The sequence below is a fragment of the Spermophilus citellus genome (genome assembly GCF_964194105.1).
Source record: "Spermophilus citellus genome assembly, chromosome: 9".
NCBI lineage: Eukaryota > Metazoa > Chordata > Mammalia > Rodentia > Sciuridae > Spermophilus > Spermophilus citellus.
Genome location: NC_138191.1, coordinates 48,067,382 through 48,211,560, shown reverse-complemented (window position 1 = coordinate 48,211,560; position 144,179 = coordinate 48,067,382). Strand labels below are relative to the sequence as shown.

The 144,179-nt window shown below is 35.2% G+C and overlaps 1 pseudogene across 1 annotated transcript; it reads left to right on the top strand.

Moving 5' to 3' along the window:
- Positions 1-26,586: 26,586 nt before the first annotated feature.
- On the top strand, positions 26,587-79,512 carry LOC308655482 (large ribosomal subunit protein uL16-like; annotated as a pseudogene). Its single transcript has 4 exons — positions 26,587-26,656; positions 37,742-37,879; positions 44,019-44,095; positions 78,919-79,512. The product of its transcript is annotated as a large ribosomal subunit protein uL16-like (transcript).
- The last annotated feature ends 64,667 nt before the right edge of the window (positions 79,513-144,179 follow it).

Below are 144,179 nucleotides of genomic sequence, written 5' to 3'. Positions count from 1 at the left end.
CATTATATCCTCCAGCTTCATCCAATTTACCTGCAAATGTCATGATTTTATTCTCTTTTATTGCGGAGTAATATTCCGTTGTGTATATATACCACATTTTCTTTATCAGTTCATCTACTGAAGGGTACCTAGGTTGGTTCCACAGTTTAGCTATTGTGAATTGTGCTGCTGTAAGGCAATCCTGATTTCAATCCTGATTTCACCAATAAGAAAATGGATGAGAAAAATAATATGGCATTTCCATATAATGTATCACTACTCAGTTATAAAAAGAATGAACTATCAATACTCTCAACCATAAGAATAAATTTCAAAATAATTATTGAGTAAAAAAATCCAGACCAAAGTTAATTTACTGCATAGTTCTATTTATATGAATTTTTAACAAATGCAAATTGATGACAAGTAACAGTGAACAAGTTAGTGGTTGTCCAGAACCAGGAAAAGGCCTATGGTGGTGTGGGGATTGAATCAAAACCACCCTAAGATACCATCTCACTCCAGTAAGATTGGCAGCCACTATGAAGTCAAACAACAACAAGTGCTGGCGAGGATGTGGAGAAAAGGGTACACTTGTATATTGCTGGTGGGACTGCAAATTGGTGCGGCCAATTTGGAAAGCAGTTTGGAGATTCCTGGGAAAGCTGGGAATGGAACCACCATTTGACCCTGCTATTGCCCTTCTCGGACTATTCCCTGAAGACCTTGAAAGAGCATGCTACAGGGATACTGCCACATCGATGTTCATAGCAGCACAATTCACAATAGCTAGACTGTGGAACCAACCCAGATGCCCTTCAATAGATGAATGGATAAAAAAAAATGTGGCATCTATACACAATGGAGTACTATGCAGCAATAAAAAATGACAAAATCATAGAATTTGCAGGGAAATGGATGGCACTAGAGCAGATTATGCTTAGTGAAGCTAGCCAATCCCTAAAAAATAAATACCAAATGTCTTCTTTGATGTAATGAGAGCAACCATGAACAGAGCAGGGAGGAAGAGCAGGAAGAAAAGATTAACATTAAACAGAGACATGAGATGGGAGGGAAAGGGAGAGAAAAGGGAAATTGCATGGAAATGAAGGGAGACCCTCATTGCTATACAAAATTACATATAAGAGGTTGTGAGGGGAATGGGAAAATAAACAAGGAGAGAAATGAATTACAGTAGATGGGGTAGAGAGAGAAGATGGGAGGGGAGGGGAGGGGGCTTAGTAGGGGATAGGAAAGGTAGCAGAATACAACAATTACTAATAGGGCATTATGTAAAGTTGTGGATGTGTAACCGACGTGATTCTGCAATCTGCATTTGGGGTAAAATTGGGGGTTCATAACCCACTTCAATCTAATGTATGAAATATGATATGTCAAGAGCTTTGTAATGTTGTGAACAACCAATAAAAAAAAGAAATTAAAAACAGAACTAAAAACTTTAGAGGTACTTGATGTGTTCATCATCTTAATTGTGGTGATGATTTTCACAGTTGTATACATGTATCTAAACTTGGCAAATTGTAGATTTTAAATGAGTATAGATTATTATATGGCAATATTCTCTTAATAACATTTTTAAAGCTTCATCACAGCAAAGGAAACAATCAAGACCATGAAGAGACAGCCTACAAATAGAGCAGTAATCTCCAGGACATATAAAGAATTCAAAAAGCTTAACACCAAAAACAAAAGACAAAAACCAAAAACCAAATAACCCAATCAATACATGGGCAAATGACCTGAACAGACACTTCACAGAAGGATATATACAATTGATCAAAAAATATATGAAAAAAAAATGTCCAATGTCACTAGCAATTAGAGAAATGCAAATCAAAACTACACTGAGATTTCCTCTCACTCCTGTCAGATTGGCAATTATCAAGAATATAAGCAACAATAAATGTTGGAAAGGATGTGGGAAAAGAGGCACACTCACACATTGCTGGTTGGACTGCAAATTGGTGCAACCACTATGAAAAGCAGTATGAAAATACCTCAGAAAACTGGAATGGAACCACCATTTGACCCATTTATCCCACTCCTTGGTCTATACCCAAAGGACTTAAAATTAGCATACTACAGTGATGTTGCCATATCCATGTTTATAGCAGCTCAATTCACAATAGCTAAGCTGTGGAACCAATCTATGTGCCCTTCAACAGATGAATGGGTAAAGAAAATATGATACATATGCACAATGGAATATTACTTAGTCATAAATAAGAATGACATTATGGCATTTGCTAGTAAATTCATGGAACTAGAGAATATTATGCTAAATTAAATAACCCAATTACCCTTCCCCAAAAAGTTCAAATGTTCTCTCTGATATGTAGGTTCTGGTTCACAATAAGTGGAGGCTGGGGTGAGTGGAGGTTCACTGAATTGGACAGAGTGGAATGAGGGAAAGAGAGAGGGATGGGAATAAGAAAGACAGTAGAATGAATCAAACATCACTTTCCTGTGTTCTTATATGAATGCATGATCAAACTCCACATCATATACAATCACAAGAATGGGAAGTTGTACTCCATGTACATATGATATCAAAATACATTCTTCTGTCATGTGTACTGAAAAAGAACAAATAAAAAAACCAAAAAAATTAAAAACATTTAAAAAAAATGAAAACAGGAAAAAATAAATTTGAAATTCAATAACATTATTATTTGTTAAGATAAATATAAATTACAAGATAAACAAAAACTTAAGTGTATGTAAATAAGGATATGTGAATTTATATATATATATATATATATATATATATATAGTCTTATAGAAAATAATTTAAATCTTTACACAAAAAATGTTCATGAAAAAGAAAAGTCATTGTGCAGTTTTAATGTAAATTCCAATCAGATAATTATAGAAATTTTGTCAAGTTTAAGTTATCCTTAAATTTACTTATAAAAGGAAGTCTATAGAATTCTAAAATATATTCTCAAGGAAGATAAATGTGAGGAAAATAAGACATTGAATATTTTGCAAGAGATTAACAATCCTGTCTTTTCATTTTGCACACATTTATTAGGCAGTTTTACTTCCTGCACTACTGGGGGATAAAACCTATGTTTTCATGTTCTACCATGGGCTACGTCTCAGCCTTCATATTATTTGACAGGTACTCTTCTGAGAACTACTGCCACACAAATGAAAAAAGAAATCTGGCAAGATTGCTTCCTTTCTCAAGTTTATTTTCTAGAAGTAATGAAAATAAAATCAAAGTCAGTAAAAAAAATTCAAAATATGAAAACAATATGATTTCAGACATCAAAAGGGCCATGAATGAATTGATTGGCAACAGAGAAAGAAGTATGAGTTTATTGATAGGGTGTTCACTGAGTTTCTTTTCAAGGACGTGATGTTATATCTCAGACCTCAGTGGGTGGAAGAAGCAAACCACTTAATCTCTCAGCATGAGTCTGGGCCTTGATAACAGGCCAGGCAAGTTTGAAGATAACCAAGAAGGCTATTTAGGTTGAGGCACAAAGTGTGAGAAGGAAAACAGTGAGAAGTGAGCCCAGAAAGATTGCCAGGAACTGTACTACTTGGTATCCTGTATGCTGTGGCTGCACTTTGAATTTTATATAAAGTGTGGCAGGGAATGATGTGATCTGATTTGTGTTTTCAAAAGATCTATTCATCTATTGTGAAGTAGAAAACACTAGAGAAGCAAGAGGTAGGCTGAAATAACAAAAATCCAAGCATTAGATCATGAAATAATGACAGTGGATTAGTGAGCAGAGGTGGTTTTTTCAGATGTGAAAGAGATACCAGAACTTTCCTATTGACTGCACGAGAAGCATGAGAGAGAAAGCAGTGAGAATTCCAAGTTGTTTTTTTTTTATTTGTTTGTTTGTTTTTCGTTTTTTTGCTTAAGCAATTCATGTTAAATGCAGGACTGTTTACTAAAATGAAACCCACAGGCAGGAGTGACCACATTCCTGGGAAACAACCGTAATTTGGCTTTGCATGTCATGGATGTGTTGTGCCTAACAGACCTGCATACAGAGTTGTGCAGTACCCTGGCCCCCTTCTGTAGAGTGTGGAATTGAGTGGGACCATCCCAGCGGGACATGAATCTAGATGTTATTATCATGCATTTACCTGGTATTTATTCTTGAGGTATAATGATTCACCTAACAAATGTCAATAGATGCAGAAGCAAAAAAAAAAAAAAAAAAAAAAAAAAAAAAAATCAAAGGGAGCAGTATGGTAGTAAGAAAAGCAGGAGGGTTTAATATCTCAGAAGTCAAACAAAAGCAATGTTCCTAACAGTAGGCCATGATTATGATTAATTTATTCAAATGCTGCTGAGAGGCAGAATAACTGAATATTAGATTTGGTGTTATGGAGGTTATTGGTGACATTGAGCGGTGCAGAGTAGTATGTATAAAGTCTTCACTAAACTGAATTGTAATAATTCATTGTAAACAACTCCTTTGAGGTCTACACAGGAGCTGTACTTGAGGACACCGCCTTGCATTCCTATTCTTAGAGATGTGTCTGGGAACCTCTGAGATTTCTCCATTTCAGAGAACAGCCCTAATAATTTTAGAGTAGAATAAAACCAGATGGTTCCTTTTTTTCCCTTCATAAATGTTTTTGTGAATTCCTCAAAGAAATGTTCTGCCTTTGTCTCCAGCCCTCATATTCCAAATATATGCTGTCTACAAAGGCTCTTTAAGTTTTCGAGGACAATTTTGCTGCATTGTTAGATTGTGAAGAATGCTTTTTCTAGCAGTTATTCACCATAATTCTTGAAACTGGAAGGGCCTCTCCAGCCCAGCTTTCTGTGTTTTATGATTCTTGACTTTGTCAAACTATATCTTGTAGGTCTTACAGACATTGTAGTTTATAATGTGTGTGGGGGGGAGGGTTCAATATACATTATACATAATAGTTCTTGTCTTTCATAATGAACGACCTCATGTCCCCATTTTGTGCCTTGCATTTGTTGGATGTGAGTTGGGCCATTTCTGGAATCTTATTACCTTTACAGCAATTGTCTTTTATGGGTATTTTAGAAGAAAATTTTCTCTGCAGTTGTTCCTCCATCAATCCTATCTATGGTACTTTCTAGACTCATGGAATTTATCAAAATGAATTCAGTGAAATCATCCTTTCATGTTATTCTGTATTGCTACTATTTTTTCTGTTTTTATGATATTTTCACACTTTTAGTTGAAGGTAGAAAATATCAAGATTCTTTAAAAAGAAGCATGGCATTTACAAAAATCTTAGCTTAGAAAAGTATGCACAACACAATTCTTTTAAGCGATAAAACAATTATACCTAAAGCTTTACTCTTAATCAAAAGCAAGTTCAGGTAAAGAGAAAAATTTACTTATGCTGAAAAAAATATGCTCGCTGATGTTAATCCATAGATCTTATTTAGATCATTATTTAGAAGTCATTGAGTTCTGTATAGAATTATTTCATTGAATATAAGGAGCAATATTATAAGATGCATTTGATGACATGTTATAATTAACATGATGATGAATAAAAGGGAAACTTAATCAGGGCAATGTTAAGGCATATGTCCAAATGATATGCCACAAAGTATTGGAAAGGCCTTGGTAATCTAGAATTATTCCAAATTTTTAATAATGGTATCTATTATTTGTGTGGGAACATAAAACACAAAGACACACATACACATATAAAAATATATAAAATGGTCTGAAAATAATGCTTGAGTAAATATTAAATATAAAATGACTTGGGATAAAGTTTATAATGTAACATGAAACATGCTTTATATGAGGCATTGCATTCCTCGATTCTAACAACCATCCCCTGACATATGTTTTATTATTTTTCTATTGTTCATAGAGGCAAGAATTAAGATATAGGAGTTCAAGTAGCTTGTTCAAAGTCACACAATTATTGGTATCTGTTTTAGTTTATTTGTTGTTGCTATAACAAAATACCACAAACTGTGTACATTATAAACAATAGAAGTTTATTTGGCACACAGTTCTGAATGTGGGAAAGTCCAAGAGCATGACACTGGCATCTGGTCTTCTTGCTACATCAAAACAGGGTGAAAGGAAAGTGATCACACATGAGATGAGATACAGCAAGAGAGAACAGCCCTTAAAACAAGCCCACTCTTCCAGAGACAAAACTATTAAGATGTGGGACGTCAGTACTGGCATGTGCCTTATGACCCTTGTGGGTCATGATAACTGGGTACATGGAGTTCTGTTCCATTCTGGGGGGAAATTTATTTTGAGTTGTGCTGATGACAAGACCCTACGTGTATGGGATTACAAGAACAAAAGATGCATGAAGACCCTCAATGCGCATGAACACTTTGTTACCTCTTTGGATTTCCACAAGACGGCACCCTATGTGGTTACTGGCAGTGTAGATCAAACAGTAAAGGTGTGGGAGTGCCGTTGATTGAGTCTCATTTGGCCCCTCCTCCCTTTTTTCCTCTGGATGCACTCTGATGATACCATGGTTACCCCATTGAGATCTGTTTAAATAAATATTGTCCTTTCATGTAAAAAAAAAAAAAAAAACAAGCCCACTCTTGAGATGACTAATTCACTTCTACAATAAGGACATCAACCGTTCATGAGGGTAGAAGCCCTGAAGCCCTGGTCATCTCTAAAAGGTTCCACTTCTTAATACTTTTACAGAGGAAATTCCATTTCAACATGGGTTTTGGAGGGGACATTTGAGCCATATCAACATCAGAAATAGCATTTAGAGCATGGATATCTGGCTCTGGAGTCCAAATTATTTTGTCTGAGAATATTGAAAGACTCTCTTCTGCTTCATTTATTTTATCCTTCTAAATAACAGGAACTATCACTTAATTAAGTGATAAATGTTAGAGGAGGGTATAGGCATTTATAATTTCTTTATGAGTTTAGACTCAAATGAGTCTCATTCCACAATATTGAAAAAGTTTTTCATTGTTTCCATAGAAACACTGGTTATATATCTTTGAGAAACCTTGAAAAACAAGACAATTGTTCTGAGGCCGATGAATAAATACCCATCACTTTTTAAGAAAGAAATTGCAAAATAAAAAACTAAACTATGAGCATGCGATAAATTCTTATAGGTTTGTTTTTGAAAATTTTAGTATTTAGGAAAGACCATAGTATTCTTGAGATGTCACTATAAATTCACTTAGAGAAATTACATCAAGCATTTTAACATCATTAATTTTGCATTCAATACTATTAACAGGTAGACCAAAGGATTGTGTTGCCACTTTAGTCATATGCCTTGAATTTTAGAAAGTGTTTGACAAGGAGCTTTGTGTGTGTTTGAGTGTCTGTGTGTGTGTGTGTGTGTGTGTGTTTTGTGTTGTGGTCATTATAAGAAATGACAACTTGAGTTCATAGTTGTCCAATGTGTTGGCATTTTGGTCATACAAAATTATCTAAAATATATTATGGGTAGGTAAAAGAAAATTGTAATGAGCCTTCCCTTTTAAATATTTTAATAGTTATCTTTGAGAAAACAGTTCCACATTTATTTACTTTGCATTCACCAAAATTAATTGCTTTTTTTAATCACACACAAAAATAATGTTTCTAGAAATGCGTCTGTGCAAGGGGAAGGAGTGCAGAATCAAAATCCAGCCCAATTTATGACACAATCAGTGCTTATATCCCCATCAGTGGTGTGGGCTGGAGGAGGGCATAGTGGCAATTGCTTAGGGATAGATAACATTGCAGGCCCCTGGTGCATGCAGTGGGGGAAATATAATCGGTTAAGCAAATATTATACAAGGCATGGAGTGACCATTGATAGAGTTCAGATATTAAGAACTTTCATGAACATAGAAATTTTTCGGGTAGTCAAGTGGGAATTTCATTGCAATAGTGGAGAATCTATTAGTGGGAGGTGGTGATAACAGAATGGGTGATTAGAATGAAAATAAAGAGGACAGGTGTTCTTTATCCAAGAAGTCTGGCTGCAGGTAGCAAGATCCGCTGTGGGATCAGTTTTTTGACATTTCAGTTTATTTCTTCCTGTCTCTAGTTACAGAGCTTCAGCCTACTATTCTCTTTATTCTAGGTTAGGGAAATATCATTTTCACTCCTGAAGTTCTCTTTTCTCAACTATGAAGCAGATTTCTTTCTTTTATAACCTATTTCATAAATTCAGAAAATCAGAGCATCGCCTATTCATTCTTTCAAATGATTACTGATAATTGTTATTATCCTAGCTTAAATAAATTATTTTACCTCTTCATTTTTTGAAGTGAACTTTGTGATGATATGAACCTCTTATTTTATGGCATGAAATTAAATTGATTCATGCTGAGTGCTTAGAATGATGTGGATAAGCTGGTCAGTAACTTGATGTTAGACTGGTGTGACCCATGTCAAACTTCTGACCTATAGGACTACAGGACAATAAATTTGTGTTGCAGTCATTTGTTTCAGAAACAATAGAAAACTGCAATTATTCTGTTCCATAATATTATTTTGGAGAAAGATATTTAGAAAGTCTGAAAACACTGGAGGTTTTGAAAATCTTAAAATTTTTACATAAACGTTCCTCCACTACTGCCACAGAAATATTCAGAGGGGTCTGGTCGTGGGAACTGGAGCAAGATCAGGGTATAAGTTCTGGCCACGACTATAACATGGGTGGTTCTGAGCAAGTCATAGTCCCTTTGGGCCTCATTGTTCCTGTTTTGAAAATGGTAAGAAAATATTTACATGCACTAAAGAAAATATTAGACGAAATATTTCATATTTATTAACATGTAAAGGGAAACAATAAATTATGGCAATTGCAGACTTTACTGTTTTTATTACCCCTGGAAATTCTGGAACAGACCTTTAATTATCTTTATTTTCAGACTACACATTAAGTATCTGACAGCTAATATGCTCCAGTGTGTTTGGGAAAACTATGCTTAGTATATTTTTTATTCTTGAAAGATTATATGGGCTAACATGAACATTGTCTTGTAGTCAAATATTTATTCCTAAAGCCATAAAGATACAGCTTGGTCCTGTCTATCTCCTCTGAAAAGTGCATATACTTGGCCCCCATCATTCCATGCCAGACACTGACCTGCAGAAAGGAGTTATTTGTGACATGGTACATCAAATACCTCTTAGAAAAGGATGAGTTTTTAACCCAGAATAACTCCAGATTGGTTATTGTGCCTCAAATTGTTTTTGCATTACATAGAATGGATTTTCAAAGTCATTTCCTTATATCTAACTTTTGTATTTGCCTTCTAATTCTCTATTTTTTAAAAAAAGGAAGAGTCATGAATTTTTTTTTTTGTTTGTTTTCATCCTGTTCTGGCTAGCTTTTCTTAATATATTCTTAGTGAACAAAATCATGAATTTCTTGTTACATGATTTGTCATATTTCTTTTAAAAAATCCCACTATCAACATTTAGAATCTCTTTAGACTTTTAATCAGGTAAAATTATTTCCCTTTTTATAGATATTCTGGATATAATTAAAAAGAAGTGCTTAAACAATGTAGGAAAGGATGGTTTTTGTGTTTCATTCCAGACTCATTTTCTTTTGTTCATATTTAAAATTTCAAATAAATTATTCACATTTTTTGAACATGCAGAGTTTCATTTGACTAAGTATGGTACTTTATACCAGTATTTCACTATAATAAATAAATATGTCTTCTTAAAAATTTTAGATGTTTTCCTCTTCCCTCATTTTAGTTTTTAGTTAACAAATTTTTTAAGAGATGCTGAACAGGTTACAAAAAATAAAATAAATTTAAAAAAAAACATTAAACATTAAGTCAGAGCCCATTTCCTACTCCATATTTCAAGATGTACAGAAAAATACACCCCCTAAAGATACACACATTCAAACTGATGTTTCCATATTTGTTAAGTACCATGGCTGACTCATTTGATGATGCAGAAATATTTTAACACAAAATTGATTTAATCCCCAAATCATTGCTTTTATCAGTCCTCACAGTATTTTCCTAAAAATTATTTCTGCACAAAATGGCAGATAATCTGACTATTAGGAACAGATTTAGGAACCAGGAAAAAAGGCTGTAATGACTAACTTTAGTCATCCAGCTGATGTTTATTAAATGCCATATTGGAGCAGACAATGGGAGATCTCCCTCAAATAATTTTAGCCAATGCTTAAGCACCAAATGTAAAATTATTTGGATTTAGTATAACATGCAACATTGTTTCTGTGGAAAGTGTTTATAGTAAGTCTCTTGGATATCAAGTAAAAGGTTGGACCTGCATGTGGTGTTCTTTCACAGGAGGGGTGTTATATAGTTGGAAATGATCATGCTTTAGCTCAGCATATATTGGGAAAATCTTCTTTTATAGCATGTGAAATTTGTAAGAGAGCTTCATTGGGCTGTATGAGGGGGTATTAGGGTTTAGTTAAGTGCAAACAACTACACAAAGTTTCATAAATGAACAAAACAAAAGGCACCAAAATTTAAAATAATTGGATTTCCTTGGACATGTATTTCAGTGAAGGATTTAATTGTAATAACAAGTTTAGTCATTGAATAACTTCATTTCTCTTGCCTATATCACTTCTAGAAAAGGAAATCATGTCCTAACATTCATATGATGAGGATCTAGGTGTTAAGGTGGGATTAAAGGTCATGGTTTGAAGTCACACCAACCTTGTTTAAATACCATCTCTTATTTAAAACAGGTGGGATGCTGACTTAGTTACTCATCCTCTCTGGAATTGCTGCTTTTATTTCAAATCCAGTATCAAAGTAGCCACAAGGTTGTTAATTATTTAAGGAACATGACGGAGTCTCTGTACACAATATATGTAACATAAGTACCTATATCCCACCCCTCTTCGGCTACTTGCCACTTGTGGACAGACTTTGCAGATGCATATACTCTCCTTCTTTTCTCATTATCACCTCTTCAAATTTTTGTTGCTATACTCTGCCCAGCTCCTGGAGCATTTCAATACAAAATTTAAACAACCAAGTCTGTGCTATCATCTGATTTTCTTCATTTTGATCATGCAAGTACACCTTGCTTCTAAGGAGTCTCTGTATTTCCGGAACCCTAACAATAAAATAGCATTCAAAGTTTCCTCAAAGGAAAATGATGTATGCCTAAATGCAGAAAGGAATTTTCAGGCCCGGAGGCCTCTGAATTTCTAGAAAATTACTAAATAATAAAAACAATTTCTGAAAGCTCTTCTTGTGATACTAATATATATGGAAAAGTCAGACAATTATAGTTTTACTGTTTTTTTTTAATTAAAAACATTGTTCAACTATCCAATTCTAAGCTGTTTCATACATTAGAGTCAATTACCTCATCTGAAAACAATCCTTGACTCTAATCAAGAAGGTCAGAAAGCATTTCAAGCAAGTAATCAACATCGGCTAAAGAAGTATAAATAATTGTGAATATTTTTATCAGAATTTCTTTCTGGAAACATTAGTCCTACATTACATACGCTAGGTTCTGCAATTGAAAATATTTGATTTCATGAAGATAGATGATTGAAAAAGGCAGATTTAAATCTAAACAATTGTGGTTGTGGGACATGAGATTTATGCAATCCAAGAATCTCAAATAATTGAAGAGTGCTATTTATTCATTTTTAGAGAATAAACATGCAGTTTTTGAAAAAGCAATGTAATTAGTGTTTCAGAACAAATTTCTGTCATTGCTTCTAGCATTTATGGGCTATATTAGAATTGTCATTATGTGAGTAGCTGTCCGTGTTTTATATACTTATGAATACCTATTATACATGCAAGACTCTAGCAGATACTGAGTTTTTTAAAGAAGTATAATACACAGACACCATTTTCAAGAACATAAGAATGTTAAACAATACAATGCCATAAAAGAAATATCACAATTTCAATAAAGGCTTTCCTGAAGAGGTGACTTACATGAATTTAGAAGATGGGTAAGATGTATAAATGCAACAGGCAGCATATTTTTCTGGGGCATTATGTGCATAGACATAGCAATGAATACAGCTTAATTCTTTCAAGAGTCCACTACTCTGCCTCCGTGGTAGGTTTATAGAATCAGAGTTAGTAGTTTGACTTAAAGAGAAACATATAAAGTTATTATGTAGTAAATCTAAGGCCATGCATTTGTAGAAGTGTAGTGTGTCTTTCCTAATATTAGGAAAATTTAGTTTTATGGTTGTGGGGTTGTCTGTGAATTTAATATTTAAAAAGGTAAATATCACAGAAATATAATAGCTTTTATTACTACTATTACTACTACTACTACTACTACTACTACCATAACATCATCCACATCATTATCATCACTATTTTTTTTTAGTGTGCATGAATATGAGGCTAGGATAAACGTTAACTATAGTAACAGTAAAGATATGAATTTGAGTAGTTTTAAGACTCTGAGCAATTTCAGTGTTTATTCAACCACTGAAAAAACTGACTTGCTAAAAATGATCCCCTGATTCAACACATCATGGGGAAGTTAGAACACACTGCACTGTTAAAGCAATTCCTTTTATTCTCATCATTTTTAAAGAAGTTTCATATTCTTTAAATAATTTTGCCTTTAATATTGGTACAACAAGCATATTCATTGAATTAACTGTCTAAAAGCTTATGATAACTCAGACTCAGTGACTATAAAGCATCCTACGTAATATTTTTATATTGGGAAGTCAAATTGGGAAGTTATTTACTTAATGTTTTAATGTATATTAAAATATTCTTTAAAAAAAAGATCTTCATTTACCCCTTCTCACATATTGTAATTCTGTTGGAGATTTTGGGTTCTTATGATCCAACTTACTAACTATGTGACATCAGATATTATTTGTTTCATTTCTTTTGTGTCTCATTTCTTTTTCTGTTCTCTTTAGTTTTTTTCACCATATTTCTATCAAATATGATGTAAATCACATTTCCATCCTTGGAAGTACTGAATGGATTAAGAGAGATGATGTTCATCCCATAGATTATTCAGTCAACTCAGTGTTCTTGTAGATAATAAATCTCAAGGAATTTGTAGATGTTTTTATGTTTTTTTCCTAAAAAACTGGGTAATATTTGAAGAAAATCTATAATAATTTCTGGATTTTTAAATGAATCAATGGATAAACAAAATTTTAAAATAAAGATATAATTAATAATGATTATAAACAACTCCTTTGTTGCTCTCATATTTGGGAATGTCCCTGAGATTCTTACAAACCTCTTCAACATGAAGCATTTAGTATAATATAATTTGATGCCTCCATGTTACGAATGGACAACCAAGATTCAGCAAACAGTTGCTTGGTTTGACCAAAGTAAATATTAAATATTCTTTTCTATAACATCCAGTGCTTAGAAACACTGAAATACTGTGGTAGATGAGGGCAAATCAAATATTCAAAGACAAACACACTTGCTAATGGCTGACTGAAAAGTTGAAAATTGCCAGATTTATAATGTCTTACAAATACGCAAGTTTTACATCAAAGAAATTCAAACAAAATATAAAACTAATAGATATATTTGACATCTAACATAGCTACTGTAATATGTATTATTAAAATTTATCTGTAAACCAAATCTTGGTCCTCAAATTTAGTTGTAAGAAACTGATAATGATATTCATTGTTTTGAAATATATATAACCAGGAATTTTCTGCACATATCTGCGTCAGTATAACTTTCTATTAGTAAAGGTGATATTTTAAACATTGAATTCAGTGAGACATAAAAAGCGTAAACATCAATAAATACATTAAAAAACAAAAAAGTGCTTCATCAGGAGACAAAGTTTAAGAAAGAAAATCTATTCTACCATGATATTGATTTTGACCTTCCACTTTCCATTTTAAAATTTTTCATTTAATTAGCAATTTCAGACAGATTCTGAGAAATATATTAAAATATTGTGTATGAAATTAAGACATTTAGATAAAATATTCTGGTATGTGTTGCCTTGTTAGTAAACAAAATGTATTTACATTGTGTTTTTAAATTCAGACATATAAGAAGAAACAACCAGAAAGGTATAAAACTCTCAATTTAATTCTGTATATGAGTTTGCTGGTTCTATTACCTAGGTGGTGTGCATAGTTATGCTTATTAATGCCAGATGACCTACATGGAGGTCCTTTCAGGGGTATAAGTGAATTTTTATAGAAAAGTGACAAAAGGTTATAAACTCTATACAAATTTCATATGACTTACAATAATGTACCACACACATAATATTTGAAGAATTAAGTTCCACATGATGGAATGCATTTAAAGGTCATTTTTGAAGTTTTTTTGTTGCTGTTGTTTTTTAATTAGCATATTGGCTGTCCTTGTAGGTGTAGATAGCAATTATAACACTAAAATACCAATGCTGTTATGTCAAAAATAATATTTCTAGGTTAGCACAGAGATACAAAACCCCTGAAACAGAAAGAACAGGACAGGCTACATAATTTACCGAATTTGGAAAGTAGAAGGTAGATATAAAAAATAATGCTTACATAACAGGAGATAAATGGGAATGTGCCAGAAAAAAAATGTATTTCAACTTTGTTTTTTTTTTCACAGATAATTCAAGTGTTCAGTGAGATTTAATCATTTCTCCTGTCATGTGATACATAAATGCTATGCCTTAAAAGTAAAACCCTAGTTTTTTGACTTGAAACTGAGTTTTTTGAAATCAAGAGTAGCCACATCAAAGTAATAGATTGAAATATATCAAAAAATTTTCAAAATATTTTTTGTCAACAAAAAATCACATTTTTAAGGTAAAGGCATTTTCTCTACTAATATTACAAAGAAAAGTATAGGCAATCTTTGTTTTGTATGATTCAGATATAAAAAATTTCACATGATTAATTCTTGTTCTGTCTGATTTTATAGTCAGCAGTGTCATAGACCCATCAGTTTCTTCATGAGAACTCTGGAAATCATTATATGGTTCAAATTATTAGAAACCTGTGTTTGTCAGAGCTCTGTCCACCCTTCCAAAAGCCTTCTTGAAAACCAACACTGTATGCTTGTAGCTGTTTCTAAAGATCTTCCAGAAAGACATCAAAATAAAGCAACTTAACTGTGGTCAGTGAAAGGCCAGAGACTCACCTGAGATGGAGATTCAACCAAGAGATTTTATTGGGGGACTTCCCTAAGGGGAAGAAAAGGAGAGGCATAGAGAGGAGAGGGGGAGGGCAGGGAGGAAGAGGGCAGAGTGTGTGAGCTTGCAAGCTTTGGCTTGAGAAGAGTTGAGTAGGCAACTACGTGGGTGGCCTGTGCTGATTGGCAGGGTGATTCAGTACCGGTGAGCTAATACTGTGTCCTGCAGGGATAGGTGGAGAAAAATCTTTGAATTTGGACTTCTTTGGCTTGGCACTCTTCGGAGAGGAGGTGGGCTCTTTGGCTTGGTGCTCTTCGGAGAGGAGGTGGAGGGGTAAGGGATTATGTGATGTTCTCTGTTCTCTGGAGATGGAAATTTAACTACAGCGAGGAGTCTCCTACACACCCACCAGACAGGACTTAAAATATGGTAAAAGATCTGACGACCATTCACAATTGATAAAGAAATTTGGTTATTTCTGTAGTCTACAATAGTTTTAACATAGGATTATTACTGATTACATATACCAAGATATGTCAGATTACTTCATACCTAACACAATTTGGGACATGTGTATGCTCTCTAGCAAGGAGGTCCATGGAACAGGGTAGAGGAGAGTGTGCTATGGAGTCGCTAATCAAGACCTCCAGAGACCAAGCAGGAAGCAGGTCTGATTTTATTTGGCAGTTACCATGTATATGTACTCAGGCAGTAGCTAAGCAGATTACAGGTAGCCACCAATGCGATATCTGGCCAACTGTCCTTGCAGCCACCAATCAAGGAGCTGGCGGTGGAGCAAGTGCAGGGACTGTGACACACAGCCTCTCACCCAGGGGGGTACCCTATGGGTAATAATTTGCTACTCACATGCCTAGCACTAGGGAGTGGTTTGCCACTCAGACATGGGCCCTTAACGTATGCCAATGTATGTGGTACTTCATGCACTTGTCCCTACAGAAATACAAAATTAATGCACTTATGCGAATGCATATATTTTTAACTTTCCAGGGTCAAAGTTTTAAGTTGAAAAGTTTTAATTTTAATATTTGATTTTTATAAATTTGTTAAAATTATCAAAAGTTCTAAGACATCTAGCATGGCCATAATTTCATCAAAGTAACAATAAAAGATTTTAAAAGTAAATATAGAAATTATACAATATTAAAAAGACACTGAGCTCTTTCAATATTTAGTAGGTTTGTTTTATTTAGGACCTATAAAAATAGTGAAAATCTTAAAAATATATTAATAAAACACAGAATACTTATTTCCTAAGAGAGTTGCTATATTTTTTATTTCCTATGAAAAACAGATTATTATTATTATTTATTGTTTATTATTAATTATTGTTTTTACGAAAGCTTTGTTATTTTTACAGAAGGGACTAAATTTCAGTATAGTATTAGTGTACTTTGCTATGAAAACTTATTTTTAAAATAATAACCTATAAATTCTCTTTCATTTTAGCCAACTTGATCACAAATAAAATTTCTTTCATAAGATTTATCATCCAACACACCTTGTATACAACATTGGTGTATGTGTGTGTGTGTGTGTGAGAGAGAGAGAGAGAGAGAGAGAGAGACTGCATATTGCATCTGAGGCCTTGCACATGCTAGGCAAGCACTCCACCATTCAACTATATTCTTTGTCCTATAAACCTTTTATAACTAGTTCAAGCTTTCTATAAGCTGCCTGAGTCTTCAGTTTATGCAAGAGTGTGCACACACACACACACACACATTCAAATTTAGGACAAAATTTATTTTTTTTGAAAAATTTATTTTCTTTCTTATTTTGAACACACAAGATACTCAATTAAAAATTGTTCTTTAACCTTCTTTATCAAAAATGCATACTCATACTTACAACTTTTTGATAAAATGTCCTACTTTCCTCACAGAATTTTTCCCTTCTTATTTTTTGTTTTAGCTACCAAACATTAATCCTTATCAATTGTGAACCAACATTCTGTAGACTTACATCTGTATGTCATTTCTGGAAATACATGCTTTCTCATAACAGCATTTTTGATTGTATAAACAGATACAAATACATTTAGCATTTTTTACCATGTAAAAATTTTAAAGTTTATCAGTTTATAAGAGGCTAGCTCCTTTGGAGTTATCCTTCACTTTTCCCTCAGTTTGCCCTTATGCAAATTTGATTCCCCTCCTTGTTTTTCAAGTACTGCATGAAGAAGAGACTCCCTTGTTAGTTGCTGGATCTTTCTTTAGATTTACAGAAACTCTAGGGACCTTTGTGATACCCCTCCTTAGTCATTAGTTTTGTAAATCAACTGACAGAAATTATGTAGATTAATGTGAGGTTTACCTTGCAGAAGGGGAATAGGCCTGTCTAAATAGAACTGTAGGCACTAGTTCCATGAGATGGAGGTCCATGGTGATGCTCCAGAAAAGTCAAAAAGGAGACACATAATAATGACTCCCTTAGCACATAAACGTCTTCCCTATCTTTTTCCCCCCTCCCTAGAAAAGCCCTTTGCACCTCAGACCCCCTCAAAGATAGAGCCCTGACAATCTCTCCATCCTTTTCAGGGTCAGCCCTCTAATAAACCTGATTCTTTCCTACCACCTCTCAGCAACCACTATTGCCTTTGAGTGGTGGTGAAGTAGGAACAAAGGACAGGCAGCTAGTGTAGACAGATGATCTCTGGAGTGAAGAAGATGGAGACAGGTTCCAAAAGAAAGGAAATGCTGAAACCTTCAGGACACTTCCACCCCTCCTCACTGGTAGTGAAGGTTACCTGCCTTCAGGGAACTGTTCCTCCTAACCTAAAGTTGTTGATGGAATACCTCCTGGGAGGATCCCTTCCTGCCCTTTTGGGCAGAACCTGAGAGGCACCCTGGAAGGCTTCTTTCTTATCTGTTGGCCTCATAAATAAGAAAAGGGAAAGAGGGAGCATGGGAAAAAAGGATAAAAGGGGCAAGACACCCCATTTCCATGAATAACAGCTCAGAATCCCCTTCTTCCTCCCAGGAGAAGTCTGTCTCTGTTCTTTCTTTAAATAAGCTTTTTTTTCTGAACTTGCCTCAGTGTTTCTGGAGTGTTCCATCTTTGACACAGGGAAATGGGACTCGAATCAGATTCTCAACCCCGGTTTCAGTGGGATGTCCAGATTTATTCCAGTAATAAACCTGCATTCAATAATTGACATGTTAGCAACTTAACTTATTTAGAAATGACCTAGACATTTAATAAAAATTACAGACTTTATTATTTGATTTAAAAATTTCAAGTTACAGAATAAGACTTTGAAACTAAGAAAAATTTATTTATCAATGTTCACCCTATTTACATTTACCCTATTTACTCATTATTATCGATCATGTCTAAATTGCTACTTCACTTGCTAGCTTCTAAGTGTTTTTTTAAGTGTTTTTTTTTTTTTTTTTTTTAGTTAGAACACCAATCTTGTGATTACATCTTCTATTGCCCCAGGAGACCTTTGATAGTTAAGCAACCCTAAATTTGCATTTCCAAAGATATGAGTCTTTGGTGAAAGAAGATAGTAAATTTACACTTTAAAGAAACAGAACTAAGATTTTCACACTGCTATTTGCTGAGACAAAGAAGGGTGTAAGTAAAGGCTGGTTAAGATAATGGATCAATGATAAGGCTTGTTGTGAAGATTTAAGATTCTATTTTATTTCTGTTCCATAAGAATCCAAGAGAAAGAGACATAAATGTAATTTATAGGTGTAAGTTTCTTTTTCAAGGAATTTTTAAAAACCAACTAAAATATCCCCCCCAAAAATCATATTGTGGAGATCAATCTATTGATAGATTTATGGCTTTTTATGGTAGCTGTTTCTTAATTAGATTACTGAATATAGAGCCTAGCCTTTTAACAAATAGTGTGAAGATCATTTTCTATGCCTGCTGGACCCAAGGTAGTATTTGGGATGGACTTTTGAGAGTTTTCTAAATTTTCTTATTTTAATTTTTTTATGGGTTTCAATCATTTTTAGAAATAAAATCTAGCCAGGAAGAAATTTTAGAATTTGTCGATTTTCACACAAGTCTAAAAAAATTTGTTTTAGTTGTCTTAATTGTTATGCATGCTCTAGGTATCAAAACATATCTGCCTTTTGGGAAAATAAGATGTGCCTGTGTGTATGTGTGTGTGTTATGAGTTTCCGAGAAATCCCTATTGACAGGGTAGATCCACACAAATGAGACAAAGAGAAAGAAGTAAAAATAGAGAACTTGTAACAAGATCTTACAAAGGATAGACTAGCTAATGACCTAAATCCATTTTCATTCCATTTTGCCTTTCTGACTTTTCTTCTGAGCCACACTTCTCTGCAGTAAACTTGAATTCTAGAAAGAAGAGGTTTGATGGATAAACATCTTGTGACATGAGTCAAAATTATGCTCTAGGTAAAAAGAACTTTCTTATTGTCACCAGGACCTGCCCCCCAAATTCTGAGATAATGATCTACCAGACCAGGACTGACCTAGATCCTAGATTTGGCAGCTGTGTAATCCCTACAGCAATGTGGTGGACCTGCCACCTCCCATTCCTTTTTCTTTTTCTGGAGCTGGGGATCCAATCCTGGGGCATTTTACCACTGTGCTACACCACATCCCCAAGCCTTTATTTTATTTTATTATTTTTTTGAGGTAGGGATTTCACTAAGTTGCTAAAGACTTCACTAAATTGCTGAAGCTGGTCTCAAATTTGTAATCATCCTTTCTCAGCTTCCTAAGTCACTGGGATCATAGGTGTGCACCACGTGCTTGACCCTTATTCTCTTTCCATAAAACCTCAAAGACAATGTCATCTGCCGAGAGAGCCATAGCCAAGTAGGAATGACTCATGGCATTTTTGGTTGAAAGGTGATTCCAGCAAGCCATTGAGATGATAATGATTATGTTAATATGTGCAATCAATTGGAGATTAGACCCCTGCTGTCCACCTGGGCCTGCGACTTTGGAGCTCTTGTGGACTCCCAGGAGAGTTCCCATTGGTTGGGGAAGTGGGGTAGGAGGGAATTCCAGAGGAGGGATTTCCTGTTGGTGTAGTGTGTCCCAGGAGAAGGCTGCTTGCATGGTAATTCACGGGAGTTTTGGAAATAAAGTTTGTTCCTGCTTGAGTGGCTCCTGATTTTGTGCCCAGCCAGACTGTGGCAATTGGTGGCCCGTGCAGGGGATGCCTGAAGCTTGGAGGTGAGTAAAATTGCTCGCCCCTGAGGGAAGGCGAGAGAATGGGTGACCATTTCAAAAAACAATATGTTCTTGTTTTGATTTATTTTGTTTTTGTTTCAAGCTGCCTATCATTAGAACTTTCTCAGGCAAACTGGGAAAAATGGTTGGCTCAAGGTTTGAAGTTGTTCGGCCCTGAGGAAGAGAAAATTGATACAACGATTATTTGTTCCATTTTTGTTTCATTCTGTTTCGGTTTTGTTTTGTGTTATCTTATTGGGTTGCGTTATCTTTATAGTAGATTAGAAATTAGTAAAAAACAAACTGAAAGAGTGTTAAGTAAATTGTTAGAGGTTCAGACCATGGGGAAAGACATTTTAGATCAAGAAAAAGAGAAGGTCTCTCGAGCTAGTCAGACAGAGGAAGAAAATTTAAAGAAAAAGGGGCTATTAGGGAAAAAGCTACAACAGGAGGCTGCTACTAACACCGTTCTATCACCAGAGGGTGTAATTCAACCAACAGCTCCACCTATAGAGAGAGCTGAGTGGCCCTCAACCCCCGTAGTTGATAGATGGGATCCTGAGGCAGGACGTCAAAGATTAGCATGCCCTGTACTTGAGCAGGCAGGTGCACAGCAAATTCACCGTGCTTTAGATTTCAAAACAGTGAAGCAGTTAAAGGAGGCTGTAACAACCTATGGTCCCCAAGCACCCTTCACTGTAAGTATGGTCGAATCCATTACCAACTTGGACATGATGCCAGCAGATTGGGCTATCATGTGTAAATCTGTGCTAAATGGAGGACAATATTTGTTATGGAAGGTTGCCAATGAGGAATTTTGCATGGAGACAGCTAGGCGAAATGCAGCAGCCGGTTACCCTCAAAGACATCTAGATATGTTGTTAGGAAAAGGACCTTATGCGGGTCAACAGCAACAAATTGAATATGATCCTGGTATATATGCAAAAATTGCTGCAGATGCAGTTTGGGCATGGAAGACTTTACAAGGACATGGAGATTTACAAGGTCAATTATCTAAGGTAATGCAGAGAGCTAATGAACCTTACGCTGAATTTGTAGATAGGATTATTCAAACAGCTGCCAGAGTTTTTGGGGATGCAGAACAAGCAATGTCTGCATCCCCAAAAAACAACTGGCTTATGAGCAAGCAAATCGTTGCTTCAGAGAGGTCATTAGACCATGGAAACATGAAGATTTAAACACAAATATTAAATTATGTAGAGAACAAGGGCAACTCTTGGCACCTGCAGTACAACAGGCTTTAGATGCCAGGCCAAAAACATGCTACAATTATGAACAAACAGGACATTTTAAAAGGAATTGCCCCATAGGAGGAGGGTTTAACAAAACTAGGTATCAGAGGAGTAGAATACTGGGTATTTGCCCACGATGATGTAAAGGGAGACATTGGGCTAATGAATGCAATTCTCAAACCACCACAAAGGGTACTCCATTATCAAAAAACAGAAAAGGAGCTGATGTTTACACACGATATGGTGGAGAAAAGCATTGGGCTCCATTGCCAAAAAACGGACTGGGGGACCCAATGCTCTGGGGCCCACAACCACAAATATATGGGGCAATGGAGGAACCCAGAAACACCATCAGTGTAGTGCCCAGGACACATTATCCATTAAATTCCTCATCAGACAAAACAGAGGGAGCACAGGGTTGGACATCTGCACCTCCACCAGAGCAGTACTAACTCCAGAGATGGGAGTTCAAATCATTCCCACAGGAGTAAAAGGACCTCTTCCCCAAGGAACAGTAGGCTTATTATTGGGACGCAGTTCTTCTACACTAAAAGGACTTAAGATAAGTCCTGGGGTAATTGATCCCGATTATGTAGATGAAATAAAAATTATAGCTAGTTCTCCAAGAGGTATATCAGTAATTTCACCAGGAGATAGAATAGCACAGTTATTAATAATACCCAGCCTGCATGATAAATTTTCCAGCCGTACTGTAGAAAGAGGTTCCAGGGGATTAGGCTTCACAGGTGTAGATTGGGCTATGCTGTCTTTAAATTTAGATTCTCGCCCAATGCTAAAACTAAATATTCAAGGACATGAATTTAATGGGCTACTTGATATAGGTGCAGACCTTAGCATCATATCTCGTCAAGAATGGCCAAAACATTGGCCGTTACAATAAGCCACTCAAATGCTTTGAGTCCTAGGAGTGGCGACTAATCCCCATAGAAGTGCAATGGTATTAGATTGGAAGGATCCTGAAGGATGTGAAGGAACTATACAGCCATATGTACTGGATCATCTTACTATACATTTATGGGGACGAGATGTCCTAGATCAATTAGGTTTGACATTAACAAATAACATCAATCCAAATGCACCCACTATTAGGGCTAGAAAAGGTTTCAGGAAAGAAAAAAGATTAGGAGAACAAGAAGAAGGTATAGCAGCACCAATTCAAATAGATCAAGGAATAAATAGTCATGGATTGGGTTTTCAGAAGGGGTCACTGAGGCAATAAAAATTACTTGGAAATCAGAAAGACCAGTATGGGTTCCTCAGTGGCTCCTGACTAAAGAAAAGATACAAGTAGCCCATGACCTGGTCAAACAACAATTAGCAGAGAGATATATACAACCTTCTGTATCTCCCCATAATACTCCCATTTTTGTCATCAAAAAAAAATCTGGTAAATGGAGATTATTGCAAGATTTAAGAGCCATTAATAATGAGATGGTTATTATGGAACGTGCTCAATCAGGGATTTCTCAATTGTCTGCTTTGCCAAAAACCTGGTATGTTTTAGCTATAACTAGTAAAGATTATTTTTTTTTTCAATTCCAATTCATCCTGAGGATAGTCCATGTTTTGCATTTACTATCCCTGCACTAAATCATGAAGGTCCTGATCAGAGATATGAATGGAAAGTACTCCCTCAAGGGATGGCTAACAGCCCAACTATGTGTCAAATTTATGTTAACAAAGTAATCCAGCCACTTACAAATCAAATCCTGAACTACAAATATTTCACTGTATGGACAATGTATTATTAGCACATAAAGATAAAAACACATTGCTAGAATGTTATGCCACAATTACAAATTTATTAAAAAATTATAACCTAGAGATAGCAATAGATAAAGTACAATTAAATTCTCCAATTAATTATTTAGGAGTTCTATTATCCTCAACCATGGTCCGTCCACCAAAAATTCAAATACGAGTAGATGAACTCAAATGACTTAACGACTTTCAAAAGTTATTGGGAGACATAAATTGGATAAGGCCTTAACTAGGCATACCAACAGGAGAGTTGGGACCTTTATTTGATATCCTAAAAGGTCCATCAGATCCAAATTCACCCCGAATATTAACGCCTGAAGCAAGAAAGGCATTAAAATCATTGAAACATATATGGAAAATATGCATTTGGATAGAATTGATATAAGTTTGCCTTTATTATTTATTGTACTACCAACAAAAAAAATATTCCTACAGGAGTATTTTGGCAAGAAGGTCCATTATTGTGGATACATTTATCTTATTCTCCTAACACTATTCTTACTAGGTATCCTGAGGCTGTAGGACAATTAATACTCAAAGGACTAAAAGCAGCAAAGGGGGTGTTTGGAATTTCTCCCAATAAAATTATTACTCCATATACTATGGATCAAATTGATGAGTTAGCTAATGAGTTAAATACTTGGGCAGTAATCATGTGTAAATCTAATGTTTCATTTGATAATCACTTACCATCTAATCCTTTGTTGGCTTTTTGGTGCTCGCATCCTGTACTTTTTCAAAAATGACAATAAAACACCTATCATGAATACTCCAAATATATTCACTGATGGGTCAAATAATGGTACAGCAGCAGTAGTTACCCCGATCAAACTTTTACATTTTTAGTATCCAAACAATCAGCTCAAAAGGTAGAGCTTAATGCAGTATTACAAGCTTTTGTGATGTTTAAAGATTCTGTATTTAATTTATTTTCTGATAGTCAGTATGTAGTTAATGCTATAGTATCCCTTGAAGATGCTGGTAGGATTTCCCCTTCCTCTACTGTTTTCTCTTTGTTTTTCACTATACAAAGTCTAATCTGGGACAGAAAAGATCCATTCTTTATAGGACATATCAGGGCACATACAGGATTGCCTGGAGCCCTTAGTTTGGGCAATGATTTAGCAGATAAAACTACACATGACATACATATTTTCTCTACACTAGAAGAAGCTACAAATTTTCATAAAATGTTCCATGTCAATGCTAATACTTTACAAAAGCATTCTAAAATAACTAAGGAACAAGCTAGACAAATAATAAAACAATGTCAAAATTGTGTGACCTTTTTACCACAAGTTAATCTTGGAGTCAATCCTAGAGGATTGATACCTAACCATATTTGGCAGGTGGACATCACACACTTGCCAGAATTTGGAAAATTAAAATATTTGCATGTTACAGTTGATAGTTCTTCTGGATTTTTGAATGGCTCTCTTCATGCTGGAGAAAAAACTAAAGATATTATAGCTCATTGCTTACAAAATTTTGCCACTGTGGGCGTTCCAAAACAGTTTAAAACAGATAATGGTCCTGGTTATACTTCTACCTCTTTTAAACAATTTTGCTCATCATTTTGCATTACTCACATAACAGGAATTCCATACAACCCACAGGGACAAGGCATAGTTGAAAGAGCTCATCAAACTATTAAAATGTACTTATTAAAGCAAAAAGAGGGAATTTGAAAGGGTATATATCCCCCAAAGATAAACTTAAAATAACCCTTTTTACTCTAAACTTTTTAAATTTGGATTAATCAGTGATTAGTGTTCTGGAAAGGCATATGTGTCCAAAAAATGTACATAAGCCTAAGGTACTTTGGAAGGATATTCTAACAGGACAATGGAAAGGTCCTGACCCGGTGATTGTCTGGAGTCTGGGTTCTATTTGTGTGTTTCCACAGGGAGAACAGCAGCTGATTTGGATTCCAGAGAGACTAACCAAAGTGATTTCTACAGACCAAAAAGAAGATGATTTACTCAAATCCATAACAGCTGATATCCAGAGCTCCAGCTTGGCTATTCTTACACCTTTGACAGTGATTAACCAGGATCCTTTTTTCAATATCTATTTTATTATTTCATTTTTCCACATCATAAAGTTCTATTTTATTTTTTGAGCTCATACAGACCTAGGTTAATGTTTTTCTGATCAGTTTTATTTTTTGACTGTGGAGTTTTTAAACATTGCAATGGAAATTTCACCTGTGTAAAGCTACAAGGCCTTTACTATTGTCTTATGTGTTGTACGTTTATGTGCACACTTGTGTTTTGTGTTGTATGACTGTATGTGCGTATGTCCATATATCATATATGAGGAGTGCTCATGAAAACATGGATCTGAATTTTTTTTATTCACGTGATTTTAATGGTTTAATTTAAATTGGGTAAACAGCTGTTGAGGATTGTTTTAATATGTGTACAAATAAGGAGATTAACAGATCTGTTTGTTTACTTTCACCTTTCCTTTTCATTATATTTAATAATTCTGTTCAGGATAATGTAAATTGTTCAGAAAATTGTTTTCTTAGTACCTGTTGGAATGTTACATATTTTTTTTTAGCCATCATTGCCAGAATTCCTATCTTCATCCCAATGCCGGTGAAGACAAAGATAAAACCAAACTACAGCTTCTTCGATAGCTATCACAGTAAATGGTATAAACTGATGCATAAATGAATAATAACTCAATAAGTAATGCTCAATCAAGGAGTCGATCTACTTTGGGAGGAAATGGACATATTGATGGGACTCCTGGGGAGTTCCCATTGGTTGGGGAAGTGCGGTAGGAGGGAATTCCAGAGGAGGGATTTCCTGTTGGTGTAGTGTGTCCTGGGAGAAGGCCGCGTGCTTGGCAATTCGCGGGAGTTTTGGAAATAAAGTTTGTTCCTGCTTGAGTGTCTCGTGATTTTGTGCCCAGCTAGACTGTGGCAGTCATCCCCTTGAACCCAGGGCTAAGGACATGGATTTCCTTTGTTATAGGACAGAGACCTACTTTAAAACTGAGGTAGCCAGGAAGGCCATTTCACCCCATTTCTTGCAATTATACCAGAACAATTTCAGACGCATCACTCAATAACAGGCACAAGTTTATTAGAAGGAATAGGAAAGGAGAAAAGGGGATACTCTCAAGGTAAATAGGTAGCATAGATAGTAAAGGAGAGGTAGATAATTAAGGCTATGGATGCCCCCCTTCTCTAAATGTACAAATGTGTAGGTTACCTATTAAAAATGGATTACACTGTGGAAACATTCCAAACATTCCAGTTTACTCTTTTGTCCCAGGGAGGGAGAAACAGGAAAAGTGAGATGGATCTGAGTGAAGGCTATGAACTCAATGACAAAAAAGGCATGACCAATCAGACTGTCATGGTCCTGAGTAATAATCTTAACATTTTTCTAATACCTGATCAGCATAAATATTGAAGAATGCCTACACCTAGCAGTCCTACAAACTTCTAAGTTAGTACACTTATGTGGCTACACTTTATGGGGACCCCCTCTCACTCAGCAAGAGCTTCGGTTCATTTTGCTTGACTCTTACTCTTTTGTATTCTCCATTCTCTGTAGATTTTATTTTTAAGAGTTCATGAGATAGGCTTATTTTGCTTAGCATGATATTCTTCAAGTGCAACCATTTAATGTCAAATTCCATAATTTTACTCTTTTTTAAAGCTGAGTAAGATTACATTGAGTATATATACCACATGTTCTTTATCCATTCATCTATTGAGGGACACCTTGGTGGGTTTCATAGTCTAGCTCTTGTGAATTAAGATGCTATCATCATTGATGTGGCTGCATCACTATAGTATGCTGATTTTAAGTCCATTGGGTATAAACCAAGCAGTGGGATAGCTGGGTCAAATGGTGGTTCCATTCCCAATTTTCTGAGGAATCTCCATACTGCTTTCCATAGTGGTTGCACCAATTTGCAGGCCCATTAGCACTGTATGAGTGTACCTTTTTCACCACATCCTTGTAAACATTTATTGTTGCCTATATTCTTGATGATTACCATTCTGACAGGAGTTAAATAAGCCAATCCCAGAAAACCAAAGGCTGAATGTTTTCTCTAATATGAGGATGCTAATTCACAATAAGGCAGGGGCACTAGGGAAGAATAGCATTACCTTACATTAGGTAGAAGGAAGAGATGAGAGGGAGGGAAGGGGATGTGGGGATAGGAAACAGACATTATTACTGTATGTACATATGTGATTGCATGACCAATATGATTCTGCAACATGTATACTCAGAAAAATGAGAAATTATATCCAGTCTATGTATGATATATCAAAGTTCATAAATTCATTCTACTATTATTTTTAACTAATTAAAACAAATTTTAAAAAAATTTAAAAAAGAGTTATCAGACAAGAAGAATCCAGAAAGAAACTACCAGCAGTTTGCTGATGAGAGGCAACAGTAGCAGGTGTCTCCTACTATGGAGCAGAGAGATTTATAAAACAAATGGTCCTTACCTGCCACGATCAAAAGAGCAGATTTGATTTCAAAGGGAAAGAATGAGTCTCTCCAGTTTTACTGGGGGTTCCAGAGCAGTTTCCTGAGAATCCTGCCCAGGTCTACCTTTTGATTTAATAGAGAGCATATGAACTTCATGGACCACCTACCATAGTAGATGGCACTGTGCTTATTCAGTAGGAGATTTTAAGGAAATTGAATCCTCCTGTTTTTCCTCAACTTCCTGCTGTCTTAATTTACTTATTATCCCTTGAGTAATCCTAAACAAGCTTTCTTTGAGAAGGTCTTGATGTTTGGGTTGCCATAGTGATTAAAGCTTGTGGATAGTTTCCATAATAAAGGAGGGTCCACTAGGGTGTATCTTACTCTTGAAACCCTTTTTCTTAAAGGGATGCCATAATGACTATGGGGTGGAGGTTTGGCATAGCAAACCCCTGTCTTCCAGGTACTTATCTATCAAATAAGGTTCCCTGTCCTCCTTCATTGTCTTCTCCCTGCTTACCCCTTCTTGGATGACTAGCTACCTAACACTTTTGTCTTCCTGGTGTAGCTACATTGATTAAAGTTCCTTTCATGTTTTTCTGCCTTACCTTTTTCAGTTTGGCCTTGGGGGCAAATGGTGAGATTTGACATGTTGGGTCCTCAGAGTCGGGTCTCCGGCCTAAAAATTTGGTAAAAGCTCCACTTAGAACATTCTAGGCTTCAACTTGTAAACTCTCTTGATAGAATTAGAAACCCCCATTGTTTAAGTGGCTTCAGTAATCTGGGTAAGAGGCAAATTATAGCTTTCATATACCTGTATCATTTTAAATTTTCTTTTACCCAAACTTAAAAAAAAACAAGATTTGTGCATTTGAATTTTGGGGCACATTGTTTAATTTTTCTCCAATCAATAGTTTTAGGAAAGACTCGAGGAGTAAAATGATGAAAGGGAGGAGCTAATTTTTGTGCCTCATTGAATTCCTTGGCTGTCTTTTTATTACAATTCTCTAAAAGTTTTGTCCAACTAACTTTAGCGAATCATGCTTTAACTTTTCCTTCTTCCAATGATGTGTACAAGTTGGTAAAAATCAGACTGACTGGGCTTATAAGTTTCAATAACTAAATTAAATTCCTTGGCAATCCCTGTAGGTTCAGTGGCAGCCTTGGGAAGTCTTTAAAAGTGGCTTTAGCTCAGCAGTAATTCAAAGGGTATATAATATTCAATGTTCCCATTGACTCGTGGGCTTAATTTAAAGTGGCCCACAAGGACAGAGGAACCTAATGGGACCTTGAGAGTGGTGTGTTGTGATGGAATAAGCAGTGGCAGTGGGGGAGAGGGGTGGGAAGAAGGCAGAGATAGGAGGAGAAATAGGAGGAGAGCAGAAAACATAGAAGAAGCAACTTTAGAATACTAGTTCAGATATGTCCTCTGTTGATTTGCAATTTGCATAGAAGTAGGTGATCTGTTCTGAGCTGCAGTTACAAGCTTAGAAGCTTAGAAGCTTGTTAGTACCAATAAAATCCAGCTTCCCAAATAGTCAGTTTTAATTCTGAGGTTTTCCCCCTTGAGTATAAAAATATACCAATTTTGAAATATCAAAAGATCCCCATTTTAGCCATTGAAGTTTAAGACCATCCGTAGATTTGGCTGTTTTTCTAGGTACAGGCAAGATGAGGTGCTATACCTATTATACATATAGCTGGAAATCTAGGTACAGGCTCTCCATTGGAAAGACTATCAGGTTTGGAAGATTAGTTTCCTATAATTTGCTTCCTTGGAAAGTGACCAAGTCTGGAAGGTATGTTGGGTCACGTGTGTGTTCCTGTGTTCCTTGTAGGTATAGATTCTCAAGATATTGCCCTTGAGTCTATAACACTCTCTTCTGCATCTTATAGTAAGTGGGGTTCTCAAGGTACCAGGTGTCTCGTTTCTATGTATACCTCCACGATGAGCAGAAAGTTCCCTAACATTGTTCTGATCACCGAGAGCCGCTGCATCATGGACTGTTGTGCAGACACTCAGTAAGGCTCTAGTGGTCTATACTGCCTTTTATGGTTAGAGGGAGAAATGGCTCATCTTCAGAACGGGATTTACTCTCATGTGTTTTAATCAGGGTCAGGATAAAGTGGGCAGGTCAGAGTCAAAGGTGGATATGAATCACAAAGCAAAAGAGCAACTGCAATGTGCCAAGTGCTTATAATAAATTGGCCAAAACAAAATCCTTAGAACTCTTCCTGCTAAGCAACTGTGCCCTTATCCCAGACCTTAACTGCAAATGAATGTGTAAAGCACTATCATTCTGTTTATTGAGATAAAATTCTACTAATTCTCACAGAGAAGAGTCAGCAAATGGCTTGAATAAAGCCCATTCTTATATCAGGGATCTCCTTCATGCTTTAAATGTAGCCCTTGCTGCTTTACCTTAGCAGCTTATTCCAAAACTCACATTTTTCCCTTTCCTCCTCTTCCTCTCCTGCTTCCTAAAAATGGGAAAAAAACAAGATTAAATTTCTTTGAGGCCTTAAACCAAATTATCTGTCCTTTGGCTGCTGGAATGTAGGAATGAAGGAATCCAGCCCTGGGCTGGTACCAGTGGGTATGAGAAATGGCTATTTCTGAAGGCTATAAATGAATTATGACTCCTGTCAGGGCACAACTGAAGTGTAGCCTCTATTCCCTCTCTTTAAAAATCCACTGTTCCTCCTGGCAGTTAGAATCAAAGCCTCTGGATGTGCATGTTTGTATGCTAGTAAAGCAATAAAACTTCTTTTTCCTTTTTCTCAAAACCTTGTCCTTGTCATTGAATCAGTGGTGGGGACAAAGACTAAGTTTTCAGGCTCATTCTCAACTAAAAAACTGGGAGACCTGGTGTCCTGAGAGGACTCATCCCTGGCCTCTGGTTCTTTCTGTAGTCAAAGAAAACAAGGGAATCAATTACTAGTGCTACCAGCTGAGTTCAGGGAGAGCTACCAGCATGAGCAAGGAGAGCCACTTTTTTTTTTTTTTTTTTTTAGGTCTAATCCGCAATTTATTTATTTATTTATTTTTTATTGGTTGTTCACAACATAACAAAGCTCATGACATATCATATTTCATACATTAGAATCAAGTGGGTTATGAACTCCCATTTTTACCCCAAATACAGATTGCAGAATCACATCGGTTACACATCACATTTTTACATACTGCCATATTAGTGACTGTTGTATTCTGCTACCTTTCCTATCCTCTACTATCCCCCCTCCCCTCCCCTCCCATCTTCTCTCTCTACCCCATCTACTGTAATTCATTTCCCTCCATGTTTGTTATCCCATTCCCCTCATAACCTCTTATATGTAATTTTGTATAACAATGAGGGTCTCCCTCCATTTCCATGTGATTTCCCTTTTTTTCTCCCTTTCCCTCCCACCTCATGTCTCTGTTTAATGTTAATCTTTTCTTCCTGCTCTTCCTCCCTGTTCTGTTCTTAGTTGCTCTCATTATATCAAAGAAGACATTTGGTATTTGTTTTTTAGGGATTGGCTAGCTTCACTAAGCATAATCTGCTCTAGTGCCATCCATTTCCCTGCAAATTCCATGATTTTGTCATTTTTTAGTGCTGCGTAATACTCCATGGTGTATAAATGCCACATTTTTTTTTTATCCATTCATCTATTGAAGGGCATCTGGGTTGATTCCACAGTCTAGCAATTGTGAATTGTGCTGCTATGAACATTGATGTGGCAGTATCCCTGTAGTGTGTTCTTTTAAGGTCTTCAGGAAATAGTCCGAGAAGGGCAATAGCAGGGTCAAATGGTGGTTCCATTCCAAGCTTTCCCAGGACTCTCCATACTGCTTTCCAAATTGGCCGCACCCATTTGCAGTCCCACCAGCAGTGTACAAGAGTACCCTTTTCCCCACATCCTCACCAGCACTCATTGTTGTTTGACTTCATCATGGCTGCCAATCTTACTGGGGTAAGGTGGTATCTTAGGGTGGTTTTGATTTGCATTTCCTTGACTGCTAGAGATGGTGAGCATTTTTTCATGTACTTGTTGATTGATTGTATGTCCTCTGTGAAGTGTTTGTTCATGTCCTTGGCCCATTTGTTGATTGGGATATTTGTTTTCTTATTGTCTAATTTTTTGAGTTCTTTGTATACTCTGGATATTAGGGCTCTATCTGAAGTGTGAAGAGTAAAAATTTGTTCCCAGGATGTAGGCTCCCTATTTACCTCTCTTATTGTTTCTCTTGCTGATAAAAAACTTTTCAGTTTAAGAAAGTCCCATTTGTTGATTCTTGTTATTAACTCTTGTGCTATGGGTGTCCTATTAAGGAATTTTGAGCCCGACCCCACAATCTGTAGATCGGAGCCAACTTTTTCTTCTATCAGACAGAGAGTCTCTGAATTGATATCTAGCTCCTTGATCCACTTTGAATTGACTTTTGTGCATGGTGAGAGGAGGGGATTCAGTTTCATTTTGTTGCATATGGATTTCCAGTTTTCCCAACACCATTTGTTGAAGATGCTATCCTTTCTCCATTGCATGTTTTTAGCTCCTTTATCAAATATAAGATAGTTGTAGCTTTGTGGATTAGTCTCTGTGTCCTCTACTCTATACCATTGGTCCACCCGCCTGTTCTGGTACCAGTACCATCCTGTTTTTATTACTATTGCTCTGTAATATAGTTTGAGATCTAGTATCGCTATACCAACTGATTCACACTTCCTGCTTAGAATTGTTTTTCCTATTCTGGGTCTTTTATTTTTCCATATGAATTTCACGATTGCTTTATCTATTTCTACAAGAAATGCCATTGGGATTTTGATTGGCATTGCATTAAACCTATAGAGAACTTTTGGTAATATCGCCATTTTGATGATGTTAGTTCTGCCTATCCATGAACAAGGTATATTTTTCCATCTTCTAAGATCCTCTTCTATTTCTCTCTTTAGGGTTCTGTAGTTTTCATTGTATAGGTCTTTCACCTCTTTTGTTAGGTTGATTCCCAAGTATTTTATTTTTTTTGAGGATATTGTGAATGGAGTGTTTTTCCTCATTTCCGTTTCAGAAGTTTTGTCGCTGATATACAGAAATGCCTTTGATTTATGTGTGTTGATTTTATATCCTGCCACTTTGCTGAATTCATTTATTAGTTCTAGTAGTTTTTTTGTAGACCCTTTTGGTTTTTCTAGGTATAGCATCATGTCATCCGCAAATAGTGATAATTTAAGTTCTTCTTTTCCTATTTATATGCCTTTAATTTCTTTCGTCTGTCTAATTGCTCTGGCCAGTGTTTTGAGAACTATATTGAATAGAAGTGGTGATAGAGGGCATCCCTGTCTTGTTCCGGATTTTAGAGGGAATGCCTTTAATTTTTCTCCATTCAGAATGATGCTAGCCTGAGACTTAGCATATACAGCTTTTACAATGTCGAGGTAAGTTCCTGTTATCCCTAGTTTTTCTAATGTTTTGAACATAAAGGGATGCTGTACTTTGTCAAATGCTTTTTCTGCGTCTATCGAGATGATCATATGGTTCTTATCTTTAAGTCTATTGATGTGGTGAATAACATTTATTGATTTCTGTATGTTGAACCATCCTTGCATCCCAGGGATGAATCCCACTTGATCATGGTGCACAATTTTTTTGATGTGCCTTTGTATCCGATTCGCCAGAATTTTATTGAGGATTTTTGCATCTAGGTTCATTAGAGATATTGGTCTGTAGTTTTCTTTCTTTGAGGTGTCTTTGTCTGGTTTCGGAATCAGGGTGATGTTGGCCTCATAGAATGAATTTGGCAGAGCTCCCTCTTTTTCTATTTCCTGAAATAACTTGAAAAGTATTGGTATTAATTCTTCTTTAAAGGTTTTGTAAAAGTCCGCTGTACACCCATCCAGTCCTGGGCTTTTCTTGGTTGGAAGTCTTTTGATTGCTTCTTCTATTTCATCTATTGATATTGGTCTGTTTAAGTTGTGAGTTTCCTCCTGACTCAGTCTGGGCAAATCATATGACTTAAGGAATTTATCGATGTCTTCACTATCTTCTATTTTATTGGAATATAGGTTTTCAAAATAATTTCTAATTGTGTTCTGTATTTCTGAAGCATCTGTTGTAATATTGCCTTTTTCATCCCGTATGTTAGTAATTTGAGTTCTCTCTCTTCTTCTCTTCGTTAGTATGGCTAGGGGTCTGTCGATCTTATTTATTTTTTCAAAGAACCAACTTTTTGTTTTGTTAATTTTTTCAATAGTTTCTTTTGTTTCAATTTCACTGATTTCTGCTCTGATTTTAATTAATTCTTGCCTTCTGCTACATTTGCTATTGTTTTGCTCTTCCTTTTCTAGGGCTTTGAGATGAAGTGTGAGCTCATTTATTTGTTGGTTTTTACTTTTTTTGAGGAATGACCTCCAGGCAATGAATTTCCCTCTTAAAACTGCTTTCATTGTGTCCCATAGATTCCGATATGTTGTGTCTGTATTTTCATTTATCTCTAAGGATTTTTTGATTTCCTCATTTATGTCTTCTGTAACCCATTGATCATTCAGTAACATATTGTTCATTGTCCATGTGATGTAGGATTTTTCCTTCCTTCTTTTACCATTGATTTCCAGTTTCATTCCATTATGATCTGATAAAGTGCATGGTATTATCTCTACCCCTTTATATTTACTGAGGGTTGCCCCATGGCATAATATATGATCTATTTTAGAGAAGGTTCCATGTGCTGCTGAGAAAAAAGTATATCCACTTGATGATGGTTGATATATTCTATATATGTCAGTTAAGTCTACGTTATTGATTTTGATATTGAGTTCTATAGTTTCTTTATTCAACTTTTGTTTGGAGGATCTGTCCAATGGTGAGAGTGGTGTGTTGAAGTCACCCATGATTATTGTGTTGTGGTCTATTTGATTCTTGAACTTGAGGAGAGTTTGTTTTATGAACGTCGCAGCGCCATTATTTGGTGCATAAATATTGATAATTATTATGTCTTGTTGGCGAATGGTTCCTTTTAACAGTATATAATGTCCTTCCTTATCCCTTTTGATTAACTTAGTCTTGAAGTTGATTTTATTCAATATGAGAATGGCCACCCCTGCTTGCTTACGAGGACCGTGTGCGTGGTATATTTTTTCCCAACCTTTTACCTTGAGCCTGTGTATGTCTTTTCCAATCAGATGTGTCTCCTGGAGGCAGCATATTGTTGGATTTGTTTTTTTAATCCATGTTACCTGCCTATGTCGCTTTATTGGAGAGTTTAAGCCATTAACGTTTAGAGTTACTATTGATATATGGTTTGTACTTCCTGCCATGTTTGATTATTTATCTCTTTTTTTTCCTAATTTAGTTTGTTTCTCCATGATTAGCTTTCCCCCCGTCCTCTGTCTTTACCGAGGCACTTCCCGCTGATGGTTTTGGTTACTGTTTTTCATTTCTTTCTCGTGTAGAATTTTGCTCAAGACGCTTTGCAATGCTGGTTTTCTGGCTACAAATTCTTTTAGCTTTTGTTTATCATGAAAGATTTTTATTTTGTTCTCATATCTGATGCTTAATTTTGCTGGATACAGAATTCTTGGTTGGCATCCATTGTCTTTCAGTGTTTGAAATACGTTGTTCCAGGATCTTCTCGCTTTCAGCGTCTGTGATGAAAAATCCGTTGTCAACCTTATTGGTTTACCCCTAAATGTAATCTGCCTCTTTTCTCTTGTAGCTTTTAATGTTTTCTCTTTGTTCTGTATATTGGATATCTTCATAACAATGTGTCTTGGCGTTGGTCTACTGTGATTTTGTGTGCTCGGTGTCCTGTATGCATCTACAATTTGTATATCTGTTTCCTTTTTTATTTCTGGAAAGTTTTCTGTAATTATTTCATTCAGCAAGTTACTCATTCCCTTGGCATGAATCTCTGTGTCTTCTTCTATCCCGATGACTCGTAAGTTTGGTTTTTTTAAGTTATCCCAAAACTCTTGGATGTTTTTCTCGTGATTTTTCACCAGCCTATCTGAGTTGGCTAGACTCTTTTCAAGATGATATATTTTTCTTCATTATCTGACGTTCTGGCTTCTACTTGCTCCACTCTGTTAGTGATACTCTCGATTGAGTTTTTAATTTGGTTTATCGTTTCCTTCATTTCTAGAATTATTGTTTGAATTTTTTTTTATAATCTCTATCTCCTGATAAAGATGCTTAACTTCTTCTTTTATCTGTTTATGTAATTCATTTTCAATGTGATCTTTAAGATGCCTTTCCATATGTCTAAGGTGTTCCTTGAGTTCTTTATATGGCCATTTTTCTGATGACTCCAGGTCCTCCTGAATATTTAGGCTGTCCTTCATTGTTTGTACTCCTTTTCTTCCTTGCTTTTTTATGCTCATGATACTTCTTGTTCTGTTTGACTGCTGAGTTACTGTTTACTCTTATAAATTTTTTTGATGCTTGGAAGGAAATGTATTAGAAGGGAAGGGAAGAAGTCACTAAAGAGATTGAGTGTAGGTAGGTAGAATTCAAGAATGGGGGAATAAGAAAATTGAAAAGAAATGAAAAGACAAAAGAAAAAAAGTGAAAAGAAAGAAAGAAAAAACGAAAAAATGAAAATTTAAACACCTCCCCAAAATTATAATGATAATAAACAAATGGAAATTAAAGTTTAACAAATAATAGTAATAATAATAGAATAAAAAGAATTAAAAAAAATTGAAACCATTAATAAGAAAGTTGAAGAGCAACAACAACATCAACAACAAAAAGTGAAAATAAAATTAAAAAAAATACCAATAATAATCATTAAAAAAAATAATAAATGCAGTCATAGAGCTCAATTAACTTCTCTTCCAGTAGGTGGGAACTGGGCCAGGCGTCTCTTCTTGATGGATGGGAACCAATCACTGTTCCTCAGCTCTTCTTCCCAGACTGTGCGGGTCTCCAATCCTGAGTGCCTAGGGCCTTCTCTTGTGGTTCCTCAAGCCAGGCCCCGCTCACCTGTGAAGCTCGCCACAATACTGGCTACACGCCGGGTCTGCTGCTCCTGGGAGCCCTGTTTCCATGGATGCCTGGGCACACCTTTTCTGTTTGCCTCCCTCAGACCCTAAGTTTGTAGGGCTTGGGGCTGAGGACCCCCAGCGAATTTGTTTGCCCTCAGGTAGCAACTCCCCTGGTAGCTGGTACAAGGGACCTCTGTTGTCAGCAGAGGGATACCCTGGGTCTGACTATCGTGCTCAGTTGGCTTTTACCTCTGTGAGTTCAGGTGGGCTGACTAGTTATTTCAGCGGGATCATTAGTGCTGAGTCACTAGAAGCAGGCGAACCAGAACTAGAATGCAGCCCAATCCGGGCTCAGTGTGTTCTGAGAGGGGCAGACTGTTCTCCCGGGATCCCCTTCAGCTCAACAGTGCCTAGTGGTCCTGAGCGAACAGTATTTTGACAGTTTACTTCTCCCTATGCTCGCGCAGCTGAAGGGGTTAGAGACTTGATCTCTCCGTGTCCGCTGCCATGTTGGATCACTTAGATTTTAAATTGTCACGCATCTTATCAGCTGTACCCTTTAACTCGGCAGCTCACTCACGCGGTGAAGAGTCTGCTCTATGGTGCTCCGCGGGAAGCCGCGGCGGCGGCGGCACGGTGGCGGCCCAGCTGTGGCCTTCGGGACCCCTGGGGAGGGGGTGCGGGCTGGGGGAGGGGAGGCAGTGCCTCGGGGCCGCGGGGGCCGGGTACTGGACACGCGGGAGAGCGGGTGGGGTGGGGGAAAGAAATTGAGATCTAGATTTAGGGACTGAGCGTGGGAGGAGAGATGGCTGGGGAGAAGCAAAGCGGAAAGGTGGAGAGGAGAAGGAGAGGGGGCCGAGGGAGCCGCGCAGCTCGGGCTGCAGCCTTACTGCTCGCGCTGATGTCGTGATGGACTCACTCCACCTTGGCTGGAGTCGTGGCGGATTCACTCCACCTAGGCCCCTTTCTTGACACGGTGCTGAGTCTTTGTGGACAGATCTCCTTTAATGATCTTTACTTCATCTTTTAAGACGCGGCAAAATACGCTGCAGGCGCGGCGGCGCGGAGCACAGAGCGGCTTACTCACTTCCCGCCACCATCTTCCAAGGAGAGCCACTTTGTGTCCCAACTATATTGTCAAAAAATGTCAACCTATAATGCAGAATCTCGTACAACTCTGTAAAATATTTTAGTTGAATCAAGCATGAGGATGGCCACGTTGGAATCATGTGTTATAGTCGCACAGAACTAGCGCTCTGAAATGGTGTCCAGGGGGTCTGGTTTTATAGATTAAAAAGAGAATGGGGTTTTAGCAATTTGCTTGCCACAGTTAACACTGATCAACAATAGCACAGGCTGTTGTTTGGTGGTTGTTCACTTATGTTATAAATTCCAGGGAAGAACTGCAATAATCAGGAAAAGGTTTTGAGAAACTGATGTGACTCCATTTTTTAAAAGTAAATAAATAACAGCAGCTTCTACCTCAAGGCCTGTCCAAGGAGGGGGCATGACCCTTGTCCTTGGAAAAACCCACAGAGCACTCCTAAGCACATACCCACCCTGCTGAGTTGTTTGTAAATAACAGGAGAGGTCTGCGGGCCAAGTACTCCTGACTCAGTTGGGCTAGGTAAGCAACCCCCCCCCCCAGCAACCTCCAATCAGCATGAGACAGGGAAAATACCTGGAATGCCAGATGACCCCCAAGTAGTTTATGGTGGTTGATAACATGTTGGGAAACCATGTAGTTTAGCACTTACACCCCTCATGGCCTAAACCAATCAGTTCAAACGAATCCCCCTGTTGTACTAACCAATCACCCCTATCCAACTTGTTCCCGCCATTGAATGTGCTAATCAATGTTAAGAGTTGTTGTTTGATTTTCCTGCAATATGGAATGATTTGCTGTGTGAAGTTGTAGAGTACCCCCCAAACCTATAAATCTCACTGAACAAAGGACCGGGACTCACTCTCTGGTACCACTGCATCAGGAAAGGTTGTGAGACCAGGCTCGAGCTTGCAATAAAGACTCATGTGTAATTGCATTGGATTGCGCTCCTGGAGGTCTATTGGGGTCCCACGAATCTGGCATAACAGTTTTTACTAAGGCAATTTGTTTTCTTGATAGCATCAGGAAGCCAACAGAACTTTGTGTGCTAGATCAGAGTCATCTAGGCTCATTTCTCATTCTTCTCCTAGGACATATTTTGTGAAATGATTTCTGTAACATTTGAATACTTTCTCAAATCAATGAGATAGACTCTTAGTCACTAAAAATAATATGCTTGAGAAACAACTGATGGTCTGATAGAGTATTATTAAGTATATAAAATTAAACAAAAATCAAGTTGGGCATGGTTGTACATAACTGTAATCCCAGAAACTCAGGAGGCTGAGGCAGGAGGATCACAAGTTCAAGACTAGTCTGTGAAACTTAGTGTGATCCTGTCTCAAAGTAAAATATAAAAAAGTGCTGAGGATGTAGCTTAGTGGTAAAGTGCACCTGTGTTCAATCCCAGAACTAAAAAAAAAAGTAAAAAAAAAATAGATTGTAAAACAGAATGTGGATTATATTTTAATAAATTAAGTACTTTAAAAATAAAATATGGAAGTTTACCAAATGGAAATAATTATTATTCCCTATTATTTCCAGAGTAATGGTATTTTTCTAATGTTTATTATTTAATTTTTTAAAATCATATAATTAAAAGTGTTAAAAATAGTTTGGTGATCTGAAATTTTATTTTAAGAAAAGGAAACATAACTATTTTAATTAATTAAATACATACATAAATAAATGTATATATATATATATATAATTTTGTGTGTAAATATATATATATATATATATATATATATATATATATATATATATATATATATTTATGGTTTTTTTTCTTGTACCAGGGTTTGAACCCAGGGGAACTTAACCACTGAGCCACATCCCAAGCCCCTCTTAGTTTTTATTTTGAGACAGGGTGTTGCTAAGGCCTCTCTAAGTTGCTAGAGGTTGGCTTTGAACTTGAGATCCTCCTGTCTTAGCCTCCTAAGAAACTGGGATTATAGGCATGCACCACCATACCTAGCCTTTCATAATAACTTTCATAATTTGATTCCATCTGTACTAAACAGTTATTTATAATGTTTAATTCACTCTTTTGAGGGGGCGGGATAGAGGAGAGAATGTGGCTCCTGATTCATAGGGACAAGTTGAAAGCAAAGAGTCAATTTTCTCTTAAAACCATACATTTAAAAATAAAACTAGGAAAATTTGCATTAAATCAATTTCCTTTCAACTTTTCTTCCAGAAGAGGAAAAAAGTTCTATTTCCCCAAATTCAACTTAGTGAATGGTTTTTGAATTTTTATTAATTATGATTCCTTAAATGGAAACTTACTCATCTTTAATGCAGGAATTTTAAATACAGAAAAAATTCTATTACTATTTTAAGTTTTCATTTGAATGAGTTAGCATTATTTTATTATAATACATCATCGTATTTTGTATATTTTACAAGTTTCTTCATAACATATACCATGCTTCTCATACAATTCTCATTTGCATGGCTATCACTTGCACTCTCATCTTTTACTGGATCTCTTTTCTTTTTATTCATGGCATTCTTTACAATACTTTCCCTGACAGTCCTACTTAAAAAAAAAATGGTGTGACTGTCCATGAGCTTACAACTCCAATTTATCCTTGTAATTTCTCAGTGAAGCTCTCAGTTGAGTGACTCTTGTAGACTTCATTATTTTACTACTTTATAGTCTAGTGTAGTATATGTACAGTTTCATATAGCAATTTCTATGTCTCATTGTACACACTTGTTTGAATGCCTATCTATAAGTATATATAGAGTCTTCCAAAATAAATAGTTTACTTTATTTTTATTTGCTATAAATTGCACAAAGATAGATATACAATGGATTATAAAAAATGCTTGAAATATACTTGGCAAATTTGTGATGAAAATTATCTACAAGGGTTATTCTTTGACCCCACTAAAATTTATATAGCAGAAATTTTCCAAATTCAATGTAATTTTATTCTACTAATCATTGCTAATGTAAGAGATTCCATGTTGACAGGTTCCTTAAAGGTTTTAATTTATTATCAATTCTAATTCTAAATTTACTCTGAACTATTTGATGAGCACTCTTTCTTAAGCCAGAATCTATCCATTTTATACAAAAATATAACAAGTATGATTGTTTGCAACTTGCCTTGGAAAATGTTAGATATGGGGCTATAAAAGAAATATTTTCTCTAATTGTTAGAATATAGCACATTTCCTAGGATTATTTGCCCTCTGACGCAATGCACAACAATAATTGTAGACAGGGAGTAAGGGTTTTGAAAGAGAGAAAAGTGCTCAAGGTCTTTCTCAAAATTACAATAGTGCTAGAGCTCTGTAATTTTGTTAAGCATGAGTATGTCAACAAATAACCTAGGGACCTCTTTTTCTTGTATACATGTCTTGTTACTCATGTCATATCTCTGGAAGACAGACAGAATAAGAACATTTATTTTGTCCCTAGAGTTCCTCCAGGGGCTCTAATTACCTTAAACCATGCAGGGTAATCCTAGATCTCTAAAAAAAACAAAGGGCAGCAAAAAGAATCTGTAGTAGTTTGATCAGAGTTTAAAGAAGATTTTAATCTTCAAATTGAAAACATACAAACATACAAAAACAACATAATCCAGAGGTAGCAAGGACCCTTATGTTTAAAATATTTACTGTTCATCTGATTTTTATTTTTAAGAAAATAAGTTAACATGCAAATAATCATTAAAAGGAATATATTGAAGTAACTGAGATAAAAAAATGTAATATTTAGGTATCGAATGGGAAAATTGATGTGTCATTTGGGCTGTTCTCCGAAAGTTCTACATCCTTGCAGTTTCTGAGGAAATTCAATTTGCTCTGGGACTTAAAAAGGTAAAGAGATTTTACTATGAATATTGTCCAGCAAATTAAGGACATAATTTTATTGACAAGTATTTTTTAAAGCTTCCTGTCTTAAAAGTACATGCACGAGAGTCCTGTGCTTTTGAAAATGATATATTATGTTTTTTTTTCCTTTTCTTTCCTCCTAAAATGTGTAGGTAGCTGGAAAGGCTAATTTAGGACAGGACTTCCTGGTGTTCCAACCAACTTACTTTCCACAGTAGTCAGTCTTTTTCTACAGGCACCACTACTCTTTGAAGTTCTGCTATCTGACCTCATAAGCCATATTTCTTTATGATTTAAAATAGGAAATACTTTATGAAATACCAGAATGCAGGTTGACCTCCTTCCTCCACGCCATTGGTACCTCCCAGACTTTTTCCACTGAGTCATGAGGGTCAAGCAGAGAAATGGATCTGAAGTATTTGAAAGCCTCTTGATTCCATTGTTCAGTGGTTTCAAATATTTTAAGCAGCATAACTCTTTATAACAAAAGAAAAAAATAATAGAAGTCAAATATATGAAAGTGAAAAAGTGGAGCATGTCTATTTGAAGAAGTGGAATTTCTACCTTCCCCAGGAGTGCTCTCTTCTGTGGCATTTCTCAGGCATTTTTCTTAGCATCTTGTTGTTGTTCATTTTTGGCTCTTTGAAAACTATTGGAAATCTTTGAAAAGAATGAAGCAAGCAGCAATAAATGGAGGTTAGATCTGTTTCCATTCTTTTCTTTTTTTTTAAATTATTTGTTCTTTCTAGATATACATGACATTATACATACACAGAATAAGTGTAACTTGTTCCAATTAGTAACCCATTATTGTGGTTTTACATGATGTAGAGTTATGTTGGTCGTGTATTCATACAAAAGGATAGGGAAATTATGTACAATTCATTATACTGTCTTTCTTACCCACCCCCATCTCTTCATTCCCCTTGGTTTAATCCATTGAACTTCGAATTTACTTCTTCTTTGTTGTAGGTCAACATCCAAATATTTGTGAGAGCATTCTGCCTTTGTTTTTTTGGAATTCGCTTATTTTATATACTCCATGATAATCTCCAGTTCCATCCGTTTACCAGCAAATGTCATAGTTTCATTCTTCTTTAATGCTAAGTAATATTATGTTGTAAATATATGCCACATTTTCTTTATCCATTAGTCTGTTGAAAGGCACATTGGTTGGTTCCATAGCTTAGCTATTGTCAATCAAGCTGCTAGAAAGATCGATATAACTGCTTCACTATAATATGCTGATTTTAAATCTTTGGGGTATAAACTGAGGAGTGGGATAATTCCAATTCCAGCCCTGATTTTTTAAGTGGTGTTTCCTTTCCAAGTATCAATACACCATTTTCCCCAACTCCTCACCAACATTTTTTTGTGGTTTGTATGTGTGATTTCCCCCCAAAAGCTCCTGTATAAGACAATACAAGAAGACTCAGAGAAGAAATGATTGGGTTATGAAAGGCTTAACCCAACCAGTAAAATAATCACCTGATGGGATTAATTGAGTGGTACCCGAAGGCAGATGGGATGTGGCTGGAGAAGAAAGGGCACTAGGGCTATGGCTTTGGAGTATATTTTTGTTTCTGGTGATTGGAGACTCACTGTACTTCCTTATTATCATATGAGCTGCTTCTCTCTGCCACGCTCTTCTGCCATGTCGTTTGCATCATCTTGAGGTCCAAGGAATGGAACTGGATCTCTGGGTGGATTGAGATCTCTGAAACTCTGAGCCCTCCAATAAACTTTACCTCTTCTACAGTTGTTCTCGTTTGGTCTTTTAGTCACAAAAAAAGCTAACACACATTTATTATCACTTGCATTTTTGATAATTGTGTTTGGGCAGGTGAGATGTAATTTCAGTGTAGTTTTGCTTTGCATTTCCCGAAAATAACAAATAATCCAATCAATAAATTGGCTAAGGAACTGAAAGACACTTCATAGAAGAAATATGAATGACCAAAATATATGTTTACTTTCCTTTGTAATACTTTAAAAGTTTGCATTTATACTAGGTGAAATGGTGCATGCTTGTAATCGCAGCAATTTGGGAGGCTGAGGCAGGTTTGAGGTGAGACTTAGCAACTTTGAGTGAGTTGCTTAGTGAGACTCTGTCTCAAAATAAAACTAAAAATGTGGCTCAGCTCAGTGATTAAGTGCCCCTGAGTTCAAACCCTGCACCAAAAAAAGAAGAAAAGGAAAAAAGTTTACATTTATACATTTTGCCAAGACACTAAAAGGACTTGTGTTGGCATTCACTAACTAAACCTACATTCTTTCCTTCTCATGTCATATTAACTGCCCAATTCTATCTCTCTTTTTCTTCTTTCAATTTTTGTCATCTTGTCATTCCCTAGATAAAGCTTTTGTCCAGTTACAGTGTGCTAGTCAGATTTCTGTAACTACATTACCTGAGGTAAACAAATGTAAAAAGGTAAAATGTTCATTTTGGCTTACAGTTTTGAGGATTTTTAGTCTATGGTCAGTTGACCTGCTTCTTTTCAGCCCGTGGTGAAGCAGTATCACATAGTGAAAATGTGTGACAGAGATCTTCTCACATCGTGGTGTCTGAGAAACAAAGAGAAAGACAGGAAGGGCACAGGCTCTCAATATCAACTTCAAAGGCATGTCCCAAATAATGTTCTTCCTTTCAATAGACTCAACTTCCTAAAAGATCCATTGTATTTCAACAGTACCATGGGCTGCAGACCAGGCTTTAACACATGGGCAAAGTATAGCAGACAGCATCATTAGAAATTGTTCAGAGTAGTCAACTGGCAGATATATTTTAATGTCAAAGAGATTGCATTTCTATTCCCAGGCTTATACTTATAAATTGGTTATCCATGAAAGTGCAGCTACATCACTGATCCTCAGTTTTCTCATAGAAAAATAGGAGATCATAAAATTTAAGGACTTAAAGTAGGTAAAGTTTAAAAAGTTCACAACCTGGCCTTTAATTTTTTTCAATTATATTAGTCTTGACCTATCCACAGAGGGTAATAAACTGTCTCCATGATAGATTTATCTACTGACTTGTTCTGAAGAAAGGTGTGCACGATCATAAAGCTAAATATCAAAAATCTTTGTTTTTTTTTTCCTTCTCTTTGTTTTTCATTATTTATAGGGCAGGGGAGAGAGAGGGCTTATTAATGGGTTCAACACTGATTTACATTAATTTTATAAAAATAAATATCCCTAAATTGTCTCATTTCTTACAGATAACATGTTAATATACAGAAAACATATATTTTGGCCCGGATCCAGTAACTAGTCCGCATCTCAACTTTGGACTTAGCAGTTCAGGGGCATTTGAGATTCTTTTCTGCCAGTTTTCCTTAGGGAAGAATGATAACAATACTTTATGATGATAAAATAAAAGTGATATATTCCAATTCCAGCCCTCATTAGCCATGATTGGCAATCAGATCTGTCCTCCATTACAAACACCTGTAAATCTCCACAAAATAAATGATTAACCATTTTCAGTCATTGAATAAGAAGCACCAAAGGAGTGTGATTTTTTAAAGTTAGGAAAATATGTAAGTTAAAATACAGCTGAAATGGTTGGAAGAAGATTAGAGTTGTACTAGATGGAAACACTTTTTATAGAAAAGGTAGATTACTGTAACAGATTTCCTTTTTATCTTTTTTAATTTCATCAAAAGAAATTGGATCATTTAAAACTAAAACAAATTAGTAATTCTATTGCAGAATTTGTTAAGTATATAGATGTAAAATATATGAAAACAATAATGCAAAAGTGAGAGGCTAGTGAAAGTTTCTTTGAAAATTCCTAAGTTTTTGTATGTTGCAATTCCTAGAGTAGTCACTAAATATTTAATAATAGAAGGATGTACAGCTAAAGAGCTAATGCAAAAATTAGAATGGAATACTAAAACTGTTTAATTTAACCAAAGAAAGACTAGAAATTAGAAAGACAGGAAAAGAACAATAAAAATAGGAAAAAATAAAAGATGACTCATGCAATAGCAAACTTAAGTTCAGTGTTTTAATAATTATACAAAATATATAGGTAGAGCACTTCAAATAAAAGGCAAAGAAATTCAAACTCAATGAAAATAAATGGATGTTTTACTATGACAAATAAACTTTATATATTTAAAGTATATAATATAGATACATAACACACACAAAGTACTTCTATATATAGACACATATACACACAAGTACACACAAATTTTAAATACTGATGGAGTAATTATAATGTCAAACAAAGACTTCAAGAAAAGTCATATTACCAGAGATAATAAGCATTTCATAAGGATAACTGAGTCAGTTTACCAGGAAAACTTGACAAACATAAGATTGCATCTTCCAAATAAGAGAACTCAAAATTTAATGTAGTTAAAACTGATAGTACTAAAGAAAATAATAGACAAAATAGGCAAGTCTTACACCATTATCTTAGCAATTGACAGAACAATTAAACATAAAGAATTACAAATGTACATTATCTGAAAAACATAGTTAAAAATCATGACCTGATACAATCCACAACTCCAAAATTTCCAAGTACTAGCAGGATCTGATTTCATGATTTCAAGATAAAACGATGTTCTGAGTAATAAAATATTAATATATTTCAAAAGATTGGCGTCTTCTAGGGTATATATTCTAAAGCCAATAGAAATGAATTATAAAATAAAGTGTAACTTAAGTAAAACAAATATTTTGGGGAGTGGTGACACAGGCCCATAATGTCTGTGACTCAGGAGGCTGAGGCAGAAAGATCACAAGTTGAATGCCAGCTTGGCAACTTTGCCAGATCCTGTTTCAAATTAAATAAAAAGGGCTGGTAGAATGCCCTGCATTCAGTCCCCTATACCACAAAAAAGAAAAAATAATGAGAAATTAAAGAGCATATTTCTAAATAACTCATGGGTCAAGAAGAAATCACAAGTAAAAAAAAAAATTAAATTGATTGATAATGACTGTATATCATTTCTAAATTTATGGATTCAATCTGTGTTCAGAGAGAAATTGAGAGCTATAATAAATTAGATTACATAATTAATATATTAAATAGATATTTTAGATAATAAGTAAGTCTAAATAGATATTCTAGATTTCTACCCTAAACACAATTAATGAGAACAAAGAAATTGAATTGTAAGCCGAAAATTTTGAAAAGATATTATTGTTATCAAAACCAAAATTTAGTTAATAAAATTTATAAACCTTATTAAGGAAAAAATAGAAAGAAATCACAAAATAACAGTGTAAGGATTAAAATAAGGGACATTAGTCATATCCATCAGACATAAAAAAAAAATGGAAGCCAGGTGTGGTGGTGCAGGCATGTAGTTTTAGTGACTTGGGATGCTAAGGCAGGAGGATCACAAGTTCAAGGCCAGCCTTAGCAACTTAGTGAGATCTGACTCAAAGTAAAAGGTAAAAAAAATGGCTGAAGATATATCTCAGTGGAAAAGAGCTCTGGGTTCAGTCCCCCATTCTTCTTCTTCTCCTCCTTCTTCTCCTCCTTCTTCTTCTTCTTCTCCTCCTCCTCCTCCTCCTCCTCCTCCTCCTCCTCCTCCTCCTCCTCCTCCTCCTCCTCCTCCTCCTTCTTCTTCTTCTTCTTCTTCTTCTTCTTCTTCTTCTTCTTCATCATCATCATCATAAATAAGGAAAAGAACAAGAATTGAGGATTATTAATAACTTTAAGTCAGTAAACATGACAAATTCCTTGGAACACACAATGAATCAAAGATGACATAAGAAATGAAAAAAAATGTGATCAGCCTTATATTTGTTAAAGTAATTGATCAGTAATCAAAATATTACTGGGAAGAAAACTTCAGGCCCAAATGAGTGTACTTGTGAATTCTAAGAAATATTAAAAGAAGAAATTATACTAATCATACAGAAACTGATTTAAAAAATAGAGGAGGGCAAATCCCTAAATTGATCTATCATGGCTAGACACCCTGACATTGATAATATTATTTAAAAATATTAGCCAGTTGCCAGGCAGATGCCTGTAATCCCAGCAGCTCTGGAATCTGACACAGGAGATTGAGAATTCAAAGCCAGCCTCAGTAAAAGTGAGGTGCTAAGCAACTCAGTGAGACCCTATCTCTAAATGAAATGCAAAATAGGGCTGGGGATGTGGCTCAGTGGTTGAGTGCCCCTGAGTTGAGTCTTAGGTACTAAAAAAAAAAAAAAAAAATACAGACCAATATTTCTCATTATCTTAAATATAAGACTTTTAACACCATATTAGTATATCAAATTCAGCATTATATAAAAAAGATAACATATCATAATGGAGTATCTCAAAGGCAAATCTTCCCTTTTTCAAAAGTAATTAGTATATTTTATAGAATAATGTAGAATGACATATAATTATCTCAGTAAATGCAGGAAAATCATTTTTTAAACTACAACAATCATGTATGATTAGAAACTCTTAATAAATTAGGTATAAAAGAATCTTTTTATTCTGAAAAAGAGAATTTATGAAAAGCCTAGAGGTAATGTTATTCTTTATGGTAAAATAGTGAATGCTTTCCTAAATTCACCAAGTGAAAGATGTTTGCTTTTATCATTTCAATTGAATGTTGTAGTGAAAACATTGAAAAATTTATCCAGTACAATAGGCAAGGTACATTAATAAAAGGCAAAAAATTGTTTTAAAACATCTGTATTTATTTTTAGGTAATTGTACATGTAAAAACCAAAAGCATTTACAGACTACTTCAACTACCAAGTGAATTTATGAAGGTCATGCATGAGATATAGTTAATATACAAAAATCAATTCTATTTCTAAGTAGTGGAAGCAAACTTTGGAAAATGAAATTTTAATAGTTCTTTATAAAACCATGAAAATAAGACATAAAATACAAGTTGACTTTAAAATTTACTTAGAGAAACAAAGGGCCCATACTATGTACAATAATTGCAAAATAAAGTATGGAAACATACACTATCTGATTTCATGATTTCATCTATGGGCATAATATTCAGGATTCTGTCCTATCGGATATATATAAATAAACCTGCAGGACTGACTGAACAGAAATAAAAATTAGCATATATATATATATGAAACATTAATTTTCAATAAATGTATCAAAGCAGTTCAGTAAGGAAAAATGATTTCAACAAATGGTGTTGGAATAAGAATATGAAAAAAATGAATCTTAACTCATATACCATACACAAACAGTAGTTTCACCATCATATCTAAACTTCCTGGTAAAATTGTGAAACTGAGACAAGAAGAAAAAGGAAACTACCTTCACAGCTCTGGGATAAGAAGAGTTACTTACATTATTTGTAAGTAACCATAATTACTTACAGATGGCACACACACTCACACACACACACACACACACACACACACACACATCACTATAAAGGACGAAAAGAGTTTCACCCTGTTTCCTCAAAATTAAAGAGATCTGATTATCAAAAGATATCTTTAAACAAATGAAAAGCCAAGTTATATACTGAGAAGAAAATATTGTCAATACGTACTCTAACAACTTACACATTGAAACAATTAAAAATGCCAATAAACTCATTGTAAGTTGAAATGCTGTAAATTGAAAACTTATTTAATACACCTACAAAACATCACAGCAACACAACGTCTTCTAGGGTATTAGATGTTGACCCTCATGATCACATGGCTGAACTAGAGTGGTGCTTACTGCCCACTGCCCAGTAAGAAAGTCCCAAATTCACAATTTGACATCTGGTGGCCCCTGAATGTGTATTACTCTTTTATCATCATGAAGTCAACAATTGTAGTCAAATCATCTAAAGTTGGGGACCATCTGTACTTCTTGCTTATTATAGTTGATATGTTAGGTGTTTCCCAAAAGCTCATGAGTTAGAATGCAAGACATTTTCTAGGTGAAATGATTGGGTTAGGAGAACCTTAATCTAATCAGTGGATGATCTACTGACAGTGATTAACTGGGTGGTAACTGTAGGGCTACAGGGTGTGGCTGGGGGAGGTAGTGATGGAGGGCATGCTATGGGGATTTATATTTTGTCCATGATGAAGGAGGCTCTCTTTCTGCTTCCTGATCTTCATGTGAGCCACTTTCCTCCACCACACACTTCTGGTATGATGTCTTACCTTGAGCCCTGGAGGAAGGGAGTTGGCTGTCCATGAACTGAGATCTCTGAAACCATGCGATCCTAAATAAACTTTTTTCTCCTCAAAAATTGTTTTTGTCAGATCTTTTAGCCACAGTAGTGAAAAAGCTGAGTAAATCTCTGCTTTACACTTATTATACATCCTTAAGATATATTTTTCTGACCAGGCATGGTGACACATGCTTATAATTCCAGCAACCAGGGAAGCTGAGGGAGGAGCACAAATTTGAGACCAGCCTGGGCAACTCAGTGCTGTAGATCAGTGATAGAGTGTGCAACCCTGGGTTCAATTCTCAGTTTTAATTTTTTAATATATTCTTTTTCAGTAATACACAGTATAATTTGGGGTGTTTAAAGATACACTGTAATGTGTATGTTCTTTATCCTCTTCACATGTTCAGTTCTATTTTTATATCAAAATATTTTATTTTCTACTTAAAAATGTGATAATAAAAATCACTCCTAGGGGATCATATTGTCACTGATTTAATTGCTTCCCATTTTCCTCTATTTATTTTTTTAAAAAAATATTTATATGGATAATAAGGGGAAAAAAAGTAAAAACTATTGTTCTGTGCCAGGCATTGTGCTAAGTACTTGCTTACATTATCTCATCCTATTTTTTATGCAATGCTATCAACATCATTAAACTTCATTAAGAGCAGACTCAAGTTACTGATGGCATCACAAGCAGCTGCAAAACAGTTTCAATTATCAAGAGACCTATATGGTCAGTAGAATGAGGAAATATTGACATAAACCCAAATAATGTGTGTGTGTGTGTTTATGTGTGTGTGTATGTGTGTAATACATATATGTATCAGCAAAAGTTTTAAATCATAAACATTTACCAAGACTGAGGAAGGATTCTTGGATACATAAAATGTTTTCCCCAGTGCAACAGTAAATTTTTAGTTTTCATCTTGTATGTGCTCCCCTACTGCCACAATAAACTAAGCATATATAACTCTGGGAGGTAATTTTTCCAGAAATTCTTCCCAAATTGTCTTGAACAAAATGTTTTTCCCATTAGCCTTTATCACATTGTTTAAGCCTCCATTCTACTAGTTTTCTTCCAGGTGCAGCAAAAATTCAATTCATACAAAAATAGAGGTCACCTGCAATGAATTACTGGTGCCTTGCCATCTGTAAAACCTGTCAAATACACAGTGTCCTTTCTTGCCTCCTTGTTTGTAGCTTGGCCACATGACTTTCTTTGGCCATTGTGATGTTTAAAGATAGAATTTAAACAGAGGCTGGAAGTGTGCTTAGCTTACTTTTTTATACTCCTAACTTTGCCATGAGGCATAACTGTCTTGATCAGCCACTCACCAAGGAGGCTGAGACAAAACAGACCCAGACCCAGTGTATATCTTGGAACCCATCCTAGCTATGTGCTGTTTTAGTTTAACCTAGCTTAACCAGAGATTCAAGAACCAAAAATAAATGATATTGTTGAATGTCATTAAATCATTTAGATGTTAGTCAATGAGGTATCATTGTGGAAAGAGCATACTGATGTAGCCTCCTTCTGGCTTTGAAATTACTATGAACATGATTTTTCTTGATTCTACCTACATAAAATATACCAATATTCTGATAGTAAGTTAATACATGTCACATATATCCACCTAAATTATTTCATAGACTGGCAAATAAAATGATCTGTGTTCCTATTAAATATAACAGATATCTTGGACTCAAATTTAATCAGTTCAAAAAGGAACCAATCATATCTACCCCTCGCATCCTTACATATCATCTTCCAATTTACCCTCACAGTGAACATTATTTCATCTATTGCACAAAACAGAATCCAGGTAGTCAGCCCTGATTCATTCCTTTTTCTATTGTTATTCCTTGCAAATATTATCTAAAAGCTTTAACTCTATTTCCTAAATTCCTCTTTAAACTTCGTCCTTTCTCCCCTCTACCTCATTTTATACTCAACCATTAATATAAATCTTGCATCCTCTGATAATTGTTTTTTGAGATTATCAATATATTTGGACTAATTGAAGGAAGTCCATACCAAAAAGACTGTAAGAATGTACAAGATATAATAAATCTCACAGTATAACATATACTGAGTTGATTTAAAAAGAAAAGAGATCTATAGACAGGATATTTTTTTCTTTTACCTTAATGAGTAGGTATTGAAAAGTAAAATACATATTTTTTTCCACAAGGGACCTATAGGTACTTAACAGATTAGAATTTGCTCAACCTGCTTTGGAATACATTTATTTCTCCTATGAACAACATAAATATTTCCTCTCATCAGTAATTTTTAAAAGATTGATATTTCTGTTTTTAACCATAGCCATTTTGGTTCCTGTTTTGGAGGGTGCAGTATTACTCAATGAAAAATAACCATTGGTTGTGATTATATGTTTTAAGATGGGTAGAACAGTAACAAATGTCCCATTTCTAATCCTCTTGTTACTTGTCAAACATGAATATAGTCATTATAATTCATCTGATTGAGCTAGATTTATCATTTGAATCTGTCATTTTCAAAAGCAATGCAAAGTTGTCTGCCTTTTTCTCTTTTCTTAGAATTTGTCAGTCCCTGGTTATGTCATTTTAACATGTAAAGCTTTTGATAGCTTCAAGAATCTGCAAGCACCTGAGCCTGTGGCATTTTTTGTTTAAAGCAATGTATCATTTATACTACACTACTTAAAACCATACAAAAAGCATTGGAAACTGTAGCTTCTCCGAAAGTAGACTTTTCTAAAAGTTTAATGATTTCCAAGTATCAACAGTTATAGTAGAATGTAGCATCTAGCATTATAGATCTTGTGAATATTCTGTCAAAGCTATGATTGCAAGAATAGAATCTAATCAGTAAAATTTCATGAGAATCCTTTAATGTATCTTAAAATAGGAATTTATAGTAGCTATGTATCAACCTTTAAGAAATGTGGTTTTCTAAACCGTACATTCCATTTATTTTGTGGTTCTACATTATACATCAGTTGTGCTTTTGAACTTTTCTTACATTTTAAAAGCTGTCTCTCTCTGTCCTTTCTTCTGTTTTCACTGATGTTCCAGAGATTGAGTAAAATATTAAATATCTTCATCAAGAATGGTCTCCAAATTTATTACTTTGGTTATTTGGATATCTTTGTCCTGGTGCTTTTTTAATCAAAACAATTTTGCTTTAATTATTAACACTGAACTTATGTCTGTGTTTACTCTCCCACTGTATGAAATGCTTAGTTGTATAATTAAAGTACTGTAATGCTTAATACATAATTGCACTATTTTGTAGACAACCATTTTTGTCATACCAATTTTCATAAAAGTTCTATAAGTCTATGCCTCTTTTAAATTGTGAAAGCTGTTATTATAAGTGCTTATATTAATTATGTGTGTTCCCTAGCACTTACACAGTACCTGTGCTCAAAGTAAATCTTAATTATGTTATCCATTGCCCCAATTATCCAGAATGTATCCCAGAATCAGGAGTAATTTGTAAAATTTATATAGCTTCTATGATAATGGAAAGTTCATCCACTAACAATGCATAAATTGATCAAGATTAATTAATTTTCTTCATACCACAATAAAATAAGCATATATAACTGTGGGAGGTAAGTGAGGAGTTATGGTTTGCAATGATAGAATATTAAAATCAAGAAATATATTAAAGATTATCCATCCCAAAGACCAACAATTTACTGGTAGGAAAATAGAGACCTACCTAAATGGGTGTTTGCAGGAAATCAGGCTTTCAAATGTGTATGTAGATTCAGGAGGATTATTGAGGAGTTCTTTAGGGAGATCTGTGAGAAAATAGAAGAAGTAGAATTAGACAAAAGAGGTGGAGCTAAGTGTGGTTATTGAAATAAAGCTAAATCAGCCATATGGGAAGCTCTGGAACTGAGAAGGTTCTGCAAATGCTTGTTCAAATAGGACCAAGAAATAAAGCTTTGTGTCCCTGGTCCACCACTGATCAGTCAATGGACCTGGAGAAGAATGGATTCTTGAGCAAGAGAGTTTTCTTCAGCTTAGTTCTCTTCTGAGTGAGACATCTGGGAACCAGGAGCAGTCAATTATTCTAGTATCTGGAGATTGAGTGTGCTTCTGAAGAGAAATTTAGGTAGAGGATCCTAGCAATCATTTATGTCATGTGACCACCCAGTCTGCTACTGCTGTGGCTTGAGTATTTTTTGTTGCTCTTGTTGTTGTTTGTTTGTTTGTTTTTGTTGTTTTGTTTTGTTTTGGTTTGATTTGTGTGTTTTATTTTTCAATTCCTACCAAATTTATGTCTTGAAAATTTAATCTCCACATCAACAGTTTCAGCAGGTGGGGCCCAATGGAAGGTGTTTAGGTAAAGGAAAAGCATCCATTCTAATGAATGGATCAATACAACTATAAAAAAAGTCTTACTGTTAAGGAAAGAGTAAGGTTTCTCTTCTGCTCTTCTGCCATGTGAGGAAGAATGTTCTTCGTCCTTCAGAGGATGCGATGTCCAAGATGCCATAGTGAAAGCAGAGCCAGGTTCTCACCAGATACCCAGACTATTGGTACCTTGATGTTGGACTTCTCCATCTTCAGACCTGTGGGATAATAACATTTTGTTCTTTCTAAGTTAAATTGTCTCAGATGTCCTATTATAGAATTGCAAAATGGGCTAAGTCAGAAATTAGTATCAGAGAAGTAAGGTGTTGCTATAACAAATACATGAAAATAATGAAGTAGTTTTAGAAGATTGTAATGAGTCAAGACTGAAATAGCTTTTAAGTAATTATGATAAAAAGTCTGTATGGCCATGAACAGAGTGGTAAGTGTAATTCTGTTAAAGGCTTCAAAGGTAACTGTAGGCAGATGTTCAAGTGCTTATTTATATGGTTAGAATCAGAATAATGGTCCAAATATGAATGGGAAAGGCGATTCTGGTGAAGTCCTGGATGGAAATGAAGAACCAAGTGTTTGAAACTGGAGGAAGGGCCATCCTTCATGAGGTGGTAGAGAACTAGGCTGCATTGTGTCCATTCTGATCGGCATTATAAAAGAATTTAGAGCAAAAATCTAGAATATCTGGCAGAGACATCTCTAAACAGCAAGACAATCAGGGGAGTGCATAGCTTCTTTTGACTGTGTATAGTAAAATGTGAGAAGAGAGAAATGATTTAAACATAGAATTTATAATTAAAGGGGAAGCAGCACATTTAGCAATTGGGAAAATCTCTAGCCTGGTCTTATAAAGAATGAACATGTGAACATGTGTTTAGGAATGAAATTCAAGAGTGGCTTTTCTTATTCCTGTTCTTTTCTTTTTTTTTTTTTTCTTCTTTTTCTTCTTCTTTTTTGTACTGAGGATTTAACCTGGAGTGTTTTATCCCTGAGCCATATCCCCTGCCCATTTTTATTTTATTTTATTTTTTTTTATTTTGACACAGGGTCTTGCTAAGTTTTGCTTAGGGCCTTGTTAATTTGCTTAGGTTGGCCTTGAATTTGTGATCCACCTGCCTTAGCCTTCCAAATCATAGACGTGTGTCATTGTGCCCAGCTCCAGTGTAGTTTTGATAAAGATATTAGTTTGAAATGAAGGAAGCCAAATTATGTTCATCAAGAGAGTGGCAGAATGACCCTAAAGGCATTTTCACAGATCTTTGAGGATACCCTTCCATCTATCACAGGCCCAGAAAGCTCTCACCCTACCTTCTGTGGTGTTCAGATTTAAAACCTCTGCTTGATGCGTATTAGGCAAGCATTCTACCTTATGTGGGTCTCAAACACAGGTGCATCATAGGGACAGAGCATCTGAACTAGGGGTATGCAGTGGGTCCTCACCAGGGCAATGCCTAATAGGATTAGGAGAGCAGATATCCTTAAGACCCCAAAACTGTGGAACCTTCAGTGTGGCACCTCAATCTTGGAAGGCCACAGATACCTGACTCCAACCTACTAGAGCCATAGGTGGACTGTGTCCAGCAAAATCTTGGGACTGGGAAGACCAGGAACCTTGTGGGTTCAATCCCTGATCCAGTATGTCCACTTGACAGAACATGGAGTTAGAAATGATTCTGCTTTGACACATAATGTTCTTTACCATGTTAGGTTTTATACTTAATTGGGGGCCTTTTATACTTTTCTTCTTGCTGACTTCTCCCTTTTAGAACAGGAATGTTCATATTATGGCACTCCTGCCATGGTGTTTTGGAAGGATGTAACTTGTTAAGACTTTATAGACTCACAGCTGTAAGGGAATTCATCTCAAGATGAATCATATTTTGAATCTTGCTCATTGATCTTTAGATGAGACTCTGGATGTAGAACTTTGGAAATGATGCTGGTACAAGTTCAGGCTTTCAGTTATTGGGATGAAGGGAATGCATTTTGTAGGTGAAGAGGAGATGAGCTTTGAGGATCAGGGGTGAAATGCTGTGGTTTGAATGTTTATGCCCTATAATTCATGTTAAAATTTGTGTGTCAGTGTGATTGTGTTAGGAGGAAGGACGTTTTAGAGGTGATAAAGCTGTAAGGAGTCTTTCCTCATAGGTGAGATTAATGCCAATACAAAAAGACAGTTTCAGGCACCTTCTGCCTTTGTCTTTGCCCTTTTACATTTCCACTGTGTGATGAGGTAGCAGGAAGGCCTGCTGCAGAAACCAGTGCCTTGGTCTTGATTTTTTCCAGCCTCCACAACTGTGAGGAAACACATTTCTGGTCATTATAAATCGCCCAGTTTAGGGTATTGAATCATAACAGCACAAATAGACCAGGAGAGCTGTGTTCCACCATGCCATCTGTCCTGAGAGCACAGAGAGGGTGTGAGGGACACTTAGTTTTCAGGACATGCGTTGTCCCTGCCTAACACTTAGAGAATGGAAGCAACAACAGAGACGGCTATGTTTTTTAGGAGAAAGGCCACAGCCAAAAAATAATAAAAAAGAAAGAATCTTAGCCATAAATAATTCAGCAAGCCCCAAAGGAACAAAAAACCTTGGCAGTTGGAAATATCTTCATCAAAGTGCCCATGTATCTCAGTTTCAAGATGTTTCCTCAGCTGTGCTGATGGCTGTTTGCTCCTGAAGAGACATTAATCACTGTGGATTCTCTTTTAGGGAAACTTCCAACTTTAGCAGATGTTTTTGCATAGCTATGATGGAGAAATTATGATATTTTCTCCTATAGACCATTCATTATAGAAGGACAAGAACATAAAAAAATCTTTTATATATATATATATATAAATGTAATTTATTATTATGTATTATAACATTACATATAATATATAAACATACATTATATATAATTTATTATCATGTATAATTTGTTATTATATATAGATAATTTATTTTACATATATATATGGGGGCACTGGAGATTGAACCCAGGGATACTTTACCACTGAGCTACATCATAACTTCTTTTAATTTTTTATTTAGAGACTGGGTCTCAAAAACTTACTTCGGTTCTCTCTAAGTTGCAGAGACTGGCCTCCAAGTTTTAATCCTCCTGCCTCAGTCTCCTTAGTCCCAGGGATTACATATAAATGCCATCATGCCCAGATAAATTCTTCTTAATTTTGAATTAATTTTTATTTCAGTCCACTATCCAAAATGAATTTTCATGATCCAGTCTTCCTAGTGAGATGGAAACCTGAACATTGTAGCATTTAATAAATACTTACTGATTATTATGATCGTAGAACATGGTGGCACTTTATATAAATATAAGCATGTATCTGAAAACAGGATTCCCATTTTTAAAACATTTAACTCAGTGGGATTCAGAGTTAGCATAAAAGGACTAAGTACTGGTTCATAGTTTATTATTATTTTTTCTTCTTCTTCTTCTTTGATGTCACTATGCTTGAGATATCATAGGAGGTAGCCTTAAAGTAAATATCTAAAATGTTCCTGTATGGCGAATTAAAATCTCCTACTTCATTTCAATACTCCATGATCCATCCAACTTTAGCCTCTTGTCACCAGAGGAATGACATTTTCATATTAATGAATATGATTATTTTAACACACAAACTCTTATATCTAATTCCAAATTATTTATTCCAGAAAATCTTTTTTCTATCTTCTGCTTGTGGTTTCTTGTTAATTGGTGGCATTCTTAGACTATTCAAATGTCTTGTCAATGTGGTCCCCAGTTAGGATCAACAAGAATGGATCAAATAGTAGCAAGTTTTATATAGACTCAAAAAGTAAACAAGGAGTATAAGCTAAATATACTAAGGCAAAGGAAATAGGGGTCAACTTCAGAGGGTGTCATCAGACATACTAGAGGGTATGATGACAGATATTTATCATTATTACAAAATCTAAGACATTTTTTGGAATTAAATGATTTGATATAGAAGTTTGAACTATGAGTCCCATATATGTAAGTGGAACTAGAATTTATCATAGAATTCTAAATTGGGTCACTTCTAATGTATAGAATTTCTGAGGATCCTAATAGTTTCCTCTGTAAGATATCAGATCATGATTATCTAATAGGTAGGCAGGTTGGTTTGTAGGAATGTTTTGTATGATTGTATATCTCCTCTCAGGCTGATTGAGAGTGTATGTTATCAAAAAGTACTATAAAAATATAGAGAGAGTGAATACGTGAAGATTCAATATTTAAGAACTCCTATGTCCATATAAATGTGTTTTGTAAGAATTTTTAGTGAACTTTCTAAAATTACAATCTAAATTTAGAGAGGAGTATTTTTCACAATGGTGGAATAGAGCAGCCGGCTTTCCTGGCTGTTTCATGGTATGAGACCCATAAAGCAGACAGGCAGCTTCTCAGCAAGATGGCTAATTTTTAAAAAAGTGGGGAGAAACCTTCATGGCATTTAATACTGCACACTCAAAGTATATTGGGTACTCAGGAGGCTGGATAAAATAAAATGAAGAAGAAATCTCTATGACCACAACCCCTGCTGTGGTCGGAGGCACAAGCCAGAGTGGTCCCTCCACAAGCCCAGTGGAGGGGTAAGGGAATTACTTAAAGGATTAGACAAAGACACTGCCTGATTAAACTGAAAGGCACACTGCACAATAGACTTAAATGAGAAAGAAACCACATCTCTCCCAGCAGCATTCAGAGGAAAGAGGAAGGAAGCATTTTGTGACTACAGCTTAGGGACCAGTAGCTGAGGGAGCCAAGTCCTGGTAAACCTGAGTCTAGCCTTTAATACAGGCCTGGCAAAAACACACTGCACAACACAGAGTGTGCCTAAGTGACAAAGAGTAAATCAAACATGAAGAGAGGTTTACATAAGAGACAGCTGGAAACCCACCTAGTTCTCCCCCTCCCCCAATTGTGCTGTTTATAGCAGCACAATTCACAATAACTTCCAGGACCAGCTGGGGGAGACAGGCCTGGCCAGGAATTTGAAAGGCAGGGTAGGAGAGGCTGAATATGGAGACTGAAACTAAGACCAGGAAACTTGGTTTCCGCAGGTGATGTAGTGGACTAAGAATTGGCTCTTCCACCACACAAGGGGAAACCAGGGGCGATCTTGGGTACAGTCTTCCAGTGTGGACCAGCAATTACTGGGCCCTGGAGGTGTACTGATTTAGAATTTCCAAATCAATTGGCATTCAGCCTAGAGCCTGCAACTACCTAAGCCCAAATCCCTCCTCTAGGAGTTTGTCTATAGGATTACCTCTCTCTCCCTAGCAACCCCCCAGCCCAGGGAGGAGTGAGCATCATGCTCCAGACAACCCCACATAACTCCTGAGAAGGGAAGCTGAGAATCTTTTGAACTCCAACAGAAACAATTAACTTTTGTTAAGTAGTTCTTCTTCTTCTCCTCCTCCTCCTCCTCCTCCTTCTCCTCCTCTTCTTCTTCTTCTTCTTCTTCTTCTTCTTCTTCTTCTTCTTCTTCTTCTTCTTTTTTTTTTTTTTTTGCTTTTCACTGCTTATTTGTGACCTTAATGGTTCATGGACATTTATGCATATTCATATTTTTTCTCTTTTTCTCATTTCTAGCATTTTTGAAACCAGTTATTTTTCATGTATTAATTTTTTGAGAACTAGGAGGTTTAATTAGTATATTTCAGTTTTGTTCTGTATTTTTTAAAATTGTACTTTATATATTTTTTCTCTGACCACAGCCATTGCTACAGCTGGAGGCACCACTCAGAGTTGTCCCTCCAAAGCCCAGAGCGGCCGAGTTCTGGCTCCCGGAGCTGCTCTGACCCAGGGCTGAGGAACCCGCGGAGACTGCTTCTCGGTCCGGATCCTGCTGAGTGCTGTGGGGGCCAGAGGGACAGAGCAGAGCTGCAGCCCGCGTCCAGAACAGCCCCAGCGACCCGCCGGTGTAGTATCACTTCACCCCAACTGCGGTGGGGGCTGAGCAGAGCTGTCGCCCGAGCCCGCAAGGTAGGCATACCACCGGCTGATCGGCGGAACGGGCCCAGCGGCCTGCCAGCGTGGTAGACACGTCACACCAATGGGAGTAGGGGCAGAGCAGGGCCACCGCCCGCGCCGGGAACAGGCCTAGCGACCCGCCGGCATGGTATCACATCACCCCAACTGCAGTAGGGGCCGAGCAGAGCCACCGTCCGAGCCCGCAAGGTAGGCAGACCGGCGACCGACCAGCGGGACAGGCCCAGCGGCCTGCTGGCGTGGTAGACACGTCACACCAATTGGAGTAGGGGCAGAGCAGAGCCGCCGCCCGTGCCCGGAACAGGCCTAGCGACCCGCCGGCGTGGTATCACATCACCCCAACTGCAGTAGGGGCCGAGCAGAGCCACTGTCCGAGCCTGCAAGGTAGGCAGACCTGCGACCGACCAGCGGGACAGGCCCAGCGGCCTGCCGGCGTGGTAGACACGTCACACCAATTGGAGTAGGGGCAGAGCAGAGACGCCGCCCACATCCGGAACAGACCCAACGACCCGCGGGCGTGGTAGTCACATCACCCCAATTGGAGAAGGGGCAGAGCAGAGCCGCCACCCGCGCCCGCAAGGTAGGCAGACCTGCGACCAACCAGCACAACAGGCCCAGCAGTCCGCAGGCGTGGTAGACACGTCACACCAATTGGAGGAGGGGCAGAGCAGAGCCGCCTCCCGCGCCCGGAACAGGCCCAGTGACCCGCCAGCGTGGTAGACACGTCACACCAATTGGAGTAGGGGTAGAGCAGAGCCGCCGCCCGCGCCTGGAACAGGCCCAGTGACCCCCTGGCGTGGTAGACACGTCACCCCAATTGGTATAAGGGCAGAGCAGAGCCGCCACCAGCGCCCGCAAGGTAGGCAGACCTGCGACCGACCGGCAGAACAGGCCCAGGGGTCCGCGGGCATGGTAGACACGTCACACCAACTGGAGGAGGAGCACAGCCGCTGCCCACCCTGCAAGGGAGACTTTTCAACTATACAAGAGTAATATAAATATATAGGGGGAAAATTTCAAAAACACAACAGTTTCACCAAGCAGAAAGAAACACGAGCAGTATGAAATGACAAGGAAAGAAAGGACCACAAGCAATGCAGGTCAACTCAACTTTAGAAGAGATAATAGCTGCAGCAGATGGAATGTCAGATAAAGAATTCAGGATATACATGCTTCAGATGATCTGGAGTCTCAAGGAAGACATTAGACAGCAAAATCAGTCAATGAAAGATCACTTCAACAATGAATTACATAAACAAATCCAAGAAGCAAAAGATCAACTATACAGGGAGATAGAGGTAATAAAAAACAAACAAACAGAAATCCTAGAAATGCAGGAAGCAATAAACCAACTTAAAAACTCAATTGAGAATACTACCAGCAGAGTAGAACACTTAGAAGATAGAACATCAGACAATGAAGACAAAGTATTTCAACTTGAAAAGAACATAGACAGCTCAGCAAGACTGTTAAGGAACCATGAACAGAACATTCAAGAAATATGGGACAACATAAAGAGACCAAACATAAGAGTCATTGGGATACAGGAAGGTATAGAGGTCCAAACCAAAGGAATGAGCAATCTATTCAATGAAATAATTCGAGAAAACTTCCCAGACTTGAAGAATGAGACAGAATCCCAAATCCTAGAAGCCTACAGGACGCCGAATGTGCAAAATCATAAGAGATCCACACCTAGACACATTATAATGAAGATGCCCAGCATACAGAATAAGGAGAGAATTTTAAAAGCTACAAGAGAAAGGATGCAGATTACATTTAGGGGTAAACCAATCAGGATAACAGCTGATCTTTCAACACAGACTCTGAAAGCTAGAAGATCCTGGAATAACATATTTCAAACTCTGAAAGAAAATAGGTTCCAACCAAGAATCATGTATCCAGCGAAATTAAGCTTCAGGATGGAAGATGAAATTAAAACCTTCCACGATAAACAAAAGTTAAAAGAATTTGCAGCTAGAAAACCATCTCTTCAAAACATCCTTGGCAAAACATTTCAGGAAGAGGAAATGGAAAACAACAAGGAAAACCAACAGTGGGAGGTAGGACAGTAAAGGGGGTAAAATAATCAAAGAGGAAAACAAACCATGTTTAGTAACATAAATAAACAAATATTGCTGGAAGAACAAACCATATCTCAATAATAACCCTAAATGTCAATGGCTTAAACTCACCAATTAAGAGACACAGGCTAGTAGAATGGATCACAAAACAAGACCCAAGAATATGCTGCCTAAAGGAGACACATTTGATAGGAAAAGATATACATAGACTGAAGGTGAAAGGTTGGGAAAAATCATATCACTCATATGGACTTCAGAAACAAGAAGGAGTGTCCATACTCATATCAAATAAAATAGATTTCAAGCCAAAGTTAATCAAAAGGGATAAAGAGGGACACTACATACTGCTCAAGGGAACCATACACCAACAAGACATAACAATCATAAATATATATGCCCCAAACAACGGTGCAGCTATGTTCATCAAGCAAACTCTTCTCAAGTTCAAGAGTCTAATAGACCACCATACAATACTCATGGGAGATTTCAACACACCTCTCTCACCACTGGACAGATCTTCCAAACAAAAGTTGAATAAGGAAACTATAGAACTCAATAACACAATTAATAACCTAGACTTAATTGACATATATAGAATATACCACCCAACATCAAGCAGTTACACTTTTTTCTCAGCAGCACATGGATCCTTCTCAAAAATAGATCATATATTATGTCACAGGGCAACTCTTAGACAATATAAAGGAGTAGAAATAATACCATGCATCTTATCTGATCATAATGGAATGAAACTGAAAATGAATGATAAAAGAAGGAAGGAAAAATCATGCATCACTTGGAGAATGAACAATAGGTTACTGAATGATCAATGGGTTATAGAAGACATCAAGGAGGAAATTAAAAAATCCTTAGAGATAAATGAAAACACAGACACAACATATTGGAATCTATGGGACACATTGAAAGCAGTTCTAAGAGGAAAATTCATTGCTTGGAGCTCATTCCTTAAAAAAAGAAAAAACCAACAAATAAATGATCTCATACTTCATCTCAAAATCCTAGAAAAAGAAGAGCAAAACTACAGCAAAAAAAGTAGAAGGCAAGAAATAATTAAAATCAGAGCTGAAATTAATGAAATCGAAACAAAAGAAACAATTGAAAAAATTGACAAAACTAAAAGTTGGTTCTTTGAAAAAATAAATAAAATCGACAGACCCTTAGCAATGCTAACAAAGAGAAGAAGAGAGAGAACTCAAATTACTAGCATACGGGATGAAAAAGGCAACATCACAACGGACACTTCAGAAATAGAGAAGATAATCAGAAATTATTTTGAATCCTTATACTCCAATAAAATAGAAGATAGTGAAGGCATCATTAAATTTCTTAAGTCATATGATCTGCCCAGATTGATTCAGGAGGATATAGACAACCTAAACAGACCAATATCAATTGAAGAAATAGAAGAAACCATCAAAAGACTTTCAACTAAGAAAAGCCCAGGACCGGATGGGTATACAGCAGAGTTTTACAAAACCTTTAAAGAGGAACTAATACCAATACTTTTCAAGCTATTTCAGGAAATAGAAAAAGAGGGAGAACTTCCAAATTCATTCTATGAGGCCAACATCACCCTGATTCCTAAACCAGACAAAGACACTTCAAAGAAAGAAAACTACAGACCAATATCTCTAATGAACCTAGATGCAAAAATCCTCAAAAAAATTCTGGCAAATTGGATTCAAAAACATCAAAAAAATTGTGTATCATGATCAAGTAGGATTCATCCCTGGGATGCAAGGCTGGTTCAATATACTGAAATCAATAAATGTTATTCACCACATCAATAGACTTAAAATTAAGAACCATATGATCATCTCGATAGATGCAGAAAAAGCATTTGACAAAGTACAGCATCCCTTTATGTTCAAAACTCTAGAAAAACTAGGGATAACAGGAACATACCTCAACATTTTAAAAGCTATCTATGATAAGCCTCAGGCTAGCATCATTCTGAATGAAGACATTCCCTTTAAAATCTGGAACAAGACAGGGATGCCCTCTCTCACCACTTCTGTTCAACATAGTTCTCGAAACACTGGCCAGAGCAATTAGACAGACGAAAGAAATTAAAGGTATAAAAATAGGAAAAGAAGAACTTAAATTATCACTATTTGCAGATGACATAATTCTATACCTAGCAGACCCAAAAGGGTCTACAAAGAAACTATTAGAGCTAATAAATTAATTTAGCAAAGTGGCAGGATATAAAATCAACACGCATAAATCAAAGGCATTCCTGTATATCAGCGACAAATCCTCTGAAATGGAAATGAGGAAAAACACTCCATTCACAATATCCTCAAAAAAAATAAAATACTTGGGAATCAACCTAACAAAAGAGGTGAAAGACTTATACAATGAAAACTACAGAACCCTAAAGAGAGAAATAGAAGAAGATCTTAGAAGATGGAAAAATATACCCTGTTCATGGATAGGCAGAACTAACATCATCAAAATGGTGATATTACCAAAAGTTCTCTATAGGTTTAATGCAATGCCAATCAAAATCCCAACGGCATTTCTTGTAGAAATAGATAAAGCAATTATGAAATTCATATGGAAAAACAAAATACCCAGAATAGCAAAAAGAATGCTAAGCAGGAAGTGTGAATCAGGCGTATAGCAATACCAGATTTCAAACTATACTACAGAGCAATAGTAACAAAAACAGCATGGTACTGGTACCAAAACAGGCGGGTGGACCAATGGTACAGAATAGAGAACACAGAAACCAATCCACAAAACTACAACTTTCTTATATTTGATAAAGGGGCTAAAAGCATGCAATGGAGGAAGGACAGCATCTTCAACAGATGGTGCTGGGAAAACTGGAAATCCATATGCATCAAAATGAAACTGAATCTGGGCTGGGGATTTGGCTCAAGCGGTAGCGCGCTCGCCTGGCATGCGTGCGGCCCGGGTTCGATCCTCAGCACCACGTACCAACAAAGATGTTGTGTCTGCCGAGAACTAAAAAATAAATATTAAAAAAATTCTCTCTCTCTCTCTCTCTCTCTCTCTCTCTCTCTCTCTCCCCCACCTCTCTCACTCTCTCTTTTAAAAAAAATGAAACTGAATCCATTTTTCTTGCCATGCAGTAAAGTTAACTCAAAATGGATCAAGGAGCTTGATATCAAATCAGAGACACAGCGTCTGATAGAAGAAAAAGTTGGCTACGATCTACATACTGTGGGGTCGGGCCCCAAATTCCTCAATAGGACACCCATAGCACAAGAGTTAATAACTAGAATCAACAAATGGGACTTACTCAAACTTACTCAAATGGGACTTTCTCGGCAAAAGAAACAATAAGAGAGGTAAATAGGGAGCCTACGTCCTGGGAACAAATCTTACTCCTCACACTTCAGATAGAGCCCAAATATCCAGAGTATACAAAGAACTCAAAAAATTAGATAATAAGATAACAAATAACACAATCAACAGATGGGCCAAGGACCTGAACAGACAATTCTCAGAGGAGGACATACTATCAATCAACAGACACATGAAAAAATGCTCAGCATCGCTAGCAGTCAGAGAAATGCAAATCAAACCACCCTAAGATACCATCTCACTCCAGTAAGATTGGCAGCCATTAGGAAGTCAAACAACAACAAGTGCTGGTGAGGATGTGGGGAAAAGGGTACACTTACTCATTGTTGGTGGGACTGCAAATTGGTGCAGCCAATTTGGAAAGCAGTATGGAGATTTCTTGGAAAGCTGGGAATGGAACCACCATTTGACCCAGCTATTCCCCTTCTCGGTCTATTCCCTAAAGACCTAAAAAGAGCATGCTACAGGGACACTGCTACATCGATGTTCATAGCAGCACAATTCACAATAGCAAGACTGTGGAACCAACCTAGATGCCCTTCGATAGATGAATGGATAAAAAAAATGTGGCATCTATACACAATGGAGTATTACTCTGCATTAAAAAATGACAAAATCATAGAATTTGGAGGGAAATGGATGGCATTAGAGCAGATTATGCTAAGTGAAGCCAGCCAATCCCTAAAAAACAAATGCCAAATGTCTTCTTTGATATAAGGAGAGTAACTAAGAACAGAGTAGGGACGAAGAGCATGAGAAGAAGATTAACATTAAACAGGGATAAGAGGTGGGAGGGAAAGCGAGAGGGAAGGGAAACTGCATGGAAATGGAAGGAGACCCTCATGTTTATACAAAATTACATACAAGAGGAAGTGAGGGGAAAGGGAATAATAATACAAGGGGGAGAAATGAATTACAGTAGAGGGGGTAGAGAGAGAATAGGGGAGGGGAGGGGAGGGGAGGGGGGATAGTAGAGGATAGGAAAGGCAGCAGAATACAACAGACACTAGTATGGCAATATGTAAATCAATGGAAGTGTAACTGATGTGATTCTGCAATCTGTATACAGGGTAAAAATGGGAGTTCATAACCCACTTGAATCAAAATGTGAAATATGATATGTCAAGAACTATGTAATGTTTTGAACAACCAACAATAAAAAAGAAAAAAAAAAGAATACAAGCAACAATAAATGTTGGCAAGGATATAGGGGAAAAAGCACACTCACACATTGCTGGTAGGACTTCAAAGTGGTACAACCACTCTGGAAAGCCCTAGAGAGATTCCTCAGGAAACTTGGAATAGAACCACCATTTGAGCCAGTTATCCCACTCCTCAGTGTATACCCAAAGGACTCAAAATTAGCATAATATAGTGATGTGGCTACATAGATGTTTATAGCAGCGCTATTCACAATAACTCAACTATGGAACCAACTTATGTGCCGTTTGACAGATGAATGGATAAAGAAAATATGGTACATAGACACAATGGAATATTACTCAGTCATAAAGAAAAACGAAATTATGGCTTTTGCCAGTAACTGGATGGGATTGGAGACTATCATACTAAGTGAAATAAGCCAATCCACCAAACCAAAGGCCAAATATTCTCTCTGATGGGTGGATGCTGACTCACAATAAGTTGGGGTGTGGGGAGGGAGAGGAAGAATGTCACACTGGATAGGGTGGAGTGGAGGGGATAGAAGAGAAATGGGAATGGGATAGACAGAAGAATAAATTGGACATAACTTTCCTATGTACATAATATGAACACACAACCAGTATAACTCCACATCATATAAAACCACAAGAATGGGAACCATGTATATATGGTATGTCAAAATACATTCTATTGCCATGTATAACTAAAAAAAGAACAAATAAAAAGTTTTTAAAAAAAATTTAGAGAAGCATTTTAGCAAAAGGCCATTTACAACTGCATCTTTTATTATTTTGTCACACTGATATGTGATTTTGAGTTCCCTAAGTTTTCTTTCTACACTATTAAATAATATGAAGAATTTTGTCAAGTGAGATTTTGCTTCTCCTTCTTACCTTCTAAGGGCACTTGGAACCATGAATCACAATTATTTCTGAACCTAATGCAAAGATTTGTCTTGTGGTAACTCTAATTATGAATGAGTTTCTAACAAGTATGCATATAAACTGTCCATATTTTAATATTAATTTTGTGTTGATGCTAACATCCTTTATAGACAACATTCATATAATCATTGAAAATCTTTTTTCTTAAGAGTATTATATAGACAATAGGAAAATTTAATTTTATAAAAATCATGAATAAATTATGTTCATATTTATTTGTAATAATAGACATCTCTTTAATTGATTATTCTTTTATCTTATACTCAATGCCTCATTCATGTTTCACACAAAGTAGACATTCAATAAATACATTTTAATCAATGAATAAAATACCCCATTATGTATTCAACATTTAATATGTCTAGTAGAATTTTTCCAAAGTATATAAGGAAAATATTATTCCAGGGACTTTAATATTTACTATAATAAAGAGCTTTATAGTCAACAGATTGTAGAACAAACATATTTATTAAAATACAATGAAATAAGTTTCATTGACTATGGTGGATTTACATTCCAGGAAGTAATATGCTAGTGAAGAGTTCCAGTATCTTAAAAATAGGCTACAATAGATGACATTTTTTTCCAAACTGTTTTTCAGAAAAGTCATTTTGCAGTTATTTAGTGATGTAATTAGTGTCCTGTAGAATGTGCTTCAGGAAGTACTATTTAATTATATAAATAGATCTATGCTATACCCTTGGGCTGTTCAAAATCTGTACAGCATGAGATACTTATATGCATACTGGGAGGTAGTACACTCATAATTGAGACTGAAAGATGGCAAATGAGATTGAGCTATTTGGTTCTTTACAGAAGCCATTTATGGATACAGGTGTGTGTGTGTGTGTAACTAAGAACATCTGCTTTTTAAGACTTCACCAACCAACATGTTTTACTTGACCTTAGTCACACTGATCACTTGTGATTTTTGATTATGGGTGGTAAGTGAAGTGAAGTTTTACATTTTCCCAGAGAATTTAACTCTCAAATATGTCTTTCTAAACTCTCTGTTCTGTTGCATTTGATTATATTCTGCAATTCATTTTTATTACAGATTCTAAATATTGGATATTTGCCAAAGCTCTGGACTATTAAATCCAAATTCCTCTTTTCTGTTCATAATTTAATTCTAATGACTTCTATTGATCATATATTAACACTGAGATAGAATAATATAAACAAACATAAAAAACATTTCCAACCCATAATTACCCAATGTACATACTATCATCTACTGCAATGTATATAAGGTAAAATTATTTTATTAGGAATTTCAAGACAGAGTAAATACTTATATTCAAAGATCACTTAACAAGTTCTAAAGAGCCAGTAATATTTGTTACCTCAACAAATATAGAACTTTTATATGTTGATCCCCATAGAATGGGCAAGTTTTCTACAACACAAATTTTCTAAATAATTAAAATGTATTTTTTCTCTTATTAAAATACTAAAACATTTTGTAGTAAAGTCAGAGAGCACAGGAAAGATACTTCTGAAATAGCACCATTAAGAGCCCCATAGGTCCTTTTCTCAGAAAAGCAACTATAATTTGTGAGAATTATTGCAAAAACCTCCAACCATTTTAAGTCTCTAAAAATGTTCTAAGGACATGCAATAAATAGAAACACCTTTTAATTCAATGAAATCTACTAAATCCCACACAACTATGTATGTGCCAAGGCTGTGTACCTTCTGAAGAATAACATCAGAGGCTATACACAGAAGGAATCATAGAACTTTATCTGAAATAGTCCAGGCCAATGATTAAGAAAATAAATAAACATCAAGCTCTATGGGAGGGTGTAAGTTTGAAATTGCCATGACACACTGCCTAGAATAATTATGAACTATAAAAGAACACAAATTAGTGTGATCTGTACATAAGAAAAAAATAGGCAATAAAAATGACTTTGAAGCTGGGCACAGTGGTGCATGCCTGTTATCCCAGCGGCTTGGGAGGCTAAGACAGGAGAATTGTGAGTTCAAAGCCAGCCTCAGCAATGATGAGGCACTAAGCAACTCAGTGAGACCCTGTCTCTAAATACATTACAAAATAGGGCTGGGCATGTGGCTAAGTGATCGAGTGCCCCTGAGTTCAATCCCCGGTACCAAAAAAAAAAAAAAAACAAAAAAAACAAAAAAAAAAAAAAACTTTGAGAAGGACTAGATGTCAGACTTAGCAGACAGATCTTGCAAAGCAGATAGCATAAGTAGATGCAAGTCCTAAAGGAAACTATGCCTAAGAAATAAAGGAAGGTATAGTGATCCTGTATCTCCAAATAGAGAATATAAATAAAATGATAGGAAATTCTGGAGTTAAATTTCCAATACAATAACTGCAATGAGAAATTCACTACATTACATCTGTGTACTAGGCACTGTACTAAACTCGGGGAAGACAAAGACAGACAATGTATCTCGCCTAGTTGAACAGATACATTGACAGGTAATTACTGTGCAGCTTAAAGGATTCTGAAATAGAGGTATATAGAAGGTTGATACAGAAGCAACTCATTGGAACAATTCTAGGACAATTGAGGAAGTTTTAAAGAAATGTTGAAGCTGTTTATGGTGTACATACCTATAATCCAAGGGACTCCAGAAGTCTGAGGCAAGAGGATCACAAGTTCAAAGTTGTTATGGACAACTTAGCAAGACCCTGTCTCCAAATAAAAATGAAAAGGACTAAGGATATAGGTAAGTGTTGGAGCACTCACATACCATTCACAAGGCCCTAGATTTAATCCCCTGTAATGAAAAATAATAGAAAGAAATGATGATATTTTTACTTTCAAGTAATAAAGAATCCTAAGCATGATATTAGGAAAAAGGTATTCAATGCAAAGGAAGTATGTCTGTGACAGAGAATGATGTGGAAACATATTTACTCTCTTAGTCCAACTCTCCAGGGAAACAGAACCAATAACATTAAGATACATAAAAGTAGCCCCACTCAGTGGCACAGGCCTGTAATCCTAGCGGTTTGACAAGCTGAGGCAGGAGGATCCTGAGTTCAGAGCCAGCCTCAGCAACTTAGAGATGTGCTAAGCATCTCAGTGAGACCTTGTCTCTAAATAAAATACAAAAAAAAAATAGGGATGGTAATGTTGCTCAGTGGTTGAGTGCCCCCAAGTTCAATCTCTAGTACCCACCGCCCCCCCAATATATATATATAATAGGAAATTGATTGTGGGAATTAGCTCATGTGATTAAAGAGTCTTAGAAGTCTCATGATATGCATCTGGAAACTGAAGGACAAGGAGAGTTTATGGTACAATTAGTTCAAGTCTGGACTTGAAAAATGGATGATCTAACCATCAAAAGCTTGAAAACAAGGGGTAGGGAAGGCAATGCTACCATAAATTCTGAAATCTCAAAACCAGAGAATCAGGAGCTCTCTGAGGGCAAAAGATGAATGTCCCATCTGAACTGAGGCAGTGAAAGATTTATTTATTTGGTATGCTACAAAATTTGAATTTCCAGTAAGCTTCCAGGAATCAGTGTAGAATTTTAGACAAGGACATGGTCTGATGAGACTTTTATTTTGGGGACATACATATTAAAGAAGTATGAAGAACTGAAAAGGAGTTAGGACAAAATAAACAGCAGGAATTTAGTTCAGAGGTCATAGTAATTGCCTTGGTAGAAGACTTGCTCAGTTGCAGATGAGATAGAGAGTAGGAATTCATTAAAACAATGTTTATGGGTAAAACCACTATGATTATTTGACACAAACAGGATGAGTAAAAAATAAAATGCAGAGTAGACTATGATCTTTAAGTTCACAGCTTGAGTTATTGTGTGTCAGTAATGGCGAGAACACACAAGAGGCATTTTGGAGTAGTGAGAGGAAACAAATAATAAGTTTAGTTTCAAATATATTGATTTGAGATCTGGGCACTGAGTTGGAGAAATTTGTGGGCAATTTGATAATTTGGTCATGATCTTAGAGAACCAGGTTGAAATGAAACCTAATGCTCATCTACATTAATATAATAAATCAACCAAGTATAATCAGGGACTTCTATGCACCAATTCATCTACTTTGTTACTTCAACTAACTGAAAAGTCTAGAATTATAGGAGCAATCTGCTGCATAGAGCAATTAAATGCATTTTTAAGAAGATATTAAAATTTCAACTGTATAAATTATGAAAACTAATAACTAACAAAATATCATTTCCTTCCTGGTTTAAAAAAAAAACATGCTAAAGGAGAGAATCACTTAATCTAATGAATATTATAATTTCAATTGTGGTAACCCATTAATGAAAACTTATTTGGGATTGAGAGGGTGATTCTACTTATGCAAATAACTTTTGTATTGTTACAATTCCAAGTGTTCTTATTTTCTTAAACTTTATGTAAATTAAATTTACATTGGAAAATTACTTCTCACAAATCCAAATTAATGTGTTGTATATATGAGTTTTATGAATAAGATTATTATTCACAGTCTTTCCTGCCAAAACCTATTGTTCAACATTAATTGAATTTGGAAAATGTCCATGAGGGTAATACAGATTTCTCCATAAAAAAGAAAAATGAATTTATTGTATAACTATTTTTAAACATACAGCAGAAAAATTTCATTTATTAAAGATATTTATAAAATGCTTAAATCAAGCTGATCTCTAGTCTCCTAACTCTAATAGTAGGAAACAAAACTGTTCTCCTGTTTTCATAGAGCTTATGTTCTAGTGGAAGAGGTGGAATTTTCTATAGGAAACAATTAAAAATAAAATACATAAATTAAATACATAAATTAGTTAAAATAGTAAGGTAAAAGTAGAAAAGAGATTTGGGAAGTATTCAGAAAAAAGAGGACACACTATTTTTTTTCAGAATATAGTACAAATTTATTGACTCCTGCCATTCTTAGTCAATATTTAAACAAAGTAAATAGACAATAGAATTGAAGAGGACCTTATTTTGACTCTGGTAATGATATTTAAAATAATAACCTCTAATACTAGTATTTCAAAATTATTTCTCCGAATAAATGCAAAATTGAACAGGGTGCATTACTCAAGAAATATGATCAGCAAAGAAGAAATCAGGGAAAACATACAATTTAATACACAAAAAGTAAGTTAGATTTAAAGACATCTATGAGAATAACAATCTGAATGTCATTTTTTTTTTCTGAAGGTTAAAATGTAGTGTGCTATTAATAAAATAGACAAATAAATGGGAATTCACAATGACCATAAATGTGGATTGTGAAAGAATAGATGATGAAAAAAGATTATGATTTATTAATAAAATTTAAATTAATAAATATTTTAGTATTATTTTATTCATTTAAGAATACTAGAGAATGCCAATTTTTAATTATAAAAGCAAAATCTTTTCCTTTTCTCAGATCTAAATGTTTGCCGTTCACTTTCCTTTTACAAACTACATAATATTGAGTTAAAAAAATCTTGTAAAATTTCAGAGAGTACAATTTTCCTTAGATTATAGTTTTGTACAGCCACATACATATTGCATACATTCACTCATAACTTCTGGAAGTTTGATGTTGGCTTTCAAAATTTTTAAAAACTAATTTATGTTTTAGCAAAGGAATAAAGATACAAAATTGTACATAACGAAGTACCATATGCTATTTTAATACATGCGCACTTTGTGCAATGTTTAAATCAGGCTTTTGATTTGTCAGATTAGCTTTTCCACTTAGCTATTTGTGTGTGGGGGGAGGTGCTGAGGATTGATAATGCTTTAGATAGAAAATTAGTCTGAGGCTTTTATTTTGCAAATGATAACAACTAGTTTCTTTCTTTTATTTCTCATTCTATTTTCTAAAAATTGAAATTCTCCAGTATTCAAGCCTTAATTTACTTTCTCATGATTTCTATTATCTGTGTGTGCCTCTCTCTTACTTTTTTCCAATCTGTTATTCTCTCTTCAGTGTCATATATTCTGATGACTTTAATAATCTCATGGATAGTAAATATGTTCGCACATTTCAAAGACATAGTGAGTCATACAGAAAACCAAACATTAAATGAATTCAAATTGTATAGTAACATCAGAGTGATCATTCGGGAAAAGAAAATCAGAATGAGAAAGGGTAAGATCCCAAATTTCATGGTTATATTAGAACTTTGGAACATAAATGGGGAAAAAAGAGTGAAATAGTAAACAGTGTAAACTTTTTACCTCAGAGTAAAGCTATAAGTCAAAATTATACGTTTGGGATAAAAATTGAATGTTGCTATGTGTTGGAGTTCACCAGAAATCAGATACCAGGATGAAGATTAGTAAATAGAATGAATTTTAAGAAGAGAAAAACATTTCTTTTTTACTATTGAATAATATTTATTATTTGAATTATCAGCTTTTTTATTTGTCTACTAAAGGATACTGTGATTACTTCCAAGTTTTTATAATTATTATGAATAAAACTGTTACAAATTACAAATAAAACATTACAAACTGTTACCTGTGTGAGGGTGTTTGTGCACTTATATGTAGTATACCCCTATCAGAATTTATATATTTGAAGTACAAATGCTGAAAAGGATCAGAATCTATTTGTACTTCAAATATATAAATTTCAGTCAAGAACATTGGAAGAAATGTGCTGACTTAAGCAACTTTCATAATGAGTAGTTTGTAAGACGGAAATCAAATACAACTATGCACAAGCTCTGTATTCTAATGGAAAAAAATTGCTACTGAAAGCAATTCAGTTTATGAATTCTGATACGGTTATACTACATATAAGTACTCCTTTGGATAAATACTCTGGAATATGGTGGATTGTATGGTAAGAGAATGTTTAGTTTTGTAAGAAACTGCTAATTTATCTTCCTAGGCTGTGCTACATTATGAGCAATAAATGAAAATTCCTATTATTCAACATCCTTGCCAGCATTTGTTGTTGTCAGTGTTTTAAATTTCAGCCATTGTAACAGTTATGTAGTAGTGTCTTTTTCTTCCGTTAACTTGCACTTCCCTGACATATGCAGTGGAGAATCTCCTCATGCTATTTTCTTTCCTCTGTGTATCTTATTTTGTGAGGTGTCTGCTAGTCTTTGGCTTATTTTTTTAATTAGACGTTTGTTTCTGAGTGCTGATATTTAAAGTTCTCTCTACATTATGGTTAACATTCCTGTATTATACACGTATTTACACACATTTTTCTCCCAGTCTGTGGCTTGTCTTTTGATTCTGTTGATGATGTCTTTCACAGAACAAACATTTTTAATTTTAGTGTTCTCCATCTTATAAGTTGTTTCTTTTAGGCATTATGCTTTTGGTGTTTATCTGGAGAGTAATTGACAAACACAAGGTCTTCCAGCTTTTTATTCCATGTTAGTTTTCGGGAATTTTAGAGTTTTAGAATTGTTATTTTAAATGTGATCAATTATAAGTTAATTTTTTTAGGGTGTAAGTTCTGCACAAAGCTTTTTTTTAATATTAATAATTCAACACCATTTATGGAAAAGACCTTTTTTTTTCTTTTGTATTGCCTTTGTCCTTTTTGCTAAAAATAAGTTGACTTTATTTTTGTGAGTCTACTTTTGGACTCTCAATTTTAACAGAAAATTTTGGATCTGTTTGTCTGTTCTTTGGCAATACTACAGTGACTTGACTACTATAAATTTATACTGTGTCTTGAAATCAGATGGTGTCAGTCTTTTAATGTTATTCTTTTCATTACTATTGTGTAGTTATTATGCTGTTTTAACTCTCCATTTAAACTTTAGAATCAGTTTATCAATATCTACAAGATAACTTGCTGAAATTTTCATTGGGATTGCATTGAATCTATGAATCTAATTGGGAAGAACTGACATTTTGACAATATTGAATTTCTATATTCATGAGCATGGAATATTTTCCTATTTAGTTCTTCTTTGATTGATTTCATTAAAGTTTTATGATTTTCCTCATATTTATTTGTGCATATTTCATTAGATTTATCCTCATATTTATTTGTGCATATTTCATTAGATTTAAACAAAAGAATTTTATAGGATGTGCTAATATAAATAGTATTGTGTTTTTATTTCCAAATTCCTCTTACTTATTTATTGCTGACATATGAGAAAGTGGTTAACTCTTCTATATTACTCATGTGTCTTGCAGTCTTATTATAACTATTTATTAGTTGCTGGGATTTGTTATTTTTGTTAATTATTCTGCATTTTCTAAATGTAAAACCATGGCATCTCTGAATAAAGTTAGCTCTATTTCTTTCTCCCAATTTGTACATGTTATACCTAGGATATTAGCTAGAACTTCCAATATGATGTTGACAGGCTGTGGAGAGTCTTTTCTTTTTCCTGATCTTAGGTGTATATATATATATAATCTTATGAAGTTGAGGAAGTTCCCCTTTTATCCAAGTTTACTATGAGGTTTTATTATGAATGAGTGTTGAATTTTGTCAAAATTCTTTGCATCTATTGACATGATCATGTAAAATTTTATCTGTAGTTTGATAGATTACATTATTTTCTTTTTGAATGTTGAGTAAGTCTTGCATATCTGGGATAAATTCTATTTGGGTGGCATCTGTGAATTTCAATTTTTGGTAATTATCAATAAAGTTCTGATAAAAATTCATGTGAAGATTTTTGTGTGACCATGTTTCAAATAGTAAATATTTGGGAGCTCAATTGATGGACTGTGTAGCTAAAGTGTATATATATATATATATATATATATATATATATATATATATATATATTTTTTTTTTTTTTTTTTTTTTCCCCATCTGACTGCCAAACTCTCCTCCAAAGTGACTACCACCTTAACACCAGTGATGAGTGAGAGTTCCTGTTGCTAGGCATCCTCTCTAGCTTTTGTTATTATAAACGTGAGGCTTTTTGTCACTCTAATAGGTGTGTAGTGACATCTCAGTGTTGCTTTCTTCTTGCAATGTCATAATAAATTATGTTATGTAAAATAATGCTGTGCATCTTTTCCTATGCACACGTGCTCTCTAAAATCTCATTGATGATGTGTCTGTCAGGAGTGTTTCCATTTTTAATTGGATTGCTTGTTTCTTTTTAAAGAATTTTAGGGCTGGGGATGTGGCTCAAGCGGTAGCGCGCTCGCCTGGCATGCGTGTGGCCCGGGTTCGATCCTCAGCACCACATACAAAAAACAAAGATGTTGTGTCCGCCAATAACTAAAAAATAAATATTAAAATTCTCTCTCTCTCTCTCTCTCTCTCTCTCTCTCTCTCTCTCTCTCTCTCTTTAAAAAAAAAGAATTTTAAAAATTAAAAAAAAGCCAGTCACAGTTGCACATGCCTCTAATCCCAGGGACTCAGTAGGTTGAGGTAGGAGGATCACAAGTTCAAGGCCAATTTCAGAAATTTAGCAAGGCCCAAAGCAACTTGGGAAGATTCTGTCTCAAAATACAAATAAAAAGGGCTGGGGATGAGCTTAGTAGAAAAGTGCCCCTAGGTTAAATCCCCAGTACAAAAATAAAAGAAAGTAAAATAAATGAATAAATAAAAGGACTGAGGATGTTGTTCAGTGGTAAAGTACCCCTTTGTTCAATCCCTAGTATAAAACAATGCCCCCCCCCAAAAAAAGAAAGAAAAATTTGAGTCCCTGAATGTTTTACAGTCTTTTTACCCTTATTTTTCTATCAGATTTTAATCTAATGGTGTGGAATATATATTTATTACCTATTCAACCTGAGAGGAATAATAAAATGGGTTTGCCTAGATTTAACCTTCCTTTTCTAGTTATTACCTCTGAGATCTTAGGCAAATTACCTGTTGCATCTCAACCTCCTTATTTGTAACATATTCATGAAAACAGCATCTACCTCAGAGAGGTTTTCAGTCATGAATAACAATACATATACCTACAACACCCCTAGAATGTAGGCAGTGCTTGATATACATGAGCTATTATATTCATTTTAATAATTTCATTATATTAATTAGTAGTAGCACTCTCAGTATTAATACTTGTATTCTGTTTTTGTTTTTATTTTTTTCCCACTTTGGGCTTAATGAAACTGAGTTAGGTTTATGGTTATCGTCCACGTCTCTAACCAGATTACAATTGTCCTGCCATATCCTCTTTTACTTTCTTATTGCTTAGGAGTGAGAGTGGTATCTTTCTTTAGTTTTGATACAACTGCATTTTCAAGCATCAATTTCACAGTTTATTCTATTTTGATTACATTTTTCCATTGTTTCCAGTTCTGGGATTTTTCCTAAATTTTGACAGATTTAATTTACCTTTGATTATTTTTTTTTGATCAGCAGAATGATAATAATAATAGAAGTTCACATATTATCTTATACCATAATGATAATGACTACTCCTGACTCTTACCAGTAGTTTTTACTATATCTATATATTTTTTAATATTTTATTGCACTTACCAATTTATTGTCCCATTTATGTCTTTAACCTTTTTTCTTTTGTGGTGTTGCAGAACCCAGGGCCTTGCACATTCGAGGCAAGCACTCTACAAACTGAGTGATATCCCCAGCCCACCATTAAAATCTTTGTTTCATATTTATCTTAATATTTGTAGAATTCAGAGGCAATATGTATAGAAGTGACAAATTGCCACTTATTTAAGACATTTTATTGAACATCTCTAAATCTAGGCATGTTGCTACACACACTGATCTACCAAATGATGTGCTCTTTTGCTCCAAAGAGCTAGTTTTCTAGTGGGAAAAGTGTGGATTACTAAATAGATAAGTGTATGCTTGTATGTGAGTTTAATAAATAAAAAATAGGCACTAGCAATTGAAAACTCTTAAGAATTGAGTATGAACATCTGTATATATGTGGTACTCAGGGAAGGGTCTATTCATTGGGGGCCTAATCAGTGACTTCTCAATGCTAAAAGGAAAATTTAAAGCAGTGGTGCTTTTCTCAGGGTCCTGCTATATATAATTGGTTGAGTATAAAATAAAAAGAATATATTATTGAATTGACGACTGAACATCTAAGTACCCACTATGGAAAATGCCTGTGGGGGCTGGGACGTGAAATGTTCTAACCTGGTAAATTTGGAGTGCTTAGTTCTGTAAAGCAAAGATGATTTGTATGTGTGTGTGTGGCGGGGGGGTCTTGGGAACATAAGCCATGCCTTCATACATGTCAGGAAAAATGTAGCTCTACCACTGAGCTAATATCCACAACCCTCAAAGACATTTTTTTTTTAAATCAGAAATTTTTAAATAAAATATTGACTTTAAAAGGAGTTTATAATTAGGGTTACCAGTATTGTAAGAACAAGCAGTACTCATTTCTGCAGAGGTGGAACTAATGCCAAGATCTGCATTTTTGACCTTGTGCCTACAAAGGCAGAAGTGGATGAGTTTCTATGGTCACACAGTATCTGACGAATATGAGCAGCTATTCTCTGAAGCCTCTGAGGCTGCCCACAAGAACGTGATGGTAATAAGTTGTGGCAACGATGGCTTTCATAATCCAAGTATGGCTCCACCCTTTTCATGTTATCTGCATCTACAATAAACTGTGCTGTGTTGGTGCTGACAGGCTCCAGACTGGTGAATGGTTGGTTTGCGAAACTCAGAGCACAGTGTCCAGGGTTCACGCTGGCCAAGCATCATGTCCATCCTCACCAAGCTGCAGAACAGGACATATGATTGGCCCTATGCAGGGCCAAGTTCAAGTTCCCTGGCTGCCATAAGATCCACATCTCAAAGAAGTGGGCTTTATCAAGTTTAATGCTGATGAATTTGAGCGCCTGGTAGCTGAGAAATGGCTCATTCCTAATGGCTGTGGGGTCAAATGCATCCCCAATTGTAGTCCCCTGGTCAAGTGCTGGACCTTGCATTCATGAAGGCTTCCACTGTGTTGTCCCCTTCCTGTATTGTATTAAAAAAAAAAAAGGAGAAGGGAGAGGAGGCAGGGGGAGGGGAAGGAGGGGATCTGGAGGAGGAGGAAAAAAGAAAAAGAAAAAAAAATGCCAGGGAATAACAAAGTAAGGAGTAACTCCTGAGCTCCAGAAGTTCAAAGTCTTTGAAAATTCTCTAATATTTGTGTTCTGGTATAAAATCTGATAGTTTTTTATGGGCATGGAAAGATCTGGTTATTCATAAGGCTCCTATCTCACAGGTATATTTGACTCTGATTTTATGCAGTACTTTAAGATTAGATTTGGCTCAGGCGTTAAATTACATATAACCATGCAGAAAAATCTCCTTCAAGTCACCCTTTTCTCTTTAGTTCACTCATTTATGGTTCAATTTATATCTAAACAGTAATTACTAAAATCTAAACATGTTTCTTTTGTATGAGTTTAATTTCCTGAAATATTATAAAGTATCAGATTAAAATTCTGGCTGGACATGTGTGGTGCACGCCTACAATCCCAGTGGCTGGGGAAGCTGAGGCAGGAGGATTGTAAGTTTATGACCAGCCCCAGAAATTTAGTGAAACCCAGTTTCAAAATAAAAAGAATGAAAAATGAAAAGGGCTGGGGAAGTGGTTCAGTGGATAATTACCTTGGGTTCATTCCGAATACTAGAAAAAAAATTTAGATATGCTGATTAAAATTCAGATATGCAGAATAGATCAAAACTTTCTTTTTATTTTTATGATTTTTAATACAAAATATTCATACAGATATATAACTTCAGAAGTAAATGTGAATGGTGAAGAGAGTAATGTAGTGAGAGATGGACTCATTTTGTATATATTTTTCTTTTTTCCATAGTAGGGTTTAAACCTAAGGGTGCTCTGCCACTGAGCTATTTATTTGAGCTAGGATCTCCCTAAATTGCTGGGCTGGTCTGAAATTTGTAATACTTCTGCCACAGCCTCCTAAATTGCTGAGATTATAGATGTTTGCCACTGTGCCTAGCTGTACTCTATTTATTTATATAAACCACCTGACAGAGTAAATGACACTGTGAAAGAAATTCATATTGTTGGATGAATATGTATTATTTGTACTTGAAAGGATGGCATGTAAAAGACTTTAAATAACTTGGTATCAAAGGTTATCTTGACTCATTCCTTTATATTCTTTTATGCTTATGCAGATTGCTCTGGTTATATCATTCTGCTTTATATTTCAGTTTTTGCATATATAGTATTTGTTTGTTGATTGTTCATTTTTTATTTGTTCTTTTTACATATATATGACAGTAGAGTGTATTTTGACGTATTACACATAAGTGGAGTACATCTTATGTTAATTAGATCTCATTCTTATGGTTGTGTATGAAGTGAAGTTACACTGGTCATGTATTCACATATGAACATAAGAAAGGCCAATTTATTCTCCTGAAATTTATAGTTTGTTCTTTCTGGTATTATTATTGCTACAATCTTTTATGAAAGCCATTTTTTTTGCAAGGATATTTTGGAGTAAATAGCACAGATTTATAACCAAAATATGAGGAGACAATTAATGTGAATTATTTGTGAATCAAATACTTTGTAATATATAAATACATATAAATGTATAGATACATTTTTAATAATACATACATACATGTACACATACATAATTTAATGTATGTATACAAATGAATTTATAATTCATTGCAATGTGAGGATCAGCAGCCAATCATCTACTGAATATCTTATACAAAATACATAAACAATAAAGAGTAGATATTAATATTTATTACAGTGAAAATTTAATATTTAATTTAATATTTACTGTGATTAAAATAGTTTCAGACTTGACAGGTTTGATATTGTTTCATTTCAATTTTTAAAAACCTCAATTTTATCATCTGAAATTTAGCTTAATTATATGTTTCAGAAATTTATAATGAAGATTAAGTGATAAAATTAACATAAATAATAATAAACTAAAATTAAAAGTAGTAATTATTAGTATTAATGGTAAAAATAACAATATGGTTATGAATAGTATTGTGTTGGTTAATTATTTTTAAATTTCGCCTATTTCACATTTAGAGCATGAATTGATTTAGGCAAAACTGTCTTTAGTAGAGGCAATTTTATGTGATGGCATTGGAGTAGTAATATCAATGTATTTGTGCAAGTGTTCCAGGATCACAAATCTCCTGAATCATTTATTCCATCTGAAATGGTAAAAATCTGTCTACCTGGAATGAGGTTGGCAGAGTGTGTTATTAATTTGTAGAGACTATGGCCATGAAGTCTAATAAAACTTTAATAAACTAGACTTATTAAACTAACTTATAGGGAACTTTATTAATAAACTGAACCACTAACTTATAGAACTTTAATAAACTGGGCTAGAGTATGATAACAAATCCTTCATCAGAAGAGGAAGAGTGCTATAACAAGCTGAAAACTAACTCCAGATACGTATTGGAGATATGTCTTCTAAATGCTGTACTGATACAAATTCTTTCCCATTCTGCGAAGAAATCCACAATGGAGAAAGAAAAACATTCAATTTTCCTCTTCAGTATCTTCCAGATTGGGACTAGAGCAGAAGATCCTTCTACGCAGCCAGAAGGAGATGATTACAAAGGGTTTTCCTAATGAATAAACACGAGAATAAATTACTCTATAGAATCTACATTTAATCAGTTGCTCACAACAATAATTACATGTTAGATTCCTCTGGGAACATGGAAAAAATATATCTATATATCTATATATATATATGATATAAATATATATGATATAAAAATACTAATACCCTAGCTTTACCACAAAACAAGTCAGTCTGTGTCTCTATAGAAATGGGTATTATGGTTTGGATAAGAAGCATCCTCCAAAAGATCCTGAATTTATGCAGGACTCTTCAGAAATGACCCAAGTAGATTAAGAGATCTATAAACTAACCAGTGGATTAATTCATTTGCTAGGCTAATAATTTGAATGTACTATGTGTTAACTCTAGACATGTGGGGCATGACTGAAGGAAGTAAGTCACTGGGGTGTGTCTTTTTGGTTTAAATTCTGTCCCTGTTGTCTTGCTCTCTCTTTCTGCTCTCTGGTTGCCATGAGCTGAGTAGCGTATCTTCCCCACCCTTTGGCAAAGAAGTTTTGCCTCACCTCAGGCCCAGGGCAATGGAGTCGGCTGACCATGAATTGAGATTTCTGAGTTACAAGTCCAAAATAATCTTTTCCTCCTCTAAGTTCTTCTGGTCAGGTATTTTGCTCACAGTATAAAAAGATGACTAACACAGAAATTGGTAATGGAACTGGGGCCTCTAACTTCATCTGACTAACCTGACCAAGTGATTTAGAAATCTTTAGAACTTGTTTGTAGGAATGCTTAGAAAAGTATAGAGAAATCTTAGAATGTTGAAAGCAGAGTTTTAAAGGAAGGTTCTGGGGGTAGTTCAGATCACTGAGAAAAATGAAGAGGGTAAAGACTGTGCTCATAAGGTTTCAGACTCTATTGGGAATTGCATGAGAAGCCATTTATGTTACATTCGGGCAAATAACTTGTCTACATTTTGCCCATGCCTTGAGATTTCATATGTGACCAAATTTAAAGGTGATGAACTAATTAGTCTGGAGAAGAAAATTTCAAGGCAGGACAAAATTCAGGAAGTGGCATTAATATTTGTAGTGGACTTCTTTCAGGTTTATTGTGAGACTCGGGAACAAAAAACAGAGAGAAAAATATTTAAAAAACTTGTAGTTTGTCGTATGTAATATGGAGGTAATGGAGTTGTGGTTGTTGAAGATGTTACCATCACTTAAGTGAAGCTAAGTACTTTGCACATAAACGATAGGTAAGATGCCTTCATGGCTTTTCAGGAATCAGTATGATCACATCTATAGCTGGCTCAAAGGTGTAGAGGTGAAAACTCATTTAAGATGCTCTGGGACCATGCAACCTGCACAGGGGTACCCAGATAACTTTTTTCCCCAGGACTCATTCCATCATACTCAGTCACCCAGACACTCAGCGGCTCCTAAAGCCATGGTCCAAGGGAGCCGAACTATTGCTCTGGCTGGTGGCATACATTGGCATCATCCATGTGGTTCTGGTTCTTCAGGATGTTGGAATTAGGGGGTAATGGAGCTTCCACTGAGAATTAAAAGGAGGGTCTGGCAGGCCAGGGTAAATGTAGCAGGATCAAAAACCCTGCGAGCAGTCTCTGAGAGGGTGATGCATAAAGATGTGAAATTGAAGCCAAAGTTAGAAGGAAGAGTCCAGAAATTAAACATGATGGTAACATGAATAACTAACAAAGAAAGCTGCTGGCCTTGGACAAAGTCAGTGTAAGGGAGAGGCCATATGGGCTATCTCAGGGAAGGCTATAGGGATATGACTGCTAAAGCCTTTTGGAGATCACATCTTGCTGCTGTGTGTCCTAGATGCCAGATGGGTAACCAGAGTACTTATTTGCCCAGCAGGATTGTAGTCTTGCTTTAATCCTAGCCCTTTGTTCTCTGTCACTATTTTTCCCTTTAGAATAGAAAAAATTTACTCTGCCATTATATATTGGATGTTTGAAACTTTCTTTTGATATGTACCAGGACTCACAGCAAAGAGTTTGCCTTAAATCTCAGATGACACTTTGGATTTGGACTTTTGGGCAATGCTAGAATTGTTAAGATTATGGAGACTCTTGAAAATGCATTTAGTGGTGTTTTACATAGTGAGATGATTATGAGTTTTGGGGGGCCAGAGGTGGAATGTTAAGCTTGGATATGAGCTGTCTCAGAAAAACTCCTATGATAATGCAGATCTTCAGAAATGAAGTGATAAAAGATATAATCTTTTATATATGTATAGTTATATATATATATATATATATATATATATATATAGTTATATAATATATATAGTTTTATAATATATAGTTATATAATTAGTTATAAAGGATATAATCTGATCAATGGATTATTCTATTTTCTGGATTAATAATTTGAATAGACCAACTGGGTGTTAACTCTAGGCAGGTGGGGCAGGGCAAGGGAAAGTAGGTCATTGAGGGTGTGTCTTTGGGGCTTATGTTTTGTCCCTATAGCCTTGCTTTCTCTCTGCTCCCTGACTGCCATACACTGAGCAGTTTTCCTCTGCCACAGGCTTCCACCATAATGCTCTGCCTCTCTTCAGGCCCAGAGCAATGGCTGAACACGGACTGAGATCTCTGAAATCATGAGCCCCAAATAAACATTTCCTCCTCAAACTTGTTCTAGTCAGGCATTTTGGTTATGGTGACAAAAAGACTAACACTAACTCTCTCTAGTATTTAAAATTTTCTCCCTATGACTTGAGTGTGAAACCAGCATAACTATTCAGGTGAATCACAGCTTAACTCTTAAAATACAAATCTCCTTGTTCCATATGCCTCATCATAGAATCTCAGTCATATTTTATTTTCTTTAATTGAGGTACATGTTACAGTTGAGGGGAGAAAATCTTTGGTCTCTGATTAAGTTTTAGAGATATTAATAAATGTTCATTAAATGTATGATTTTTTTTAAAAAAGAGAGATTAAGTCTTAATATTTAGACAATAGAAAGGAAGGTATGGAAAAGAAGTTGATTATTTGAATCAGAGTCACAATACCAGGAATTATGTCAAAATGATGCCATGAGAGATCATTTGCTTTTTGTATTAACTTTTACTCTGTTGAGCCACTTATGCAACTATGAAAACAAAGAATAAAAGAATATACACATAGGAAAAGTTTAGAAAACAGCTCAATAAATGAGAAAACAAGTAGAAATGGTATGATTATTAAAATTGACAATTCTGACTTAAAAATGTCTGTCTTCTTTGTCTCTCATTTTAGATTTGTTCTGAATATTGTGATATAATGAATATTATGGTATAAGTGTCTCCTTTTGATTTTATATTCCATAAATCATGTGTCTATTTATTTAATTTTTTTCTTTGTTTCTTCCTTTCTTTCACTCTTCCACAGAGCGGGCATTAGTGCTGCTATTTCATTGCATTTAGAAGTGATGCTCTTAGATCCTCCAGAAAGATTTTTGTCTTTTGGAAATCTGTCAAGAAGGTAGGAGAGGATTTACATGTTAAAGGAACACATGCAAAAAGAATTTGCATGCATAAGTTTTCTAAAGTAAATGTCCTAAGGAAAGTCAGGTGTCTAGTGTCAGTAAGAAGCCTGCCTACAGTTTAGTTAAGCTTTGAGGAATATTAAAGCCATTTGGTCAGTATTTTATAATTTTTCCATTTGTCAAGTACATGTCCTTCCATCTTCTGCCTCTATAACTCCCACTTGTTTTCAGGATTTCGCTAATATGTCTCTCAGGTTTCCCTCCCTGACCTCACAAATTAAGCTATTTCTCTCCTTATGCTATGGAATATTACCAATTTTTATTTTTGCAGTTTTCATCATACATATAATTGTTCAATTGCTTTACCATTAGATTACAAGGTCCATGAAGGCAAAATTTATGTCTTCCTTAATCTCTGTGTAGCCTGAGGGCCTACCAAATTACCTCATATATTGTAGTCATTCAGAGAAGCAATAAACCAATGCATTAAAGAATGCATTCCCCGGATTCCAGCACCAGGAACATAGTAGCTAGAGTGATTATTAGCCCAATTTGCCTGGTTTATGTCTGATTTCCCAGGCATACTGAAAGTTTAACATCTGTCCTACTTCTTCTCATTCTCAAAAGAGTGCCATTGTGTGCACTATGTTAAATAGTATACTCCCCTCCTTCGTTTGTATATTAGGTGTCTCCTGAAAAGATCAAATTAGGCAACATAAAAATGTCCAATGTTCAGAGGTGACATGATTAGATTATGAGAGCTATAAATTGATCCACTTGGTAGATTAATAAATTGGAAGGACTACTGCCTGTATTGGGTAGTAACTGTAGGCAGGTAGGACTGAATAGAGGGAGTAGGTCACTGACAGTTGCTTTGAAGATAATATTTTATACCTGGATTCTTCCTTTCTTTCTCCACTTCCTGGCTACCATGAGCTGAGAAACCTTTCTCTACCACACACTTCTGCCATGATGTCTTGCTTCATCTTAGGACCAGAGCAGTTGCATCCACAGACCATTCTGTGAGACTTCTGAAATCATGAGACAAAAGTAAAATTTTCTTCCTCTAAGTTGTTCTTGTCAGGTATTTGGGTCACAGTGACAAAAAAACTAGCTAATGCCTACACCTAATTTATTATTTTGCCCATTCCAAGATTTTTGTGTGTGATAAGAGATGAACTCTAATCTTCGTCTGAATATCAGTAGTATATTACCATTGTTACTCTGGAGGTATGCCAAGATATGTAGAAGAGAGGGTAGAAGAAACTGGGTGTTGGAGACATAACAGAGGCTTCTAGTGAAAGCTATTCAAATGAACATAGCAAGTTCAGGTGCATTTTGGCTATTCAAAGAATCCCTAAAGTCAACCAATATAGTAGGTAATAGCTATGAAAAATGATATTCTAAAAGTAGGTAAAAGTTGGGCAAAAAGCAACATCATGGTTTCAAACAATCAATTCATTTGTTAGAAGGATGTCTGAGACTAGAAAGAAGTACAGAAAGCAAATTTTAAACCATAAGCATAGAGAATTATAAAGTACTTACGGGCTGGGAATCAGTTTTGCTGCTAAGGGAGTATTAGGTAGCTGGGTTTAATTGTGGAGTTGCATTCTATAGGAACTAAATTTCTAGAGAGATGGCAAGATAGGAAAGAGAAGTTCAATAAATTCCTTGTTCCATCAGTCACTAAATCTAGAGTTGCTCAATTACTTCATTTTTGGAGAGTATGTAAATACTATACAGTTAAAACTACATTTGGACAATAAGTACAACTTTAGATGGATGGAAGTACAGGAGGCAGTGTCTTATTTTTTCCTAAGATCGTAGGGAGATTTGTAGTCTTTGCAGAAAATCTACCTCTATCTTATGCCTCATAGAGTTAGATTTATTTTTGGCCATATTATATCCTGACAAAGTTTATGTCTAAATTATCTGATGTGCAATGATTAAATCAGATGTTCCTTTAATTGCTACTATCTTGAGATTCCAACATATTCTCTAAGAACATAGTAACTCAGGCTAAAAAAGGAGAGCTGTTGACTCTCATTTGCCCCTAAATGCTTTTTCTGCTTCCTTAAGGGAAAAAAATGTTCCTAAAGTAGCACCACCAACTAACCAAGTTACAAACAAGAACTGTGAATATGTCCTTCTGGGCCATTTTCTGTGTGTATTTTATTGATCAGAGAAACAAGTTAGCATGGTAGGATTGCAGAAATGTATGCATTTATGACCTATTTTCTTATCAGATTAAAATGCAACTTTTTATTACCAAGAAGTTTATGTAACAGCATTGAAACCCAGTGCTTCTCCTCTTTCTGTATGTTATGCAAAGGTCTTGGACTTTCATTTGATAAAAGGGGCATGATGTCATTGAACATTAATAATGTCCTAATTTCTAGATAAAAAGAAGGATACATACATTAGGAAAATAATGGAGTCTATATTAAATATCACTCTAGACCTCAGAGCTATTATTCACCACATTCCACTTGTTCGACCATGACCTCCATGACTGTTTTATTGTACTGAATCCTGATCACCCATTATGCAAAGCATAATTGCAACTCAGGGAAGTAAAATAATATTAATCAGGGATAACATTGTAATGGACTTTGACCCATAGGTATAAATCTAATAAATGTGTAGGGTTTTTTTTCCTTCCATAACATAATGAGTTCTTCTTTATATCATTACTCATGGGACCAATGTGAAATCATAATAGGGATATTTAAGGCAATTAATGAGACAGATAAGAAATGATTGTATGCTTTTAATTTCCTAATCATTTTAATGCCCCAAATTAAAGGTATACATCAAGATACATCCATTAAAGCCTGTCAGTCATAGTCCTCTAGAATAATGCAATGAAAGAGTAAAAGTAGAGGAAATCAGATAAAATTAAGTGAAAAAAATGTTATACTGACTATTAGAGAAGCAATATCCAAATAATTAAATCAGATGGATTGTGGAACAGTCTATTAAGTGAAGTGGTTAGAAGTACCATCTCGGGGCTGGGGATGTGGCTCAAGCAGTAGCGCGCTAGCCTGGCATGCGTGCGACCAGGGTTCGATCCTCAGCACCACATACCAACAAAGATGTTGTGTCCGCGGAGAACTGAAAAATAAATATTAAAAATTCTCTCTTTCTCTCTCCTCTCTCACTCTCTCTTAAAAAAAAAAAAAAAGAAGTACCATCTCGTTAGCCATAAAAATAGACTGTACTAGGCATTTTACCAAAGGGTACCATTCTTCAGTGGCTTGACTAGATAAACACAGGTCATCTAACTCTCTGATTCTAATCAACCATGTTATTTGTTTGTTCCTTTTTTCTGGCATTGTTCATCATTTATTCAGTGATCCATATTCAGATCTTTGTTAATTCACATTGTTTCTGCTCAGAAGCAGTCAATTTTAGAACTATAAATACTAAAGCAATAATTTAAGTAAACCCTCAAACATACAAATAATTTCTTTTGGGAAAATTATGCATTCATTTCACTTACATGATAAGCAGAACCTAAAATGAGCAGTAAACGAGTGAAGCAATAGATTAATGAAGCCATGTCATTTAGAAGATCTCTTTCAACTATGTTTGTCCTCATATTTTTATCATTATTTTTGAGAGATCAATATATGATTTATCTTTTTCAAATTTAAGAGACTTATTAAAGCCTGATATGAAATTACTTCCTAAATATATTGTTAAAGAGAACAGAAAAATATAAATATCTTAGAACCTGGTATCTATAGTTTCCCCTGGGTATTAGGATGGAGAATTGTGAGGATAGAATTAATTGAAGCTTACTTTTCAGTGCATATTTTTAATGTAATATGAAGGGTTTTTTTCATATGGATATCATACCTTACAAATCTGTCAGAAAGGATAGCCAATCATGAATAAAAAATGTAAACAAATTCTTAAAAAAGACAAAACAAATATTTTTAGATACAACCTCAAACTAATAGGTTATTCAATTAGAAATTCAATTTCCAGATATAATGTAGAAGCAAAACTGACTTTCATTGACAATTCCAAGGAATTTTGATGTTTCTAATAAAAATGCTTTTAAGCAACACCTGATATCAATATTCCACTAGTAATCATTAACATGAACATGAACATCAAAAGCTAATTCTAATACTTTAAAGAATAAATCTTGAATTTGCACTATAAAAATTGATGGTTTTTTGTAACTCATGCCCTCAAAAGCATTTGTTTCTTTTTTTTATGTGTCTCTGGAGGATTTCTGTCAAAGTGGTTAACATTTTTAGATTCAACGCTTTTCATCATTATCATGTCTCTTGTCCAAGCAATTTGGCAAGCTAGTATCTGGGGTCATATTCATAAAAGTTCTATATGCCATAAGAATAACAAATGGCTACTTATCTTGGCTTATGGCTACTACTTTTCAGGTTCATTTCCCTTTCCCTTTTATTTGCTTGGATATGACATTGGCATATTTGGTTTTGCTCCTTCCAAAAATTGTTTTCATCATATTGTGTTTTGAGTGAGGGAACCCTTTAGAGATATCTAGGATATAAAAGCAAATGGCTAGAGGCATTGAGGGATATTTAGGAAGTACACTGAAAATTCTCAGAGAAAGGAAGATTTCAAGATTGCTCATGAGATATTTTGTTCGTGATATCACCTGAAGTACTTAGCACGATATCTGATATTCACTGGTTGCTTAATCCATATTTTTAATGAATGGATAAAACTAAATGATGTACTTATATAATATGTACTTACATAATATCAGATATACAGCAAAATCTTTGAGAATGAAAGAAAAATATTCCGTTGTTGTTTGGTGGGGGTGGTGGTGGTGATGTTGGTGTTTCATGGGACAGACTCACGAAGGTTGGACAGAGAAGGAGATGCAAGATGATATGCAAAACAGAGACCATTCTGAAGATTTCTCCTTCTACACATCTGAAAGAATGTCACCTGTATGGATATTTTTCTCCTCTATTAGATTATGATAGGTATGTTGCCATATAATCAACCTTTTCTTTCTCTGCCCATAAATTTGCAGATATTGAATGAAACATCATCAACTCATGAAGATCTGGTACTACTGGCCATTCATGACCTACTTAAGCCATAAAATAACTGCTTAATTTAATTATTCTAACACCTATCAATTCTATGTCACGTTAGAAGTTTGGGATTTCTTTCTGTTCTTTTTATTTCTGTCTTGAAATTACTGCCTTTTTTCCCCCTAAAAACTTATTTTCTAGCAAACCGTTCAAAAGAAAAAAAGAAATCAATAGAATTTTTATGACTTCAGAGATTATTTTGAATCTGGAAGATCACTTGAAAAATAATAAATGTCTACATTTTTTTTTTTTTTTGCTAAACAGTAAATGCATTCGGATAATTTTCTACCATCAGATTTTAAGCTCTTATCTGGGCAACTAAAGGCATAAGGTGGCATACCCTGTATATAGTTTATATACTCAGAAACAACATGAGTCTTCTGCTTCCCATTATTATTATTTTGACAAAAAAGTAACAAATAGAAAATCTTGTGCCTCCCATGTTGATACAGGGCTTCCACACACATGTATGCTCAAAAAGATACTGGCTTGAGGATATCACTTCTTTTGCAGACATATATTCAGGCAAAGGCACTGGCTTAAAGATGTCACTATTTTTAGTTTGTCTACACCTCTTGCAAAACAATGGCTCCCTCCAGTGTTCCACACTTTGTACATTGTTGGCAGGATTTTGGAGTTCCTGGACCTGTAATTCTAACTGTCACAAATGGATCTTTTGACTTCATCCCTGCTCCTGATGGCATCAATAAAAATTAAAAAATACAAGACCAGCAGAGGGGAAGAATTCCTTAAATATTCTATACTTTTGGTGCCAAGAAATACAAAAGATGCTGAATTTTTGTCTGGTGTGGAGTTTAGGGTTTTGGTTATATCTTCTTTAAAATTGGTAGGTAGCACAGAAGGATAACTTGTTCCCTTCTCATAGGCAAGAGATATGGAGAACAGTATTATACAGTTAGATGTCTAGTTTTCCACCTTCCAATTTGGTAGTAGTTGGCCAATGTCAGTTAAGTGCTTCCTTCATTATAAAATGGGAATCAGTAGCTAGTTACATAATGATACTGAGCTCCTCTCCACAATCTCACTTTTACCAAACTGCTGTACAAAATTTTTCCAATAGTTCAAAGTGTCAACAAAGGCTATGATTTGGAAAGTATTTAGAGGATATGGGATGAACTTTTCAGTAAAGCATCAACATCACTATATTCTCTCACCAGTCACCAGCATTTCTTTGTAATAAATCTCCTAAAATAAAGGCATGAAAGTGCCTATGTCCACCTTATCAGAATTGTGAATCTGTAGTGAAAAACACATTTAGGCTACAGATCAATTAATCTAACTGGCTATGGGCAGATGCAGAACATGTGTGCTTCTAGGGAGCTTGAGTTGTACTAAAAGATAACATGTTATGTTTTCCAGCTAATTCCTTAACCATCAGACCGACTCAGCAATATAAGTCAAACATCCTGACTTATTCAGTCCACAACCAAGAATGACATATTTCCCATTACCAGGCCCTGATACTATCAACAAAGATCATTTAAGACATTAAAAAAAACTCTACCAGGGGTTTGGTTGTCTCTTATTTTTAGGTTTCTGCTTCTATAATAACTAAACTTCTGTTGAAAAACTTCTTGGGGAGAAATTAAAAGATTGATACATTCTATTTGACCAAAGACATTTAGAATTCTATCACACTATACGTTGAAATTATCCAAGATGTTTTTGTGATTCTTTTTATAAAACATTGTCAGAAACTCAACTAGCTACCTCTAAACAAATGAATAAAAACAAACACACAAAAGAAATACACTGGTTCATATCATGGTTAAGTTCGGGAGTTTAACTGATATTTCTTTGCATCTTTTAATTCTTATTTCTTTTCTTCTCAGAAGACTAACTAGATGTAGTCTTCCAGGAATACATAATCTTTAGAATTTATAATATCAGAAGAAAGAAAAGCAATTTAATCCCTTCTAATATTTATATCAAGCCCTGAAAGACAATTCTGATGTGTCTCCTTTTACTCATGGTTTGATCCATGGACATTGTGTTACCTAAGAAGGGAAGGCTACCTTATTGGAAGCCTAGAGTACAGGTGCAATTCTGTAATAGCACAGGAGATTGACTGTTCCAGAGGGACAAGGTGACAGGTTGTCTTCCCAAATCCAAACACTGTAACTGGTAGTGACAAATCATTGCCACTATTACTATAGCTTTGTTCATTATCGTAAAAATTCACATGGTTCAAAGGATGGAGTTAGTAATTTACATTCTTCTTTTAGGTACATATGAAGCCTTAAGTCTCAATTTTGTGTATATCACCCTGGTCTCCACAATGTCATTCATGATCAGAAATATTCAGATATCAGAATACCTCTGTTTTGCTACTATTGACCACCCACTTTTCAAAATTTTTTCCCTGTATTTTCTAAATCTTTCCACTAGAATATTTCCTTCTATAAAAATTTTTAAAATGAAAGTAGTTGTCCATCTTTCATTCAGAGAAAAGGAAAATAAAATAATTATAGCAACCTTTTAGGTGCTGAAGAGAATGTCTAGTCATGTAGAATAAAGGAGTTGTTAATTCCACGGTCAACTTCCATGCATCCTCTTCCAATGTTTAGCTGCTCTCTGCTTTCCCCGGCTTATTGTGATCTGTCTAGAGCTACATGCTGTAATATATGAAGTTCTGAAGCAGTATATTGATCCCCATAGTTGATCTATTGCTAAGGGCATAGGGGTTTTAAAAGCAGAGGTCACAAATTCAAATGTTGTCATGGAGCTGTTTAGTAAGGAGAATGATAAATGCAGACCTGATATAATAGAAAGGGGTAAGAACTGTAACAAACTTGAGACCATAGTCTCATGTCTGAAAGTCTATGCCTGAAAGATCAGTTGTAGTTTTTTTTTTTTAAGAGAGAGAGAGAGAGAGAGAGAGAGAATTTTAATATTTATTTTTTTAGTTTTCGGCAGACACAACATCTTTGTTTGTATGTGGTGCTGAGGATCGAACCCGGGCCGCATGCATGCTAGGCAAGCGCACTACCGCTTGAGCCACATCCCCAGCCCCAGTTGTAGTTTTCTTCAGCTAATTGGTCACCTGAAGAAATGTAGAGTAAATACTGCCAGAGATCTTGCTTCCCACAGAAATTAAAAATCTGCAATTTTATGTGAAATAGCCTCTAAATAAAAATATTCTTAGTCAAAAAAAGTCTGAAAATTCGATCCAATCTGAAGTTACTAATTTGAGGTTCCACCACCCCTCAGATATCATTTAGAGTCTATTAGAACTTTCTGTTAGTATTAACTACAAAAATTCTATTCTTGCCCTACCTAGAGTTGGGATATATGGAATATTTTTCCTGGTGATATCTTTGGAGGTTAATGCTCTATTATTCCTCATTTTTCATATCCAGACCAAGAGGTTACTGGAAGTCTCTGTCAAGGCTTTCCTAAGCTGTCCAGAGTCTTGGCATTTATGTTCTCGTACATCAGATGAGTTCAAATTCTAATTCAGAATTGGCAACTTCTTTCTTCACTGCGTTCTCTTTTAAGATACTTCCTTTGCTAATTGCTCTTCTATTGCCCATTTTGGTTTTAGTCTGCATTCAGCAACTGCAGACTTGGCACTCTCAAAAAAAGCAGGCAAATGCTTTAGGATGATGTTCCTCCATCCAGACCATTATGGTAGGAAGGGAGTTGGGGGAAACACTGTCATTAATAAATAGTTTCCTCAGTTGATTTAGAACCTAATGGTTTTAAAAAAGTAAGAAACATAGACTCATGTTTAAACACCAAGTTCTGAAGCAGTATTTTTAAAACAAATTTGATAGTTCAATAGAATTCTGATTTTTTTTTAAATTAATGAGACACTAGAAAACCCAAAGTAGCTTTGGGTCCTTTAAATAGTAATATGAAATAGGGATAATGTAAAATTAGTTGATATAACACTACATATTTCCAGGATTCAGCTTGGTTGCCATGACACTTACCATATTGACTCTATTTCTTACAATTCTCCTCTGTTTTGGAAAGCCAACCTGATACCTCTGGAACTGGATAGCTCCAGGGGATCTTCTTGTTTCAGTGACTTGCTCTTCCACCTTTTCCTTTCTTTTTTCTCCATTTATTTTTGTGAACCTACAACAGAAAGAATGAGGTGTTCATCAATAGCTTCAGATCTATGTAATGCTTGACTGCACCGTCTCATCCATCTTTGACATCATGAAAGGAGATTAAGTCCTTGAATTTCACTCTGAATTTTGTTGAAACAACATTTAATGAAATAAACAAGCTATACCTTTAACACATATGTGTCCTAAATTTTATATGAGCACTACAATGTGAGTATTATTATCTCTGTTTCAGAGTGAAGATACAACAAGTCATAGAGGTTATGAATGAATCTGTAAACTGAATTGTTAAAATAACTTCAAGGGCTTCAGATTATTAATCAAAATTCCAAGGGGTTTATTGGGAAGACTGATACTGAAATGGAAGTTTTGGCTATGTGATTATAAGACTCCTGAGGCTTGTGAAGACTTCTAATCTATGGAAATTTTGAACTGGTGTTTGAATTCTGATTATAAGGTGAAAAATTTAAGAAAATTTCATTTAAAATCTTCAGAATTTATCTACCAGTGGTTACCTAAAATGACCTAAATATTTCTATTCCCTATGATTACATAAAGCTTTGAAACAGACTAGAAGATTCAAAGATCACTCTGTGACTATACAGATACTCTACTATAATTTATCATAACCCTCTACAGCTACGCTCATGTTTACTTTATTATTATGAAAGGTTATTGAGCATGAACACTACAGGACACTAGTTCTGTAACTGATTTTTCTCTGGAGTAATTTTTCCCAGCTGTATTTTGGCATTTTTTTAAAATGAAACGAGAACTACTATAGAAATCTCTATTCTATAGTAACACTAGAGCATTTCTGCACTATAATTCCAGTTTGGTTCTCAGCATTTATAACTCTTTTATGTTTAAGCAATATAGGAAAAATTATTGGTGCCTAAATTGTGAAATTGCTACAGAAAATTTCTTATATAGTTAATCATACCAGTGGGTCATCCAAGATCTAGAGGCCAAAGGTCTGACAACCTCCAGCTTTTAAGTAGGAGTATTTGAGTTGATTATTTTGTAAGGATGTTTTGAATCTAAAAATAAATGATATTGTCCATGTAAGTCTTTATACTGATGTCCAGAGGTTGAATTATGGAGTTTTTTGTTTGTTTTTCATTTTGTTTTGAGATCTCTATCTCCTCTCAGTACTAATTGTGCAATAGGTCCTACAGGATAAAAATTATATTTTGTTACAAAGGAAATATATAGTGATTATTTTAAAAAGAATTCAGCATTGGGTAGGTTAGGCAGGTTGGTTGATGAGCATCCCTTTTGGACTAAATCTGGGACTGAGAACTATAGTTCCTGAAGTTGTAGTCAGGGGAAAAGAAATTGAATTATATAAATGAAGAGAATAGGACTAAAGAGTTTTGGGAAGAGGGAAGTCAAGAAGTCAATTGTTGAAGCAAAGAAATGGTGTCTGAGTATTGCAGATGAGAGAGGGTGCATAAGTATGCCTAGTGAGAATGATCACCACCACTAAATGATGGGCAACCTTGGATGAAGAGCACATCAGAGATATAATCTAGTTATATCTATTGACTATTGACTCTCTCTCAAAGGTTTGTGTTGAAATTTGATCTCCAGTGATGGTTTTATGAGGTGGGGCCTCTAAGGGTGATTATGTCATGAAGGTGGAGCCCACATGAATGTGATAAGTGCCCTTATAGAGAGACCTCAGAAAGCAGCCTTACTCTTCCATGATGTGAGGATGCAGTGAGAAGAAGTCTTTTATAAAGCAGCAAGTAGACTTTTTTCAAATACCGAATCTGCTGGTGACTTCTCAGTCACCAGATTTGTGAAAAAAAAAATTTCTGTTTATTATGAGCTATCTAGTTTTTCAGCTACCTAGCTTTTGAGCTATCTAGTTTTATTATAGCAGCCCAAGGAATAAGACAAAAAGGTTGACTAAAAAAATATGAAAAATTTGAGTCAACTTCTTTCATGCTAAAGCATTTGAGAACATTATGTAAATACTATCAGTCTCAGATATTGCAAGATGGCAAATAATGCCAACTTCACTCACTGTAGAAGTAGAAATATTTAAAAACCTGATTTTTAGAATAAGAATGGTTTACATTGTCAGCTTCTTACTATTAGTTTTAATTAAGTAAAACAACAACCCCATTTCTATTTCTCTTTAGCAAAGCATTTCAAAACATTAGGATAAAGTAGTTTTTTTAGGTAATCATGTTAAAAAGAAAATAACATGTTACTTAAATAAAATATTTTGATATTATTATTTGCTTGAGGCTTTATAGGTAAGAAAATTATTTGAATTATAGATTTTATTTATTTTATTTTATGGAACTTTCTGAAGTATTTAAAATATGAAAATTTGATGGTATCGGAAATTGTTCCAAAATTATTTGATTCTAAAATTACTAAGCAATGGCTATATATCTTTTTTCAACATTGCATTGCCTTTTTCTTAAACAAAATTCATTTTTAATTTTTCTAATTAATGAGTTATCAATCAAAAATACTCATTTATTAAATAATCAGATTAATATTACCATATTCAGTATCAATATTTCTTCAGATTATGATTAATTTTGAATTTAGTTAATATGAAGCAATTACTCTGAGCTGATAATTAACAAACTAGTTCCAGAATTATTAGTTTTCATTAATTTTAATTTTAGAATGGGAATTTCAGAATTGTACATACTAAGTTTTCATGATTTTAAAGAATAGAATTTCACAATATAGAGGGGTATGTTTCTTTTTTTCAGAGGTAAGTAACTGGAGATTGAACTCAGGAGCACTGAACCATTGCGCTCCATCCGCAACCCTATTTTGTATTTTATTTAGAGACAGCAAAAGCATCTTGCTTTTGCTGAGGCTGGTTTTGAAGTCACGGTCCTCCTGCCTCAGCCTCCAAAGCTGCTGGGATTACAGGCATGTGCCTGGCTGAGCAGCATATGTCTTAAACTCACATTATAATAATATTATAGACAATTTTCTTTGCATTATATCCATATTTTCAAAGTCTAAATCTCAGGCACTCACTTAACTTCAAGAAATGACAAACTGCTGGCCCTTAGAGAAATTGTAGTAATAGCTCTACAAATCAAAATCTTACCATATCAGTCAAAAATCGACACACTGTGAAGACAGTACTGCAGGAGATCTCATGAAGCAAATATCACAAATCCACAGAAAGGTAACTATGTCTGTTATCATTAGAAGATACTGTGTTCAGAACCCATTTGAAAGTTGACCTTACTTTTATGGTTGGCTGCAAAGTCCTTTATTCTTGACCATGATTTGTTCTGGATAATGATCTACGAATAAATAAATATCAAACGTGGAAATTAATTTTGTATTTAAGAGTATAACAATTGGTTCAGAAGAGTGATTCTTTTTTACTTCCTAGAAAGTACTAATAGTAATGTTAATCCATGAAAGTATGAAATGCTTATTGCAATTATACAAATAGAGATGACCAAGGTTTCTTAAATAATGGAAGATATTTTTATAAGAAAATTTATTTAAGTTTATTTATATTGATACATAAATTTAGGTATTTTAATGCAATATATAGATAACTTAATATATCATATTATTCTATATCCAAAACAACACCTAGAAAACATGCTTAAAAAGAAAAAGAAATTCAAGCCATTCACTTGCCATCATTACTGGTTGAGCTTACAAAAAAAAAAAAAAAAAGCATAGATTGATCAGCCAATTTGCTTAAAAATTGTCAGAAAATGGCATATATTCAAAGACAAACCACTACCTCTTGCTATCAGAAGTAGTTTTAATCAATCACACAGTTTTGCTATTTATGAGGGTATTAAGGCTAATTATAGGTTTGACTATTGACCAGAAATATTGACATATTATAACTTAGTTTAAGTACTTGTCTTAGTTTAAGTAATTTTATCAGTCTTGATTTATTTCTCAAGTCCTAAAATGAAAGCAGCAGAAAACTCCTTTTCAAGAAATTGTACAAATATACAGCAAAATCTAACACATTACTACAATCCCTATAAAGTCAGGGTTAAAATAGAATCTAGTACTCTTCAGCATTTATCTTGACTAATGGCAGAATATAGCACTTTGGGAACCACTTTAAGATTTAAAGTCACAAATGTGCTCAAAATAGAGTACTCAGTGGAATGGTACTGGTTAGAGCCACCATGACAGCACACTGGGAGAGAGTCTTCTTAATTATAAAAATGACCATATATTGCCTTCTTTGCACTTATCACATAAAATGAATGGAATTAATACAGAAGACATAGTTTATGCATCCAAACTCTAGGAACTCCTCCTCAGGTCTATTTAAATTTTTTTTAAAAAATTTGTTCTAATTAGTTATACATGACAACAGAATGAATTTCAACTCATTGTACACAAATGGAGCACAATTTCCCATTTCTCTGGCTAAAAATGATAGAGATTCATACAATTTGTGTAATCATACAAATACATATGGTAATAATTTCAGTCTCATTCCACCATCCTTCCTACCACTGCACCCCCCCACACACACTCCCTCCCCTCACTCCCCTCTGCCCAATCTAAAGCTCCTCCATTCTCAGTTTTTTTTTAAACAGGTATCTACTTTCTTTCAACTATTGCACAATAGACCCACAAAACCCATGTTGAATTAATTCTATTTCATGATAAGAATAAACTTTAAAAAAATTTCTATTGGTGTATAATAATTACACATAAGAGTGGTTTTCATTATGACATATTTGTGCATGAGCATGAGATAATTTGACCAATTTCATTCCTCAATACCCTCTTTTTCACTCCCCTTTCCCTCCTACTGATCCCCTTCTTCTATTCTATTGATCTTTCTATTTTTCAGAAGATCAGTTTTTTTTTCTTTTTTCCCCTTGGGCTTCCACATATGAAGGAAAATGTAAGACCCTTGATATTCTGATTTTGGTTTATTTTGCTTAACATGATTCTTTATAGTTCTATCCATTTTGCTGCAAATGACATAACTTTGCTCCTCTTAATGTCTAAGTAAAACTCCAGTGTGTGTTTGTGTGTGTGTCTGTGTGTGTGTGTGTGTGTGTGTGTGTGTATATATATATATATATATATATATATATATATATATATATATTGATCCATTCATCTGTCTATGAACACCAAGATTGGTTCTATGACCTGGTAATTGTGAATTGTGCTGCTATATATATGGGTCTATGTGTACAACTATAGTATGCTGATTTTAATTCTTTTGCATAAATACTGAAGAATGGTATGACTGGATCATATGGTGATTCTAATCTTCCGAGGAACTGTAAAATTAATTTCTATACTGGTTGTACTAATTTACAATTCCACCAGCAGTGTATAAGGGTTCCTTTATTCTGTGTCCTCAAGAAAATTTGTTATTATTATTTGTAACCTTGACAATTATCATTCTTACTGGAGCAAGACAAAATCTCAGTGTAGTTTTCAGTTGGATTTCCTGATTACTAAGGATTGGTATATTTGTTGGTGGTATACTATAATGATACAAGCACACCTATTACAGCAACACAATGCACAATAGCCATGTTCTGGAACCAGCCTTGGCATCTGTCAATAGATGATAAATAAAGAAAATGTGAAAAATATATACAATGGAATTTTACTCAGTCAATAGAAAACTCTTTAAAGAGATGTTATTGTGAGCAACATCATAGAAAATTTAAAAACAAATTTTAGGAATTCTAGAAAAAAGCTTATTGGACATATGTTGCAGTAGATTGGGTGGGTGGGGCAAAAAACAAAAAGAAAAAAAAAGGAGAAATATTTGGTCTATGCTTTACATAAGGATGTATTATTTCATGGCAGAGCAATTGACCAGGGAATAGACTGATAAAATTTGTTTCTCACTTGTATATGCCTGGAGGAGTTAAGTGTTAATTCTTTGTGATGGAAGATATATATCATCTGGACTTAATACAGTTTTTTAAAAATAAACGATGTCTGAAAACAATCAAGAATTCCTAGACTTTTAGTTTGAAGCATGCATTCACCTTGTGACTGCTTGTATCTTCCTTCTCCTGAAAAGCTGGAATAAGGACTTAGACATCAAATCATAAATGCACAAATAAGAGATATTATCAAAAACAAAAATTTTACAAATATTTTCCATAATACAAGTAGCTATAAGTCATGATAGAAGCAAGGAGACCTCCTGGATCACCTAAAATGCTCTCCAGCTACTTTTTTGTCTCATCAGGATGTGACCAAACCTAGATTAATTATTAAAGTCTCCATTTATGTTTGCAGTTATAAAACATATGCCAAAAGGAGTTACTTTTTTTCATAAAGCATCTTCATTTTACACTTACTTAACATATGTAGCATTGTGATAGATCAATTGAACATACATATGGAAAAAGGTTTCTTGTCCTTTTATTTCACATAGAGAACTAAATAGCTGATGAATTGTGGATACAAATGGAAATAATAAAATAAAATCTTTTGGAGAAAAAAGAAAATAAAAATAAAAGTTAAAATGAGACAGCACTATATATCCTCTCTAATGATGCTCTGAAAAGACTGACGTTATTATTCCTGCAAAATTTGAACAAATCAAAAACCTTATATTATAAAAGAAACTGGAAATTGGTAAATACATTTTAGAAAAACTCTCTGCAGGAACTTCGAATACATATTATGTACATGATCTATGATATAGTAATTCTAGTATTAAGTTTCTATTCAAAAGAAATGTATAAGTATGCATTTTTTTCCTCTAATTCAGTTTTTAGGTCCCTCTCTCTGAGAGTTACTATCAACTGTAGCCTTTCCCTGATGGATTTGCTTCTGATATTTACAAAGTGCTTTTGACAGCATACTTTTGTGTATCCTCTTAGAGGGCCTTATGTTTAAGCTGTCAACCTGTGACTGGGTGTACCTTTTAGAGCAAATTTGTTCAAGATGGTAGAATCCTTTGCAGCTTCTGTTTTACCTGTGTTCAATTTATTCATACCAAGAAAACCTCTCTCCAGGAAGCTCTTCCTGGTGAAGATAGCTTCACTGTGTCAGACAGATAAGACACAGAAGAGGCAGTTCTGCCCAACACAGGAAATAAGATAAGCCAGTGTATTATGTAAAGATCTCAGAGAGAAGAGAGCAGCCTGCCTCACAGGGCCAATGGGAAAGAGGAAGTTGGTTGATACATAACATACAGGATCAGTCTGTTAATAGGAAGCAAAGGAGGGTTGGGGAGAGAAGGAAGAGAAGAGAAGAGAGAGAAAGAAAAGAGAGTAGAGGACAGAAGAGGAGAAGAGAAGGAACAAGAAAAGAAGGGGAAAGAGTGAGAGCACCTTTTAGACTAAAGATTATGATCTAAGGCCTTATCCAAACAGATTTCTTGAGGGTAGTTTTAAATTGGTGGTTTAGAGGAAGCTGGCATGAATTCCATTGAGGCAAACTGACTGAGGGGGCTCACTTTGACATATCTGTGCAGTTGTACAGGGAGTGGGTATAAGTGAGGTGAACCAAGTAGGTTGCATCTAACTGACCCACAGGGAAGTAATCACAAAGAGGCAGTTGTATAAACAAGTATTTGGGTCAAATGTATTGAGAACTTGAAGGAGATAGAGAGCTGGAGACTGTGTGAAGTCCAACAAAACCCAATTTCTGATATCAGAAAATCTAATTTATAATATAAATGGATGGTGAGGCAAGAAAAAAATCATGTATTCACTACAGTATGTTTATAAATTACAAAATGTGTACTGAAATGTTAATTGCAGCATTGCCAATAATAGAAAAACAGTTGAATCTACTAAAATGACTGCTAATAGTAGAGTAGGTAAGTAACAGTTTCATAAGAGAATACAAAACAGAAGTGGGAATGATCTACAGCAATACCTGGCAAAATAGACAAATTTCATGTAGGTAATGCTGAATAAAAATGCCAAATACAATAAACATTGCACTTTATAGTTAAGTCATATAAATAAAAAGCTAAATTATGTAAGGAGAAAGACAATTCCCTGGGGAAGACACTGACTGACAATATAAGTATATTACTGGACTTCTGTTAATATTTTCCTTGATCTGAATGATTGCTATAAGTCCATGTTCAGTTTATAAATATTAATTAGTAAATTTATGATATGATTTTTAAAGTTTTTATGCTTCTGAATCAAAATTTAAATTTAGGAAATATAATTATTAGACTATGATATAAAACAAAAATATAACTAGAGTGTATCACTGAGAAAAAAAAGGAGGCTATTGCATATGTGAGGCAGTATAGGAAGGGAGATGATACAATATTTGCTTTTTAAAAAAATTTTTGGTTTTAATTAGTTACACATGACAGTACAATGACCTTGACATAGCATACATTTGAATCAGATGGGATGTAATTTCTCATTTTTCTGAGTGTACAAGTTGCAGAATCACAATGTTAGTCTTCCAAGCAGAGAGCAAAACACAAAGAAAAGGCAATATATGAATGGTTCATGGCAGAGAATTTTTAGACACTAATCTAACCATTCAAGAAGCCCAGAATACTCCATGCATTCATGAATGCCTATGAAATTAATCACATATGTAAGAGTGAAATTTAAATAATTAACACAAAAAGATACATGAAACTAAGGATATAAAAATTTCTGACAATGGTGGGATAAAATGGAATAGGAATTGATCAATATTAAGTCAAGAAAAGACAGAAGAAAAAATAAAAATCAGGAAGCAGAACTAGAAAGCATAGTAACCGTAGGTTACTATTTTCAATTATATCAGATATTGTGCTTAATATGTATGGATTTGACATCCCTGGTCAAAGTCAAATATTATTAGGTGAACAAAATACTATATTTTCTTTAAAGGAAGCAAATGAAAAATGTAAGTCCAATAGTTTGCATGCAAAATGTCACAACATCGTACCATAGATATGGTAAGAAAAGAAAAATTGACAAACTAGACTTAACTAAATGAATTGGTTCCAAGATGGCGTGCCAGAGTGCGGCAGCATTGTGCATTGCTCTGTGAGCTGGGGTTCAAGTAGTGAGAATAAGGCTTCTCTGCCAGCAATATTCCTGCCCCCCATGCAGGAAGCACCCTGTGCATCCAGGACTCTGGGCCTCAGTGTTAGAGTAGATCTCCAACTACTCACCCATTCAGGACTACTGGATACCCTAGTGAGACCATTGGCAGTAGCCGGAGCACCTGCAAAGAACTTTTGGCCACCCACTCGAGCAGAAATTACTGACACCCCTCCCATGGAGGACACCTGGCAGCTTCCCTTGAGTAAGAACTTCAGCTGCCACCCCTGTGTGGACCCACATCTACCAATGTGGGGAATAACCTAGTTGCAGCCATCTTGGGATTCTGCAGCAGCAGACTTATCCCGGATGTGCAGTAGCCTGTCTGGACCCAGGAACTTCACACAGGCTCTGAAGTCAGCCGACACTACAAGCCACAGAGCTACCAATGAAATCATTATCTAACACCATCACCAGATTTCCCTCACGAGACCAAACACCCCACTACTGAAAGCAGGAGCCTGCATCTTGGGTCACCTTCATCACCATCTTCCAGGTACCCAGTTTCTTTCTAACTCTCCACTCTCCCCAGCAGCCATTAACCTGGCACAGTGACACTCTGGTTACCTTCACCATCCTGAGGGCAGAGAAATCTGCTAAAAACAGATAAGCCAACCTATCAGATGAGAAGGGAAGCAGGAAAGATACCAAAACAAGCCCTGTATCTTCCTTCATGATTTTATCTTCCTTCATGATTCTCTCTCTCTCTCTCTCTCTCTCTCTCTCTCTCTCTCTCTCTCTCTTTCTCTCTCTCTCTCCTTTTCCCTCTCCCTCTCCTCTCTTCTGACCTCACATCCTCAACATATGTGAAACCAAGGACTTTGCATAAATTAGGATTTTGAGGTCTGGGACGACTAAATAGTATATTACATTGTGTTGTACATACATTATACTTTATATTTAATTTTTAAAATTATTATTTTCTTCATTTTTCCCACCAAATTCTGCTATTTTAACATTTTTAACTTTTTTTAGTATATACATATGTGTTTGTTTTATGTACTCTACTGTCTTCTCACTTACTTGTCTACACAAATGTACTTCCTTTCCTTTCTCCTGCTGATAATCTTTCTCTTGAGATTTCTCTTTCACACTTCGTAATGTATAACAATTCTATATCCTCACCTCCTACCTTCTCAGCATATAATCTTGCTCCTCACTCCTGGTTCTTTGTCTTGTTGAGGATGTATTTTCCTCAGAGTGAAGATGAAAGGTTAGGACAAAAATCATACCACTCACATGGACTGAAGAAGCAAGCAGGGGTTTCCAACCTCATATCAAATAAAGTAGATTTCAAGCCAAAGTTAATCAAGAGGGATAAAGAAGGATATTTCATACTACTTCAGGAAACAATTCATCAACAAGACACATTAATAATAAATTTATATGCTCCAAAAATGGAGAATCTACATTCATCAAACATACTCTTCTCAGGCTCAAGAGTCAGATAGACCACAACACAATAGTTATGGGTGACTTTAACTCACCTCTTTCACCACCTCATAGATCTTCCAAACAAAAGTTGAACAAAGAAATTATGGATCTCAATAATACAATCAATAACTTAGACTTAACTGACATACATAGGATATTTCATCCTTCAATTAAAGAATACACTTTTTTTTCTCAGCAGCACATGGATCCTTCTCTATAATAGATCATATATTATGCCACAAAGCTACTCTTAGCAAATACAAAAAAAGTAGAAATATTATCATGCATTCTATCAGATCATAATGGAATGAAATTAGAAATCAATGATAAAAGAAAATATAAAAGCTACTCCAACACTTGAAGACTAAATAATATGCTACTGAATGAACAATGAGTTGCAAACAACATGAAGGAGGAGATTAAAAGATTCTTAGATGTGAATGAGAACATAGATACAATGTATTGAAATCTATGGGACACTATGAAGGCAGTACTATGTGGAAAGTTCATTTCATGGGTTTCATTCCTTAAAAGAAGAAAAAGTCAATAAATAAATGACTTAACATTACATCTCAAAGCCTAGAAAAAGAAGAACAAATCAGCACCAAAAGCAGTATAAGAGGAAATAACTAAAATTAGAGCTGAAATCAATGAAATTTAAACAAAAGAAACAATTGAAAAAATTGACAAAACAGAAAGGAGGTTCTTTGAAGAAATTAATAAAATTGACAGCCCCTTAGCCATGCTACGGAAGAGAAGGAGAGAGAAAACTCAAATTACTAACATACATGATGATAAAGGAGACACTACAGAAATACAGAAGATAGTTAGAAATTATTTTGAAAACTTTTACTCCAATAAAACAGAAAATATTGAAACACTGACAAACTTCTAGAGGCATATGATTTGCTCAAATTGAACCAGAATAATATACAAAAGTTAGATCAATTTCAAGTGATAAAATAGAAAATGCCATCAGATACCTACCAACCAAGAAAAGCCCAGGACCGAATGGATTCTACAAGACCTTTAAAGAAGAACTAATACCAATAGTCTTCAATTTATTTCAGGGAAAAGAAAAGAGGGAGCATTTCCAAACTCATTCTATGAGGCCAATATCACACTGATTCCCAAAACAGGCAAAGACACATCAAAGAAAGAAAACTTCATACAAATATATCTGATGAACATAGATGCAAAAATGATCAATAAAATTCTGGAAAATCAAATACAAAAACATATCAAAAAGATCATGTACCATATCAAGTGGGATTCATCCCAGGGATGCAAGGTTGATTCAACATACAGAAATGAAATGTAATTCATCACATCAATAGACTTAAAGATAAGAACCATATGATATCTCAATAGATGCAGAGAAAGCATTCAACAAAATACAGCACTTCTTCATGTTCAAAACACTAGAAAAACTAAGGATAACAGGAACATATCTCAACATTGTAAAAACTATCTATGCTAAGCCCCAGGCCAACATTATCCTAAATAAAGAAAAATCAAAAGCATTCCCTGTGAAAACTGGAACAAGACAGGGATGCCCTCTTTTACCACTTCTATTTAATATAGTTCTTGGAACACTGGCCAGAGCAATTATACAGACAAAAGAAATTAAAGGGATACAGATGGGCGGGGGGAGAACTTAAATTAGCACTATTTTTCAACAATATGATTCTATTCCTAGAAGACACAAAAGGTTACATCAGAAAACTTTTAGAACTAGTAAATGAATTCAGCAAAGTAGCAGGATACAAAATCAACATCCATAAATCAAAGGCATTTCTGGATATCAGTGACAAATCCTCAGAAAGGGGAAAAAAGGAACACTATTTAAAATAGCCTTAAAAATAAAATAAAATAAAACACTTGGGAATCAACCTAACAAAATAGGGGAAAGAACTCTACAACAAAAACTACAGAACACTAAAAAAAGAAATTAAAGAAGACCTTAGAAGATGAAAAGATCTCCCTTGTTCTTGGAGAGGCAGAATTAATATTTTCAAAATGACCATATTACCAAAAATGCTATACAGTTTTAATGCACTTACAATCAAATTCCCAATGACATTCCTCATAAAAATAGAAAAAGCAATCATGCAATTCATCTGGAAAAATAAGAGACCCAGAATAGCTAAAGCAATCCTTAGCAAGAGGAGTAAAGCAGGGGGCATCACTATACCAGACTTAAACAATACTACAGAGCAATAGTAATAAAAACAGCATGGTATTGTCACAAAAAATAGACTTGTAGTCCAATTGTACAGAATAGAGGACACAGAGACTAACCCATATAATTATAGTTATATTAGACAAAGGTGCCAAAAACATACATTGGAGAAAAGATAGCCTTTTCAACAAATGATGCTGAGAGAACTGGAAATCCATATGCAACAAAATGAAATTAAACCCCTATCTCTCATCATGCACAAAACTCAACTCAAAGTGAATCAAGGACCTACAAATTAAACCAGACACCCTGCACCTAATAGAAGAAAAAGTAGGCCCAAATCTCCATCACATTGGACTAGCTCTCTACTTTTTTAATGACTCCTATAGCACAAGAATTAAAATCAAGACTTAATAAATAGGTTGGATTCAAACTAAAAAGGTTCTGCTCAGCAAAAGAAACAATCAGTGAGGTGAATAGAGAGCCTGCAGCTCGGGAGCAAATTTTTTCCATTTGCACATCAGATAGAGTACTAATCTCTAGGGTATATAAAGAACTCAAAAAGCTAAACACCAAAATTACAAATAACTCAATAAATAAATAGGCAAAGGAACTGAATAGACACTTCTCAGAAGGTGATATATGAGCAACAAATATGTGAAAAAATGTTCAACATCTCTATTAGAGAAATGCAAATCAAAACTACTCTACAATTTCATATCACTCCAGTCAGAATGGCAGCTATTAAGAATACAAACAACAATAAGTGTTGGCAAGGATGTGGAGAAAAAGTCACACTCATACATTGCTGGTGGGACTGCAATTGGTGCAGCCAATGTGGAATGCAGTATGAAGATTCCTTGGAAAACTTTGAATGGAACCATTATTTGACCCAGCTATTCCACTCTTTGGTCTATAGCCAAAGGACTTAAAAACAACATACCATAGTGATGCAGCTACATAAATGTTTATTGGATAAAAATAATGTGGTATATATATATATATACAAAATGGAATATTACTCAGAAATAAAAGAGAATAAAATCATGGCATTTGCAGGTAAATGGATGGAGTTGGAGAATATAATGCTAAGTAAAGTTAGCTAATCCTGAAAAACCAAATGCTGAATGTTTTCTCTGATATAAGAAGTCTTATTCATAGTGGGATTGGGAGGGGAAGCTTGTGAAGATTAGAGGAACCCTAGATAGGGCAGAGAGGAGGGAGTGGAAGAGAGGGGACAAGGGGTGTAAAAAAGATTGTGGAATGAGATGGACATCATTTCCCTAAGTACATGTATGAAGACTCAAATGGTGTGAATATACTTTATATACAATCAAACATATGGAAAAATGTGCTCTATATATGTAATATGAATTTTAATGAATTCTGTTATCATATATAACAAATTAAAATTTAAAAATTTTAAAAAGGCAGTGTTAAGTAATCATTAACAGCATCTCTAGGAACATGTGACTCTTCTTGTTAGCTAGTTATGCTCTGAGAAGTGAATGAGAGATGTTGGAAAGAAAAAAAAAACTAAATGAATCACCAAAGATAGTGTAGTTTCATAATGCTGAAGTATTTAATTGAACAGAAATATATAATATTTTAAAATTCAAAAACATCTAAGAACATAACAAAAACTTGACATAGCTACATTAAGAAATAGAACAAGAGAGGGATATTTACCAAACAATATTGTTATATTGTACATATGTGTTGATATGTAACAATAAATTCCACCATCATGTACAACTATAATGAATTAATAAAAATTAGATGAAAAAATGAAATAGAAAAATTCATATGCAAGTAGATTTGATATCTCTTACCTAACAAGTGACATAGGAGGGTACATAATGTATTTTTTCACATAATTAGGATTATAAGATTTTAATGATGTAGTTTAAAAAACTAGGCAAAATAGGTTTCAGAGAGTACATTATTGCCTACAGCACATAAAGCTTAAAAATTATAATAAAATTCTCATTAAATAAATTCCAATTAATTTCAAAAAATTAAAATTATTTTGAGCATGTGCTTTGAGTAAAGTGCTAACAAGCTAGAAATCAGTGTAAATCAGGTTAATAGAAATCAATATAAACCTGGAATTAGGAGACATTTCAAAATATCTCTTTGTTTAATTAATTAAAATAAATCACAAATTGGATTGGGTATGCAACTCTGGGATTGAACTTGCCCAGTATGTGCCACATATTTAGAATACAATCTGCTGTAATAAATTTGTATATGAAACATGAATGAAGTCAGAATTTTCCTAAAAATATAAGGTAGAAAGGCAGATTTTAAAACAAAACAAAAGAAAACCAGAAAACTTGAATATCTTACCAAGATCATAATTAAAAAATTAATGTATTAAAATGGTCAAATGTTCTCTCAAAGAAAAACTGTAACCCTGTAATTACTTCACTAGAAAATTCTAGCCAACACTCAAGGAAAAATAAATTTACAAAGTTAAACAAATTATTCTGAAGATAAGAAACATGCTTCAGATCACTTTGTAAGATTATCAAAATCTTCCTTTCAAAACTCAAAAATAACACTAAAAGAAATGAATAATTACTCACCAATAATTATAAGCAAAGGTGACATATATGCGTATAGTTACATGTGATATAATTAATATTATGAATAACTATAATAACTGTGTAGAAAATATTTATATCATATATATATATATATATATATATATATCAATTGCTGAAAGCATGCAATACATCTTTATAAAAAGATGAATATTTTAAGTTTAATATATGTATATATGTACATGTGTATTATATATAGTTATATATAGCATATATATTTTATATATAGTCTATATGTAGTTATCAAAGGATTATAAAGGAATTTACTCAAGTTAATAAAGAGTACTTACATAATATTATTCAGAAAACATCATTCCTTCTGGGGAAACAATTGGAAAAAACTTATCCGAGACCAGGAAACACAGAAGGATGCCAGTTGACTCCACACTTATCAATAATCCCTAAGAACACCAGCCAAATTCTATTCTTAATGGTCTCATGAGTTATTTAGAACAGTCTTCATGCCTGGAAATTCCACTGTATCTGGAGGGTTCATCAGGAGACTCTTTTTTTTTTTCCCCCTTTGGTACCACAGATTGAACCCAAGGGCACTTTACCACTGAGCCACATCTCCAGCCCTTTTTATAATTTTTTTTATAGACAAGGTCTCACCAAGTTGCTTAGAACCTTCCTAAATTGTTGTGGCTGACTTTGAACTAGTGATCCCCCTCCTTCAGCCTCCCTAACAGGTGCGATTACAGATGTGTGCCACTGTGCCTGGTTTCAAGTGATTTTTTCAAGTCTCTCTTACTTGTTCCTTGGCCAAGGAGATTACAGCAGTCCTTATTCTTCCTCTAAAGAGGATGGAAAAGACATGGAGCACTCTTCCAAGTCTCTCCAAAGGAAATCACAAGTTTGACCTCCTAATGGATTCCTAGGTTGGATGTGGACGGTGGGATGGTGGAAGAATTTATTACAGCTCTCTTCCTTGCTAGTCATACACAGATTGCTCTTATCTGTTTACAGCTCTCTTCCTTGCTAGTCATACACAGATTGCTCTTATCTGTTTTTATGATGTATATTTTAATTGATTTTCACTGTTCTCTCTTAAGGATCTAGTGTGAGAGGACAAAATATAAGGGTTACATTTTAATATTTAATTGTAAAGTTACTATAGCTACTCTAAAGTTTTAAGAGGATATATTTTAAAGACTTATGGAATCTAAATCATCCCTATCTGCTCTCTGTGATCTTCCTCTGCACTTTTGTTAAAAGTTCTTAGAACCTAGTAACCTTTTGTTCTAGCAATGTCTAAAACCTGACCCATTTTTGTTGTGTCTCATTTAAAATCAAGTTTGGTCTATTATTTTTTTCTCATGCATAGAAGTCAAACATTGATATTTCAACTTTGTCTTAAGAAAATCTATTCTTCTAACTTAATCAGGCTGTCTTTGAAGAATCAGATTCCTTTTTAAAAAGTCTCACATTGTTTTTCTGCAATAGTAAAGACAAATGCATGTTTTTGGAACACTGTTTCTTCCTTGATATCTTCCAGTGGAATATTTTAGTGTTTGAGTTGAAATGGTTTTTGTAGCTCAAACTAAGAAGATAGGCTATTATGTTCATTTCAAGGACCTGCTGTTCTTTCTTATCTATTCAGTAATAAAAGCTATTGCCTCGTTCTGCTTTTTTTTCCTACACACAAATTCCAATATTACATTGATCTCAGCACTGGATTCATGTTATTACTCTATAATCAAAGCCTTGTGTTAGCCATGCCTAAAAGTTTTGTTTCACAAGACAGATCAAGTTCTGCAAAGGAAACCAAGATATCCCTACTATTAAGAATTAAGACATGCATTTAGTTAAAACTAGGAGGAAGTCCCTGTGCAAGTATATAGAACAATAACAACTTTGTGGATATAATCTCGATGGTCTGTTATAATTCAGTAGTTTCAAACTTCATATAAGCTATTCTTCAAAGTCATGAAATACTAAAGGAAATCCTGGAAAGTTGATGAAAACAGTCACAGAATAATTTTTGGATCTTCTTGATTTTTTATTCAAAGACAAAGAGATCATTAGATAGGAAAACCAAAAACTAGGTGAAGATTTGTGTCCACTAACATCAATGTTGATCCCAAGGCATGAACACGCATGAGACCCATGCATTATTGGCATCTTGTGTAGGAGATGGAAGGGAAAGCAATGTACCTCTGACAGATCTGGCAAGAGGAAAACCCAAAAGAGCCTAAAATCTTTCATGGAATAGTTCACCAGTTCAGTTGAGAATAACTACTGGAATTGGGAGAGGCATTTGCCTAACTAAAAGTTGGTAGATGAAAGGTACCCATCAATCCATATGTTTAAGTCTATGATTCATTATAATAGGATAATAAAAAACTAACTATCTGGAAAGTTGTATAAATAAAAGGAAAGAGTCAAATGCTTTTTACACCCTTCCTATTCAAACTTTACTACCATGTGGCCAAATTACAGGAGCAAAGAGTTTCTCCTTATGAAATAATTCACTGTGACTAAGCAGGATTTATCCCAAGTATGCAAGACTGTATTTTCATTTAAAATCCAATTAATGTAATCCATCATATCAACAGGCTGGGGCAGAAAAATCACATGATCACACCAATAGTTGCATAAAACATCGGACAATGTTCTAGATTCATTCATGATAAGAATTCTCAATAAACTAGGAATCAAAGGGATCTTCCTTGTCTTGATAAGAACATCTGCAACAAAATAACACAAAAGTGAAACAGAACTACAGTTATTATCATACATAATGGTAAGAAAGGCAGCTTTTTACTAAGATGATGAAGAAGGAAACAATGTCCTCTTTTGACATTTCTTTGGAATTGAAATCATAATTGAATAAGACACGTAAAGGAAATAGAAGGACTACAGATTTGAGATTTGAAAGGAAGAAATAAAAGGGTTTTTTTTTTTGTAAAAGACATGATAGTCTATGTATAACACTGAAAATTTAAAAGAAGTAAAAACAAGTCTGAATAGTTACAGAACTATTCAGCAACCATTTCAAGTCGGAAGGATACAAGTTCAATATCTAAAAGGCAATCACTTTTCCATATACCATCAGTGAAATTAAATGAAATGAAAACTATAACATCATTTACATTATCAACCCCCAAAATAAAATACTCCGGTATAAATCTCACAAAATATATACAGTATCAATATGAGGAAAGTAAAATTCTAATGATGGAAATTTAGAAACAACTCTATGTAAGTAAAAAGAAATTCTTGTTCATAGATAGGAAGATTTGATATCATTAAAATGTCAGTTCTCCTATCTGGATGTATAGATTTGATGCAATTCCAATAAAAATGTGGATATTGGCTGATTCTAAAGTTTATATGGAGAAGTAAAAAAAATAAATAAAACAAAACAGTATTACTTGCAAAGTATTCCAGAAGAACATTCATTACAGGGCTGATTCTGCCTGGTTTCAAAACTTAGTGTAAAGATACAGGAATCAAGAAAAAGTGGCATAAATAGATACCAAATAAGTCAATAGAACAAAATGGAGAGCCCAGAATTAGGCCTCTAAAATATAGTCAACTTGTCTTTAACAAAGGCTAACAAAAGGGCAAAGACAAAACATAAAGAAGAAGTGTTAATAAATGTTACTGTAATAGTTGGGCATTGAAAAACCAAAAATGAATCCAGACATAGATTTACACCTTCCACAAAAATTACATTACAATGAATCAAAAAGCAACTTAAAAGTGCAAAATTCTAAAATTTTGAGGAGTTTGGTGATGGCCTTTTGAAAGGACACAAAATTGTAGTCCATGGAAAAAAGCACTGATAGGCTGGCCTTCATTATTAGAAAAATTTCATACATCTGTCATGAGTGGAACTGTCAAGAAAATATAAAGACAAACCACAGATTGAGAAAAAAATATTTTTCAAAAAATATATCTGATAATGAGCTTTTACCTCAAATACACATAGAACTCTTTAACAATAAATGAAAACCTGCACAATTAAAAAATGGGTTAAAAATCATAATATGCCTCCCCAAAGAAGGTATATAGATGCTAAATAACCATGCAACACAAATGCTGCACATAATACACAAACAGGAAAATGTTAATTAAAATGAAAGCAAGACACTGCTACAAGAATGACTAAAATCCAGAAAACTCAGAGAACCAAATGATTGTGAGAATGTAGAGCAATAGGGAAATCTCATTGATTGCTGATTCTAATTAAAAACAGTAAAACCACTTTGGAAGGCATTTTGACCATTTTTTTATGAAAGGAGACATCCTCTTACCATATAGTTCAGCAACTGTACTTTTTGTTATTTTCCCCAAGGAGTTAAAAACTTATATGCACATAAAACCTGCACACAGACAGTATAGCAGCTTTATTCATGATTGCCAAATATTGGAAACAATTATGATATCCTTCATTGGGTCATAGATGAGCAAACTTTGGCATATCCAGACAATGGAATCCTATTCCATACTAAAATAAAATGAGTTATCAACCAGGAAGAAAAAACAGAGAAAAATTAAGTGTACATCACTACTTAGTAAGCAATCCAAAAAGCCACATACCATATGATTCTGATAAAATGACATTCTGAAAAATGGAGAAACTATGGAGACATAAGATCAATGATTTTCAGGAGTTAGAGCAACAGCAGGGATAAATACAAAGAACACAGAAAAAATTTAATGCACTGAAACTACTCTTTATGATATAGCATAATGGCATATATGTGTCAATATATATTTGTCCAAGTTTTGAATGTACACCAACAAAGGTGAAACCTAACTTGGAATATGGACTTTAGATGAAAACATGTGTCAGTATGGGTCCATCATTTGACACGAATATTGCACTCTGTTGGAGCATATTGATAATGCAGGAGGGTGTGCTTATGTGGGGAGTGGGAGTATATGAAATATCTTTGTAATTTTCACTCAGTTTTTCTTGGTATGTGACACTGCACTAGGAAAACAGAGACAGATTTTTAATTCAATAACAAGTTAAAGGACTCATGAAGCAAAACCATGAACAAGAATATACTAATAATATCCAATGATGCATCCTTAGGGCAAGGTTAACATAAGGAAGTACACAGAAATAAATACTATAAAAGATAATATTTTAGAGTAAAAATTTATAAATAGAATATTTTAATTAATATTCTAATTAAATATTTAATTAGAAGGCCTCAGGGGTAGTTAAAAATTTTTTTAACTTTGCTAGGTCAGGACCTGGATGATGCTTGACAAGGTATTTACTTATCCATATGAGCTGTACCATATTTACTTTCTAAGCTAATATCAAACCAAGATACAAAAGCAAAAACTTTGAACAAAAAAGACATTTATATTTTTTTGTACTTGTTATTTTTTTAATTTTAAATTTATTTCTTTATTCTAACTTGTATGCATGACAACAGAATGCATTTCAATTCACAGTACACATATAGAGCACAATTTTTCATATCTCTGTACACAAAGTAGAGTCATACCATTCATGTCTTCATACATGTATTTAGGGTAATGATGTCCATCTTATTCTACCATTTTTCCTATCCCCACTACCCCTTCTTTGCCCTCCCTCTCATTTGCCTTATCTAAAGTTCCTCCATTACTCTCATGTACTCACCCCATCCCCACTATGGATCAGCATCCTCATTTCAGAGAAAACATTTAGCATTTGATTTTTTTGGATTGGTTTACTTCACTAAGCATAATATTCTTCAAATCCATCCATTTACCTGTAAATACCATTTTATTCTCTTTTAATGTTGAGTAATATTCCATTGTGTACATATACCACATTTTCTTTATACATTCACCTCCTGAAGGACTAGGTTATCATCTCCTGGGTTGGTTACACAATTTAGCTATTGTGAATTGTGCTCTACAAACATTGTTGTGGTTGCATCACTATAATAGGCTGTTTTTAAGTCCTTTTGGTACAAATCACGGAGTGGGATAGCTGGGTCAAATGGTGGTTTCATTCCCAGTTTTCCAAGGAATCTCCATACTGCTTTCTATTTTGCAGTCCCAACAGCAATGTTTAAATGTGTCTTTCCCCCCACATCTTTACTAGCATTTATTGTTGTTTGTATTCTTAAAACCTGCCATTCTGATTGGAGTGAAATAAAATCTTAGAGTAGTTTTGATTTGCATTTCTCTAATTGCTAGAGATGGTGAACATTTTTTCATACATTTATTGACTGATTGTATATCATCTTCAGAGAAGTGTCTATTCAGTTCCTTGTCCCATTGATTGATTGGGTTATTTGTTTTTTGGTGTTAAGTTTTTGAGTTCTTTGTATATCCAAGAGATTAATTCTCTGCCGCAGTCTGGATGGGCAAAAATAACCGAGCCACCACACAGCCTTGTAGGTTCAAACAGCAACTCCTTTTTATTCCCAAACTCTCTCCAGCACACTACACACACTTCCCGGGAACACACTCCCTCCACCCTTCCAAAACTCAACGGGAACTCCAAAGTAGCAGGCGCCAGAAGCAGCAGGATCTGCCTTAATCCTGGAGCCCCCCTAATCCTGGAGCAGGGTCACCTTTCAACCATTCCCTCTAGCAAAATGCCAGGCGTCATTCAGACTAAACTGTGGCTCTCAACAGTTCTCTATCTGATGTGTGTTTGTAAAAATTTGCTCCCATTCTGTAGGCTCTCTCTTCACTTCACTGATTTTTTGGCTGAGAAGAAGCTTTTTTTGATTCTTGATATTATTTCTTGCACTATAGGAGTCTTGTTCAGGAAATCAGGGCTTAATCTTACATGATGAAGATTTGGGGCTACTTATTCTATTAGGAGCAGGGTCTCTGATTTAATTACTAGGTCCTTCATCCACTTTGAGTTGAGTTTTCTGCATGGCGAGAGGTAGAAGTTTAATTTTATTTTGTTGCATGTGGATATCTAGTTTTTCCAGTACTATTTGTTAAGAGGCTATCTTTTCTCCAATATATGTTCTTTGGGCCTTTGTCTAGTATTAGATAACTGTATTTATGTGGGTTTATCTCTGTGTCCTCTATTCTGTACCATTGGTCTATATATAATATAGAGATTTTGATATGTTGTATCTGTGTTCTCATTCCCCTCTAAGAATCTTTTTTTTTGTCTTTCCTATCTTTTTCTCTTTATTTTTTATATTATAGTTATGGATAAAACAATTCACATTCAGGAAATGTTAGAATTCAGAGACTGATACTTGCTTTCCAAAGAGGCAAGCATTGCAAGCCCCAGATGACCATTGTCATGTGTGTTTGCTATGATGTGAAATTGTACATTTTTTACAACAAATCTGGAACTATTATATTAAAATTTTATATTTAATGTTGGAATACAATCCTTCTTTTTAAAGAAAAGACTTGCAGTATGACATTGTGCAGAATGCTGGTCAAATCAAATGCAGCCATGAGATGTGACTGGCTTTTGGTCACCATTTTGCAATTTCTTTTTTTTTTTTCAAGTTTTCATAACAGCTTTATTTATTTATTTATTTATTTATTTATTTATTTATTTATTATTTTTTTTAAATTATTTTATTGTTGGTTGTTCAAAACATTACATAGTTCTTAATATACCATATTTCACAGATTGATTCAAGTGGGTTATGAACTCCCATTTTTACCCCGTATACAGATTGCTGTGTCACATCAGTTACATTTCCATTGATTTACAAATTGCATTTCTAGTGACTGATGTATTCTGCTGTCTATCCCATTCTCCACTGTCCCCCCTCCCCTCCCCTCCCCTCCCCTTCTCTCTCTCCATCCCCTCTACAATAAATCGTTTCTTCCACTTATATAATTTTTTTCCTACTCCTCCTTTCCTCTTATATGTAATTGTGTATAACCCTGAGGCTCACCTTCCAATTCCATGCAATTTCCCTTAACTCTCCCTTTCCCTCCCGTCTATCATCCCTGTATAATGTTAATCTTCTTCTCCAGCTCTTCGTCTCTACCCTGTCCTTGGTTACTCCCCTTATATCAAAGAAGACATTTGACATTTGTTTTTTAAGGATTGGCTAGCTTCACTTAGCATAATCTGCTCTAATACCATCCATTTCCCTCCAAATTCTATGATTTTGTCATTTCTTAATGCAGAGTAATACTCCATTGTGTATAAATGCCACATTTTTAATCCATTCATCTATTGAAGGGCTTCTAGGTTGGTTCCACAATCTTGCTATCGTGAATTGTGCTGCTATGAACATCGATGTAGCAGTGTCCCTGTAGCATGCTCTTGTTAGGTCTTTAGGGAATAGACCGAGAAGGGGAATAGCTGGGTCAAATGGTGGTGGCTCCATTCCCAGCTTTCCAAGAAATCTCCATACTGCTTTCCAAATTGGCTGCACCATTTTGCAGTCCCACCAACAATGAACAAGTGTACCCATTTCCCCGCATCCTCGCCAGCACTTGTTGTTGTTGGACTTCTTAATGGCTGCCAATCTTACTGGAGTGAGATGGTATCTTAGGGTGGTTTTGATTTGCATTTCTCTGACTGCTAGCGATGTTGAGCATTTTTTCATGTACTTGTTGATTGATTGTATGTCCTCCTCTGAGAAGTGTCTGTTCAGGTCCTTGGCCCATTTGTTGATTGGGTTATTTGTTATCTTATTATCTAATTTTTTGAGTTCTTTGTATACTCTGGATATTAGGGCTCTATCTGAAGTGTGTGGGGTAAAGATTTGTTCCCAGGATGTAGGCTCCCTGTTTATCTCTCTTATTGTTTCTTTTGTTGAGAGAAAACTTTTTAGTTTGAGTAAGTCCCATTTGTTGATTCTGGTTGTTAACTCTTGCGCTAAGGGTGTCCTATTGAGGAATTTGGAGCCTGACCCCACAGTATGTAGATCATAGCCGACTTTTTCTTCTATCAGATGCCGTGTCTCTGATTTAATATCGAGCTCCTTGATCCATTTTGAGTTAACTTTTGTGCATGGCGAGAGAAAGGGATTCAGTTTCATTTTGATGCAAATGGATTTCCAGTTTTCCCAGCACCATCTGTTGAAGATGCTATCCTTCCTCCATTGCATGCTTTTAGCCCCTTTATCAAATATAAGATAGTTGTAGTTTTGCGGATTGGTTACTGTGTCTTCTATTCTGTACCATTGGTCCACTCGCCTGTTTTGGTACCAGTACCATGCTGTTTTTGTTACTATTGCTCTGTAGTATAGTTTGAAGTCTGGTATTGCTATACCGCCTGATTCACACTTCCTGCTTAGCATTGTTTTTGCTATTCTGGGTCTTTTATTATTCCATATGAATTTCCTGATTGTTTTATCTATTTCTACAAGAAATGCTGTTGGGATTTTGATTGGGATAGCATTGAACTTATAGAGAACTTTTGGTAATATCGCCATTTTGATGATGTTAGTTCTGCCTATCCATGAACAGGGTATATTTTTCCATCTTCTGAGGTCTTCTTCTATGTCTCTTTTTAGGGTTCTGTAGTTTTCATTGTATAGGTCTTTCACCTCTTTTGTTAGGTTGATTCCCAGGTATTTTATTTTTTGGGGGGATATTGTGAATGGAGTAGTTGTCCTCATTTCCGTTTCAGAGGATTTGTCGCTGTTATACAGGAATGCATTTGATTTATGCGTGTTGATTTTATATCCCGCCACTTTGCTGAATTCATTTATTAACTCTAATAGTTTCTTTGTAGACCCTTTTGGGTCTGTTAGGTATAGAATCATATCGTCTGCAAATAGTGATAATTTAAGTTCTTTTTTCCTATTTTTATGCCTTTAATTTCTTTCATCTGTCTAATTGCTCTGGCCAGTGTTTCGAGGACTATGTTGAACAGAAGTGGTGAGAGAGGGCATCCCTGTCTTGTACCAGATCTTAGAGGGAATGCCTTCAATTTTTCTCCATTCAGAATGATGCTGGCCTGTGGCTTATCATAGATTGCTTTAACAATGTTGAGGTATGATCCTGTTATCCCTAATTTTTCTAGAGTTTTGAACATAAAGGGATGCTGTACTTTGTCGAATGCTTTTTCTGCATCTATCAAGATGATCATATGGTTCTTATTTTTAAGTCTATTGATGTGGTGAATAACATTTATTGATATCCGTATATTGAACCAGCCTTGCATCCCAGGGATGATTCCTACTTGATCATGGTGTATAATTTTTTTGATACGATTTTGAATCCGATTCGCCAGGATTTTATTGAGGATTTTTGCATCTAGGTTCATTAGAGATATTGGTCTGTAGTTTTCTTTCGTTGAAGTGTCTCTGTCTGGTTTAGGTATCAGGGTGATGTTGGCCTCGTAGAATGTCTTTGGAAGTTCTCCCTCTTTTTCTATTTCCTGAAATAGCTTGTAAAGTATTGGTGTTAGTTCCTCTTTAAAGGATTTGTAAAACTCTGCTGTATATCCGTCCGGTCCTGGGCTTTTCTTAGTTGGTAATCTTTTGATGGTTTCTTCTATTTCCTCTATTGTTATTGGTCTGTTTAGGCTGTCTATATCTTCCTCACTCAATCTGGGCAGATCATATGACTTAAGAAATTTATCGATGCCTTCACTATCTTCTATTTTATTGGAGTATAAGGATTCAAAGTAATTTCTGATTGTCTTCTGTATTTCTGAAGTGTCTGTTGTGATATTGCCTTTTTCATCCCGTATGCTAGTAATTTGGGTTCTCTCTCTTCTTCTCTTCGTTAGCATGGCTAAGGGTCTGTCAATTTTATTTATTTTTTCAAAGAACCAACTTTTGGTTTTGTCAATTTTTTCAATTGTTTCTTTTGTTTCAATTTCATTAATTTCAGCTCTGATTTTAATTATTTCTTGCCTTCTACTTCTTTTGCTGTTATTTTGCTCTTCTTTTTCTAGGATTTTGAGATGATATATGAGATCATTTATTTTTTGTTTTTTTGTTTTTTTAAGGAATGCGCTCCCAGCAATGAATTTTCCTCTTAAAACTGCTTTCAATGTGTCCCATAGATTCCGATATGTTGTGTCTGTGATTTCATTTAACTCTAAGAAGTTTTTAATTTCCTCCTTAATGTCTTCTATGACCCATTGATCATTCAGTAACCTATTGTTCATTCTCCACGTGATGCATGATTTTTCCTTCCTTCTTTTATCGTTGATTTTCAGTTTCATTCCATTATAATCAGATAAGATGCATGGTATTATTTCTACTCCTTTATATTGTCTAAGAGTTGTCCTGTGACATAATATATGATCTATTTTTGTGAAGGATCCATGTGCTGCTGAGAAAAAAGTGTAACTACTTGATGTTGGGTGGTATATTCTATATATGTCAATTAAGTCTAGGTTGTTAATTGTGTTGTTGAGTTCTATAGTTTCCTTATTTAACTTTTGTTTGGAAGATCTGTCCAGTGGTGAGAGAGGTGTGTTGAAGTCTCCCATGATTATTGTATGGTGGTCTATTAGACTCTTGTACTTGAGAAGAGTTTGCTTGATGAACGTAGCTGCACCATTGTTTGGGGCATATATTTATGATTGTTATGTCTTGTTGGTGTATGGTTCCCTTGAGCAGTATGCAGTGTCCCTCTTTATCCTTTTTGATTAACTTTGGCTTGAAATCTATTTTGTTTGATATGAGTATGGACACTCCTGCTTGTTTCCGCAGTCCATATGAGTGGAATGATTTTTCCCAGCCTTTCACCTTCAGTCTATGTATATCTTTTCCTATCAAATGCGTCTCCTGTAGGCAACATATTGTTGTATCTTGTTTTGTGATCCATTCTACTAGCCTGTGTCTCTTAATTGGTGAGTTTAAGCCATTAACATTTAGGGTTATTATTGAGATTTGGTTTGTTCCTCCAGTCATATTTGTTTATTTATGTTACTAAACCTGATTAGTTTTCCTCTTTGATTACTTTCCCCCCTTTACTGTCCTACCTCCCACTGATGGTTTTCAATGTTATTTTCAGTTTCCTCTTCCTGTAATGTTTTGCCAAGGATTTTTTGAAGAGATGGTTTTCTAGCTGTGAATTCTTTTAACTTTTGTTTATCATGAAAGGTTTTAATTTCATCTTCCATCCTGAAGCTTAATTTCGCCGGATACACGATTCTTGGTTGGAGCCCATTTTCTTTCAGTGTTTGAAAAATGTTATTCCAGGATCTTCTAGCTTTCAGAGTCTGTGTTGAGAGATCAGCTGTTATCCTGATTGGTTTGCCCCTAAATGTAATCTGCTTTCTTTCTCTTGTAGCTTTTAAAATTCTCTCCTTATTCTGTATGTTGGGCATCTTCATTATAATGTGTCTAAGAATCTTTTAATCTCCTCTTTGATGTCTTTTGCAGCCCTTTGTTCATTCAATAGCATTTAGTCTCCAGGTATTGGAGTATCTTGTATTTTTTCTTTTATCATTGATTTCTAATTTTATTCCATATGATCTGATAGAATGCAGGGTAGTATCTCTACTATTTTGTATTTGCTAAGAGTTGCTTTGTGGCACATTGTGTAGTCTATTTTAGAGAAGGATTCATGTGCTGCTGAGGAAAAAATTGTATTCTTTCATTGAAGGATGAAATATTCTATATATGTCTGTTAAGTCTAAGTTATTGATTGTATTATGGAGTTCTATAGTTTCTTTCTTTACCTTTTGTTTTGAAGATCTATCCAGTGGTGAAAGATGTGTGTTAAAGCCACCCAGAATTATTGTGTTATGATCTATTTGACTCTTGAACTTGAGAAGAGTATGTTTGATGAAAGTAAATGCTCCATGCTTTGGGGCATATATATTTATAATTGTAATGTCTTGTTGGTGTATGTTTCCCTTAAGCAGTATGAAACATCCTTCTTTGTCCCTCTTGATTAACTTTGGGTTGAAGTCTACTTTATTTGATATAGAATGGAAAACCCTGCTTGTTTCTGAAGTCCATGTGAGTGGTATTTTTTTCTCAATCTTTCACCTCTGTCTGTGGATGTCTTTTTATATGATATGAGTCTCTTAAAGGCAGCATATTGTTAGGTCTTTTTCTAAAATCCAGTCTGCCTGTCTATATCTTTAGTTTGGTGAGTTTAGGCCATTAACACTCAGGGTTATTGTTGAGATATGATTTGTTTTCATTTTTGTTCATTTTTTGGTATTTAACTTGACTTGGTTTCTCTTTTGATTGTTTTTCCTTTACTGTAATCCTCCCTTTGCTGATTTTAATTTTTGTTTTTTATTTCCTCCTCATGGAATATTTTGACAATGATGTTCTGTAGTGCATGCTTTCTAGTTGTCAATTATTTTAACTTTTGTTTATCATGGATGCTTTTTATTTCATCATCAAATCTAAAGCTTAATTTTGCTTTATTTACAATTCTTTGTGGGTATCCATTTTCTTTCAGAGCTTGGTATATATTGTTCCAGGATCTTCTAGCTTTTAGGCTCTGGGTTGGAAAAATCTGCAGATATCCTAATTGGTTTCCTCCTATATGTTATCTGATTCCTTTCTCTTGTTGCTTTTAAATTTTTCTCCTTTTTCTGTACATTAGGTGCTTTCATTATAATGTGCTTCGGTGTAGATCTGTTGTGATTTTGTACATTTGGTGTCCTGTAAGTCTCTTGTATTTGATTTTCCAATTCATTCTTCATGTTTGAAAAATTTTCCAATGTTATTTCATTGAATAGATTGCTTATTCCTTTCATTTGTAACTCTGGGTATTTCTCTATCCAAATAATTCTTAAATTTGATCTTTTTTACGATATCCCATAACTTTTGAATGTTCTGCTCATGGTTTCTTATCATCTTTACTATGTGATTACCATTTTTTTCAAGACTATATATTTTGTCTTAATTGTCTAAAGTTATGTCTTTCAAGTGATCTAATCTGTTGGTGGTGCTTTATTTTTCTTCCTTTTTTGATTGATTTTATTTTTTTAAATACACAACAGTGGAATGCATTACAATTCTTATTACACATATAGAACACAATTTTTATATCTTTGTATATAAAGTATGTTCACACCAATTCATGTCTTTATACACATACTTTTCTTTGCATTACAATTCTTATTACACATATATACCAAAATTTTTCATATCTCTGTTTGAACATATAAAGTATGTTGACACCCAATTTGTGTCTTAATTCCCTGCCACCTACCTTTTCCTTCCACCCTCCCTTACCCCCTCACTTTCCCTCCCACCCCTCTTTCTGTTAGTGGTATTTGTTATTGAGTTTTAATTTGGTATATTGTTTCTTTTCAAGGATTTCTTTCTTTGTTTGTTTTGTTTTCACAACCTCTGTCTCCTTATTGAAGTAATCTTTGGCAGCCTATAATTATGTACATCCTGAACTCCTCTGTAATTTCTTCGGTTTTGCTGTCCAGGGATTCTAATTATGTAGTGTCTTGGTTTGTTGGAGGCACTTTCTTTCTTTTTTTTTTTTTCATGTTGTTTGTGTTTCTTCCCTTCTAGCACTGTGCATCCAGTTGTTACTCTATAGACTTATAGTGACCATGCAGGGTTCCAGTACCTCTCTTTTAAGGGGAATAACAATATTAACAGAACCCAATACAAAGAATATACAGCCTTAAGCCAAATATCTGCTATTAAGATGTTTACAGTTTTGTCACGATATACAGAGATGGTGAGTTCAATTATTTTCTACAATATAAACAGTAGCTTTGCAACAGGGTCTACCATTTCTGATGTGAACAAAGAGAGAACCAAGTGATGAGTTAAAGGATGAGATATTAAGGAGGTACAAGGTGAGGCTATAGAGATATTAGATCTTAGAAAGTGTGAAAGAGGAATCTAAAGAATGTGGTTAGTAGCAGGAGAAAAGAGAATAAGTAGTTTGGGGGAGACAAGTAAGTGGGAAGACAATAGAGAGAGTATTACATTTTAAAAAATGGTAAAAATAGAAGATAAAAAAGAATATACAACACTACCATAGTATACTATTCAGACAATCAGTCTACAGTAGCCTCATTCATGAAAAGTACTTGGTTTCACAAATGTTAAGGATGTGAGGGCAGGAGAAGAGATAGAAAAAAGAAAAAAAATCTCAAAGAAGATACAAGAATTGTTTTTGTTGGAGATCAGTATCTTCCCTTCTTCAAATCTCATCCAATAGGTGGGGTTGTCTGTTTTCTGTATCTCCACCCTCAGGGTGGTGAAGGTTATTAGGATGAGAGGGTTGGTCTTGGGAATGGAGCTCCTGGGTGTGGGGTACAGCACTTGTGGGGCCCCAATGGGAGACTGAACTTCACATATCTCCTTTGGGGCGTGTATGATGTGGGTGTCTGGTCTTATCTCCTTATATTGCCTTTAGACCTTGACATTTCTGGTCTCTAAATTAGTCTCTCAGCTGTATCTCACTCACCCCCTCCCTTTTTACTTCCCAATCAGGAACCTCTCTCTCTCTCTCTGGAGGTCTTATGGGCTGCATACCTGTCTCAGAGAACTGTTTTGTATAAGACAGTTCAGGACCAGGTTTTGTGAACTAAGGACTGGCCATGTAACAGCAAGCACTGTGCTGGATTAGTGGCTTCAGAAGAGAGGGGGTAATTGAGGACTGTTGCTTCTAATACCCAGCTGATGTGCCAAGCTGGGAGTTGCCACAATAAAGATGGTGACAAAGTTGTTCCAAGATGGAAACAGATGCTTTCAGTGATGGGGAGTTGTTGGGTTGGGTCAGGTGGTCATGTTGGGTCGTGTGTTCTGAGACACAGCTCTGTGGCATGCAATGTTGTGACTGGTGGCTCTCTCCAGCCCCTGTCCAGTGTCCCCAAGTGCATGCTACCACATGTAGGGGACTATGGCAGTGGTTGTAGTGTCCCAAGTTTGAGGCAACTGGGGGAGTCCCATGTTGGTAGAAGGGGGTCCACGTGGGAGTGGCAGCCGGAGGTCCTGTGCATGGGCAGTGGCCGAGTGTCCTGCCTTGGTGGGTGGCCAGGGGTCCTGCATGGATGCTGATGGTGGTCCTGCTCAGGCATAGTGCCTGGAGGTCCTATGTGGGTGAGTGGCTTGGGCTCCTGTGCTGAGGCCTGGAGAATTACATGGGCACAGTGGCCATAATTCCTGAATGGGAGCAGCCATTTGGGGTCCTCTAATAATTTGTAGAGAAACAGTATTCTCACTACTTGAATCCCTGGTCATGGAGCCACACAGAATGCAGCCTCCTTCTAGCCCACCATCTTGGGTCAGAAATTTATCTTGATAATATGGTTTCATTTCCAAAGTATAGCTTTTTGCTACTTGTCAAGATAGCAAGACCAACAAAGACTTAGGATTTCAGTTGAGTCAATGAAAACAAAAACGGACAGAAACAACCTAGCTTTTTAAAAAGAACCAATTGAATGATGAACATATGGGAAAGGCACAGAGAGAGTAATCAAAATATTATCTCTATTATTGATATTATGGTAAAATGAGGCTAGATTCATGTTTAAGTGAATTTGTTAATAATTGATCCTGAATTAACAGTGGTACACATTTCTGGATCCTGCTCCTATGAATTCATGACATTGAAGGTACAATGTGTATATACATTCATGAGACAGGCTTGCTCTGTAAATAAAGATAGGGAGAATTTGTTTGTCTGAACATGAAATTTTTGAAACAAACCAGGTAAGAAGGAGTGTATAAGAGATGGGGAAGGGGACTTAAGTGGATATTCTCCATTGTGAAAAATGGGTCTGGGAGAGAAATATTCTGTGTAAGAACATGGTATCCTTTGTATATATGAAATGTAGTTCAACCATCCTATTGTCTCCTTTCTGGGATATTTAAGTTTTTTTTTTCATTTTTCCACCAGAATAAATAACATTTTAAACATGTCTATGTGCATACATATCTTTGTGTCTATCTCTGATAAATTTGCTGCTCTGTAGAGAGAAAAAAATCATTATTTTTAGAAACTATTGTCAATAAAACTGAACAGAGCACTGTTTTAAATTTAAGATCTCATGCTGAGAAGCATTCCATTTCAGATCAGTCTTGTCTAGCAGAGTCATGTGCAAAATAATTTCAAACAGCACATTATAGAAAATAAAGCAACCTGAGTCGTTGATAGGGGTTCTATTTTTCTTACACAGCATATGCTTGGGAGTAGATTAAACAGTCAGTGCACACACGAAAATGCAGAAATGGGATTCTTCTCAGCTATTGCAGAACACCAAGTTCATCCCACAGCCCCACAGATCAGCTAACCAGTTGACCAAAGTGCTTTAGTTGATTAGCTTCCCACCACAGCATCTCATCCACTAATCAATTTTTATTCTTTCACATTCCTGCAGCACAGAGTGCAACCAGACATTATCCTAGAACACTTTATTTTTCCTTTGTGAGTAAAAATCTCTTTTAATGAAAAGTAAATGAGTGTCAAAAAAAGATGTTTTACTTTTATATCTATTTATCTAGTTCTCTAATCCCCCCACCACCAGTACTACTCAACTACTGAGCTATATACCTCCAGCCCTTGTTGAATATTTCTGAGAAAAAGAACAAGGTCAGCCATAGGAGATTTAAAAAACAAAAATTGTAGAGTGGTGACCATTGCCAGGAAGCAAGTTTCTTCACTGATAGGTCTGTGAGGATGTCTGTCTGTAGTAGGGTGAATTTTGAGTGACTATTTTATTTTTGTTCATGTCAATTAATATTCATAATCTACTTCTTTTCAGCTAAAATGATTTTTGTAATTTAGTTTTTTTTCTAGATTGGAGAAATTCTAGAGGACAAAGAAATTTTGAAGTTGTGCAATATTAGAAGTACTCTATGGTGTGAAATAAACTCCAGGGGCCTGGCTGAGATTGAAATAGTGCAGTGTTCCTTTGAAGGAGGGAAACTTCAAGTCCCAAGAGGGTTATTAGGCCACCTAGAGGGAGGACCGGGTAAAACAACTTTGCCATGAATGCCAAGCAAAGTTCAAGTTGAACATCTGCTTCTAATTACAAGGGATTTCTTTTTTCAAATATGAATTTCAGTCCTCTACCTTGAGGTAATATCCCTCATATAGATTATAGTTTTTCATGAATACTAATGTGAAGTCTATTATAGATTTACTGATCAGGTGATAACTTGAGATTAAATGACCAGCTGACTTCTGCAACTCACTTCCAAACTCTTGGGACACTTGTGCTCTGAACCCAGAAAATGTTGCCCTCAGATTTCTTACATCTAACTAATTTAGCTACCAAAAGAAAGATCTATGGCAAGTGATATATTTATTTCCACAAGCTATGTTTTTCAGACTCTTGTATCAACTTATTTCTAGCTAAAATCTGCCAATGGAAGCCAGTAATGGGAGATTAAAAGTTTATAGAACAAAAAAGTGAGGACTGGCCTGTCTCTAGTTGTCTTCTTAAAGCTATTTCCAGAAGCAACAGATAAGCATGGTGAAATATGATCTTCTGCTATCTATTTGGATTCTGGTAACTTCATGTATATAGAAAATGGAATTTATTTGCAACTCTAGGAAGCCACAAGGTGTGTCCTTGTTCTTGAAGATTATCTTTGCAAAGATAATGGTAACATAATTGAGAAGGGAACTAAGCATATATGTCCAGCCAATTATTTCTCTATGCTCATTCATTCGCTCATTTAATAAATATTCTCACAGCTTTGTTTGTGAGAAGTCCCTGTATTTAAATGGGCTTTTGACCACTTGGAAAATTATTTAACTTCACTGAGAATCATTTTCCTCAGGTATGTAATTTATTAGAGTTTAACCACTCTGAACTTAGAAGACAGTAAAGTCCACTGGATATACTTTTATATGTATTATGTTTATAATCTTTATCTAATTGTTTTCAATAAATGTCAGTTACATTCCTACTAAATCCAATATTAAGGATGAAATTATCATGAAGCAAGATTTCTCTCAACTTACCTTCAAATTATGGCCTTGTTGATTACTTGTCAAAGCACTTATAAGTAACTCTAGCCTTATACACAGAATCTGGGTCTGTTGGAGAGCATCTGTGTTTTCTCTAAAGCACAAAAACTGGTAATCAGGACCTGGCAACTGGTCATGGGGGCATAGCACTGCCACCTCCTTGTTAAGTGAACCAAGTGATCAATCTATATCATATCAGCAATAAACTTTTGGACATAGTTATTATATGTTAGTCTCTTAAAGAAATATATTAAAGAAGTTCTATGTGAAGAAACATTTTTTTCATATTATAGTGGTGTTATTTTACTCCAGTGTAGGATAGAGTATTCTAGCATCTTCTTTTCCCTGAAAATCACTCTTCCCACTAGAGAATTAGACACAGCATAGAAAAAAAAGCATTATTCTCTGAAATAGAGTCCTGATATTTGTAAAAATATATTTTGGTTTATGCTAAGATTTTATGGGATAGTAATATGGTTTGAATTAAGAGAATCTTTTAAATGAAGAATATGAGAAGTGAGACCAGGGATTAAAAGCAATTTAAAAGTTGGGGAGAAATAAGAGAATAGAACCGCAAAATTATCCATACAGCATAAATTCTCAATAGTATGATACAAAATGTAAGAAAGCTTTGCTTGATTATGAGATAAATCAGATTTCAGTCAGTGTTCTTTGTAAGTACAACTGACAGAAAAATGGAAGCCAGTATCTCAGTGAAAAATATGAGCTACTATTATGTGGAAACAATTACAAAATTAAAATAGAAAATATTTATAAAGGTAATGAATAATGATCTTTAGCTTTTTGTGTATTCACAGGCGTGTTTATTCATTCATTAAACCAATAAACAGTTGGTGCCTTGCTGAGGCAAATAGGGAGGTCTGGTATTGCTGGGGAATTGGGAAGGTAACCCAAAATTAGAACACTGTGCATGAATTAAAACATTTCACAAGGGTGGAAAATTGAAATAAAGTAAAGCCATCTACTTTTTGCTTAAGAAGCATATAATTTGTTGCAAAGTCATATGTAGGTATATGAAGCCACATGAAGAAAAGAAAGCTGTATATAATGCATGATATGATTCTTAAGTGATATGGAAATTTAGGAAAGGAAGACACCAATGACTGCAGAGTATCTGAGAATAATTCCATAGATATATCTTGAAGTACTTTCAATACTCTATGTAAGGGGAAAATGCAGATGATGACTGAAGATGACAGATAATGGCAAGCTTAAATTCTTGAAGTATTTTACTTACATTAGTGTAATGGTTCTTAAAATTAACTTCAAGCTTTAAAATGCTGCTTCCAAAATCATTGGAAACATTACTTTGATTTTGAATAGATCCAGGTGAAGATAACAGTAAAACAATAAACAAAGATGTGTCTTTGATGAGACAAATAGATAAAATTAATTTTCACAGAGAAATTAGCTTTCTCTATTAAAATATTGTATATTTTTAAATTTTCTGGTGAGACAGACAAAAGCAGAAGAAAACCACATGGAGTGTCAAACAGGAAAAGACTATATTTATTAAGACAAAAAAAAAGATTCTCTTTCCTGCTTCTGTGCTTATAAACTTAGAAAATAAACGTACTTAAAATAGTTTCTAGGTACAGGACCAGATGCCTTTTATCTTAATGAATTTGGGCATCTCTTTGAAATTAACCAAGAATTGACTACTGAAATAATATAATAATAAAAAGAAATTGAGAACACAAGTGTTAATACAAAAGATTTTGTAGGAGAAATTACCAAATTTGTTGCAAGGTGTAGTCAGTATCTAATGAGACTAATCTGCACAGTATGAATACACATTAGAAAACATAGTTTTAAAAACATCTGCCTTTTAATGATTCTAATGTAAGGAGTTGGTTTCATATTAGTGTCTTCCCTTTACTGACATTTAAGTTTTTATAAGAACTGTTGAAATTGAATTTAGCGACTATAATTCTGGATATCCTCATTCCAAAAATCATGAATTATTTACATCTGAAAAAAACACATTTTTCATATATGATAACATTTGTGGCTTCAGGGATTAGAAGCTCATATCTTTGGGGATGATTATACAGCCAACTATAGGTATTATTGGAAAACGAGAGTGTATGTCTTTCATCTTCTGTATTTCAAGTTTTGCTATTTAAACTATGATCCTGTATTGCATGATTTGTTTTTTAAATATTTGCCTCTTGCAATACATAAAATAGATTTGTCTTCTGAGATGCCTCTTTACAGAAGAGTCTGGTTCTCATTTCTATATTTCTAGTATGTGCTTTTTATGCTGGGCACATGGAGAGACTCAACAATTATTGCTAATTAATGAGTGTAATTAAGGTTAAATAGTCATAGGATTGCTTTCACTATTTTCTTTCTCCCTCTACTTTAATGTCTCTTGAAATTTAAAAAATACTAATATAACACTTTCCTTTTCTAAAAATAGAAGCAATATTGTAATTTAATGAGTTTTTTTCAGCTAGTTCTACAGACTAGCCATTTGCTTATTATATACTGCATGATGTGAAGACTCATCAGGTGTTTGTTTTAGGGTAATATTCTGCCAACATAAAAATGATGTTTATTACAAGGGTTTTCAAGAAACTGTTTAGTTTGCTGTAATCAGGTTCCGGAATCAGTCTTTTAATTCTTAGGCAAATTGTAAAGACTGGAACAAATTATGAAGCCTTCCTTTGATTCAGTTTCTCTCTACATTAAATTGCTTAATAATCTCCCAAGAATATTTGATGGGTTCAAACAAACTGTATACTGTTAACTAAAGTATGTACAAATAGAATTATTACAACTACTTCAATCATTAAAAATGAAACCATCTGTGGCCCTATGCCCTTATCTAGCTAATGTCTCTGGATATTTTGGCATTTTATGCATTATACATTGCGAGGTGGCCAGGCTATTAACATCATCTATATATTTGATTCAATTATCATGGTTTTAAAGACAAATGCTTATGGTATTATCTATAGAAATTCCATTTTTTAACCCTTTAGGTCCTACCTGTAATGATAAGGAATGTAGATATTTCCCACATTTTCTTCCTGGGAAAGAGTAGAATAGAGGAAAAATCATTTGAAAAGTGCAGTAGAAATTCACCATTAGAAAGATAATCCTTCAAAAATATTTCCTAGACAATTTACCAAGTAGAACAGCAGACCCCAACTGGAATGTGCTGAGGGACCATCACCTTTCTCTCAGGAAGGAAGTCAGTATTACTAACACCTTCATTTTTATTAAGGGGAAGTTTTCTACCTACTAAAAATACACTGAATTAGAGATTTACTTTTAGGGATATCACTTTGAGAAGCAAATTTCTATGGCTAGCTTGACACAGAGCAGATAACTCTGATAAGATAAGCCAATGTCTAGTACATATCTTGTGCTCCCAAACAATGTTGAATAAATAAACCATCACAGTGTAGTCAAAAAACAAGAACGGAGAGGAAAGTTTGGAGAGAACACTTTATAAAATAGAAAAAGGAGTCTGATAGTGATAGTGGTAATGGTTGAAGAAAAGAATAAGCTAAATGTAGCATAAATGTCCCAGATTCAAGGCATGTGGATATCATTCAGTTAAGTACTTCCTGCATTGATATAAGAGATCAAGTTTAGAAGTTCTTCAAAATTAAAGGTAATTGATTAAATAAAACATTTTGTAATTTCACAAAGTTAGTAATAGAAAGATCACTTAGGAATCTGAAATGATTAGCAATCTTCATGTCCAGTATCTCAAGCCTACAGTTACCTATTTCAACAATTAGTTGCTGATCCAGATGGGACCAACTCCACTATGCATCTCTTCTATTTAACACATGACAGTTAAAGTTGATGTTGAAGTAAAATAAAATGTGTAGGCATTGATATTCTTCAGTTCATTCTCAATGTGAAGTTCCTACATCATATCAGGTTTGTTTCCTGTGCCAGAAGAGAAAGACATATAAAGATAAACCATACTTGTAATCTGACAAACTATCAGAATTAGGAATTAAATTTAATAAAATTGTCAGACAAACAATGCACAAATGTCAATTTTGTCTATATGCACATAAGAATTTTCAATGTATGAAAATATAACATTTATTATGGTATAAAAACTAATTAAGAGCTGGGTCAAATGGTGGTTCCATTCCTAGTTTCCCAGGAATCTCCATACTGCTTTCCAAATTGGCCGCACCAATTTGCAGTCCCACCAGCAATGTAGAAGAGTATTCTTTTCCCCACATCCTCACCAGCACTTGTTGTTGTTTGACTTCATAATGGCTGCCAATATTACTGGAGTGAGATGGTATCTTAGGGTGGTTTTGATTTGCATTTCTCTGACTGCTAGAGATGGTGAGCATTTTTTCATGTACTTGTTGATTGATTGTATGTCCTCCTCTGAGAAGTATCTGCTGCCACATCGATGTTCATAGCAGCACAATTCACAATAGCTAGATTGTGGAACCAACCCAGATGCCCTTCAATAGATGAATGGATAAAAAAAAATGTGGCATTTATACACAATGGAGTATTACTGTGCACTAAAAAATGACAAAATCATGGAATTTGCAGGGAAATGGATGGCATTAGAGCAGATTATGCTAAGTGAAGCTAGCCAATCCCTAAAAAACAAATGCCAAATGTCTTCTTTGATATAAGGAGAGCAACTAAGAACAGAGCAGGAAGGAAGAGGAGGAGGAAACTATTAACATTAAACAGAGACATGAGGTGGGAGGGAAAGGGAGAGAAAAGGGAAATTGCATGGAAATGGAAGGACACCCTCATTGTTATACAAAATTACATATAAGAGGTTGTGAGGGGAATGGGAAAAAAACAAGGGGAGAAATGAGTTACAGTAGATGGGGTAGAGAGAGAAGATGGGAGGGGAAGGGAGTGGGGGATAGTAGAGGATAGGAAAGGTAGCAGAATACAACAGTCACTAATATGGCATTATGTAAAAATGTGGATGTGTAACCCATATGATTCTGCAATCTGTATACAAGGTAAAAATGGGAGTTCATAACCCACTTGAATCTAATGTATGAAATATGATATGTCAAGAGCTTTGGAATGTTTTGAACAACCAATAAAAAAAAGAAAAAAAGAAAAAATGTAAAAAAAAAAGAATTCATTGAAATGCAATACATAGCTGAGTATAGAGGCATTTGCCTGTAATCCCATCAACTCAAAAGGCTGATGTAGGAGGTTTGCAAGTTTGAGGCCAACCTCAGCAACAACAACAAAAAAATAATTAAGATATGAGGATTAAATCTAATAAAAGAGATGTAGAACCTTATTACTAAGACCTGATTTATATACATGTATAGTAATATGTGTGTTTATATATGACCTATTTCTTTAATCAGTGAGATGTTTACACAGAAGTAACTACTTTGGAAAGCTCATTGACCTGTATGCATATGTGCAATTTTTTAAATTACGTTTTTTATTTATATGTTGGCAGCAGAATGCATTACAGTTCTTTTTTTTTCCTGTTAATATTTATTTATTTATTTATTTATTTTTATTATTGGTTGTTCAAAACATTACAAAGTTCTTGACATATCATATTTCATACATTTGATTCAAGTGGATTATGAACTTCCGTTTTTACCCTATATACATATTGCAGACTCATATCAGTTACACATCCACTTTTTTACCTACTGCCGTACTAGTGTATGTTGTATTCTGCTGCATTTCCTATCCTCTACTATCCCCCCTCCCCTCCCCTCCCCTCCCCTCCCATCTTCTCTCTCTACACCATCTACTGTAATTCATTTCTCTCCCTTGTTTTTTTCCCTTTCCCCTCACTTCCTCTTATATGTAATTTTGTATAACGATGAAGGTTTCCTTCCATTTCCATGCAATTTCCCTTCTCTCTCCCTTTCCCTCCCACCTCTCGTCCCTGTTTAATGTTAATCTTTTTCTCATGCTCTTCCTCCCTGCTCTGTTCTTAGTTGCTCTCCTTATATCAAAGAAGACATTTAGCATTTGTTTTTTAGGGACTGGCTAGCTTCACTTAGCATAATCTGCTCTAGTGCCATCCATTTCCCTGCAAATTCCATGATTTTGTCATTTTTTAGTGCACAGTAATACTCCATTGTGTATAAATGCCACATTTTTTTGTCCATTTACCTATTGAAGGGCATCTAGGTTGGTTCCACAGTCTAGCTATTGTGAATTGTGCTGCTATGAACATTGTTGTAGCAGTGTCCCTATAGTACGCTCTTTTAAGGCCTTTAGGGAATAGTCCAAGAAGGGGAATAGCTGGGTCAAATGGTGGTTCCATTCACAGCTTTCCAAGGAATCTCCATACTGCTTTCCAAATTGTCCGCACCATTTGCAGTCCCACCAGCAATGTATAAATGTACACTTTCCCCCATATCCTCACCAGCACTTGTTGTTGTTTTACTTCATAATGGCCGCCAATCTTACTGGAGTGAGATGATATCTTAGGGTGGTTTTGATTTGCATTTCTCTGACTGCTAGAGATGGTAACCATTTTTTTATGTACTTGTTGATTTATTGAATGTCCTCCTCTGAGAAGTGTCTGTTCAGGTCCTTGGCCCATTTGTTGATTGGGTTATGTGTTATCTTATTGTTTAATTTTTTGAGTTCTTTGTATATTCTGGATATTAGGGCTCTATCTGAAGTGTGAGGAGTAAAAATCTGTTCCCAGGATGTAGGCTCCCTATTTACCTCTCTTATTGTTTCTCTTGCTGAGAAAAAACTTTTTAGTTTAATTAAGTCCCATTTGTTGATTCTTGTTATTAACTCTTGTGCTATGGGTGTCCTATTAAGAATTTGGAGCCCAACCCCACAATATGTAGATCGGAGCCAACTTTTTCTTCTATCAGATGCAAACTCTCTGATTTGATATCAAGCTCCTTGATGCATTTTGAGTTAACTTTTGTGCATGGCGAGAGAAGGGGATTCAGATTCATTTTGTTGCATATGGATTTCCAGTTTTCCCAGCACCATTTGTTGAAGAGTCTATCCTTCCTCCATTGCATGCTTTTAGCCCCTTTATCAAATATAAGGTAGTTGTAACTTTGTGGATTAGTCTCTGTGTCCTCTATTCTGTACCATTGGTCGACCTACCTGTTTTGGTACCAGTACCATGCTGTTTTTGTTACTATTGCTGTGTAATATAGTTTGAAATCTGGTATCACTATACCACCTGATTCACACTTCCTGCTTGCTACAGTCTGCCTAGGCACAATTTAGGAGTCACTTGTCAAAAGAAACAAACTTTATTTTTAGAACCACACAGGCCAAACAAAACAGGTCCTCAGGAAAAACCCTCAGAGCCCAACTGCCACCACCGGCTTCCCACAAGCCTCTCCCTCAACCACAAGCCTCACCACCTCCCACAATCGTCCTGCTCTTGAGGCGGATTGGCTGGGTCGCATGGGCAGAGCCAAAAAAGTCCCCCAATGAGCAGCTCCGTGGTCTGAAAGGGCAGGGAAACAGCCCAATGAACATCACCGCTGAGGAGCCAATCAGCTAGATGTTGCTAGTGCCACTGTGAGCCAATCATCAGCTGGCAGTCTGAAAGGGCGGGGAAACATCTAAATGAGCATCTCCAATGAGCATCACCACAGAGGAGCCAATCAGCTAGATGTTGCTGGGACCGCTGTGAGCCAATCATCAGCTGGCAGCTGGAAGTTTGCTGGCAGCTGGAAGTTTGCTGGGCCCCTTCGGCTGTGGCTCTCAACACCTGCTTAGAGTTGCTTTTGCTATTCTGGGTCTTTTATTTTTCCATATGGAATTCATGATTGCTTTATCTATTTCTACAAGAAATGCCGTTGGGATTTTGATTGGCATTGCATTGAACCTATAGAGAAATTTTGGTAATATCGTCATTTTGATGATATTAGTTCTGCCTATCCATGAACAGGGTATATTTTTCCATCTTCTAAGATCTTCTTCTATTTCTCTCTTTAGGGTTCTGTAGTTTTCATTGTATAAATCTTTCACCTCTTTTGTTAGGATGATTCCCAAGTTTTTTTTTTTTTTTTTTTGAGGATATTGTGAATGGGGTGTTTTTCCTCTTTTCCATTTCAGAAGTTTTGTCGCTGATATACAGGAATGCCTTTGATTTATGAGTGTTGATTTTATATCCTGCCACTTTGCTGAATTCCTTTATTTGTTCTAGTAGTTTCTTTGTAGACCCTTTTGGGTCTTCTAGGTATAGAATCATGTCATCTGCAAATAGTGATAATTTAATTTCTTCTTTTCCTATTTTTATGCCTTAATTTCTTTCGTCTGTCTAATTGTTCTGGCCAGTGTTTTGAGGACTATATTGAATAGAAATGGTGATAGAGGGCATCCCTGTCTTTTTCCAGATTTTAGAGGAAATGCCTTCAATTTTTCTCCATTCAGAATGATGCTAGCCTGAGGCTTAGCATAGATAGCTTTTACAATGTTGAGGTAATTTCCTGTTATCCCTAGTTTTTCTAGTGTTTTGAACATAAAGGGATGCTGTACTTTGTTGAATGATTTTCTATGTCTATCAAGATGATCCTATGGTTCTTATCTTTAAGTCAATTGATGTGGTGAATAACATTTATTGATTTCTGTATATTGAACCAGCCTTGCATTTCAGGGATGAATCCTACTTTATCATGGTGCAAAATTTTTTTGATGTGTTTTTGTATTCCATTCGCCAGAATTTTAATGAGGATTTTTGCATCTAGGTTTATTAGAGATATTGGTCTGTAGTTTTCTTTCTTTGAGGTGTCTTTGTCTGGTTTTGCGATCAGGGTGATGTTGGCCTCATAGAATGAATTTGGAAGGGTTCCCTCTTTTTATATTTCCTGAAATAACTTGAAAAGTATTGGTATTAATTCTTCTTTAAAGGTTTTGTAAAACTCCATTGTATACCCATCCAGTCCTGGGCTTTTCTTGGTTTGTAGTCCTTTGATTGCTTCTTCTATTTCATCCATTGATATTGGTATGTTCAAATTGTGTGTATCCTCCTGATTCAGTCTGGGCAATTCATACGACTTAAGAAGTTTATCGATTTCTTCACTGTCTTCTATTTTATTGGAATATAGGGTTTCACAATCATTTCTAATTATCTTCTGTATTTCTATAGTATCTGTTGTGATATTGCCTTTTTCATCCCATATGTTAGTAATTTGAGTTCTCTCTCTTCTTCTCTTTGTTAGCATGGCTAAGGGTCTGTAGATCTTATTTATTTTTTCGAAGAACCAACTTTTAGTTTTGTTAATTTTTTCAGAAGTTTCTTTTGTTTCAATTTCATTGATTTCCGCTCTGATTTTAATTATTTCTTGCATTCTGCTACATTTGCTGTTGTTTTGCTCTTCCTTTTCTAGGGCTTTGAGATGAAGTGTGAACTCGTTTATTTGTTGTTTTTTTCTTTTTTTGAGGAATGACCTCCAGGCGATGAATTTCCCTCTTACAACTGCTTTCATTGTGTCCCATAGATTCTGATATGTTGTGTCTGTATTTTCATTTATCTCTAAGAATTTTTTGATTTCCTCCTTTATGTCTTCTGTAACCCATTGATCATTCAGTAACATATTGTTCATTTTCCATGAGATGTATGATTTTTCCTTCCTTCTTTTTTCATTGATTTCCAGTTTCATTCCTTTATGATCAGATAAAATGCATGGTATTATCTCCACCCCTTTATATTTACTGAGGGTTGCCCTATGGCATAATATATGGTCTATTTTTGAGAAGGATCCATGTGCTACTGAGAAAAAAGTATATTCATTTGATGATGGTTGATAGATTCTATATATGTCAGTTGAGTCTAGGTTATTGATTGTGATATTGAGTTCTATAGTTTCTTTATTCAACTTTTGTTTGGAGGATCTGTCCAACGGTGAGAGAGGTGTGTTGAAGTCACCCATAATTATTGTGTTGTGGTCTATTTGATTCTTGATCTTGAAGAGAGTTTGTTTCATGAACGTCGCAGCACCATTATTTGGTGCATAAATATTGATAATTGTTATGACTTATTGGTGAATGGTTCCTTTTAATAGTATATAATGTCCTTCCTTATCCCTTTTGATTAACTTAGTCTTTAAGTTGATTTTATTCAATATGAGAATGGCCACCCCTGCTTGCTTACGAAATCCGTGTGCATGGTATATTTTTTCCCAACCTTTTACCTTGAGCCTGTGTATGTCTTTTCCAATCAGATGTGTCTCCTGGAGGGTATATTGTTGGATTTGTTTTTTTATTCCATGTTACCAGCCTATGTCACTTTATTGGAGAGTTTAAGCCATTAACGTTTAGATTTACTATTGATATATGGTTTGTACTTCCTGCCATGTTTGATTATTTATCTCTCTTTTTTTTCTAATTTAGTTTGTTTCTCCATGATTAGCTTTCCCCCCATCCTCTGTCTTTACCGAGGCACTTCCCGCTGATGGTTTTGGTTATTGTTTTTCATTTCTTCCTCATGTAGAGTTTTGCTCAAGACGCTTTGCAATGCTGGTTTTCTGGCTACAAATTCTTTTAGCTTTTGTTTATCATGAAAGATTTTTATCTTGTTGTCATACCTGAAGCTTAATTTTGCTGGATACAAAATTCTTGGTTAGTGTCCATTGTCTTTCAGAGTTTGAAATACGTTGTTCCAGGATCTTCTTGCTTTCAGCATCTGTGATGAAAAATCCGTTGTTAACATTATTGGTTTACCCCTGAATGTAATCTGCCTCCTTTCTCTTGTAGCTTTTAATATTTTCTCTTTGTTCTGTATGTTGGATATCTTCATAACAATGTGTCTTCGTGTTGGTCTACTGGGATTTTGTATGCTCAGTGTCCTGTATGCGTCTCCAATTTGTACATCCATTTCCTTTTTTATATCTGGAAAGTTTTCTATAATTATTTCATTCAACAGGTTGTTCATTCCCTTGGTTTAAACCTCTTTATGTTCCTCTATCCTGATGACTCTTAAGTTTGTTTTTTTTTATGTTATCCCATATCTCTTGGATGATTTTCTTGTGATTTTTTACCAGCCTTCCTGAGTTGGCTAGACTATTTTTAAGATAATATATTTTGTCTTCATTATCTGAAGTTCTGAATTCTACTTGCTCCACTCTGTTAGTGATACTCTCATTTGAGTTTTTAAGTTGGTTTATAGTTTCCTTCATTTCTAGAATTATTGTTTGATTTTTTTATAATCTCTATCTCCTGATAAAGATGCTTATTTGCTTCTTTTATTTGCTTGTGTAATTCATTTTCAATGTGTTGTTTCATTGTTTGAATTTGCTGTCTCATATCCTCTTTAAGATTCCATTCCATCTGTCTAAGGTATTCCTTGAGCTCTTTATTTGACCATTTATCTGATGCCTCTAGGTCCTCCTGTATATTTAGGCTGTCCTGCATTGTTTCTACTCCTTTTCTTCCTTGCTTTTTCATGCTGCTCATGTTACTTCTTACTCTGTTTGCTGAGTTACTGTTTACTCCTATAAATTTATTTGGTTTTGTGTGTCTCTGGGGTCTCTCTTTTGTGATGGGAGACTATGACTAGAGATGATGAGTTTTGTTGCACTTTAGTGCAGATTCATTCGTTTCCTAAACTGTGTATGGATTCTGATGGCATATAGCGGTCTGCGGTTTGGTCTTGGGACTTATATTTAGGTCGAATGATGTGATGGTATTGAGGTTGGTATCTCTTGGCAACCTTGGAAGGTTGCTCTACTGACGAGGGATATTAGCAGGAGAATGATCTGGAGTATTTGGGGGAAGCTAGGGTCTTGGTAGCACTATATAACATCTCAGAACATTGACATATACATATTTAGTAAATTACACATAAACATTGTCATGTTGCTTGGGAGAAAAGGTATTAGAAGGGAAGGGAAGAAGTCACTAAAGAGAATGAGAGTAAACAGAATTCAAGGAAAGGGGAATTAGGAAATTGAAAAGAAATGAAAAGACAAAAAATAGAAAATAAAAAAAGAAAAAATTAAAAAAAATAATCAAAAAAAATAAAAATTAAAAAAAATTAAAAAATTCAGTCTTAGAGTTCGATTAACTTCTCTTCCAGTAGGTGAGGCTGTGCCCACCAGGCCAAGCTTCTCCTCTCAATGCCCTGGAACCAATCACTGTGCAGCAGCTCCTCCTCCCCGACTGGGTGGGTCTCCAATCCTGAGTGCCTCGGGCCATTTCTTGTGTATAGTCACCTTGCCACTGGCCCTGTTCACAGGTGACGCTCACCACAATACTTGTTATGTGCCATGTCTGCTGCTCATGGGAGCCCTATTTTCTTGAACAACTGGGTACACTCTCCCTGCTTGCCAGTCCCTCAGCCCCTAAGGTTGTGGAGCTTGGGGCTGAGAGCCCTCAGCCTATTTTGCTTGCCCTCTTGTAGCCACGCCCCCGGGCGCTGGTGCAAGAGACCTCAGTTTTCTGCGCTGGTGGGAGCGGTAGCCAGGGGGTCCTGCGCTGTGGGTCCCGTGCCACTCCTGAATCCCTCGGCCTGACTATTGCATTCATGGGAGAGCTGGGAGGGGCCCTTGAGGTTTCCCCGCTGTGTGGAGAGGGAAGGCTAGGGGGTTACACACCTGCCGACATTGGTTTCAATGAAGTTATCACCTCTGCCGCATTCTGGTGACGTCAGTTCTCTGCCATGTTGGTATCCCATGCAAATAGCAGCAGTTCGTTCCCTTTGTTGGGTGACTGAAGCAATGGGTGGGTCCTGACCAGCCCTCCCAAGCCCTGTCTCAGTCCTGTGGCCACTGCCTATGAAGGCTTGGTTGGTATTAACCTCCACAGGATCCGGCGGGACCAGGACGGACAAGCTGTTTCAGCGGGATCCTTTAGCACTGAGTCACAGTGGTTTGTCTGGGAGATGCAGGCAAACGGGAGCCTGAATTCAGCCGCTCCGGGCTCAGTGTGTGTTCTGAGAGGAGCAGGCTATTCGCCCCAGATCCACGTTAGCTCAGCAATGCCTAGTGATCCTGAGCAAACAGCATTTAGACAGTTTAAGACTCCCTATGCCCACGCAGCTGAAGAGGTCAGAGACTTGATACCTCCATGCCCGCCGCCATGTTGGATCCAATCTACAGTTCTTATTACACATACAGAGCATGACTTTTCATATCTCTGGTTGTATACAAAGTATATTCTCACCAATTCATGTCTTCATACATGTACTTTGGATAATAATGTCCATCGTCCATCACATTTTACCATCATTTCTAACCCCATGCCTCCTCCTGATGACAGTAGTGCCCTACCTACAGTTTGTCTATTCCTCCCATGTTCCCCCTCCCTACCCCACTATGAATCAGCCTCATTATATCAGAGAAAGCACTCAGCATTTGGATTTTTGGAATTGACTAACTTCACTTAGCATTATCTTCTCTAACTCCATCCATTTACCTACAAATGCCATGATTTTATTCTCTTTTATTGCTGAGTAATATTACATTGTGTATATATGCCATGTCTGTTTTATCCATTCATCTATTGAAGGGCATCTAGATTGGTTCCACAGTTTAGCTATTGTGAATTGTGTTGCTATAAACATCAATGTGGCTGTGTCCCTGTAGTAGAAGTCCTTTGTGTATAGACTTAAGAGAGGGATAGCTGGGTCAAATGTTGGTTCCACTCCCAATTTTCCAAGAAATCTCCATACAGCTTTTCATGTTGGCTGCACCAATTTGTAGTCCCATCAGCAGTGTATGAGTGTATATTTTTCCCCCACATCCTCTCCAACACTTATAGTTGTTTGTATTCAAAATAGCTGCCATTCTGACTGGAGTGAGATGAAATCTTAGAGTAGTTGTGATTTGCAGTTCTCTAATTGCCAATGATTTTTCATATATTTGTTGATTGATTGTATATCATCTTCTGAGAAGTATCTGTTCATGTCCTTGGCACAATTATTGATTGGGTTATTTGTTTTGTTGGTGCTTAGCTTTTTGAGTTCTTTATATATCCTGGAGATTCGTGCTCTATCTGATGTGTGAGGGGTAAAAAATGTCTCCCAAGATGTAGGCTCTCTGTTTACCTCACAGACTGTTTCTTTTGCTGAGAAGAATCTTTTTAGTTTGAGTCCATCTTATTTATTGATTCTTTATTTTAACTTTTGTGCCAAAGGGGTCTTATTAAGGAAGTTGGGGCCTAATCTGACATGATGGGGATTAGGGCCTACTTTTTCTTCTATTAGATGCAAGGTCTCTGGTTTTATTCCTAGGTCCTTGATCCATTTTGAGTTAAGTTTTGTGCATGGTGAGAGATAGGGGTTTAATTTCATTTTGTTGCACATGGATTTCCAGTTCTTCCAGCAACATTTTTTGAAGAGGCTATCTTTTCTCCAATGCATGTTTTTGGTGCCTTTTTCTGATATAAGATAATTGTAATTTGGTGGGTTAGTCTCTGTGTCCTCTATTGAAAATTTTTAATGTATAATTTTTTTTCAATTAAAGGTCACAGACTCTTCATCTTGCCATTAGAAAAACAAAGATTTGAATTTGTAGTTTATTCATTTATGTAGGTCAGCATTTCATAATGTATTCATGATTCTGAAAACACAAGGGAATAAATTGACTCTAGCTGACTGATCTAATTTCTGTTTTAAGAGGAGGTCTCACTAATCAAACATCATGATTTTGATCAATTTTAAAATAGAGTCTAGAGTGTTATTAAAACTAATGATAAAGGGAAAATACATATTTAAGAAATCACAATAATCTTCAAGTATCTAAATTTGTGGATTAGATTTAATTGGTTAAAAGGATGTTGTTTTCTCTATTTTTATTATACTTGATACTCATGCAGCTTTATGTCATAGCATTTTTATTTTCTTTTTATTTTTCTGACTATAATTTTAAAGACTATTCTTTCTATTTTTTATTAACCACATCTTCAGTACAGAATAGGTATTACCAGATTTTATCTCTATATTCTCTTTACCTGGTATTCTGTTTCATGCTATATGATCTCACTAAAATCATGCCCCTTATCACAGCTTCTTACCTAAGATAATACAGTATTTTGTGTTTTCTCCACCTCAGCACTAACAAGATTTTCATTCAGAGAATTATTTTTGAATGTGTGATAAGTTGTTCAATGTATTATGGCTCTTCCTTACCATTTATAATCCCTATTCTCTAAAATTCAGTAACACTTTTCCTGTAGTTGGGTCAATCAGAACTGTGTCCAGACATTTTCCTTTATCTCTTGGGGACAGATTTCCCCCACTTGACAAACTTGGCTATAATATAGTAACTGTTTTCTCTCTCAAACCTCATAACTGTCCAGTGTATCCGTAGCATAATGAGTTATTTTCTTAATGTACTTTAAATATTCATAGCACTTATCTGAAATCCACTAAGGATG